General features: G+C 42.1%; 2 protein-coding genes across 4 annotated transcripts; both read left to right on the forward strand.

The window, feature by feature from the left end:
- Positions 1-19,056: 19,056 nt before the first annotated feature.
- Positions 19,057-20,640, forward strand: LOC142373740 (muscarinic acetylcholine receptor M3-like). Its single transcript, XM_075457114.1, has 5 exons — positions 19,057-19,146; positions 19,634-19,929; positions 20,023-20,386; positions 20,444-20,520; positions 20,589-20,640. The coding sequence occupies exons 1-5, from the start codon at positions 19,057-19,059 to the stop codon at positions 20,638-20,640; spliced, it is 879 nt and encodes a 292-aa protein (XP_075313229.1).
- A 5,488-nt stretch (positions 20,641-26,128) lies between these two features.
- fmn2b (formin 2b) lies at positions 26,129-99,982 on the forward strand. Of its 3 annotated transcripts, XM_075458149.1 has the most exons (19): positions 26,129-27,921; positions 33,804-34,036; positions 37,138-37,319; positions 41,060-41,210; positions 45,756-45,808; positions 46,286-47,370; positions 47,649-47,793; positions 66,352-66,439; positions 68,414-68,475; positions 71,033-71,112; positions 71,853-71,982; positions 81,610-81,756; positions 91,762-91,821; positions 93,014-93,134; positions 93,262-93,354; positions 96,153-96,204; positions 96,450-96,599; positions 97,785-97,866; positions 99,420-99,982. In XM_075458149.1, the coding sequence occupies exons 1-19, from the start codon at positions 26,318-26,320 to the stop codon at positions 99,444-99,446; spliced, it is 4,545 nt and encodes a 1,514-aa protein (XP_075314264.1). In that variant the 5' UTR covers positions 26,129-26,317; the 3' UTR covers positions 99,447-99,982. The 3 variants fall into 3 exon arrangements, with proteins under 3 accessions (XP_075314264.1, XP_075314265.1, XP_075314266.1); XM_075458150.1 differs by lacking the exons at positions 91,762-91,821; positions 93,014-93,134; positions 93,262-93,354; ... (2 more) ...; positions 97,785-97,866; positions 99,420-99,982 and adding an exon at positions 78,020-78,089 and having other exon boundaries at positions 26,236-27,921; positions 81,610-81,725; XM_075458151.1 differs by lacking the exons at positions 81,610-81,756; positions 91,762-91,821; positions 93,014-93,134; ... (3 more) ...; positions 97,785-97,866; positions 99,420-99,982 and adding exons at positions 78,020-78,089; positions 79,476-79,553 and having other exon boundaries at positions 26,236-27,921.
- Positions 99,983-114,557: the final 14,575 nt, after the last annotated feature.

A 114,557-nucleotide genomic window follows, 5' to 3' on the forward strand; every position in this document is an offset into this window, starting at 1 on the left:
CTTTGTGAAGAAGATCCAAACTGTGAAACTGTTTCCAAGTGAAAGGAAAAAGTCCAGTTGCCCTTATTCAAGCTCTTAGGATTTCCATTACCTGGATGACTGAGAATCTACACTGATATGTTATCTTTGTTTTTATTCCATAGATGCAATAAAATAAAACAGAACAAAGTATATGTCTGTTATGTACAGAGACAAGACCCATTCATCCCTTGTGCCTGGATAATTTATGCTCAATCAATATATCAAGAAGATGTCCTTTATGAAGAAAAAATATACACAGATACCAAACATTTCAATTCTAACCAGATTTCATGTTTTGTCTCTTTTTTTTTTTTAGCCCTGGCAGTGAGTAGGTGTAAATTTCCAATAAAGGATTATTTATTTTAGACAAATTACACACAATCAACCATCCTTCAGAGCTCTCATAAATGTACATGTCTTTTTCATTTTTTTTTTCTCATATTTGATTTTCTAATGCTTAAATGCCCCACAGTCCCTTATTGAATCTTATGTCTGGTGACTGCAGAGTTCAGAGATGTTCCTCTGCAAACAGGCAGCGCTTTAGTCAGAGGCGGAGCTTCAGGTTTGAGCAAGTCTGAGCCACAACTGAAATCTACACCAGTGAAGTCAAATTTTCCAACAGGCTATTGCACTGGAGACTTGAGGACTGGTAAGTTTAATTTTCAGTAATTTATCGGTTAAAATGTTTCTTTTTTTTGTAATAAGTCTTAGATACAGTGAATTAAGATTGCCGTGGGCACAGACAGTAAGGAGCATTAAATGGACTAAGGAACTAATTACAAAAACAAGCAAAATTCTTTATCTCCAAAACTGGATTTTCAAATTAATATGTTAATTAGCTTTCAAGAATGAAATGAAATACATTTTGGTTTCCACAGTTTACATAATATATATATATAAATACATTGACAGAAATTGTCAGAAATCTACTGTGACTGGGATTAAGTATCAAGACATGCCGAGAGATCTAAAGTCCAAACAAGGTCATACTTTTGAGTAAAATAGTTTGCAATACATGTAGGATACTCAAGCTATGATGTATTTTGTACAGTCTGATATGGGTGCACTATACGCAGACTTTTGACAGTCTTCGGAAATTATTACGCTTTTTTTTTTTGCTTTTTTTAAAAGCACTCAACTAAAAAGCCTCGTGGGGGCCAAGTAAATATTCCTTTGCTTTATCATACACAAACACACAGAATTGACTTATTCTACTTATTTTTTCAAAGAGAATCAAATACTTTATATTTTATTTGATTGCTTATGAACACTTTAAGAGTATATGAAAGTTGATTTTTTTTCCCCCATATCAAGTATCCTGGATACATCCTTACTTTGAAAGCATATTTTCCAATCTTTGCAATTGAGTCATTTTTGTATTATTTTAGGTCTATGTGTTTGATTTGTGTATAAATGTATAAATCGTTAAAAGTATCAAACCTATAAACCTTCAAAAGTGTTTTTCTTCAACATTGTACATCCATCTAAAGGCAAAGACTGAAGAATGTTTGGGGAAGATATGATGGTTGTGGCTTTAATTAGAACAGCCTGTGTTCGTAATGTCATCTGTTCTTTACAGGCTGTGCTAATCTCTGCCAGAGTCAGCAATGCAATGGAAGCAGATGATCCACAACTCGTGCTTTTTCACTTTGTAACCTTCAAATAATAAGAGTGCAATGCTATTTTGGGAATGAAATTATGAATGTACTTAAGTGTCTGGAGTAAAAAAAAATATTTTGGGGATCAAAATAATTGCGAAAGGTATTTATATTTGGGGCCATAAATATCATCAATCAAAACTATACAATGATCAAAATGCTGTGTTGATAACTATGACAAAGCAATAGTGCTCCAGTGTTTTTAACAAAATAAAAAGACTGATATTTCAAATTGATTTAGATCTGTAGCTCTTTATAATTCTATTAATGCAGGGCAATGAAATGGTGGGCCCTACATGGTTAAAGGTGTTTTTGAGGGTCAAAACTTGGTTTTATGGTTAGGCTTACAATTAGGGTATGGTTAGGTTTAGGTTGATGGTTAGGGTTGGGCATTTGGCTGCGATGGCAAGTCATAGTAAAGGCTAGGGAATACACTATGCCGACGGGGAATTACCTTTATTTATAAATGATTAATTTGTAAATTAATGTTAATTCAAAAATGAAATAACTCAATTATAAAATGCTATTCAATATTTCACAGTTTTTACATAGACTTAAAAAGATCTGAAATGGTTTTTGAGATTGGTTGTGTGTTTCCATCCTTCTTATCTGACCATATCAGCAGCTTGGTGGTTCATTTCACTGGACTCAAAATATAAAAATGCTCACAAGCTGTGTGTTGTAACAAGAGATGCATTTGTTTGACACAGGATTAGAGTTTTCAATTTTGAGATACAAAGTGTCAGCAGAGACTTTGTTGTATGAAGAACTTTTGACATATCATTGTAATGTATTCAAAAAGAAATAATAATAATTTGAGCTACTTGACTAATTTTGAATTTCCCCCACTGGGGGATGAATAAAGTATTTTTCTATTCTATTACCTTACAGTCATCAGAGTGCTACAGCATTTAATTCATTGCAAAACCTGTGCATGTGAAAACAGTGTGCGAACCTGCACGGGGCAATCACTGAGCACACCAACGTGGTACGAGTGTGTAAAATAGTACCCAATAGTGAAAACTATCACTACATGAGAGTGTTTCTACTCTGCAAGTGTACAGAAAAGTGGACACGAGCAGAGAAGTATACCCGCGAGGACGAACACCTTCACTGTGTGCACTAATGTGTTTCAAAGCACCCTGCTTTGATGAGCACTGAGCTAAGGCAGGGACAGTGTCTGATTCAATTCAATTCAATTCAATTCATTTTTATTTATATAGCGCCAAATACAACAAATGTCATCTCAAGGCACTTAGATAATAAAGTCCAATTCAAGCCAATTGGAATTCAATTAATTGTAATCATAATTATTCATGAAATAATCAAGTTCGTTCATATGTCTGATGTCTCCTCTATTTTGATTGGCCCTTGCAGTGCAGTCATTGGGAAAAGGGGCATACCCAGGAGTTCCAAACAGCCAATTGAAGCGTTAAACTCTGCTATTCTCATTGTTTCTGGTGGAATTGACAGAAATTTGCTTGGGATTCTATAATTAGACAGATTCTTTTGTGCAACTTGAATTTTTCAAAGTAAAAACAGAAACTGTTACTTTATATTTTCACTTTTGTACTACATCTTACTTGATATTAAAGATCAAAATATAGCACACATTTCGAGACTCGTAAGCAACAGAAGCTGAGGAATTGTGAATTTAGAGGCATTTACAAAAGAAGGTTCTTCCATTAGAAAGCAGAGTGCTCTTATTTTGTATTATTGTGTCAGATCTTTATAAATAAGCTTTAATAATAATAACAAGTTTTAATAAAAATACTTGATGTCTACAGCAGTATCTTTCTTTACTGTGGTGAAATATCTGCAGGGGAAAATGCTCCAGTGAGTGGCTACAGGTTTGACAGACTCGCTGTGTTTATGGTGACACCTACTGACAGTTAAGAAAAAACTGTGGCTTACGAGTAAACAAGTGCTCTTTTGACTACCTGGTTGCAAGTACTGTACTTAATATGTGCCTGATTAAGTGCCTGAATCCTAAAGAGAAACATTAAAAGAAAAAAAACTGGACCACTGCCCTTGGGAAAAAATTGACGTGTAATGTGTCACAAATAGACACAACAAATGCCCATTTTCTTTGGAGTACATGAATATATTTCAACTCACCTGGAATATTGACTCCTGTTTAGATTCTGAAATGTGATCTGGTGTCTCTGGTATAAGGCAAGGGTGTAGGGGCATTTTTTTCCCAGTCATATATATTTTTAGTATTGTTATAGAGAAGAAAATGAAAGTGTTATGTGTATCCAAGAAAAAAGTTTAATTATGAATTATATCTTATCCTATCAAACACCTGGGGCCTCATGTACATAGCGTGCGTACGCACAAAATAGTGGCGTACGCACCTTTTCACGTCAACGATCAGATGTATCAAGAACGAAAAGACCGTGGAAATGTGTGGTGCCACACGGCAGCTTCAGGGCTGGCGTACGCACGTTTCTGCAGCTGCTGATTCTTTGGCGACACCTAAGGTGATGAACAATTAATACTGATAAACAATTAATACACCCATGTGTCTCCATTTACACGAGTGGATATAAAAGCAGCGCAAAGTGGTGCAATGCATACCATTAAAAACAATGGCTGCTTTAAAAGTATTAGAAGACTTTGCAAATGGTGCAATTTGAAGAGAGCGTGTGTTCACTACAACAGAGAGGATTAGCTGGCACATGATGGCGACTGATTACTCATTAGCCGTTTTGAGGGAAATCTTCCTGGAACTGTGCGCAGAGCAGCGGCCGGCGTTGGTGCGCAACACAGCGAGGAGCCATGCGCTGCCTGTGCTCACAGGTGATGTGCACACTGGGGTTCCAACCGGGGCATTCCAGGGGCAGGTGGCCAACCGATTGGGACTGTGCCAGTCTACCCTGAGCCGAGCCATGCCAGCGTGTGGGACAGAATTATCCGCATCTCAGCTACGTATATCAAACAGGCCAACTTAAAGCTCAATTTGAAGCGAGAGCCGGTTTTGTAATCGGAGCTATCGACTGCGCACACATTGCTATAAAAGCGCCATCACATGATGAATTTGTATGTTGACAGGGAACATTTTCATTCATCATATGTATTTTCATACATATTTTCATCAGATCATATGTGATGCGTAAATGCAATTAACCAACATAGTGGCGAGGTGCCCTGGTTCAACGCACCATTCATACATTCTGAGTAACAGCATGTTGGGAACAGACTACAGGCTGATACTGTGTGTGATGGTTGGCTTCTTGGTGAGTAACATTATTCTTGTAATGGTCCTAATATTATTCCCCGTGACGTGCATTGAGTATGTGCGCCCCCAGTTTCTATCCCGTCTTCACAGCATCATTATTATATTATATATATTAGTCGGTGGTCAAAGTTAGTTTCTTGCTGTTTTTTGCTGGTTAAACTTCAGTTTAAGATCTTTCCAACAAGCCCCTGATCGTCTCTGTGGGCAAATGTTAATGACCCTGTGCCTAAAGTGTGAAATGTTTTAATCAGCTTCACCTTTTCCCCGGCGCACTTCTGCACGTTACTGTATGAACACGTTGTTGTGAGTTACACAGAAATCATCGGTATTTACCTTGGGGGTAATCAGAGTCACCCACATGTGCTCCCACCACCCCAGAGAGAGCAGTGTCACCCATAGTTGCCCCGACTCTCTGTTCAAACAGTCGGTCACCCCCCCCACCCGACTGTTTTGGCCACACTGCAGCGGTGGGCAGCCAGTCTCCGCTTCACCTCCACCTTAATGTGGGACCACTTCTTCTTCACCTCCATCTTAATGTGGGACCACTTCTTCTTCACCTCTGCTTGTGAGGCTTCTCAGACCCCACAGCATTGACAGCCTCAGGCTCTCCCACCCACTCTTCTTGTGTTTGCCGGAGGACAGCGTGCCAAAGAACACATTTTTGCGGGCCTCCACTTCAGAAAGTAGCACTGACATCTCGCTTTCCGTGAAGTTCTTCTTTTTTCCGTCTTATTCATTCTTTTTTCTTTATTTTCTGGCCGTACACAGAGGGGAATCGCAGGTGCAGGGCTCATTTAAATATGATTTGCATATTTAAGTAGGGGCGTGGACAGGGAGGAGTCGGGTGCTCCGACGTGCGCTCAGTTCCACGTTGATTGGGATGTACAAACGAAATGTGCTTGGATTGATGCGTGCGCACAGATTCGTACATCCGACGTTGGAGGGCATTTGGGTTTGAGCATACGCCATGTTTCAGTAGGAAATCCACGCAAGTCTTTGAACATGAGGCCCCTGGTCACATAAATGAATGAATAAACACTTGTTTGGCCTCACTTTGGTCCACAGGAACCTAACTAATTGCCAGTTATCTTAAAATTGTTCTTGGCCAAAGAAATACTGAAAGCCCCGTCACACATTTATAACAATTGAAGTCCTCACAAAACCCGACTGCAGTAATGATGACAACACTAGTAAACTACTTTGATGAAAAATGTGTGTCCCTGTGACCCTTCGCGATCACCAGGACAAAACAGCTCATGATCCAAGCTGGAGCACCAAAGTTAGAGAGAACACTGACAGCGAAATTTCAAATCCCTCGATCGTCACATGACCTATGGAGCTTTCAGAGTCCAAGTCTTGTTGGACAATTTCAATACATATCAACCGAAGGAAAGAACTTCAACTTTATGTGGCCGGATCATTAAGGATAGGACTGGACACAAAGAAATATAATTTTGTAGGATCTTTATTCCCCCGACTGACCTCGAATAAGGACAGCATTCATCTTTTAATTTTGAGGCAAATGTTTATCACGGTCAAATAAAAAGAAATAAAACATACTATATCCTCTCTTTCCTGACTTAACTGTCAGTACAAAAAAAAGAACAAAACAGACAAAAGACAACAGCAGTAGCCGTATTTCAATGGAAACAAAAAAAACATACAGAAATACATTTCTAAGCCACGCTTCTCAGAACTGATTCATTTTACATTACACTTTAATCAGAAAATGAAGTCATGTGCTCACTTGTTCTTAGCTCGTAGCTTAAGAGCCTCGTCCCTCAACTGGACGTAGCACACACGGCTCTGTCTGCCCTCTACATGGGTAATAACACAGTATCAGTACAAACAATACTTAACACTGAAAATGTTTTTAACTAGGATTTTGGTAACCAACGTGCGGCGACTTATGCTGACCCGTTGTCAGCTACATTGGCTCCGACACAATGGAAACCAGAAGCAAACCCTCTACCGACGAGGAACAAACACCAGGGGTCTCATGTACAAAGACCTGCGTAGATTTCCTGCTGAAACATGGCGTACGCTCAAATCCAAATGCCCTCCTACGCACAAAAATATCCGGATGTATGAATCTGTGCGTACGCATCAATCCAAGCACATTTCGTTTGTACATCCCAATCAACGTGGAACTGAGCGCACGTCGGAGCACCCGACTCCTCCCTGTCCACGCCCCTACTTAAATATGCAAATCATATTTAAATGAGCCCTGCACCTGCGATTCCCCTCTGTGCACGATCAGAAAATAAAGAAAAAGAATGAAAGACGGGAAAAAAGAAAAACTTTGGCACGCTGTCCTCCGGCATAAGCAGCAAACGCAAGATGCGTGGGTGGGAGAGCCTGAGGCTGTCAATGCTGTGGGGTCTGAGAAGCCTCACAAGCAGAGGTGAAGAAGAAGTGGTCCCACATTAAGATGGAGGTGAAGAAGAAGTGGTCCGACATTAAGGTGGATGTGAAGAAGAAGTGGTCCCACATTAAGGTGGATGTGAACCGGAGACTGGCTGCCCACCGCCGCAGTGTGGCCAAAACAGACGGGTGGGGGTGCTGAAGTTTAACCAGCAAAAAACAGCAAGAAACTAACTTTAACCACAGACTAGTAATGATGCTGTGAAGACGGGATAGAAATTGGGGGCGCACATACTCAATGCAAGTCACTTGGAATAATATTAGGACGATTACACGAATAAAGTTACTCACCAAGAAGCCAACCATCACGCACAGTGCCAGCCTGTAGTCTGTTCCCAACATGCTGTTACTCAGAATGTATGAATCGTGCGTTGAACCAGGCCACCTCGCCACATTGTTGGTTAATTGCATTTACGCATCACATATGATCTGTACATCGATCTAACGAAAATGTTTCCTGTTAACATACAAATTCATCATGTGATGGCGCTTTGATAGCAATGTGTGTGCAGTCGATAGCGCCGATTACAAAACCGGCTCTCGCTTCAAATTGAGCTTTAATGTTGGCCTGTTCAACTGCATCCATCCATCCATCCATCCATCCATTATCTTCCGCTGGTCCGGGGATCGGGTCGCGGGGGCAGCAGCTTGAGCAAAGAGACCCAGACGTCCCTGTCCCCGGCCACTTCCTCCAGCTCTTCTGGGGGGACCCCGAGGCGTTCCCAGGCCAGCTGAGAGACATAGTCTCTCCAACGTGTCCTGGGTCTTCCCCGGGGCCTCCTCCCAGTGGGACGGGCCCGGAACACCTCACCGGGGAGGCGTCCAGGAGGCATTCTCACCAGATGCCCGAGCCACCTCATCTGACTCCTCTCGATGCGGAGGAGCAGCGGTTCTACTCCGAGCCCCTCCCGGATGACCGAGCTTCTCACCCTATCTCTAAGGGAGAGCCCAGACACCCTGCGGAGGAAACTCATTTCGGCCGCTTGTATTCGCGATCTCGTTCTTTCGGTCACTACCCACAGCTCGTGACCATAGGTGAGGGTAGGAACATAGATTGACCGGTAAATCGAGAGCTTCGCCTTCTGGCTCAGCTCCTTCTTCACCACGATGGGCCGGTGCAGAGCCCGCATCACTGCAGACGCCGCACCAATCCGTCTGTCAATCTCCTGTTCCATTCGTCCCTCACTCGTGAACAAGACCCCGAGATACTTGAACTCCTCCACTTGGGGAAGGATCTCATTCCCGCCCCGAAGAGAGCATTCCACCCTTTTCCGGCCGAAGACCATGGTCTCAGATTTGGAGGTGCTGATGGTCATCCCAGCCGCTTCACACTCGGCTGCGAACCGCTCCAGTGAGAGCTGAAGGTCACGGCCTGACGACGCCAACAGAACCAAATCGTCCGCAAAAAGCAGAGACCCGATTCTGAGGTCGCCAAACCGGACCCCCTCAACGCCCTGGCTCCGCCTAGAAATTCTGTCCATAAAAATTATGAACAGAATCGGTGACAAAGGGCAGCCCTGACGGAGTCCAACCCTCACAGGAAACATGTCCGACTTACTGCCGGCAATGCGGACCAAACTCTGACACCGGTCATATAGAGACCAAACAGCCCATATCAAGGGGTCCGGCACTCCATACTCCCGGAGCACCCCCCACAAGAGTCCCCGAGGGACACGGTCGAACGCCTTCTCCAAGTCCACAAAACACATGTAGACCGGTTGGGCGAACTCCCATGCACCCTCCAGGATCCTGCGGAGGGTATAGAGCTGGTCCACTGTTCCACGGCCAGGACGAAAACCACACTGCACCTCCTGAATCCGAGATTCGACTATCCGGCGGATCCTCCTCTCCAGTACCCCCGAAAAGACCTTACCAGGGAGGCTGAGGAGTGTGATCCCCCTATAGTTGGAACACACCCTCCGGTCCCCTTTTTAAAGAGGGGAACCACCACCCCGATCTGCCAGTCCAGAGGCACTGCCCCCCGATGTCCACGCGATGCTGCAGAGGCGTGTCAACCAAGACAGCCCCACAACATCCAGAGCCTTGAGGAACTCAGGACGGACCTCATCCACCCCCGGGGCCTTGCCACCGAGGAGTTTTTTGACCACCTCGGCAACCTCAGCCCCAGAAATGGGAGGTCCCACGTCCGAGCTCCCCAACTCTGCTTCCTCATCGGAAGTGTCGGTAGGATTGAGGAGGCCCTCGAAGTATTCCCCCCACCGACTCACGACGTCCCTAGTTGAAGTCAGCAGAGCCCCGCCCTCACCATACACGGTGTTGACGGTGCACTGCTTCCCCCCCCCTGAGCCGCCGGATGGTGGACCAGAATCTCCTCGAGGCCGTCCGGAAATCGTTCTCCATGGCCTCCCCGAACTCCTCCCAAGCCCGAGTTTTTGCCTCAGCAACCGCCGAGGCTGCGTTCCGCTTGGCCTGTCGGTACCCATCAGCTGCTTCCAACTGCATTGTATGGCAATTTGATATACGTGGCTGAGATGCGGGTAATTCCATCCCACACGGCTGGCATGGCTCGGGTTGGCTCGACTCGACTCGGCTCAGGGTACACTGGTGCCCCGGCTTCTGCCATCAGACCTCTGGATCTTGTTCAGAAAGCTGCTGCTCGTCTGGTGTTCAACCTCCCCAAGTTCTCCCACACGACTCCCCTTCTCCGCTCTCTACACTGGCTCCCTGTAGCTGCAGCATCCAGTTTAAGACTCTGGTGCTGGCCTACAGGGCAGTGGAAGGAACAGCTCCTTCATACCTCCAGGCTATGGTCAAGCCCTACACCCCCGCCCGACCACTTCGCTCTGCGGCCTCCAGGCGCCTGGCTGCTCCCTCACTCAGGGGTCCCTGCGCACGATCGACACGGTCACGGCTTTTCTCTGTTCTGGCACCCCGATGGTGGAACGATCTCCCGACTGATGTCAGTGTCACGAACATGGGGTTTTTCGCCATGTTTTTAGTCCTTAGTTTTACCATGTTTTAGTTAGTCATGTCTTAGTTTTCAAGTTCATGTTTAGTTCTTAGTCTTGCTACGTTTTAGTTTTCTCCCATGCCTTAGTTTCTTAGTTCAGTCCAGTATTTAGTTTTGCCATGTTTTCCCCACAGTTTATGTTGCTCATCCATCACCTTCATTCACTTCACCTGTAGTTTCCCATCAGCTGCACTCACTCACCTATCACCCAGTCAGTATTTAGTTTCCAGGTTTCCCCATCCACTTCGTGAGATCCTTTCACCCTACACCTTTCACCACGTCACAGCGAAGCTAAGTACCTTTCATGTAATACCAAGTCATGTTCTTTGTTTTGTTTTGCCTTAGTCATGTTTTTTTTTTTCCAGTCTAGTTCTTGTCATCTGGCTCAGCTGCGTTTTGTTTTAACCTGGTTTTGAATAATAAATCAAGTCTTGTTTTTTGAAAGTCCGCATCCGTGTCCTTCCACGCGTCGCATCCACGAATTGCAACAGTCAGGACAGCTGAGATGGACAGCTGCCCATCTTTCGCCGCAGGCTGAAAACCCATCTCTTCAGGAAACACTACCCAGATCCGCCCTCTTAGGACATCACCTGTTTCGTCTCAGCTTCCTATGCACTTATTTGTTTCCTAATTATTCCATTTGTCTCGGTACCTAACTTCCTGCACTATCTCTAGCACTAGTTATGCTCGTAGCTGTTTGGTTTTGGAAGGAAATGCACTCATGATTTCTTGTGACCTGAAGTTCTTTTGCCTACCAATGTTGAACACACTTATTGTAAGTCGCTTTGGATCAAAGCATCTGCAAAATGACCGTGATGTAATGTAGACTAGCACAGTCCCAATCAGCTGGCCAGCTCTCTCTAGAATGACCCGGTTGCTAGGAACCCCAGTGTGCACATCACCTGTGGGCACAAGCAGCGCATGGCTCCTCGCTGTGTTGTGCTCGAAAGGCAGCCGCAGCTCTGCGCACAGTTCCAGGAGGTTTGCCCTCTGGAACCTAAAGCGGCTGATGAGCCAGTCGCCTTCATGTTCACATATGCTCTCTTCGAATTGCATTATTTGTTCATGTGTCTCAAATGTGCACATCACAGTCTGCGGACTAATTGTGTTCACATTTATTCATTATAACAGTTTCCCCAACATCAGCTCTAAGTGTTGCCAAAAAATCAACAGCTGTAGAAAAGTGCGTACGCCAGCCCGCCAGGCACCGCACATTTCCACGGTCATTTCGCTCTTGATACATCTGATTGTTGACATGACGCCACTTTTTTGTTGGTGCGCACCCTTTGTACATGAGGGCCCAGGTCTTTCTTGGATATTGATGTGAGATATAAGATTACTAGCACACAAACTGGACGAGCTTGTCATGCTCAGGAGGACATTGAAAGAATATTGAGAATGCAGTTTTATGTGTTTTGCTAAGACATGGCTGCAGGAACATATTCTGGACTCAAATACGTCTCTCCCCGGCTATGAGACAATAAGAGTTGACAGAAATATCAGGAGCAGCAGACAACAGATACTGTAATCCTGGATATGTCACTGTGAAGGAGAGGATCTATAACCAGAACATTGAACTGCTAGATGTGAGTTTACATCCATAGTATTTACCGGTAAATACAATGTGTGGCGGGAGTGCGTGACAAGAGCCCTGGTTTGCACCAAAAATGTTATGTATCTTCCTCTCTGAGCTGCTTTGCTTATACACCCACTCGTTCTCTCAGATCAGTTGCTCCTGAATGTTTCAAAAACTAAGCGTAAGGTAAGAGGTGACCAAGCTTTCGCTGTGGTTGCTTCAAATTGTGGAACGACCTGCACATTAGACAGGCTTCTTCTGTCCTTGCTTTTGAGTCTCTTCTTTAAAACCCATTTCTTCTCTTTTCCCCTTTGACACCATTTGAGTTATTGAATTTCTCATTCTTATTTTATCTTATATCATTGCTTATTTATTATGTCTTTTAGCACTTATTAGGTCTTTTATTACTTATCATTATGTCTTCTTGTACTTATTAGTTATTTTATTGCTTATTTATCTTGTCTTTTATTTACTATGTCTTAACTACTCTTCTGTACAGTACTTTGGTCCACTGTGCTTATTTTGAAGTGCTTTATAAATAAAGTTGGATTGGATTCTCGTTTATCCCTGTGGAAGCCTGTAACAAAATGAAAAAGGGTTTTGTGCGTTTAAAAATACTACCACACTTGCCCCCATGTGGGCAACAGTTCCTCATATAGAGACCTGGGAGCTTGAAAGTTTTACGCAGTTTCTTACAGTTTCCTGTGATTCTGCTCCTCTAGACAGAAAATTTTGGTGTTGTTTCTGGGATTTGTTGGAGCAATTCCCTCAGCTTATCACGGCTAGGTGTCTAGCTGAGTCACAAACAGGACCCAAGAGCAGATGCGGACAGAGTATAAAAGTCAACACTGGTTTATTAACAGAGAGAACATCGTTGAAAGTCAGGGGAGGATCTGACCCAGTAAGAGCAGCACAAAGTTCTAATCTGGGCATTGAGTGGGACCGCCTGGGAGCAACTCTGGAGCGAACCATCAAGACAGACAGGTGCTCTCCACCATGTTTGTCAATGGACCTGAAGTATGCCACTGATCCATGGGCTTCTTCAGAAGTGTCACAGAACATGTGCACCTCTCTCAGAAGACCAGAGGTTCACCTCCTTAGGTAAATAGGGTCAGGTCAGTGTGACTTTCCACTGCGGCAGGAGCTCCTGGGGAAGGAGAGGGTCGTCCCAGCTACGGTGCTTGTGTCACGGCTTTAACTTCCACAGACACAAAATCAGGTTCTGAGATCCCCCAAATCACACAGGCAGTAGGCGAAGCAGGTATAGAAAAATAGAACAACTTTATTGTAATTTCAATGCATAAGTAAAATCATTGCACAAAACCCACATGCAGTTACCCCCACCCCCCAGCTCTCAACCAGTAACAGAAAAACAGGTAATATCCTGGCCACACTATATGTTATTGCCCCATAACTCCCCCCTTTCTTCCCAGCTAGGGGTGCTAGAAGAGTAGCAAAAGAACAGGTATTACAAGCAGTCATCCCACACCGTTCCACTACACACACTCATTGAAGAGAGGACATTTCACAGCAAACACTTCCAAATGAATCACTGCACACGTTTGTCACTTCATAAACCACAGCACACCATACCCAGTGAAAGCACCCTTGGGGCATTCCCTAGCCACTGTAGGGGGGTATAGACAACGGTAGGAATTTAAACCAGGGTGGCACTAATTACCTGCCATACAATGTCCAGTGAGACGCAGGGGTAGTGGTTGCTGCCTGCACAGCGGGATGAGGAAGTTAAATGTCCGCTCTCGGTCAGGGGCCGCGACCGAGAGAAACAAATTAATCAACCACTGTCTTTAAACCGCCCTGGAACGCCACCGGCGGGGTCCGAGCGACAGGGCGGCGGCACGGCTGTCCGTGGCGGCGCTGCGTCTCCAGGAGCGGGCGTCCAGAGATGCTCCTCCACGGCGTCCGGCGGCCGACGACTGCCAGGGAAAAACAAGGGAGAATCAGCAGTGGTCTCTCTATTAGTGGAGCTTCACTCACATACACACGAGGGACGCGGGCCTTTACACTTTCCTTCACCCAGGAAATTGTGAGCGTTGTATCGGGTCTCTCGGGCTTCCCCACGATCGCCCCTGCCTGGTCCGAGTCCGCCTCCGTCCTGTCGCTCCGAACGGGCGAGCTGGATCCCTCATCATTGCTGGCCTTCCTCAGGCTCCCGACTCCTCGTCCGCTCCGCTGGCTTGTCCCCAAAAAACCGATCTCCCGTGTTCTGCCTCTCTTTTCTCCTCAGGTAGACGCCGGCACACCTCCCTCTACACCAATCAGCGCGCTCCCCTGGAGGGCCCGCCCTGTGGCCGACCAATCAGCCACCAGTCTCAATCGTCGGACTCATTATTATCAGCTGTGGACGAAAAGCACACACCCCCCCACAGACTCAACAGTCCCCACATTTCCTCAATGTATGAATTAAGTCCAAGTTGCATCAGTGCATGTACAAAGTTATTTTTGACAATGCCAGTCCACCACACATCAGTCCATAAACAGTCACTTCCCCACAAAGCCTCAGTCTACTGGTGACAGTTGTTCCAAAGGTCCCAGACCAATCTCTTAATCTGCGTTGTGTGAAGTAAAATGTATCCTAGCAGGTCATACTGACTTGCTAGGACTTTGTAGATGTCACAATGTTGCGCATTGTGGGAACACCATACTCATTACACTGGACTATGCTTATAGCAGAGGACATCAGTGTGGAAAAAACAGCTTAGCCCTAGAGTGGATTCAGGGGTATCGGTTTTGTGCTGTGTTAGCCATAGCTTCACAGTAGCCAAGCAGCTCTCTTCCGGCAGATGACTTATGACCTCGGGTTCATTGCTGGCCCATTGATGTAGCTCAAACCCTGCAGATGCTAAGAGGGTTCGCAACTTGTCAACCAGGTGCCTTGTCTCAGTGATGGTAGGGACACTCTTGAGGCAATTGTCCACGTAAAAGCACCTCTTCACTGACCTCCCCACATCTTCATCTGGCTGGCTGTTGTCGTTGACATGGAGCTGTAAGGCAAATGTGGCACAGCAGGGTTTACATGTTGTTCCGAACGTTAGTACCTGCCACTCATAGACAGTCGGAGGTTCACCTGTAGTAACATCCCGCCAGAGGAATCTGAGAGGAGGAGACAAACCTGGTGAAATATGCCCTTGAAGTCTCCGCTGATGGCTATTGCATGCTCTCTGAAATGTAGCAATACTCCCAGAAGCGATGCACCCAACATTGGCCCAGGGAGTAAGTAGGCATTAAGGCTTTGTCCTCAGTACTGTTAGGAGCATTTGAAGACCAGTCGGTTCTTGCCATTGTGGCTCACCATATGGTGTTGGATGTACCATGCCTCACAACCTCCTGAACAGGTACTTCAGGGCCACACTACTGAGAAGGGCACAGGAGTCTCAAAAGGTCACTTTCATGAAGGGCCTGCCTTGATCAATTTCTCCACTTTGTAGACTACAGCCCGCACAGGATCTCTTTTGAGTCACCGCTCTAAACCTCCTAGGTTGGGCATGACAGCTTCTTTGGTGGCCTGCAGAAGCGGCATGTCCCTCTAGCGGAGCAGCGGGGTGGCATAACGGAGTATGCCGTTGACCTCTATTCTAGTGGTCTTAGTCTCGGGGATGTTGATGGCCTCCTGATCTTGCTTTGAGCGAGTGACTAGTTTCTCACATGGGACAGTATCGACCTGCCATAGTCTTCATCAGCTCCCTCACCTAGGGTGCTACTGTTGTGAATAGACACTGCTCCGGTTGAGCAAGGTGACGGACTACACTAGCTGGGCCCTGCAGTGTCCAGCCCAGCCTCGTGCAGAGGGCAGCAGATCCTCCTGGAGGTCCCAACCTGACGGTTTCAATGGGAGTGATAAGGTGGGGATGATCACTCCCAATGAGAAGCAAAGGCTTTACACTGAGGAGGGTTTGGATAGGAAGAACAACAAGGTGCTGTTATTCTTCCTGAGCTGTTTCATGGGGTATGTATGGCTAGCCAGTTCGTCCAATGAGTGCTGTAGAATGCATCTGCAATCCCGAATATGGGCTTTGGCTTTGCAAGGGAGGAAATGGAGAATGACACTGATGCCCCACAAAGAATATGTACCTCCTGTTGAATCGTGCGTGATAATTCCTCAGAGGTCCCCTGCAACCCTAACTTCTCTTTTAACCATGCCTCTTCTAGCTGCATGTGACTGCATCCACTAGCTGTCTGCTCGTAGTGCTCCGAGTTCAACTAAGTCTGACATGATGGCTCTGCTGAAGGAGTTGTCTCTTATGATATGTCCTCTAGCGCTGTCCTGATATCCTCATGTGGGTATTGAGGCTGTAGTACTGGATGTAGGGGAGTAGAACTGTTCCCTAAAACTCTCTGGTGACAGCAGAGGGGCTAGCTGGTTCTCCTGGATGTGCTGTAGTGCCCTCGGCACATAGCACCAGTCCACGTCTTTAGGAATAGCATTCTGCCTCTGCAAGGTAGGGAAGAGTCATAAGGAGTGGTGAGGGGGGTCATCCTGTCCCTGCCCTCCTGGTGAAGAGTATTAACGTACTCTCTGTATCTCTGACTGATGTGGCCCAGCTTATCCACATGATAATCTGCATAGCGCGATGGGGGCCGAATATGTCGGCTGGGGTGTGCACCATGAGACTCATACTCTGAATATTGATCCATCTTTGTAGCAGAAAGACTGTAAGGTGCTGGCTTTGATCACCAAGTTCACACAGGCGGTGCCGGCCAGAGCACTTCTAAAGGCCAATCAGAATATAGGTCAAGAAAAGACTGGAGTCTGATAAGATATTTCATCTTGTCTTTATTGTGTGTGTGTATATGTGTGGTCTCCTATAAGAAATAATAACAAACACAATTTAGGTTAGGATAAATAAACATATCCATAAATTAACTTAACCTGTTACTGTCACCAGACTGATATAAACAGCAGAAATCAAATAAAGTTGGTAATTAAAGATCTCTCAAACTTGTTAAGTCGCCATTGGTATTAACATAACACTTCCTGTAGCGGAACTGGCATGGTGCTCTTATTGTCAAAGTACATGCATGTGACTTCCGGTGACTAATCAGCGTTAGCTGTGAACATCGGCCGATAAAACATTACTTTAAACTAAGTATGCCGCATTTTAGCGCAGTGATAACACTGTGTGAACTGTACTGAAACTGGACAGTGAACATACTGTCACGTCCATGGGGTTTTCCCCATGTTTTTAGTTTTATCATGAAGGCTAGCCACAAATTCAACATGGCAGACTCACCAGCTGTCTCCAATCACTCATCAACCGTCCAGGTCCAGATATAAGGCGCTCCTTCCTGGGTTCTACCTGTTCGCCAGCAGCTGCATCCCACCACCTCCCCATCTCCACCCGGTGTCTCCAGGTCCTCGGCATCTCTTTCCTTCGTACGACTCCACCACCAGGTTCGGGTCCCAGGGGGGGGATGATATCCAGCATCTATCTCCCTATGCCAGACTTTCAAGCTCACAGCGGTTCAGCTTGCATGTCCGCAGCCGGGGCCCGAGCGCCAAAGAAATCTTGTTAATAAAACTTTACAATTGTCTCCCTATCTCTCCGTGTGAGTCTCTCCAGGTTGAAATGTTTTAGGTTGTGTCATGTCTTGGTTTTTGAGTTCATGTTTTGTTTTAGTTTTGCCATTGTTTTTCCACTCACTCCCCATGTTCTGATCATTAGTTCACTCACGTCACCTGTATTCATTGTCCCCAGCTGCACTCATTCACCAATCACTCTCAGTTCACTATTTAATTTCTAGGCTCCCCTTTCAGTTTGTGATTTATTTCCCCGATCTCACCATTCCCTTCTTGCCACACCACGCCACGTCTTCAGATAAGTGTTTTTTCATGCCATGCCATGTCATGCCAAGTCTTTTGTTTTTCTTGTCACAGTTATAATCATGTTTTTGATCCCACAGTTTAGTGTTGTCTTCCGGCTCAGCCGCGCTTTTTGTTTTTGTGAATAAAGCAAGTTTTGCTTTTACCTCTGGAGTCCACATCCGTGTCCTGCAAACCCACCCCTGACATATACAAGCATAATTCAACATGAACTTGAAGCTCCATTCAAGTTGCAGGTACCGGTGAGCTAGGTTGTTATTTAGCAGGCACGGTTACGGAGCCGCTGGTAATTAAAATAATTAAGCTCCGAACTTTCGTCTGCAGCAACTAACAAAGGATAGCCACATGAACACAGAAATATAACACGTCAGACAGTACTCAATTGTCATTCATGCATACGTTACTTAAACTGGAATTCGGGTCCCACACAGCTGTAGCCCACCGTTAGACAAACACACAAACTTTTTACTGTGGAACATCACCGACAATACAACCAATCCATGAGCTGGCTCACCCTGCAAGATTAACACTTGAATTAACATTAATTCACAATTAATTAAATGCACTTAAACAATAACTGAGTACTATAACTCGTGACTTTGGGGCCTTTTCTACAACTTTAGTGGTAAGTTGGGCAAATTCCGTGCTTCATGGTTCGAATCTTCTTTCGTGTATTTACCTTGTTCTCCTGTCTTCTCTGTGCCGATTCCTTCATTGCTCACCTTGCTTTGGATTTCCAAGCCAAGGGTCTTGCAGTTTCCTGTGGATTTCGAGACACCTACCTGTTCTGGAACCTACCTGCTCGCCCCCCTGCTAACTTGTTACTGCTGCACCACAGCCAGCATCCTCCCCTCCACTCCGGAAACCAACCTGGACTCAGTATGGAGAAACCCACAACATGACCTGGATAAATCTCTCTCTCGGACCATCTCTAATTAAAGTTTCTCTGTTCTCCTGGATCCACTCTGTAGTTCATCTCCTGCCTTCAAAGAAACCTTGTCTTTTTACCCAAAACCTCCAGTGTCAGCGTTCGCTCTTGGGTCATTTTGTGAGTTAGCCAGGGATTAGCCATGACACAACTTTTTTTTTTTCCATGTGACTTTCCATACCTTAAACAGAGTTTCCTGTATCCTTCTTCAAGGCAGTAAAAACAATCTATGGTTTTGTTTATTACCTGAATAGAGAAGTGTTTATAAAAGTATTTATATGATGGTCATTAAATTACTACTAATAAAACTATCCACATTTTGAGGTGACTCTAACCATGAGTTTTCTGGATTATCAGTTAGTGAAAGCAACATAATGTGAGTTATTTTTCAGGAGATGGAGAACTTCACTGACTCAACTCTTAACAGGACATTAAAGCTGGCTACAGAGGATTTTGATCCCTTAGGAGGGCATACGGTCTGGCAGGTAACAACGTTTGCAACATTTTCTCAGCACATAATTTTCAGACTCTTCTATAAGAATTACATGGCTTTAGCAGCGAGTTAGTCTATCTACAACACAAACAATCGGCTCCATTCTTTACATAGTTGCTACTAAGCTCCAAGAAATTCATAGCTTTTTTTAAAAACTGGTAACAATTGTTGTTCAAGCTTTCTAAATCCATGGGTTTTTCGGACATAACCGACTTTTTTTTTTGATTTACCAAAGTAAATCTGGAAATACAATCATCTATCAATATTTTTTACAGTTTATCCAGTTGATATGTTATATTTGGAGGCACTTACTGACATTTTCCAAAAACAATGGCATTTGCTGCTTCACTGCCTTTTCAGTAACACATGGCTCTGTTTCCAACTATATTTTGGGATTATGAATCAATACAACGAAATCATAACAAAATACACATATTTACTCTGTTTAGGTCTTTTTCCTCTTGTGTCTTAATCCTCAGGTCATCATAATTGCCTTCCTCACTGGAACACTTTCTTTTGTCACTGTTGTTGGGAACATCCTAGTGTTGGTTTCATTCAAGATAAATAAGGCACTGAAGACGGTGAACAACTACTACCTGCTCAGCCTGGCATTTGCTGACCTGACCATTGGCACCTTGTCAATGAACCTGTACACCACCTACATCATAATGAATCAGTGGGCACTGGGGCCAATGGTGTGCGACTTATGGCTTGCAATAGACTATGTGGCCAGTAATGCCTCAGTAATGAACCTGCTTGTCATCAGCTTTGACAGGTAGCAGAAATCGTTATTGTTGACAAAAATGCAAAGCACAGTTACTTATTGTCTATGTTAACGCTGTTTATTTTTTTTCCCATATCCGCTTAGATATTTCTCTGTGACCAGACCTTTGACATACCGGGCCAAACGTACAACAAAGCGGGCAATGATTATGATTGGATTAGCCTGGTCCATCTCTTTTATTCTTTGGGCCCCGGCCATATTATTTTGGCAGTATGTAGTGGGTGAGCGGACCGTTCAGCCAGATGAGTGCTACATCCAGTTCTTGTCTGAGCCCATCATTACATTTTGCACTGCTATTGCTGCTTTCTACTTGCCAGTGACTATTATGGCAATTCTGTTTTGGAAGATTTACCAGGAAACAGAGAAACGAGCTAAAGATTTACAAGGCCTCAAAGCATCTGCGTCAGGCAACAACCAAAAGCAGACTCAGAATCAAGGAAATGGCAGTGTACGTGGAGAAAGCAAAGCTAATACTCAGAAGAATTTAACAGCTATTCTACAAAAGATGAGCTCCAAAAGCTACAGCAGCTATGAACTTTATCTGCCATCTTCAGAGAGAACCAACAAAGAGAATGCCATCTTGCCAGGAGGAGCAGGAAGCAGAGGGAGATGCAGCACATTCTGCCTCCAGTTTCCATCTCCTCTGGCAGGTTGTCATGCATCCAAGAGGTCCATCAACAACACAACTACTACAGTGGATAAGGCAGAGCACAGCAGTTGTGAATGCTTTGATAATAATGAGGTCGGTTCTTCAGGGGGCCAAAGAGGTTCAGAGGTGGAAGCGAATGTTACAGACCCACCACAGACTTCAACAGGTTGGAGACAGCCCTATTAAGGGTTATTTGTTGGCATGACATGTAAAAATGTCATTATTATATGAAATGTTATTTAATATAAAATTATTTTTAATTCCATCTATCTATCTATCTATCTATCTATCTATCTATCTATCTATCTATCTATCTAGGCCATCAGACATCTGGAAAGGTGAATGAACAACGACAAGCAACCTCCAAAAGTCAAACAAGGTCAAATCCTGTTACCTCCTCTTCACTTGACCAATCACATGGAGTCATGATCATCAAAGATACTGCACAGGCCAAATGCTTAGCTTCTAAAGCAAAAATAGAGATAAACATGTGCAGGAGTGACAAAAAGACAAATGAGAAGAAAGCAGCTCAAACACTAAGTGCCATCCTGTTTGCATTCATTACAACATGGTTACCATACAATATCATGGTGTTGGTCAACACTTTCTGTCAGGACTGTATCCCTGAAAATCTCTGGGCTCTTGGCTACTGGTTGTGTTATGTTAACAGCACAGTCAACCCCATGTGCTATGCACTGTGTAACAAGACCTTCCAGACAACGTTCAGAGATATTTTAATGTGCAAGTTGAATCACAGAAAGAACAAGACTCATCTTCATCAGAGGCAGGCTGTTGCATTTCGGAGGAAAGATCCATTGTAGATGCATTACATGGATTCATTTTTACAACTTATTTTCCTCTTACATATTCAGCATATAGAGTTGGAGAGTTGGAATGGATCTAACAAACATATGTCTTATGGAAAGGACACTGATATAATTTGTTTCTACCCAAACCCATTCTAGCCTAGTTTATTTTACCAAGAAGTGGCCAATGCCATTTTGTTTGTCTACACATAGAATGTGTATGTCAATGAAAATAGTAATCAGAGTCAGATGTCAAGCCAGTGCAACGCCACAGACGGCTGCAAACTCACCATGAAATATTTTATATTTCACTAACAAAATACTGTAGCATGAGCTACATGACTTTTTTATAAAGAGACTCTCATTACACATAGACTGTTATTAACATTGATTAAATCTTTCAGTATACTTGATATATTCATATGAAATTTACTCAGAATGTTAATTTTTCCAGAAAATCTAATGTTTGTACATCTATTAACAGACATTCTAATATTACAAATATTCAATTCAGGAAAAACGTCTAATTCAAAATTTCTACATAAACCCCATTAAGAAGTTGATAAAGTTTTTTTTTTGTTTTACTGTGATATCTAAGTCTATAAGTCTATAGCCTTTGCCTGCCAAAGGAGCAACTGCACATTTGCCCCTCCCGATCCTGGTCATGAAGGAGAAAAGCAAAAAAAAAAGCATAAAGCTATCAATGTTGTTTGTCAAAGTAGGGCTTTTAGACTTAGTCTGCTTCCATCTAAATAGAGACAGAAATATTTTTTATTGTCCTATTGTGCGCCAAGAGTGAAAACAAGCATGTAACAATGACCTTCTTTTAGTTCTTTGAAACCATATGAAACCAACTAAACAAGTGTGCATATTCCTTTTCAAGCTGAAAACTTTGAATAAAAGGTCTAACAGCCAGTTTACTAGACGTTGAGACCTTTGCTTGACATAAATTATATTGATGGTAATACTCAAAGTTGCCAGTCCTGAGACAAATCCTACCTTCAGAAAAGTTCCAATAATCACTTTTTGTTGAAATAGTTTTACAACATTTTGTTCAATGTGCTTCAGTTTGTTCAGATTTATATTGTTTTATAATGGGAGGTGTACACTATCATGAGCGATATAAAGAAAGTGAATTAGTTGGTTTTTCCTTAGTACCTGACAGCTGGGTGTACAGTATGTAGCCTATTATAAAAGCACTCTTATTTCCATCCCAGCAAAGTGTAAAATGAGTGCTAGTGTGTGTAACTTGATTCAGATTCAGTTTAATGAACATGGTTTCAGAGACTTAAACAGAATAAACAACATCAATAGCTTATTAGAAAGTTTTGTATGAATTCAAATCAGCAGTGATAGCAGATGGTTGCTTGATTGTAGTATTTACTATTGACTGAATATAATTTACTGTTCTATGTCCTTTATAAAGCAGCTCTTATATTGTGTGAGCCTTATAGTGTGAACATCTATAAAATATAACAGAGTAGAATGAAACTCTGAATATGGATTAGCAGTACTCATTTGGAGTTCTGACTCTATCAAATGCGAGCCCGGTTGTTCAAATTTCTGTTTCATAATCCTTTTTTAAAAGAAAGTTAAAAGGAAATCAAATTTGCTGCCTTGTGAAGGGACAAACATACCATTCCACGAGTGGTTCACAACGGTTGTTTTTATGGCTATCTATTAGATTTAACTTATCTATGATTAAAGTTTTACTTATTCATAACTATCTGCTGTTTTGAATTGGGGTCATAGAAAAAAAAGATATGGAAGCCATAAGTGAAAATGAGTTCTTTCAGATCTTTCACTGATTTAGTTCCCTCTCCTGATGATTTAACAAACCATTTAAATTCAGTCTTTCAGTATTTGCTTATCCACTCCTCAACTGAACAACTGAGGGGCCAATCGGGGACGACTCAAATGTCCAATATTCAGTCATCACATATTACAAAAACAGTTTTACTTCTCTGTTGTTGTCACAGTGCCAGTAGTGCATTTTTTTTGCTGTGTACAATTGTGAGATCATGTGTTAACTGTTGTGAAAAAATGAATATCTTACACTTGAATGTTCAGTGTTGTGTGCAAACCTATGTAATAGAAAACTGCTTTTTTAACCTGTTTTAATTAGCTCAAGAGCAATACAATAAATGTGAAATATAAAAATCAGGACTTCAGAAAATCTTTTCAAAGATAAAATTTTTTTATGTAATTTGAATGTTGAATAATTATGGATATGTAAACATGGCGGAATAATAGTGCCATCAAGTGCTTTCAAGGGCAATTGCTAAGTAGTAAATACTGCATCTCACATAATTTTATTTAAAAGACAAAAAATATAGGTGCTGATACGTTATTGTAGCACTGTCATTGAGGAAGAGCTTCAAAGTTGATTTGTGAGAGCATTCAGCGCATTCATAGAACAATCTTTAGCCTCGTTTCCACTGTCAGTACGGTTCGGGTCAATTCGTATCGGTACGGGTCGGGTCGGGTCGCTTTGGGGTCAGCTTTGCGTTCCCACTGTACAAAGGGGACCCTCAGGGGTGGGCGGAGTGCGTGCCGAGGCATCACTACGTCGATTGCTCCGAAGCTTCTTCAGCTTAATGCCACACTGGCTCGCGGTCCGGTTGAAACCACTCTCTGCCATTTTTGCAGCAATCAGCTGGAAAACTTTTTGGTTTGGCACAGCGCCATCGAGCTCCCGCTGCACAGCCTCCTCACCAACACCGGAGAGCAGAGCCTGGAACCGGTCCTGTGTGCTCGGTACCCCAAGCAGAAGGGTTACAGACATGGTAACGGGTTCCATGGTAATGGGTTCCATGGGACCGGTACGCTTTGGTGGTTGTGGAAACACTGAAATAAGCTAAGCGAACCGTTCTGAACCGACCCGTACCGGACTGCATAGTGGAAACGGGACTATAGATGGGGGCTAAAGCCTATCCCAACTACTATGGGGCAAGAAACATAGTGCGAGTTGACAAGTCCCCATTCCATTACAGGGGCAGAATATGCTAAATGTTTTAGCTCAATTCCTGTGAATGGGAATCAGCGGTATAGAAAATGGATGGATGGATGGATGGATGGGAATCATTTCATCCCTCCTTACTCTCAGTCTAATGGCCTTGTGTACGGACAGCCTGGCAGCAAGTGCAGTTTTCTGCGGAGAATTTACTTATCTACTGTTGTTGGTTAATCCACTCATTTTAACTGTTTACACAAAGTAATAAATATTTAACAGTGATTCTAAACGATTCTAAAACACTGTTTACAGCACATTTACAGCACATAATTATTGTGTAGTGTTTAAATCAAACAAACCTGTAGCTGAAGATGATAAGTTATGAGCAATCGTGTTGTTCCTGATGACTTTTCCTGATGAAACTACATACAGTCAAACCTCAGCTTTCGTATGCCCTAGTTTTCGTACGATTCGGTTTTCAACGACTTTTTTAGTCAAAATTTTGACCGTACCAAACTCGTCCGTCTGCCCGCGTGACTCGGCCACTCAAACCTCACCTTCCAAACAATAACCTCTCCTCCTCCCTCTCCCCTCCTCGCCGTCTTCCATACGCCAACAAGAGTCTTGAAAATAGGTAAAAGTGATGTTAAATGTTCATTTAACCATTTCATTAGTCATTTATATTTATTTTTCATTGTTTTCTGGATGTAAAACCATAAAATGTGTAGCATTTTGTTAATATTTTTGGGTTTCTGGAACGGATTAATCACGAAAACTGAGGTTCCACTGTAATTCACTTTCACTGAGCTGTACTTCCTTTTTACCTTCTATACATTGCATTGCATTACATCCACCGAGCAGATGGTTTCATATAAACAGTAACAACACAATGAGTTGATTCAGCTGCCACAGGATCAAGAACATATCAGCAAATTCTAATAAATGCATACTTTATCTTAGAGTTTTCCACATTTTTAGGGGCATATCAAGAAATAAGGCAAACGACTGGCATACTTTGGTTTAATGTTAGTGCTAAAAATGATCTGAGAGCATCCTTAAAAGCAACAAGACACAAACATCAACTGGGGCCATTGTGTGACAGAACCTTAAAGTATATTCCTGAAGCATTTACTGGTGGGACAAGACACAAGGATGAGGCACATTTCCATTATATCGGTAAAGTTTATCTCCTGAGGAAAATGATGTTGTGATCAAAAGAACAAATACCATTCTTACTTTGTTGTGAGATCTATGAACATTGAAATTAAACACATATTTTACCTTTCTATATAATTCAAAGTATTTCCATAAGTATATATATTTTTTTGGACAGATAATCCAATATCCAGGCCCTAAGAGCTGCATGGGTGTACGAGCACCATGGGTGATGTCTACAGGAGTCTGAGGATCATGGGAAATGTAGTTCCAGTCCAACCAAGGGGAGAGTGCACGCCCTGTCCTCTCAACAGCCTTCTCATCAGCATCTTTACTCTTCTCCGGCCGGGGCTTTGTCCCCCTCCCAGTTGCTGTCCCTTTCTCCCAGTCTTCCTCCCTGTTAGAGTTCCAATGAGCACATAGTGCTTGCGTCACCTCTTTCAGCAAATGGAGAGAAGGAAGAACGGGAGGGGGAGGGTAAGGCAGTGAGAGAGAGAGAGAGAGAGAGAGAGAGAGAGAGAGAGAAGGAGGAGGGTGCTGTATGTCTCTCCAGCATCAGTAACAACATCACTGCCTTCGTCACCGGAAAACAAGGAAGATCATCGCACCAGAGCCTAAAGACAGAAAGAAAAAAGACAGAAACACAATCGTCAGCAGCAGCAGCAGCAGATCCTCCGACACCAGCGGGCACACATCCACAGATTAGGCCACAGCGGCTCCAACTCTAACAGGCAAAGACCTTCCTCAGACAGGAGGAGCTTTCCCGGGCATGACCTAAAAGGAGAAGAAGGCAGCCATTGCACCATCTGCTTGATCATGGGAAATCAGGAGGCAAAGCAAAAGAGGGCTGCAGCATCATCAGGTAATGGAAGTTACCCTTCATTGGATGAAGGATGGAAAGAAGGTGGAAGTGATGTGACAAAAAAGGAGGGAAAGAAACTCTATGTTAAGTATGGAGGTAAAGGAGCAGGTAGCGGTGGAGGAGGAGGGGGGGCGCATGGCACAGGACCGGGCAAAAAGAAAAACAAATCAGAGTCCAAGTCCTCTGTTTTCTCCATCCGGAAGAGAAAGAGCAATCTGAAAGGGAAAGGAGACCCATGCTCATCAGTAACGGGCTCAAAGGAGGATGTTTTAGCACCTCAGAATGATGAGTTGGACAGTACCAAAAGACGTGACGTATCTGTGGCTGAGTTAGGACAATCGGAGGTTGCATTTCCCGACGACAAAAAGAAACCACAACAAGGGAACAGGGGAGGAGAGCGAGACCACGCAGTTCACAGGAAAGCCTCAACAGCAAAAGCCTCTCCCACAGAGGAAGGAGGGCAGAAGGGAGGCAGCTCAGGGTCGGACACAGATATCTACAGCTTCCACTCAGCAGCTGACCATGAGGATTTGCTTGCAGACATCCAGCTTGCTATTAGGCTCCAGCATCAGCAGCACAACGGTGGGGTTAACGCAGTGGTCGAGGCACGTGCAGAAGGAGGGGGGGATCTGAGCTGTGGAGCAGAGGGGAGAGAGAAGCATAGGAATGGGTTAGTGAAATTAACTCCCCCGGAGGTGCTGGACCTGACCCCAGAACTAGAGCTGGGCTCTGATGCCCTCTCATTCCTAGAAACAGGAACTCCCTCCGGCTCTGTCAAGCACACAAACATGCCTTCACAACCACACCTATCCTTCCACACAGAGACGCAGCAGAAGGGGGGGCACATGGAGGAGGTGGGGTACCCAGAGCTAAATGGAACGGGGCAGAAGGAGAGAGAAACCCATCTTTGTTTTGCCACAGGCACAAAAGACCAGAATGCTTTGCTGCAGCAGCACCCTCTCACAGACATCTCCATGACTACAGCAGGGGGGGCAGCAGTCAGCCCCGTCACCATGACAACCAGTATTAACAGCTCCCCTGAAGTCCCATTTGACAGCACAGGGAATGGTCCAAGTGTATCTGAGGAAGCAGGAGGTCAAAGCCTGCTGGAGAAAGACGTAAGATCTGAGGTGAGCGTCGTTCCCAAACCTCCAGACCGTAACAAAACAAGTCCTGAACCTACAAAGGGGCTGTGCTCAGGGACTGGGACTGGGGAGGATGAGGGCCAGTTAGACTGGAGCACCAGTGCAGAGTCCCTGAACGACTGCCTGAGTGCGGGCTCTGAGCCTAACTACTCCCCCTCCCACCAGCCGAGCAGGAGAAGCAGCATCAGCCTCTCTACAGTCAGCCACAAGGAGAGCCCCAAGCTGGCCAAAGAACTCCTCAGGTCCGCCCACTCCTCCAACTCCACGTGCCATGTGGTGAAACCCTATCCTCCTATCTTCCCATCCTACATTAAGACCACTACCAGACAGCTTAGCTCCCCGGGGCACTCCCCAGCCCTGTCTCCCTCCCACAGCCCTCTGTCACCACGCAGAACCCAACATCTCCTCCACAGGTACTTGACTTCACTCGGTCTTTTTTGGTCATTCACCTTTGGCATGTTTGACAGCACTCAAGGTACGGTAGATAGACTGCATGTAAATTCATAATGGATAAGGTGTCATTTCCTTTTATACATCTTTAGTCCTCTGTCTTTGTTATTTCCTGTAGATATTAAGGACATTGCACTCCCCAAGTTGATTGCTGAGATTATCACACGAAGCAAAGTTTCTAAAAACGTAAAATTATGTCTAAAAAAAAACAATCACATGGTTAGATAAACAAGTTTTCAAATTAACCAGATTAACTTGGAAAATAGAAATAAAATATAATATAAAATGTGTTTTGTGATGATCACATCACATCAACACACACACTCTCACAAAATGGGAATAATATTATTTGCCCAAAGAAAGAAAGAAAAATGTGAAGCTATTTAACCTAGTACCACATAAGTTAATGTTCATAAAACACCTTTTCACCTCAATTCAAATCAATTTAATTTGATAAAACTTAATTCAAATTTAATTAAATATTTTCAGTATGGATTATTATTATAGTTAATGTTAATATATTTAATATTAATGATAATATAGTCTTTTTTTCAAAGTAAAATACATTTTGAGTTATTTAGCCGATGCTACACGACATCTGCAGTCAACTGTAGTCAACATTGGCAACAGTTTAATGTCCTGGGTGCACTCCTTTCCAGGCTTCTGGAAAAGCCCTGTAACCTCTTCTTTGGTTTACTAAGTGAGGAATCCTGTTGTGCTGGGGTGGCAAAAAAAAAATCCAAGTTTCCTGTCCAGCAGATGCAATGTTTGTTTTGTTATATCACTATTTGATGTTGTGTGTGAAACTAGATTGGTCATTGTTACAGTTTCACAATTATCGATCACTGTAAAGTTACTTTAAAGCTGCGGTCGACAACTTTTTTTTAGTCATATTAGCTTGAACTGTCATGGGATTCTGGAAGTAGAATATTAAATGGGCTGTTTAGGAAAAATAACGAAATCTGTAGCTCCCTCTGAAGCCTGTAATCGTGCTTTCAAAAATCGAGCGCTCCCGGCTGTTTTTAACCAATCACGTTAGGTTTATTATTGATCTATTATCTGAGCAGAACAGTCACCAACCACGTCTTCCATGCTGAGCGTGAGTCTGCCCCCAGCTTGTGTGCGCACACTGGTGTGAACTCACATGCACAACCTCGTCCACAGAGGGGGGGGGACCTGAAAGTTGTATCAGTTCGAATTTTCCGACTTTAGACTCGGAATTTTGAAAACCTGCCGACGGCAGCTTTAAGTTTAGGCCCTACAATAATCTGGTTAGGTTAGATAGATCACTCATTGTATGTATATGCAATATACACCAAAAGTGCCATATGATCGAAATTTGGAGTACTCACTATTAATACTATTGACTTTTTGATACCATTATAAATAAAGAAATGCAAATAAAATAACAATAAATTAATATGAAAATGCATTTAGTCATTAAAGTATTGCACCAATGTTATTGCACATTAAATATAAATTGTTCTCCCAGCAGCGGTACAGTCATTTAATTGAAGTCAGTCTAAGGCCAGGGGAGTTAGGCCGATTTCAGACCAGAGTGTGGCGTGGCGGCAGCGAAACGACGGCAGTCTTACGCCGGTTATCAGGCGGTGTGTTCTACTTGGCTTTTCACACCGGACAGTCCGCGGTCGCGGTAGTTCTGCTCCAGCCCTGTCTGCATTCCCCATTCATTTCAACGGGACACCGCCGGCAGCCGCCGGCCGTTGCCGTCCAAATTCCGCTCGAGTTCTATTTTCCAAAAGCAGCGCGGGACGGAGGCGTCTCCGCGCCGCTACCGCCCGACTACCGCCGCGTCGGTGTGCAAGGACAGATCTGTTTCCATGTATTTTCACCTCCGCCGGTGAAAATCGCTTCCGTTCCGCCACGCTTTGCCGCCCTGGTCTGAAATGGCCCTTAAACAGTCTTACTGCATCGGTCAGATGTGGAGGGGAGTTTGGCGACTATGTGCTGCATAGCATTTCATCATGATAGTCCTTTAGGCAGGTTATTGTGGATTCTTTGGACACTGGAATTGTGGTGGTAGTTTTAAAGCATGATGGAACAATTGCCTGGTCAGCGAGTTGTTAAAAATGCCCACCATGGCCAGCTGGTCCGCATATTCCCTGAGCACCCATCCTGGTATATTGTCAGGCCCTGCTGCCTTCCAGGTGTTCGTGTTCCTCAGGGTCCTGCAGATATCAGCTGCTCCCAGAGTGCCTGCTCATCAGGGTGAGGCACTGATTTCTGCAGGTGTTCAAAGCCTTAACCCTGCCAAAGTGGTTGTTGAGGTCATTTAGGAAGTCTGTGTCGTCCTTGCAGGGTGTCTGGGATTCCTTGTACTTTGTTATGGCTTGAATACCCTGTCACATGGTCCTGGTGTTGGAGAGATTGGGAAAGAACTGTTGGATTTCCTGATCATGGGTACGCTTTTCCTTTCTTAAGGCTCTCTTCAGGTTGGCTGGAGCAGTTCATGATCTCACCAGATTTAAAAGCAGCATTCCATGCTTTCAGCATGGCGTGTACCTTGTCAGTCACACAGGATTTGTGGTTGGCCCGTGTGATGATGTTCTTGGTGACACAGACACACTACAGACCACATTCTTAGTCTTAGTCCATATAGGCTACACAGGGCTTTTTTGTACACATTCACACATGAACGGATAGACAACATGGGTGTCGGTGTCTTGGCCAAAGACTCTTCAACATGTTGCCTGGAGAAGTCGGGAATCGAACCCCCGACCAATTTCCCCACAACCGCCTCAAATGACACTAAAGGGCAAGCATATGCATGACATAAAATGCCTAGAGATCCTGACAGAAGGTTTCCATTATTTGGAAGTTAGACTGGAGTCAACGTATAGGATAAAGAGCGGTGGTGTTTTTTTTTTAGTTGTTCCCTGACCAATTTTTCAAGAACTTTGGAAAGTACACACACTGTCCAAAATTTCTTAAAACTGGGATTTAGCCTTTTTAACGAGGGAAGAAAAGCGATTTCTCAGCTGTTGCAGCCAGCCAATACCAGCCAGTCACTCTGGGATTTAGAGTGCCTGGCCTTAGTCCAGAATCATCTTGATCTCTTAAAAGACTAGACAGCTCAGCAGTGAACTAGGGGATTCCCTTTACTTGAAATTTGCCGAGAGGGGCATGTTTGTTAATAAAAGAATTAAAAGCATCATAAAAGTATTTCCAAGCCAATTCTACATCATCAAAAAGTGACATCCTTGACCAGTCAAAGTACTATAGATCATGATGGAAAGCCTGCTCACAGAAATGTTTTACATGTTGTTTCAGAATTAAACGAGGCCTTGGTTTTAGGAGTTTAGCTCGTCTGACAATGGCTATAACACAATGGTCACTTACACCAATACGGAAAATTAGTTAAGAATAAGTCAAGAAGAGAGGATTTCTCTGTAAATGTAAGATTTGGGCGTGTTGCCTCATTGACCATTTGTGTTCAATTAAAAGTGTCACAGACGGATTTAAAACAAGCAGAGACAGGTGATAGCCAGTCCCAATTCAAATCTCCAGTAAAAAGGATCTCATTAAAATCTAGATTTAAAAACTGATTATTCAAGGCTGACAGGCTCTCACTATTAGCTGACGGCGGCCTATAGCAACCCACAACAATGATAAAGTGACCCAAAAAAATCTCTAACTTCATGCAAGAAATTGAAGTTGTCTACTTAAGGAAAGAAATGACTGGACAGTAACATGACATTTCTGTTTGACATATCGCAATGCCACCACCTTTGTTAGGACAGTCACATAGAAATACATTGTAACCTTTGATGGCAATCTCTCTGTCTGTGGGGGATCTCTTTAGCCAAGTTTCTAGACTAAAAAGTAAGACCAAAATGTCAGTGTTGGATGAATTAGCCCAAATTTTCACTTGATCTAGTTTGGGCAGTAAACTCCCGACATTAAGGTGTATAACTCCAAGCCCTGGTCTAGATTTAAAGTCACTTGGAGTAGTACTGAGACAATCAATATTTGGGCCAGGGTTAAGTTCAATATTACCAGACAGTAACAGCAAAAGAGCAATAAAACATTTCTTTCTTATTGAGTGTGTAGATACAGACTGGTTAAAACTGTGCCTAGACCATAGTCTACTATGGCTTAATGGATAAGAATCAAATGAAAGCAACCAGTCATAAACACTAAATAATGAAACAAGATGGGAGGGAATGACAATAACATGCACAGACTGTATGGGACAGGACTTAACTGAGAAGATGATTCAGCTTGTGCGTTTTATGGGATACAAGTAATGTTCAGGAACTGTAGAGACTCTAGGGTTGCCAACCGTCCCTTGAAGGGTGGGTGCAGTGGGCTCCAGAATAGGGTAGATGTTTTGGGCCTCAGGCTGTGGATCAGGGTACATGGGAGCTATACCTCCGTTGGCATTACTGGGCGCTTCGAACAAGTGCACCACCTTTTGTCGGTCACCCTGTGTCTCACAGCTGCAGCTGTGGCTCCAACTTCAGCTGGGACCACCTCTCTGTCCCTCCTCTCTCTCTCTGCCCGTTCTAACTCCATCTAGTGAAGTTCGTCATCTGTATATTTTGGTTCATAAAGATATCCCTTTAGCTCTGTGGTAAAAGGGATGTCTTCATCATCGGAGTCGTGATCAGACATGATTACGATAACTTTCCGAGCAGTAAACACCGAGAAACAGGCGCAGCTGTCGGCAGGCAGCAGCGCGCAATGATACTGCAACCTAGCGCCAAGCGATTGTGAAGTGTAACTTTTTCGGAAGATACGATTTTGTGATGCAAATGTATTACTCTTTTGAATGCATATTCTTTTCAGAAGCAAAACGCTTTATTTGTGAAGCCCCAGCCAACTAGCCGGACTACTTACTTCACCCCCAAAACGAGGCTGTAACTCAGCTCACGGGACGCAGCGGGGGGTAGGAAAATGTTCATAAATAATATTACTAGTATGGGATGTCATACAGCTTCATGTCAAAAGAGGCGAACTATCCCTTTAAGTTCATGTATACACCTTAATCTGACTAGAAATTGGATCGGATTGGATTCAGACCCCGAGATAACTGGGTTGAAAGTCACTCTAAACCTGCTTGTAGACGCTGAAGCACGTGGTGAATCAGACTTTGCGTTCTGCGCATGCTCCAGATGTTTTCCCGGGGTCGTGACCCGGAAGTCAAAGGAGACGATATTCCTGTTGTTGTCGCCGTCAGAAAGAAACAAACAACGCGATGGAGAACGCTCCGTTGGGCATCGAGTTTGTGCAACAAGCAGCTCATCACAGACCAAATGTAGAGGAACGTAGCTTCATCTGGCTCTGCGTTCTCCATCTTTCTCCAATGCCTGAGTTTGTTGTTGTTGTTGGTGGTGAAGAGGTCAACAGGAAGTGGCTCTATTAGCAACAGCTGGAATGGGTACAGCGCCACCTATCATACCGGGGTATGACACGCTTTGTGCCTCTGATCCCATTCATTCACCGCCATATATCCAAGGATAATTACCCTTGCTCAAATAAGGAGCATAACCCAATTATAGCTATAATTGAATTAATCTCATCATGTAGACCCACTGACTGACTTAAAACACGACTTAAAACATTAAAATTCACAAACTTCACAAACAAGGAGTTCAGCTAGCTGCCATCTTGGATTTGTCTTTGGATTCTATATCAAGCATGCTGACCTTACTGAAATGTTTTAAACTTTTCAAAGTTAATTTTCATTTATTGTTCACATATGGAAAAAGGGAGTTCAATGAAAGCCAAGAAATATATATAAAATGCATTTGCAAATTGCCATACTTACTTTAATGGTCTGGATATTTATCAGGAAGTAAAATGCAAATGTAAATGCCAACAGGACAATGGCAGAATGTCACCAAGCCCGCAGAAGGCGTTCTAAGAGCCTTGCTAGCCCTCTGAGTCGCTCAGCTGACTGGACAGAGGAGCTTGAGAGGAGGCTTAAGAGCAGAGAAGACGGTGCAGGAGAAAATCTGTTAGGCTACATAGGAGGAGGCAGTCAGCCCATCTGTGCAACCAGAAGATCCTCCTGTGGACAAGTCTCTCTTTGCGGCTTTCAGGATGTTTTCTCAGGTAAGCAAAGAGCAGGAGTCAGTAAAGCGGTCTCCAGCTTTACTGACTCCAGCCTCTATTGTCAATTAGAGGAAAAGAGTGTAATACAGCAATTATTTGAATCTTTGATGGTTCTGTGGAATTAAAGCTGTTAATGTTGTAATCATCTCACCAAGCCATAGAGGTCTCTAAATGCCTGAGATGCCTGACATCCATAACTGTCGGTGCACATTAAAAACAGTTTGCCATCAGTTATAGTAGGCCTGTTCTGAATGGGGACAGAGGCTTTCATTTTGTTATCTATCTTGTTATGTTGTTTCTTTGCTGTCCTTCAACTTCACATTAATGTGATTTGTCTTTTGTCTTGTAAACTGCATCAACATCCAACCCTGTTTGATGAAAATGACATTTTTATCCAGGTAAGTCCCAGCAAACAATGTTATGAACTGACTTGTGTTTCAGTTGCAGTAACTGTTCCCCAACATTACCTACTTAGGACTTCTTTACACCAATTATTATTAATAATTATTACTATTAACATGCCTCAATGGTGATCACATGGACAGAACTGAGGATACATTTTGATTTCTCTGACAACTTTCAGAGGTGATATAAAACACAACTGGTTATATTATTTTAACAAAGTAAAGACCAGATGTGCACGGACCTGCAATAAAGAATCATCTCCTTTTCTGACTTGTTTCAGTTAAGATTTTTTTCTAGTTGATCTAGTGTCCAAACAAAAAGGAAGAGCTCAAACACACAAGTTGTATCATTCATAGAAAGTGTTTTGTCTGTTTGCACCGGGGCAGTGAGGGAAACAGCTGGGAGTGGAACCCGAAACCTGAGTCCATTCTCTAAATTCCATCAACCAGAATGTATAGAGCCAAACTGCAAATATTTATTTTTTAAAGTTACTTAGCATCATTTAAAAACATAATTTAAATACAGATAAGAGAAGTTCTAAGATCTCTGAAGGCTTTCTTCTTGTTATTCAAGCTTTGATGTTGCTGGAAGGCAGTCCAGTTATTTTTCATTGTAAGCACAGTGGCTTTCAGTTTTTCAAGCTTTTCTACACATTTCTGTACAGAGACTGGTGCAGAATGAAAACTGCAAATGGTTTAAAAGCTCATGTTTGCATTTCTTCAGTCAGCAATGATTTGCTGACAGTGTACTCTGCCACATAACAAATCTGTCATGCTGAAATAAATGTCCTTTTACTTCTCAGATCATGCATTAAATAACAATGGAATGGTTGCTAAAATACGGCTATTAGTGTAACTCAGGCCAATCTTAAACGTGGTTATGTATATTTCCAGGTTAAATAATGTATTTGTGGTACATCAGAAGCCTAACCATACTCATTAGTACACTTTTGAAGCTATATTTGTTGCCCACAGCTGTGTGCGATGTGGGCTATGGGTTTTTTGCATATTGTCTAGAGGGAGGAAGAGACATCCAGTCCAAAATGGTTACCCAAAATGCACAAAATACCCCTAAAAATGTATATTTTAATATCAAATACACAACACTAAAGCATTTACAGCTGTCCACTAGTAGATCAGGGGACCCAGGACTCGCATGTAGCATTTTAAGCATCAACCCATCCTATGCAACTCAGAAGTTCAATTCATAACTCCCTGGAACAGATGCCAAAGTGTCCTCAGGCAAAACACTCAACTCCATGTTGCCTCTGATGCCTCCATCAGTGTGTGAATGTGTGTGAGAGAGAAAAGGTATTGCATAGCCATCAATACTGTATGTATGAGTGTGTTTGTGAATAGATGAATAGGTGAAAAGGTGAATGTGTCTTTTAGTGTAAAACTCTTAGTGGTCAACTGGATTAGAAAAGTGCTATATATACAGTTCATTTACCATTTAATGGTCAACCTTGGAATTAGGAAAATGACTTAGTTGTATATTAAAACATACTGTATAAGTGTTGGAAAGATTCTGGCCAAAAGTAGTTTGATGAATAGAAGATAACCAGATCTTGAAAAGACCAAGCTAAATGATGAAACATTCTTCAATATTTAAAATGGTGGATCAGGTCTAAGAGATGTGAAAATACGTTTATGAGATTACAAAAAAAATTGAATTTACAAAGCACCGCCTGACAGCAAAAGGCCTTGAGACAGGTTTAGCAGACTTTGGAATTGTCGTGCACTCAAATCGAAAGGCAAATATCACATATAAAGTTATGACTCATGATAACACATATGACATAACATTTAAACATGATTACTTGAAAGCCCTCTTCTTACATGACATTAGCAGTCACATTCAATCCTATCTCCTTCTCACTCACAAAAGAGTTATGGGCCGTTTAACCATGTTTTATTTGTCTTCCAAAGGTGACAAGTCTTCTGAAATAAGCTGTTAGAAAGGAAAAGCTGAGGCATTAGCATACCTGAAGCTGGATATTTTCTCAGAAGGTGCCAGATATCATCTTTCCAGTCAGCTTCTTTGTACTTCCAAATTTTTCCTTTGATCAGCATCTTCTCTAGCTTACTCTTATCGTTTCTCCATATCTATGCTATCTTTCCAGTCCTAGCACTCTAATTACAACGTCTTCCTGCATGTTTTCATTCGGGCTGAAAGTTCACGTCGGAGATTTCCTTCTTGGGTCTATCAATCTGCTATAAGAGCTCACACGAGGTCTTCCTTTTCCACCACTCTTTCAGCCAAGAGCTTCAGGAGCTTTGGTTTAAGAGTATTACGTGTGATTTTTTTCCTGTTGTGAAGTATATTTTCTTGATCCTGACTGATGTCAGTCTCTAAAACATGTCTAACAGCACTGTCAGTTTATGTCATTCCCAAAAGCATTAGCTCCTACAGAACTGAATGTATATGAACTTGTCTTACATAAAATGAGCTTTCAGACATCACTATTGTACTCGAATAAAACTCTGTCAGAGACACTGTCTGAAAGACAGGAATAAGCCCCATTTCAACAGGAAAAATACGTGCACAACCTTGACTTGCTACTGACATCAGTGGGGGGATTAAATAAAGGTTTTCTTTTTTTTAAATGTAAGTATTTATGAAGCACTTTGGTTTCCATGTCTGTTAATGCACAAGTCCTAAAAGTGTCTTTCTCTGCTTGATCAACGGATGTCCAGGTCGGACTCTTCTGGAGAAGCTGTTTCTGCAGCAGAAGCAGCAGGAGGAGCCGGAGGAGGCTGAGAGGCTCTGCTCCAGGATCCTGGCCATGGGCCTCCTCCATCCTTTCACCGACTGCTTCAGAGAGCAGTTAGAAGGCAGCACTGCTCACATCACTCCCATTGCATCAACTAAATTTGATGTATGTAGCTGCACTTTACACACTTTATTTCTCTTGTACTTGTGACTTCTTTATATATTGTCTATTTGTTTATGATTAGAAAGCATGCTTTATTCTCATTTCATCTCATATATACATTGTAACATAATTGAGTGTCAATATTGTTAGTTTCTGTGAATCTTCACTTAGTAGTTTTATGTTGTTGTGGTCATTATATGTCATTATAGTAATATGTCCAATTCAGCATCTAACTAAACACTTGATTGCACGGCAGTAGATTTTGTCCATCATGACACAAACCTAAGAATAATCCGTTTAAACAATTATTAGTCATTCACAAATGAAAAAAAACCTGATGCCATTTGCAAAATCTTCTTACCTATAACATTTAACATTGAAATCACTCATATATCATTAGGTAATTAATACAAACAGTTCGCTACGATGCAAGGTTAGCATACTCCTTTAAGTATTAGGGTACTTTTTTAAATTTCCTCCTGAAATGATTATTGAAATCAGTCATTACAAAGAAGACATGGACATCACAAACAAACAGGAGATTGCTTATATTGGTAAAGTAGAAACAATGGGATCTCTTTGGATACACTTTTGCATGTAATTCTTTATGCATTTAAAGGTCAGTGTAAGGGCACAGGGCAACATGTTATCCTGTCATTTTACAATGCAAAAAATAAAACAAAACATCGACAAAACGATGCATAGTTACAACAAGTGACATGTTATAAGGACACTATTTCATGACGCAAACCTTGTCACACCCATGGAATGGAGGACGTAGGAGCAGGAGATATTAAATCCAAAGCTTTTATTTTAGGAGCAGATGTTCTCACGTCTCTCCAGAGAGAGAAACAAAACAGGCTATAGAAATATAATATATATATAGGTATACACTTCTCCCAAAATGAGAGAAGTATATCTATAAAAACTTATCAGGGAAATCAAAATCACTCCACTATGCGGAGGAACAAACAAAAGGGTGTATTAAACTTTATCTTTAACTAAAAGTCACTCCTGCTACGGAGGAAAAACAAATCACTCTCCTAAAAAACGGAGGAACTACACTATGAAAATTTACAAAACAGAAACCACTCCAACTGGGAGGAAAAACAAGAATGGTATGAAAATAAACTTACACTGTTACTTTAACAGGACTACTTTATCAAACTTTATCAAAAACAAAAAATCTCGCGGAAATACAGAAAGGCAAACTTGAAACGTGGCTGTGGTCAGCCTTGGAAAAAGGCAAGAGTGATGCACATGAAACGGACAGATACGCCACACTGGCACAAGACGGGGGAGACTCTGATGCACACAGGGGTAACAGGGAACAGGTGGAATCATTCATATGACAATCAGACTGGAGCACGAGAGGAAGGGCAAGTGACCTGAAACAAGAGGAGAGTTAACCTTTCAAAATAAAACAGGAAATGACAAGACACGGAGACGAGACAAAAAACCCACTTGACAAACCTGCAGTCTCATCCCTTCAGTAAAAAAACCCACTAACACTGAACACTGTTATCAAGACACACACATCCCCCAGTGTGTTATTAATATGTTATATCTAATTGATGTGAGTTTTGGAATGCTGCTACACTAGTGGCACCCTATTGCAATACCTCTAGTTATATTGTCTTTCTTTTTTATCTACAAATAAGTTCTGCTGCTCCTTTTTAATATCTTTTATGAAGAATTATTATGCCAAGAACAAAACTGATAACAAAACAAGTCCCTTAAATAATAAATTACAATGTTCTGTAAAATATCACCTCTGTAATCAAGAGGATGGAAATAAATTTAAGCATTTCCACAGCAGAGTAGACAACATTGTCTAATATTTTCTTTAAGAGCCATAAATAAAATGATTTGGATTTCATTTGAATTTAATGGATTTTTTGGAGTTGATTTGACTAGATTATGGTTTTATTGCAATTAATTGGATTATATTTGGCTGGAATTGGACTGTATCTTTGAAAAGCCTTAATATGACATGTGTTGGGATTTGGTGCTATACAAGTAAAATTGAATTGAATTAAATTGCTGTTCTCATGATGCAGCTCAAATTGCCATGGGCTTTAATGAACGAGAAACATCAAATTGGGCCCAACAACTGGAAAGTGCATGCATTAGCGTGTGAGCTCAACAAGCCACATGGTGGTGCTGTTATTAAGGCTTAAAAATACAGCTTTTGAAAGGCCACACTGCACATCATAAGACTATAATTATACTCGTGCATTAGTCATTGTGTGAGTGAACTGTGATGTCATCGGCATAACTGTTTATAGCAAGGCTTTAGGAGCGCTGAGCTCACTGCAGTTTTTCTTTCAAACAATATGCTCAAGTGCTGAGAAAAGAGAGCCGATAGCACAGGAATAGTTTCAGATGAAACTTTACAGGAAGTACAAAATTCATAAACAAGCATAACTACACATTTTTAACTTCCCTGGTTCACTTGGAAGCCGTCTTTGATGTTTTTGTAACTTTTAGAAGGACTTTACCTCCCTTGGTTTTGATAGGCCGTACACCTGCTTGTAGAGATGGATATGTTTTGAGGTGTAGGACTAATATGACATGACTTTGTGATGTCAGTTTTGTCCAATTGATTTCAAATTCGACACCCTGGTCCAGCTAAATGCTGGAAAGAACATATTGAAGACCACAAAGCCTACAAAGTTACTTAGATCAACTTGAAATTTGATACACCATTTTAGCTTAATGTGCTGTACAGGAGAGCCTCTTGAACAATCCTTGCAAATATGAAGATTTTTAAGCTTCTTTGCATAAACCATAAACAGTAAAATGACTTTTGTTTTTTACTTTATCAACACTAAATTTAGCAAATAGTATTGTGGAACTGAAATACATAATTCTACAACAAATGACCTTGATTGTTCAATGGCTGCCATAGAAAAATAAAAAAATAGAAAGGTCTGCCATAAGAGGAGCTTCAGAGGAAATTGGCCATAGCTCATTGAATCCTCTGTTCAGTCGTCACACTTTTCTACAGATATGTTGGGATTGTGAAACTGGGGGACCTAATTTTTTGAAATATGTTAAAATCCTCATTCATGAAGGAATTTTGGTAAATTTGTGGCATCTAATGTTTTGACTTGTGACACTTTGTCATCTGTGGTTCACTGTACCATTGCATGGACATAAAATGGCAATAACATGGGTAAGTGGATTTTATTAATGATTTAACAGAACCCAGAAGCAGCCAGATTCCTTCCAAAGTCTTAAGAGATATATATTGTCTGCCAAATGTAGCAACGGCAATTTGATGGTACTTCACAATACAGATGGACAATAACCCAAAGGAATCTGCCAAAGCAAGCCAGACATTTTTTAAAGTAAAGTAAAGAAAATCAATATTCTGCTCACAGCTCACAAAGAACAATGGATGACAGCTGCAGTAAAGTTTTGCAAAGCACAAAAAAGGAGGAAATCCTTTCTTTGATGATGTCCATTTGTTCCAGGCTTCAAGCACTAATTGTTACAGGAGGATTCAAAATGTACTATCTAAAAGATAAGCATATTTTCCTATTGTTTTTTTTACTTGTATGGTAGACCTCAAAGATTTGAAATTTGATTGTACCTGGTTAGAAAGAGTTGCACAACTCTCCATAATTAAGAACATTTATACTTTGCATTGTAAGCTGTGGGGACTTATGGGGTTGGTATGAGAATCGACACTACATATTTGAAAAAGAAATGTATTTGAAAGAGTTTTGCCTCTGCAGCATGACCAGTTGTATACATGGACAGCTGTCAACCAGCCGCTACATTCCCTGGATCCTCCAGAGGGGAAACTACCAAGTCACATCAAGGGACAATGGCCTCCAGCCCGGCCAGGTGGAGAAATCAGAACTGAACTTAAATCCACAGCGGCAGGTAAGAACAACACTTAACTTTAACTAAAAGGTTGAAAAAATCTTTGTGTAAAAACATTTATGAATTTAACTGGAACATACAGAATCTGTGTGTATGTGTAACTTCATCAGATCAAAGCAAAAAGCGTCACATATTTTACTAAGGCAATAAAGCAAAAAAAGTAATATTATTCATTAAGATATCTAGCATAATTTAAAAATCATCTCTGGAACAGATGTATTATACATATAAATTAATGGTGTTAATAGTGATAGAACCAGGACAGGACTGACTGTCCACTGACTGACAGTATTGTAGTTCTGCTTTATGGACATGTATTTAAAGGCTCTTATAAGCAGTATTCTAAAACAGCAGCAAACAACTGTTTGTTTTTGAAGATTTAATTGTAAGGTGACGTTCTTATGAATGAACTCACCCTCCCATTTGGAGTCTTGTAATCTGCTGTCATGTGTGTAGTGTTGTGGTCCATTTTTGTATTTTTGTTTTGAACTTGCAGACCACCAACTACTACCACTCTCTGAAAGGCCAGGTCAGAGAGCCTATAATTATCATGTTAAGTATTGAAAGAATCAATGCTGAATACCTGGTGGGTGGGGCTTTACTAATTTTCCCCACTGTGAGAAACGTCCAAAATAAGGCAAGATACATGGTTTCTATGTTCACATGCGCAAACCAACCTTGACTCTGTAGATAAGCCCATTGTCCTATGCAAATACCTTTTTGGTCGGCCATGCTTAAACCTCCCATGGGGCTATAATTTGTCTACAGCACATTGTGGGGTTGTGGAGGATATCGATTCTGCTGCAAAGTCAAAGAAAATAAGGTTATATTGTTGTTATTTTGCCTCTTTGGGACATTGAGTGAACTACACTCAATACAAAAAAATGAAACAGATTCTGGCAAGTCCATGAATGTTGATGCCATTGATTAGATGGGTGTTTGTTGAGTAAGCATTGCTTGATGGAGGGTGTGTTTGTGTACAGGTGCAAAATAAAAGAAGACTCATATTAAGAAATACATAAACTGATAACTGTGATATACTATTGAAAACATTACTTTAAAAACATGGATAAACAAATAGTGCAAGCAGAGAACCTTGGCACTCCCCATAACAACCAACCCAGACCAACATGCCATACTTGCCCTATTCTATGTCTGTCGAGTGTTTTTTCCCTTTTTTCTTTGCCTATCTACCAACCACTTTGGAGACTTGGAGAACTGTGGAAGGGCAGGGACAGGACACTAGGGTGCTCCCCCCATAGACACCTAACCTGACTCACGTCATCTGGCTGCGTTCACCAACTACACGCGGGGGCGTTCCCTTTCCTCACACAACCATCTGAGGAGCCTGGGAGTCATATGTGTTTCGTCCGATTAGAAAATAATGAGAGCCAATCATTAATCGCTGGGTGGGACTTTGGATGAATGGGCCGCGTTATGGCTGCCCATTCATCCTCCAGAGGGCGGGAGTCAGGTAAGCTCTGAGCTACGTCACGGGTTGAGTCATTTGGAGTGGCTGAAGTGGTGCGTCAGTTAAGATGACGGACAGATACTTCATCCAATCACATGCACGAGTTTTAGAAAAAATAGCCCCATTTGAAATCATGTCGGCTGTGGGCTCGTCCCAGATGGTATGCGAATACCAGAGGGCGGGAGTCAGGTAAATAGACACCTATTCTAGGGCCAACTGCAAAATGATAATAATAATGATAATAATAATAATAATAATAATAATAATAATAATAATACATCCATTATCTTCTTCCAATCATCCGAGGTCTGGTCATTGAGGGAACAGGTCCTGGAGGGAATTTCCAGCTCATCCTGGGGGATCCTGAGGCATTCCCAGGCCAGATGGGACACATAATCCCTCCAGCATGTTCTCCAGCATGTTAAAGACCTCCTCCTAGTTGGATATGCATGGAATATCTCCAAAGGGAGACCTCCAAATCAGATTCTTGAACCACCTCAGCTGACTGCTTTCGATGCGGAGGAGCAGGCTTTACCTTACGCTCTTTCTGGATGTTTGAGCTAAAATATCAGCGTTCTCTTCTGGAGAAGCCCTCTCTTGTTCGAATGTGTGACTGATTTACCCCAGTATTAGTATGAGACAGCAGGCGTAGTTACAGTCTATTTGTTCTCCGCCGTCTGGTAGAATGGTAGAACATGGCGCCGGGGTACGTACCTGGCTGCCTGCTGCTCCTACAGTGGCTTGTGTTATTGGTGTTCATAACCCTTGGCATTACACAGATCTGGGGCCTCATGTACAAAGCGTGCGTACGCACAAAATAGTGACGTACGCACCTTTTCACGTCAACGATCAGATGTATCAAGAGCGAAAAGACCGTGGAAATGTGCGGTGCCTCACGCCAACTTCAGGGCTAGCGTACGCACTTTTCTACAGCTGTTGATTCTTTGGCGACATCTAAGGTGATGTTGGGAAACTGTTATAATAAATAAATGTGAAAACAATTAGTCCTCAGACTGTGATGTGCACATTTGAGATACATGAACAATTAATACTGATAAACAATTAACACACCCATGTGTCTGCAATTACACGAGTGGATATAAAAGCATGCACATGACTCTGCTCCTTGCTCGGCTGTGTTTGACTTGTTTGAGCCTGTGTCTCTGAAGGCCTAGAGGATGTGGTTGGCCGGATTAAGCCATCAGGTTCTCCCTGTGACACTGTCCCGCCTCACTTTTTTAAAGAGGTCTTCCCTAGTATCGGGCAGTCGGTTCTGGCCATTATTAACAGCAGTCTGTCTTCTGGTGTTGTCCCCCAAAGTATTAAACATGCTGTAGTGCAACCCTTGCTAAATAAAAACGGTCTTGATCATGGTGTGGTAGCCAATTTTAGACCCATTTCCAAGCTGCCTTTTATTTTAGAGCCCCTGCTTTTCTCACTGTACCCTGGGTTCCATCCTGAGAAAGCACGGTATTTCCATTGTTATGCTGATGACAGCCAAATCTATGTGCCACTAAGGAAGAAGGATGCTTTCTCTCTTAAACCACTTCTGTTATGTCTTGAAGACATTAAAGCCTGGATGTCTTTGAACGTTTTAAAATTCAATGAGAAGAAGACAGAAGTGATGGTGTTTGGTCCCAGTGGCTCTTGTGAATCCCCTCCTGTTGACTTGGGCCCCTTGGTGCAGTACAGGAAGCCAACAGTCACAAACTTGGGTTTTAAGATGGACAGTGATTTTAAATTGGACCGGCAAATTTGTGCAGTTGGTGAAGCCCTTCCTCGCACGCACGCACTTTGAAACAGTAATCCACTCCTTCATCACATCTCGACTGGATTACTGTAATGCACTTTATCTTGGAGTCAGCCAGTCCTCCCTCACACGTCTCCAGTTGGTCCAAAATGCTGCCGCTCGCCTCCTATCTGGAACATGGAAGAGGGAGCACATTACTCCCATTTTAGCCTGCCTCCACTGGCTGCCTGTGCATTAAAGAGTCCATTTTAAGATTCTTTTATTTGTTTTTAAATCTTTAAATGGCCTCACCCCGCCTTACCTCTCTGAGCTGCTCCATCCTTATGCTCCTGCCTGGTGCCTCAGGTCAGCTGATCAGCTGCTCCTGGAGGTACCGAGGGCCAAACGGAAGCTCAGAGGAGACGGAGCCTTTTCCGCTGCCGGTCCTAAACTTTGGAACGACCTCCCATTGCACATCAGACGAGCCCCTTCACTGTCCATTTTTAAAATTCGTTTTAAAACCCATTTTTATTCCCTGGCTTTTAACCCAGCACAAGACTCTTTTTCTGTTTTTTCTTTATTGTTTTAATATTGTTATTGTTTATTATTATTTTTATATTGTTCTTGTGTCATAATTGTGAGTGATGCAAAAGCTAAGACTCCCTTCAGAATAGACCCTCACTGTATTAATACATACAGTAGAGGATGTTTTGGTTGATAAACACAAAAGCGCTACAACAGGCACACTACAGCTTTAACAGGCATTCCAAAAATGTTCTATGTAGTAAAGGTTATATATAGTCGATTGTTTTTTCATAATTTTTGTATCGTTCATTGTAGATTTATTTCTATTTGGTTACTATTTCTCCCAGCAATCCTCAAATTAACTAACTTAAAATTGTTTTCACAAATTTTGCAAATTGCTTTTGACATCAAATACACACATGAGGGAGAGATGGCCAAATCTAAATATAAGTAGGACACCTGTTCCACATCTGTGTTAACTATGGGTTACTATGTAGAAGAGTATAATCAAATATTGTTTTTCATTGACAAGATGGTGTCAACTGAGGGACAATTATTAATGTTCTAGATTTATAGACCCTAGATCAGTGGTCTCAAACTGACCCTTGAAAGGGCCGGTGTGGCTGCAGGTTTTTGTTCCGACCCTGCAGCAGCACAGCTGACTTGTTTCATCCAATCAACTGAACTGTCTGCACTGAAGGTCTTAACCAGTTCTGTTGATTGAATGAAACAAGTTTCAGAATAAAATCCAGTTTCTTTCACAGATTAATGACTTCAGGTGGTGGTGTCCCCAACAGTTGCTGTCATTTATTTTTTCCAGAACACCCTGCAGTCATCTTGGATTTGAGGGAACGAGAGGAGGAGAGGTCGGAGGTCAGTTGCTTTAATTTTTACGTCTTTACATAACTCCTGTCCTGTTCATGTCAAAAAACATGCTATAATCTGAGAGTCACAGCTGCTCTGTTTGAGGAGATGGGCTGAAAAGCTGACATGCACGAATGGCCGATAGTTACTGGAAATATTTAGATGCAGTTATTGCTGCACTAAAGGTTCCAATAAAAACTTTCATTCATTAATGTGAAATTTACTGTGCTGGAATTACAGCCCAATTACTTTTTTCTGCTGGTTCTCCTTGTTTTTTTTTATCCATGATTATTTAAAAAAAGAAAATTATTGTAATTTTTCTTTGATGCACTCCTTTTTTCATTTCTTTAAGACCCACCATATTTTTCCACAGAGGCTTTGTTCAATGCCTTATCAACATTTACTTCTTTGAAATGTACAGAATGACTTAGTGTTGGTGGTTTCTCTTTATATGATTTTGGTTCTACCTTATGGTCTTTTCTGCAGGATGAATCTGTTCTCCCCTCAGGAAAACTCAAGGAAAAACACGTTAATGTCATTCAACAGCTGGAACAAACCATAGAAGACCTTAGGACTAAGATTGCTGAGCTGGAGCGACACCCCCCTCTTCTGCTGGACAAGGATAGTATGAAACCAACAACCTCCACCACAGACCAAGAGTGTGGAGGAGAGGAGGGCCTTCCTGGGGCTTTGTGTGATGCTCATCTGCAAACAGAAGCAGCTTCCACTCTGGGCTGCGTGGAGGCCAAGTCAGTACAGACATCACCCATGGACAATAGCTTTAAGTTTCCGGTGCCTTGTAGTGAGCTGGGTGGACCCCTACCCAGTCAGAATGGCTTCCAGTGTTCTTGTAAGTTTCAGCATCCTCCTCCACATCTGCTTCGAGGAGGTGCTGTATCGTTTCATTCAGGACAAACTGAGGCATCGCCTCCTCCTCCACCTCCTCCTCCACCTCCTCCTCCACCCTTACCTGGTTGCTCAATGCCACTACCTCCTTCACCACATGGTTCCGCAGTTCCTCCTCCTCCACCTCCACTACCAGATGGCCTGATTCCACCCCCACCTCCACCTCTACCTCCCCTTGATGGAGGCCTTGCCCCGCCCCCACCCCCCCCTCTCCCAGGTGGCCACGCTCCACCCCCTCCTCCTCCATTACCAGATTTTAAAGGCCCTCCTCCACCACCACCACCACCCCCACCTCCCCTTCCTGGTGGTTTTACTCTACCCCCACCTCCACCTCTACCTCCCCTTGATGGAGGCCTTGCCCCACCCCCACCCCCCCCGCTTCCAGGTGGCCATGCTCCACCCCCTCCTCCTCCATTACCAGGACTTAAAGGCCCTCCTCCACCACCACCTTCCAGCTGTGGGCCTCCTCCTCCGCCTCCTCCACCAGGACCTATCTGTGTTCCTCCAGGTATTCCAGGAGCACTGGGTTCTCTGCCTCCTCCTTTGCCATTGGGTCTGTATTCTTTGGGTCTATTTCAGGAGAAACCACCTAGGAAATCGGCGGTGGAGCCACCCAGACCTATGAAGCCTCTCTACTGGACCAGGATCCAGCTCAACACCAAAAAGTAATGATAGTAACATGTCATTTCCTCAGGGTAATGCCACGATACCCACAAGTTAGAATAAACCTGAATGATTATATGTGTGTTCCATGTGTTGATAACCCATAAAAAGACAATATGTAAGTCCATCTCTCATAATGTCTGATCTCTCCTCTTTGGCTCAGACCCATTAGATAGCATAAATATTTGTAAATATACATAAATAATACATACAGTCATTACTAAATAAGGTGTATTTTGGGCCCTGGTCTTGGCAATATGAGTATTGATGTGTTTCTCAGGGAGTCTTCTTCTTCACTGGTGTGGGAGACAATTGAGGAACCTGATATGGACTTTGATGAGTTTGTGGAATTATTCTCCAAAATGGCTGTGAAGGAGAAGAAGAAGCCACTCTCTGATACGATAACAAAGTCCAAGGCAAAGCAGGTATGTTTGTTTTTTTAATTGTCTTTCCTTCAAGTTCCATAAAGTAAAATACTAAAAAGGTGTTGTCTTATCTAGAAATGAGCTGGAATGCATTTATTTAAACAATGGCAATAAATCAGTTATTAAAAATGCAATGACAGCCCACAGCTGTCATTTCCAACAGCGTCAATGCTGTTGTCTAGGACCCTAAGGGCCTCTGTGTTGGTAAACACCATCTCAACCAGAGGTCCAAGGATGGAGTGAAGAGAGGGACAATCAGACTGTCCAATCAGAGAAATCTTATCCATATCCCTTGCAAGAACACAGCATCCAGTTCAACTATAACTAATCTCAAACACGCAGAACTCAATGTCAGATCTTTAAGTAACAAATCATTCTTAATTAATAGTTTTATTTCCTCTCACAATCTTGATTTTATGTGTTTAACTGAGACGTGGCTCGACAAAAACACAGCAAATGCAGTCCTGATTGAGTCTAGTCCACCTCACTTCAATTTTGTGTCTGAAACACGAGAAAACCAGAGGGGTGGGGGTGTTTGTGCCATGTTCAGGGACAATATACCCACCCACAAGTTGTCATTTGGTTTTTTTTTCATCATTTGAGTATGTGTCATTCAAAATGGAGATAAAACAATCTTCCATACTTTATATCACCATTTATAAACCACCACAGAATTGTTTTATTGATGATTTTACTGAACTACTTTCAATTGTGTGCACTGCTTTTGACTGTTTAGTCATAACAGGGGACTTGAATGTGCATGTGGACGTAGCGCATAACAAGGAAGCTAAAGAGCTCACTGCTGTCCTTGAAATGTTTGGTCTAAAGCCTCTAGCATGGTTGCTGCGTCTGCTCGCGCGAGCGGTGTTGATGACGTCACGAGTTCGTGCCCGCCATAGGACCCTATATAGTGGCGCAAGTCGTTGCGCGCCAGTAGTTGCAATTTTCTCCGTCACAGAGGTGGCGCTGCTACGTGAAGGTTACCTCTACTCTACAACCACGAAAGTGGAGAAGAAAACAATGCCGCTGTCAAGAGCAAGAATACTGTAATTAATGATACTGCTGCAGTTTTCGGATCATTTTAATTTTTTAATTCAGTTAATAGAGGTGAAGGTTTGAAGCCCCCGGCATCAACAGAGTCTCTGCCCTCTTCTTTGCCTTCACGTATCTGTCCCGTAGCTTCCTCCACACATTCTTACAGAACTCTCCCTTTTTCCCCAAAGTTCTGCCAATCTCTGTGCACCAGTTTTGGGAGTTTACGTGCTCCCTGTGCTGTTTCACTGCAGTTTCGTACAGCTGCCTGTACAAACGCACCTCCTGACTGAGCCTGGTCTCACATCGGTCCATCCGGTTCGTTGTGCTCGGCGCCGCCAAGTTACAAAAATCGACTGGTGCACGACAACGCGCTGCGCCGTCTTTTCAAGGGAAGCGCCATGCCTGAAACGTCATTTTGACGTCACGGTGCGACACCGCCGTGACAGACGCGGCAACCATGCTACCGCCTTAACTCAGCATGTGACTGAGCCCACCCACAACAGAGGGCACACTCTAGATGTGCTCATTTCAAGGGGTGTTGTTATTTCAAACGTGAATGTCGTCGATGTTGCTTTATCTGATCATTTCTGTGTTTTCTTCGACCTATCTACTTTACCCAAATCAGCAGCTGGGTCTGCAGTTGTTGTGGAGAAATTAGAGTCGAATCCCGCGTTGGTCAGCCGTCCATTGGGGAGTTTATTGAACAAACCGTCACAGCAAATGTGCATACAGAATGTACAAAATGTCCGACGAGCTCATTTTGTGACACCCCTTTTATACCGTTTTATCATAACAAGTGTACGTGGCCCTCTCTGGAGGCGCCTAGCTTTCGCAGTTTATCATAAACACGCTCATTCTAACTATCAACAATATTCATATACACCAGTCAACAAGGCCCAGGATGTAACTAGGCCAGAAGTCATGAGCATGTCATGACATCCTTCTCCCACATAGTCCCCCTTGAAATCACTTATCAGTGATTTAATAAAGAAATAATCTAAAATGAAAGAAAATCATCCCACATAGTTAATTAAGAATTAATTAACATAATCAACACTAAATTATTCTAATAATTCTACAATATCAATCAACGGAACCATTTTGAATAAATGAAAAGGAATATATATATGTGTGTACTCGAATCACATTAAATGATTAGATTAAATTACACGATATTGATTTCAACAACACTACAAGTTTTACATTGCCATCACACTTGTCCACTGTTCGCAGTGCATAGGTGCGAAAAACCCACCGGCTGCTACTTTCGTAACTTTCGTAACTCATGTTCTTATCTTGGGAAAATTCACCTACGGCCCCCCCCACTGGCGACCGACCACTTTACCAAGGTCGCACTCCGAACAGTTGACCGACACAATTGGCAATGGACATATCAGTGATCAGTTTTGATTGATAATACACATAAACTGAATACACCTCCATCAAATCAGTTAATCACCGTTTTGTATCAAGTACAATACATAAATTATGGATTATCACACAACCAAAGTAATAAAAAGCAATGTAATGCCGCTCCTCCAGTCCCGTCCCATCTCCTGTACTCTGGTGTCGTCTGCTTCTGGCCGAACATCCGTCCGGCTGGGTCTGGAACTGCTAAGCTAACTCTGGGAGGAGAGGTCGCCAGTACGTCACTCCCAATCAAAGAGATCTTCAGCATCTCTTCTCCCTGTCAGACTAAACTTGGTTCCACCCTCGAGGAAAGAAACTTGTGAACCGTCCGTTGATAACCTTCATTCGTTGACCCGCTCCCCCATGCGTTGGTCCTCAGACCTGGTCTCGCATGGTCATCTGCCTCCTTATTCCTTCCACTGTTTGTTTGAACATCACTTGCAGCAAACACCTTCTCAGAATGGGTATAATGCAACACCCCAATAGGGAAACCATCCTCACTATCAACAATATTGCTATTCCCGCCTTAACTGTCATCGCTCCCCCTTCTCCCAAAATCCCAAACAGACCAGTCCACTACCATTCACCTCCACCAGCATCACACGTCAGCTCCTCTCTCCGTTCTCTGATCTTCTTCACAGCCGTTGTAAACGTACCATCAGCTGCAGTGTTCCCGGGTATAAATGTACAACATTTTCCCAACCATCTGGCACACACCATTTTCCCTTCTAATATCCATTCTAAAACTTGTCTGTTCTACCAAGCCATCATACTCGTCTCATGTAGTTGTTCTCCAAAGCCTGCAAGCCCTTCACTCGTGTAGCTAAGAATTCCCTGTTGGTTGTATTATATGTAATTAGTCCATTCCCCATTTTGTTAAATATGATTCCCTGCAAACCAGCCTCAAATCCAGCTGCAACCTCCCTGCGTGCTTTGAGCTCAAAGGAATACCTCTCGGCTGCCCTATTGCATCCAAGTAAACGTGCTTATCCCTGATGTAGTCATCACTAGATCTTTTAACTCTCCCTTTTTCCACATCCAAACCTCGCATCTCGTTTACCTTGTCATACACTAACACAACTGATGTGTTCCTCCTCACCAGTGCCCAAAAAAATCTCCCTGTTGGGTAGCACATTTAACAAAACATGATCTCCACACATCCAGTAACTCTCCGCTACTGGGTGTGTCTGATCCCCAAAAAGATATAGAGTTAAAATGATCATTTCTATATTTTCACAATTTGATCCAAATAAATAAATCCCAATAAATCTTGTTTTCATTTAACAGTAGTACTACCTACGCGAGTTCCAAAAGCATTCAAACTCACCATCGTAATCTACTCTATAATCAGTGGGAGGCCCATCCTGTGATGTACCCAGATTAAATTCAGCACAAGAAGACTCCAATTTGTGGCCCTCCCTTATTTTGAAAATAACTATGTAATTTATTTGGCCCAAACATCAATCTGCACTTAATACCACACATAGGAAACAATAACCATTTATCCTCTGCCGATGTGAACCTACCTTCTCTGCATTCCCGTTGCCAGACCCCGCACAGTCCCTGAAGGTGTGTGGCTCTGGAACAACAACAGGCAATGCTCCTGGAGCGTCTGCGCATATGAGACACTCCGTCGCTGTCAGTTCTCTTGTAGTGTACCATGCCCATCTATACCACATATCCTGTGCTGCCTTAACCCATTTTCCACAGTTACACTGTTTTCCTGACTCCACCTGTGCATGTACACTCCGTCTGTTCTTGGATTAACATGATTATTCTGTCCTGTAGTGCTAATGGTATTCAATCCCCCTAGACTTCCCCAAAAAAATCTTTCTATTCTTACAACCATTGTGAACAACTCCTTCTGACCCGATCTGACATGATCTTACCAGATTGCCCCTTTGTCGTGGCGTCCAGAAGCGGTGATTTGGTCGTCTCCTCCACCGGACCCATGATCCACACTTCCTCAAATCGTTTATTCCATGAACTTAAATTCAAGCTTAGCAGATACCTCTTCACGACTAGCTCTAGTGTGTATTGCTGGCAAAGTTTGTGGCGTGGCATGGTCTGAGTGGGTGTGTATTGTTGCATCATACTCATCTGACCCAGGCTGGCTACTTCCCTGCGGGGTGGCTTCATCACGGGATGCTTCCAGCCTCTCCTGTCTGCGGGATCCCGTCCAACATCTCCAAGCTTCGTTCTCCTGAGCCCATGCTGTCGGCCAACACCCACACCTGGATGCTCACAGTGTCAGAAATCTTAACCTCTTCCTTTTGTTAATCCTTTCCCTCGGACTTGACTCCGACTGTGTCTTTAGTTCGAACCTTAGTGCAGTGATTCAAATGGTACCATGTGTTGCTACCTTCCACTTGAACTGCTGTTGACGTTGCTCGCACCATTGTGTACGGTCCTTTCCGTCTTGGCACAAGCCACTTCCTTCGAAACACTTCGATGTGCACCTGGTCGCCCGGCACCACTGGCCTCTCAACCAGCTGTTTGAGACTCAAGTCTCTGAACTCCTCCTGTAGATAGATTGTTCTGTGGATTGCAGTTAGTTGCCTCATGTAAGCTGTCCACTCTGTTTGCACCTGCTCAAGTGGGAACTGAGGTGCTGGCATGGGTCGACCCGTTAGCATTTTATGCGGTGTTAGTGCGTGACTCTATGAGTCTGCATACGAAAGCTCATTAGTGCAAGCGGCAAAGCATCTAGTTAGTTTAGTTGAAGCACAGATTCAATTCAATTTCACTCTCCAGGTTCCATTGATTCTCTCAACCATCCCTTGACTCTGTGGATGATAAACGGCCCCACAGCGCTGCTTGATTCGCAGCTGCTGCAGAATGCCTCTTGCACTTTTATAAACAAACACTTAACCATTATTTGAGCTAATCTCTGATGGAATGACAAACAGATGAATCAATTCTCTTACCAAAAAAATTTACGACTATTTATCCAATATGTATGACCAATATCCTTGTGATGGCGCGACCTCTGGCTCCAGTAACACCATTGGTGCCAAAACAGCAAGCTGGCACTTTGATGCTACTTTTGCTGCTTCATCAGCCGCGATATTACCTTTACCGACCATTTTGTTACCTTTACGATTATTTGACACTGTATCACTGCCAATTTTCAATTTTCATGACTGCAATCCGCTCCTTCATTTGGACCTCCTGTCGCGCTGGACTTCCGTCTGACCTCCTGAACCCTCTCTGCTTCCAAACTGCTTCCAACAAATAGCAAATATCATGAGTCTATGCAGAATCTGTGTATACATTCGTAACCTTACCTTTCACCAGTCAACATGCTTCCGTTAGTGCCTTCAGTTCAGCCAACTGTGCCGAACATGGCCGTTCACACTTCTCAGCTTTCACCTTCACAAAGTTCTCCACCTTCCTGTTTCACAACTGCAAAACTTCATGATCACCCAAATGATCTCACAACATGAATCATGCACAACATAAGTGACATCAGCCTGCACCAGTGGAGTTGCTCCTAAGTCAGGTCTCAGTTTAATGTATCTCACAGCTTCTGACACACGCTCATGTGGTTCTCCTTCAAACTCACGTGGAATGACATCCGCAGATCCCGATGTAGTACACTTCTGTATTCTCACATCTGGACGTGTCAAAAGATGCACAACCTGCAAACATCCTGTCCGAGTCACAACATACCTACTCTGATTTATTAGTTCTGAAATCTTATGGTTTTTATTGGAGACATATAAGAAAAATGGCTTCTCATAGACTAGTGTTGGCTGTTTTGGATAACTTTTGCTAATTTCGTTTCAAATTTTCAAAGGCTAACTTAGCCTCGGTTGTCCTCTCCAGTTGTGCTTTCAACCTTTGATCTTTGGATCTTTCATGATTCCTTCCAGAGGAAGCGCATTTTATTGCATAATCCTCCCAAAAGAAGATCATACTTGTTGTATTTTAATCTTACTTATTTATTCATTAGATATTTATTTATTTATTTTGGACATGGCGCTTTTCTTACTCCCTCCAAGTGGGATGGAGAGATATCAGTAATTCCCTATGGGCTAAATGGATACTCTAATTCAGACTATCAATGCTAAAATTTAAATTAGAAACTTTGTTCCGTTCAAATTTTAGAACTTCGTAATAGTGGCACATTTAAATTTTAAATTCAGAAACTTTGTTTTGTTCTGTCCTAGTAACAGTGACCTATTTAAATTCAAGTTTTAGAAACTTAGTAGTCGTGACACATTTAACTTAAAAACTTTGTTTTGTTTTGTAATGATGACACACCTGAGGGCGGTTTTTAAACCCTTTTGAGTACGTCTGGTGTAAGTGTACTTCTTACCTCTATATGTCAATGTAAACCAATACTGGGATTCCTCTGCCAGAGGAACGCTTTGGACCTGCCGGGCCACTTGCTCCGCCCCGCAGGGACTGGCCACGGTCCTGCCAAACACTCGGGTTTCTCGGTGCTCTCGGACAGCTGTAAACAAAGTGTCCCCTCTCGCCACAGGCCCAACATGCCCCCGAGGACCTTCGTCCTCCAGGTGCCTCTCTTCTTGACCTTTGACAGGGTCGACGATGGACTTGCCCCTGTAATGGCTGTTCAGCGGCCCCCGCTGTCATGGCCTCATTTCGTACTTCTTGCTTCGCTTGCAGTTCTTCTAACTGCAACCGTGCAAGTTCCCTTTGCATATCCTCCTCCTGCTCCTCCCGTTTCAGTTCTTTTCTGTATTTGTTTACTGCATGCACCACGTGGTCTCGGAATTGTCCATGTGACATTGAATTCAACCCCACCACATCCTCCAGCCGCCCCTGAACTGGGGCAGGCAGAGCCTCTTTGATGGAAACTCTGAACAATGTCACCCAAGCTGGGCTCTTCTCGATTTCTCCCTCAGACTCTTGTCTCCATTTCTTCAATTGTTGTGCAATGTACACAGCTGGACTCTCTGTTCCTGACAGTGGCTCCCCCTTTAATCCTTCGAGGTCCACTCCCACAGGAAACTCAGCTCGTAACGCTCTCCAGAGTGCAGCTCGATATGCATTAAAATCAGTTCCATCAGCTCGGTGGCTTAACATCCAGTCATTCTCACTGTGTCTCAAAATGCCCTCCGTGGTAGAAGTTCCAAAACACAGTGCCCACACTGCCTTAATGTGTCCCACAGTCAACAGTTTATGCACAGTCTCTTGTTCAAAAGCTCTTATCCATTTGCCTGCACCTGTGTGAATGTCCGGCAATCGAGCAACCAGCCCCCCTAGGTCGAGCGTCTGCCACGGCACATACTGTCCCTGCGTCATTTCTATCAAACTCGGTGCTGACGCTGTTGGACTCTTATGTTCTTCAGAAGATGCCTTTTGAACTGGTGGTGCCAGTTCGGGTGATTTTTGGTATTGTGGGAGCTGTCCCCTTGCCTGATCTGAATTACAGACGGCGTCTGGCTCAGGAGCTCCATGACTGCTTGATGTATCTATTTGTAGTTCTGGACGTTCATGAGATATTTTGTGATCTTTTATTTCAGAATCTCCTTGTATGTTTACTGCTCCTGGCAGTGTTGGATATAGCTCTGCATTTTCAAAGAAATGTAAAACTTTTAATTCAAGCTCTCTTTTTTCCTGTCTCTTTTTGCTTTTGTCCTTTGGTTTGTAAACTTTAATCCTTTGTTCCATAATCTTACAGGTAGTTACATTGAAAGTGCCACCTTTTGGCCAGGGTGAGACGTTATTTTTGTTCGTTTTTCCCATTTTAGAGATATCTTTTTAATATCTTTGGAATGTTCAGGATGTTTGGCGCTGATGATTATTGTTGGTGTTACATCCATTGTTTCCCCTAGTTAGTTCCCTTCTATTGACTTTTGACTTTTTCTTTACTTATCTATTTTCTAAATTTTCCTTATTTATTATTCGTATTCCCCCCCCTTTTTTTTTTTTTTTTTTTTTTTGAAAGTCAATTTAAATTAACTAATTATTTAACTCTAATCAATGCTAATTTAATGCTCGGCTAAATTTAGCTTAGATGCAGCTAATTATTGGATTGGATGTTGTCAATGCTAATGTTAAGGTTAGCCTACGTTAGCTTTGAAAGCTTATGCTCTAGGTTTTTTTTTTTTTTTTTTTTTAATTAAACCAATGTTAATTCAATGTTAGGCTCATTTAGCTTTTTGACTTCCGGTTTGGAGTTCGGTTACTATTATTGCTAATGTTAATGTTTGCTAACCAATGCCAATTGATGTTAGCTTCCTAGCTGTTGCTAATAAATGCTAACCTCTTGCTAATTAAGATTTAAACCAATATTTGCCTTATTGCTATTGCTAATCAATGCTAATTGTCTTTCTGATCAATGCTAATTATGGCTAACGAAATGCTAACAAATGCTAACAAATGCTACTAATGCTAACCAATGCTAACTATTGCTAATCAATGCTAATTGTATTTCTGATCAATGCTAATTATGGCTAACGAAATGCTAACAAATGCTACTAATGCTAACCAATGCTACTTATTGCTAATCAATACTAGCTTCCTTGTTGACCAATGCTAATTGAATGCTAATTATGCTATTCAACGCTAGTGATTGCTAATCAATGCTAGTTATTGCTAATCAATACTTGCTGTATTGCTAATGCTACCCAATGTTAATTTATTGCTAATCGAAAGCTCAGTTAATGCTTACTCTGTTTGAAGTGACTCAGGCTAAAGGCGTTGCCCCAACTTTTGCTCACATCCGTATGTTGCCGATCCAATCCACACACAATGTCCTCCACCAATCCAGATGATCCAATGTACGTCACAGCTACGTCAATTCTGACCAATGAAATAAATCTATTTATTTATTTTTTTTTTATTTTTTATTTTTTTGACCAATGAAATCTGAACACACCTCTAAATCTATCTCCAATGAAACACGTCTGAGACACGTAACTTCTAACCAATAAAATATGAACACACCTCTAAGCCTGCCTCCAATGAACCACGTGAATTTCTAACAAATCAAATATGAACACACCATTACATCTACTTCCTAGACCGTTATTAACTCCTCCCAAGCATAACAATTGAACCAGACATAACAATTGAACCACACCCCAACTCAAAATGGCATTTGTCACACTTTTTGTTACAAGTTGAGAAAAAGGAGGAAATACAAACTTTCAGCTGGACAGAGAAGAAATACAATTTAACACAGAAATAACAGTTGCACTATTCTTCACCTCGAAATGGCATTTGTTAAGAAAGAGAAAGAAATACAATTTAACACGCTGTGGACCGGGAAACTACAAATCAGAAGATACAGAAACAATGCATAAGCGAAAAACTTTCTTTATCAGGAATGTCACATTCAACTTGACTAGAGACAGAAACTCTCCTCTAGAATTGCGAAACCCTCATTACTCGACTGATAACAACTCCGCAATTAGCACATTACCTAAAGAAAACTAATAATTATTACAGTTCAACCATAAAGTGCCCCTGGAAGACACAAGGAAAGAAAATGTGATCACACACGAACATTTGCAGCAGCAGAAAACTCTCAAGGACAGAGCCCACGCCTTCCCACCAGCCTCGTGAGCGCGCAGCACCCTCTGTCCCCCTGAAAGCCAAAACACCTTCACTCGCCTGTTGAGAATAGAACTTTAGAAACTTAACACCAATCACAGCAGTATTCAATAATAACAAGATGCACGCAACGAAAATACAGAATCTTAAAGAAATAAACACTCAGCGTTTAAAAGTCATAGCACATTACTGCAACAACTTCTTATCTCCCCAAGTTATTAATGTGGCAACTATAACAATTAAGCAAATTATAACAATGAAGCAAATTATAACAATGAGGCAAATCTGAGTTTAACTTAAAATACTACAAATACTCAAAAGTCAAGGGATGATATGAGTCAGAACCTTTTTTTTCTTTTCTTCTCTTTCTTGATTCACACAAACCAGCAGGACTCCACACACATTGACACACACCTTGACACACAAACAGAGACCGGTCCCACGCACCCACACCAAGTCAGTCGATCACCAAGTCAGTCGATCAAAGTTTTGTCAGTCACCGTTCAAATCTTCACATTTTTAAATTATCAATTTCTTTCATTTAGACTTTTAATTTTTCAGGAGATGTGTGTGTCGGCAATATATGGAATACAAAATGTGTTTTCCCTACAAGCCTTGTGATATGGTTTCTTGACCAAAGCAACAGATGCTGACGTGTACTTTACCAGCTTCGCTGTGACCTCTCAATAATAATCTCCTGTGGCCAATTTCATAAACGAATTTGAATTTTCTTCTCAAAATGTCTTTATACTGAGGTCTCGGATAACTCCAAAGAGTTCTACGCAGATATATAAAATGATATAAACATATATACTTAAAATGTGCCCGTATAGAACTGGAATTGACTTTTTCGGAGTTTTCTTGAACTGCTCTTTTGATTCCACCTTCAAACTTTTATGTTCGCAAGTCAATCAATTACCAGCATTCGTCTACTCCTTGACTAGTGAAAATAATTTTCACATATATTAATGACTAATGCGAACCATAGTCCCACGGTAGCCCGAACCCCCCATGCATAAAAGGTCGGCCGTTGGCTCTATGACATCACTATGAACGAGTGATAACCACTCTGCCCGCTCTAAAAGCGTATCCACTATTCCAGTTTAAACTCATCGATTTATTCCCTGCCCGAGCATTAGCGACTAGCCCTTCTTAATTACCACAAAAAAAAATACAATACAACCACACAAGCCAGACCAACTTACCACAGCTGTCTGCTTTACAACTCACATCAGCTGCTGTTTACCCAATTTTATCCCAATTCAAACATATGGCACCTCTTGGCCCAAAATTTCCCAAACAATTTCAGCAGCCCCCCTGCGCAGAAGTAAACAATGGAAGAGCTTACCGTGTGCAGGATCCGTCTCTCTCCTGTGTTCTTTTAAATTTGGGGAAGCCGGAAGAAGCCGTCAGCTGTGCTCCACTAACAGAGATCAACTGCGTAATGGTAGGAACAAAATCCCACCTGCCGGCTTGTTACAGCTGATGTCGGTTGTCGGGGCACAGAGGACACGCTCCGCCGGGATCCAGATGCAAACTCTCACGAATTCGGGGTCACCATTATGTTGTGGAGAAATTAGAGTCGAATCCCGCGTTGGTCAGCCGTCCATTGGGGAGTTTATTGAACAAACCGTCACAGCAAATGTGCATACAGAATGTACAAAATGTCCGACGAGCTCATTTTGTGACACCCTTTTATACCGTTTTATCATAACAAGTGTACGTGGCCCTCTCTGGAGGCGCCTAGCTTTCGCAGTTTATCATAAACACGCTCATTCTAACTATCAACAATATTCATATGAACCAGTCAACAAGGCCCAGGATGTAACTAGGCCAGAAGTCATGAGCATGTCATGACATCCTTCTCCCACACAGTTGTTTGGGGAAGGCTCATAAATGACAGAACAGGGACACAGTTTGTAGAAATGATTAGGTTTGAGAACACCCTGTGTTCTGATGTTGATGATCTGTTGAACTCTTACACATCAAGTCTCTTAAATGTTTTGGATACCATTGCTCCTGTCAAGGCTAGAATGGTTAAAAGTAGGCAAAGGGCGCCATGGAGGAAAGAAGAGTCGGTCAGGGCACAGAAAAGGGAGTGTCGTAGAGCCGAACGGAAATGGCGCAAGTCAAAGCTCCAGGTTCATTATGAGACTTACAAAGAAAAGCTATGTGTGTTCAACCAGACTTTGCGTAGAACAAGGGAGAGTTATTTTTCTGAAATCATCAAAAACTGCAGTAACAACTCTCGTTGTCAGATTAACAAACCCTCCAGTTTCACTGCCTTTAGAACTCATTTCTACATCTTAAAGCTGCAGTCTGCAGGATTTGTTGTTGTCATACGTAAAGTCCTAATTTTTGGCATTTTAAGAGTTTACATGATCTATCAGAACGCTTTAAGTTGAAAACGGTGACCTCCGTAGTCGCAAAATGCAAGAAATGCTTATTTTTTAACCAAAAAATAAAATGTTATTCAACTTCCTGTCCCGCCCCATCAAAACACATGAGAACTCGTGCACGTCTAGGTGCACGCCAGATGCGCGTACACGACTCCTCATTCATCAACTCACCTGTCATTTGCGATCATGGAAGACACAGTAAGTAGACTAGCCCGTAATGAAGTTCAATAGTCCAGATAAATAAGCGTGGGGACGAGCCTACCTTGTATCGCGTGTGCACAATCGGTGATTGACAGGCAGCAGCAGAGCCCAGCTCGTAACCTGATTGGTTACCTTTTACCGGTCCGGTCTGCAATTTTGTAAACAAACCTGCTGGCTTTGGAGGGACCTAGCGGGACATATAGGGGACCTAGAGAACTCTTTTTCTTTTTGTATTGGGGTATTTAATGTACTACTTTCAGAATCCCCGGACAGTTCCAGGCATTATGCTTGCCCCGTAATTCGGAATAATTGCGGAGAATGTCTGAGTTCTTAGTCCTGTGCGTATGCGCCATGTCCGTGATTTGTGGGGTAATAATTCCGCCGCGAATTACCTACTGTATTTCGGCGAAACACAGATGTCCTGTGGTAATTTAAGTCCCGTCTGAATGCACACCTGTGTGTTCAACCTATGTGTACAACCAGGTACAACGGGGCAAAACAGTAAGTTACGACAATTACGGAATATCCGCTCATGATGTCTGTGATTTCAGTAAATTACAGACTTTTGCTTGTCCCGTCCAAATGCGCCACAAAAAATTACAGAGATGCGGGGGTAGTTGCAAATTACCAGTGATCCATAGGTAATACTTATCCCGTACGAATTGGGCTTAAGTGTAATGAGTTTGCAACATTCTTTAATGACAAAGTTCAAGGCATTAAAAATGCAATAATTTCCACAACACAAATAACTACTCTGCAGCCAGCTAGACACCTACAGCTGACACATTTCACACCTGTTACTGACAAAACAGTCGAAGAGATCATCTGCAGTCTGAGTTCATCAACGTGCTGCCTTGATGAGTTGCCCATTAGATTCCTAAAGTCTGTGCTCAGGGGCGCTTTAGCAACACCCGTGGCCCGTGGGCTACATTTTTTTGGGGCCCCCTCACAGGCTACCTGTCAACCCTTATCTTGCCGTTATGTCGGAAAAACGCCCTTAGAATATTTGCGGTGCAAGCGCACAATTGATACTACATTTGGTTCAGCGCAGCTACAAAAGGTCCGATCACAGAGGACTGCTGCTTGCAAAGGACTGCTGGTAACCTCCACAAGGCTCGTAGCCCGAGATAAAAACCACACACCGACACACACACCAATGTAGGCCACTGTACTGCCACAGCCACAGCCACTGACGCCAACACACACAATATAAAGACAGAAAGGTCTGTAGAGCATCTCTCTTTTTCTTCCGTTTTTGTGCACCGCTGACATGCAATCTCTTCATCATCCTGTAATCTAAATCTACTAGCCTCGTAGCTGCTTCTGTCCGAGTGAGTGCCGTGAGAGACGTTAAAAATTGTAACATTTTACACGCCATAAAGGGTGTCAAGAAGATGATACAATGTAACCGCAACATTCCGAGGCCTCACTTCTCAACTTGTTGGAGTTCGATTCGTTTCGGACCACCCACCATGCCGCTTCCAGCAGGCTACCTACTGCGCGTTCATTCACGGTATTTTTCTAAACTTTATCTAACAGTACATTAATGTAGGCCCACGATTGCGATAGTTTATTATTTTATTAATATTACAAGGCCCCTCACAAAAAAAGAAAAAAAATTTATTATTATTATTTTTTTTTACAAGGCCCCTCACGAGGCCCCTGGTTGGCTGTGGCCCTGGGACTTGAGCCCTCCCTAGCCCCCTCGTTAAGGCGCCGCTGTCTGTGCTGAGCAGTTTGTTACCACAACTCGCTCATCTAGTCAACATCTCACTCCAGACTGGAACATTTCCAAAGGCCTTAAAAACTGCTGTCATTAAACCCTTTCTAAAGAAGAGCAATCTTGATGCCACAGTACTGAACAACTACCGGCCCATATCAAACCTGCCATTCTTAGGCAAAGTCCTAGAAAAAGTTGTATACCAACAGCTTAGTGACTTTCTCCTGTCTAACAATGCTTTTGATACTTTCCAATCAGGCTTTAGGCCCCACCACAGCACTGAGACAGCTCTGATCAAGGTGACAAATGACATCCGCCTGAACACAGATGCAAGTAAAGTCACAGTCTTAGTTCTGCTGGACCTGAGTGCTGCCTTTGACACAGTTGACCATGCGACCTTATTACAGAGGTTAGAAGACTGGGTGGGAATCTCTGGTCGTGCTTTAGACTGGTTCAAGTCCTATCTGGAGGACAGGAAATATTTTATTGAAATCGGTAACTGCGTCTCAGACCAAATGGCTATGACCTGTGGGGTTCCTCAGGGGTCAATCCTGGGACCCCTATTGTTCAATCTGTACATGCTTCCACTAAGCCAGCTAATACGCAGCTATAATATGTCCTACCACAACTATGCAGATGACACTCAGACCTACGTGTCACTGACGGCAGGAGAACACGGGCCTGTAGATACATTGTGTCGCTGCATGGAACAGATCAGTGTGTGGATGCAAAACCATTTTCTCCAGCTAAACTCAGACAAAACTGAAATCATTGTCTGTGGCCCACAGAAACAAAGAGAAAGTGTTATCAGTCACCTTGAGACTCTCTCTCTAAAACCTAACTATCAAGTAAGAAATCTCGGGGTAATATTGGACTCAGACCTGAACTTTAACAGCCACATTAAATCTGTAACATCAGCAGCTTTTTACCATCTAAAAAACATTGGCAGAATCAAAGGAATAGTGTCTAAACCAGACTTAGAGAGACTGATCCATGCGTTTGTCTCCAGCAGGTTAGACTGCTGTAACGGCCTGCTCACTGGGCTCTAAACGGGCTGTAAGACAGCTGCAGTACATCCAGAACGCTGCTGCTCGAGTCCTGACTAGAACCAGGAAATACGACCATATTAGTCCAGTGCTCAGGTCTCTGCAAAACAGCTCTGCTTGTGTACAAGTCTCTTCACGGTCAAGCGCCAAAGTACATCTCTGACATGTTAGAGCCATATGAACCAACTCGGGCTCTGAGAACCTCAAGGAGGGGTCTCCTGCTGGGGCCCAGAGTCAGGACTAAACAAGGTGAGGCTGCGTTTCAGTTTTATGCTCCTAACATCTGGAACAGTCTTCCAGAAGATGTGAGACAGGCCTCAACTCTGACAATGTTTAAATCCAGGCTGAAAACAGTTCTATTTAGCTGTGCATATGACACCTGAAAGTATTTTATCTGCACTCTTTGCTTTTAAATTAATTAATGATTATTTTAATGTATTTTAAATTTATTTCTTTTTAATGGTTTTATTGCCTTCTCTTTGTAAGCCACATGGAGAGGACATTAATGCCATGACTGAGTGTGTGACTGACTATATAAACTTCTGTGTGGACAACACCATCCCCACCAGAACAGTGAGATGCTTCCCTAATAACAAACCCTGGATCACCAGTGAGCTAAAGGAACTATTGAACAAGAAAAAAAGAGCCTTTAGGGAGCGAGACAGGGAGTTACTGAGGAGTATACAGAAGCAGCTCAAAGTCAAAATCAGAGAGAGCAAGGAGGTGTATAGAAAGAAGCTTGAGAGTAAACTGCAGAGGAACAATATCAGAGATGTGTGGTCAGGAATGAAGAAGATCACAGGCCTCAAGCAGAGGGAGGATCGGATGGATGGAAGTCTGGACAGAGCAAATGAGCTGAACACATTCTTCAACAGGTTCAGTTCAGGAACAAGCTCACCATCCTCCCCTCCTGTTCCCAGCCAAAGAGACATCCCACCCTCCTCTGACTCACAGCTTTCCTGTAACATCTCCACCTCCACCTCAGTCATGGATTCTTCTGCTTCCACTAGTTTGTCTTCAACCCAATCAGGAGATGCTGCTGTCCCCTTTGCCTCCCCCTCCCACTTTTCTGTTTCTAAAAGTCAGGTGAAGAGGCAGTTGGAGAGACTGAACCGGAACAAGGCTGCAGGTCCAGATGGTGTCAGCCCCCGAGTCCTGAAGGCCTGTGCAGAGCAGCTCTGTGGGATTCTGCAACACCTTTTCAACCTTAGCTTGACCCAAGAGAAGGTACCACTGTTGTGGAAGACATCCTGTCTGGTTCCGGTACTAAAGAAAACTCACCCTTCAGACATCAATGACTACAGACCTGTTGCCCTGACATCCCACATCATGAAGGTCCTGGAGAGACTCCTGTTGACCCACCTGTGTAAGCAAACCAGCACATATCAGGACCCCCTGCAGTTTGCTTATCGCCATGGAGTTGGAGTTGAAGACGCTATCATACACCTGCTTCAACAAACCCACTGTCATCTGGACAAAGCAGGCAGCACTGTGAGGATCATGTTCTTTGATTTCTCCAGTGCATTTAACACAATCCAGCCTGATCTGCTTCGTCTGAAACTCCAGAAGACTCAGGTGGAGGCCTCAACAATCACCTGGATTAATGACTACCTGACAAACAGACCACAGTTTGTCAGACTGAAGAATTGTGTGTCTAACCAGGTGATCAGCAGCACAGGAGCACCACAGGGGACTGTACTCTCACCATTCCTTTTCACTCTGTACACTTCAGACTTCCAGTACAAGTCAGACTCCTGTCATCTACAGAAATATTCAGATGACTCTGCAGTTGTCGGGTGTATCAGAGATGGACAAGAAGCTGAGTACAGAGAGCTGGTGGACCGCTTTGTGGCATGGTGTGGGAACAATCATCTCATCTTGAATGTTAACAAAACAAAGGAGATGATTGTAGATTTCAGGAGAAACAGGGTCAGATCAAACCCTGTTTCCATCATGGGAGAAGAAGTGGAGGTGGTTGAGGAATATAAATACCTTGGTGTTCATCTAGACAACAGACTGGACTGGAGACACAACAGTGAAGGCATCTACAAGAAAGGACAGAGCAGACTGTACTTCTTGAGGAAGCTAAGGTCCTTCAAGGTTTGCAACAAGATGTTGCAGATCTTCTACAAGTCTGTTGTTGAGAGCGTCATTTCCTCTGGCGTCATCTGTTGGGGCAGCAGCATCAGAACCAGGGACCTAAAAAGACTCAACAACCTGATAAGGAAGGCTGGTTCTGTTCTGGGGACGACTGTGGAACCTCTGGAGACAATAATGCAAAGAAGGATTTTGCATAAAATCAAGAGAATAATGGACAACCCTGAACATCCTCTCCATGAGACTGTTATCAGAAAACAGAGTCTCTTCAGTCAAAGGCTTCTTCAGTTTGGATGCAAAACGGACCGCTACAGGAAATCATTCCTGCCCACAGCCATCAGCATCTATAATAACTCCTTGATTTAATTGAGCTACATCAACTTTTAATTTCCCTCTGGGATAAATAAAGGGGGGGCTGCACGGTGGTGTGGTGGTTAGCACCGTCGCCTCACAGCAAGAAGGTTCCAGGTTCAACACCCAGCTGGGGCCTTTCTGTGTGGAGTTTGCATGTTCTCCCTGTGTATGCGTGGGTTCTCTCCGGGTACTCCGGCTTCCTCCCACTGTCCAAAAAATCATGCATGTTAGGTTGATTGGCATCTCTAAATTGTCCTTAGGAGTGAGTGTGAGCGTGCATGGTTGTTTGTCTCGTTTGTCTCTATGTGGCCCTGCGATGGACTGGCGGCCTGTCCAGGGTGTACCCCGCCTCTCGCCCATTGACTGTTGGGATAGGCTCCAGCCCGCCCGCGACCCGATCGACGGATTCAGCGATAATGGATGGATGGATGGATAAATAAAGTATTTTTGAATTGAATTTGAATTGTGATTTTATGTAGCTGTGAAGTACTTTGAATTGCCCTGTGTATGAATTGTGCTCTAGAAATAAAATTGCCTTGCCTTTTTCTGCAACTGTAAAATAAATGAATCACTCACAGCTCCACTTGGGTTTGGCCATTTATCTTTGAATTCCTGAATTTGTGTACTTTAATCCAATGAACTTTGAAATGTTATTATTTTTCTAATGTCAGATCCCACCTTCCAGTAAAACAATAGTTACTCACTCTAAATATCAATGAAGGAAATGTTTTGCTGTTAATGATCTGATTTTCTTTTTCTTTTTTAGGTGACAAAGCTCCTAAACAATAAGCGATCCCAGGCAGTTGGAATCCTCATGTCCTCCCTGCACCTTGATATGAAAGACATCCAGCATGGTGAGTGTCCCTTTTTTTGTGTAGTCGTTTGTGAAATAACTGAATAATTATTTCCCAATTAACAAGATTGATGTGTAGAGAGATATATCATCTGGACACATAATTCTGCTAACTGCTGAAAAAGATTTCAAAGCTGTACGTTCTACAGGAAGTGGAGGGTTAGTTAGTAGGGTTGGTACCACATTTGATTTCACATTTGGTGCATATGGTGACAATGGTCAGGCAGGATGTTAATTAAACATCTAGAAAAGGTCCACTCAGACACATGGTTGATATTTTAACAATGATTATATCATAATGAATAAGGGCTTAAAGTGACGACTCTCAGCTTTAGTTTGATTTGTGTTCATGTCAATAACAGCTTCTTAATATAAAGAACTTCCCTTTTGAGGGGCACACATGTTATTTGACATTGGAAAATAACCATAAATAAAATGTATTTTGTTATCACGTATCAGTAACGGTCTCAAGTTTTGAACACATGGGCATCACTAAAGAATGGGTTCCTTTTTTGTGATGCGGTTCAGGCTTTACTGCAACTCACTTCAGTTTTTGTTCATGGGTCTTTCTACCATTTCTACTTTTGTGTTCAACAAGTGACATGCATACTCAATAGTGTTGTGATCAGGTTATACTCGGCTACAGTATATTCTACTGTATATTATTCTTGTTTCTTTCTTTCTTTTTTGGATATAATGGATCAAATTCCTCTCTCCTATATCTGTCAATCTACAAATCATTTGTGTGTCTTTAAAAGAATTATGCAAATCTCATTTTGCTTTAGACTTGAAAATTAAAATCAGGCGCTACGTCAAGCCTGAAAGGTAAAGCTAACAGTCTTCAATTTAAGCACATGAAAATACAACCTCAAGTCAGAAAAAGCTGTGGGGTATAGAATTATTTTCACATTTACTTCTTTTTCTTTGCAAACAATGTGAACTCATGATATTGAATGTTCTCTCATCAACCTAATGTTTAATTATTAATTTAAATCAATTCTCCCATGAGCAATGTATTCCAAAAAGTTGGGACAAAAGCAAATTAGGGCTAATAATGTTGTAAAAATAAAAACACGTTATTTCAAACAGTTGTTATACAGCGATTACAATAATGATTTGGTCCAAAAGTTGCATCAAGTCTTTAGTGTTCAAACTTTTTTTGGAATGTGTTAAATTAAAAATCACTGGATGTTTCTTTAAATGTCAAAACTCTTTCTGATTTGCCATTCAAAGATTACTGTAGATTGAATATGTTTTGTTAAACAACCACAAAAACTGAAAATGTATTTCTGGGATTATGCTTGCTACCCTAGTCATTGCTTGGGCGAACTGGGATAGCAATACAGCAGCATATACAGGTTTATTCGTGGTATACAGGGGTTACTGTGTTGTTGCAGAGAAAGTGATACTGATGCACCTCAGGAACAGCACTAGATGAAGTTATACAGGATGTATAATACACCTAGACACATAACTACACATTTAAACTGTTCTGTCATACTTTTTCCAACAGTTACAATAATTGTACATTCTTGTGTTTTGATGGATTGTAGCCTACTAATACCTGAAGAAACAGACCTGCTAACACACTCCACTCTTCCCAGTATTTTTATAAATTGGGAAGGTTTATAAAAAAAAAACAACCTGGCATTGCAGTTGCCAATTGTGATGTCAATCTTAGTGTAAGCGGTATTTGCAAGATTGAGAATGGCTCGGTGTCCTTATATCTCTGAGATGGTCTGCAGTACAGTCCACCCTGCTCTCTGAGGGTTTCTTGCCTAGCTTCTGCTATTGTGAATTTCAATGTTTAAGTAATTGTCTATTTGTCAAATAGATTGACGACAACTTGGAATTTCAAACTGACAAAAGAAAGCAGTAGAAATTCCCAATCTCATCCTCAGAATAGAATGATCAGGGAGCACAGTTTTGATCATTTACCTCTTTCTCTCTCTCTCTCTTTCTTTCTGTTTTTTAGCCATCCTAAACTTGGACAACACTGTAGTTGACCTAGAGACCCTACAGGCGCTGTATGAAAATGTGAGCTACAGACTCTCCGCAGTCAGTTTATAATGTTTGTCAGGTTGGGGTTTCGGGCCCTTAAAGCTTCAATAGTCCTGTGTCTATGTTGCCCTATTGGGGCAGCTTTGACAGTAAGTCATTTGCAATACATTACACAGTAAGCACATGTACTGTACATGACACAATAAAAAATAAAAAAAAATCAATGAACCTTAAAAACACATGGAAACATTTTATTCCAACAGGAAATGAGCTTGTCAAAACTGGACTAACAAACCCAGATAATGCTGTTGCATGTGTTCCACCATCCAAAAACATGCTGGAGTGAGTGTGCATGGTTGTTCGTCTCTGTGTTGGCCCTGTGATGCACTGATGATCAATGCCTTTTGCTCAACGGCAGGCAGGATAGGCTCCAATACAACCCCCAACCCCGATTTGTATTATTGTATTAAGTGGGTTGTGAAAATGCATGGATGGATGGATGGATTAGTAGAGTAACAGTCAAGCATGAGTATATATTGACAGAGCCGGATTACCAAAAAAACTGCTCTGTTCGACATCATTTTCTGTTTCTTTTGTCAGGTGGCAAAATGCGTCTGAAATTGTGAACAAAAAGCAGCCCATTAAGACTAGAGCCCCTGTACATCATCCTATGTACAGGGGCTCTATCTCCTTGATGCAGCTGGCCCCGGTTCGAGTCTTGGGTTGGGCCGCTTTGCTCCGTGTCTTCCCCCATTCTTCCAGTCCCCTTTCCTGTCTACTCACATTTGAAGAAAACCCTTGTGGTCACTTAAAACATTTTGAGTTTGTCACCTTGCACTATCCATCCATCCATTATCTTCCGCTTCTCCGGGGGTCGGGTCGCGGGGGCAGCAGCCTGAGCAGAGAAACCCAGACGTCCCTGTCCCCAGCCACTTCCTCCAGCTCTTCTGGGGGGACCCCGAGGCGTTCCCAGGCCAGCCGAGAAACATAGTCTCTCCAACGTGTCCTGGGTCTTCCCCGGGGCCTCCTCCCAGTGGGACGGGCCCGGAGCACCTCACCAGGGAGGCGTCCAGGAGGCATCCTAACCAGATGCCCGAGCCACCTCATCTGACTCCTCTCGATGCGGAGGAGCAGCGGTTCTACTCCGAGCCCCTCCCGGATGACCGAGCTTCTCACCCTATCTCTAAGGGAGAGCCCAGACACCCTGCGGAGGAAACTCATTTCGGCCGCTTGTATTCGCGATCTCGTTCTTTCGGTCACTACCCACAGCTCGTGACCATAGGTGAGGGTAGGAACATAGATTGACCGGTAAATCGAGAGCTTCGCCTTCTGGCTCAGCTCCTTCTTCACCACGACGGGCCGGTGCAGAGCCCGCATCACTGCAGACGCCGCACCGATCCGTCTGTCAATCTCCTGTTCCAATCGTCCCTCACTCGTGAACAAGACCCCGAGATACTTGAACTCCTCCACTTGGGGAAGGATCTCATTCCCGACCCGGAGAGGGCATTCCACCCTTTTCCGGCTGAGGACCATGGTCTCAGATTTGGAGGTGCTGATTTTCATCCCAGCACTAGTAAAATCCTAATTTCATAAACACAGAATCATCTAACAAAATCACCATTCAAGTAATATAGTGTCAACACGTGCAGTGAATTCAGCTGTACATACATATATGATGATCTTCTACAGAGAAAGTAAAAAACAGCAGACTTTCTTCAACATTTTCTCACACTACTGCAGTGTCTGACATACTTTGGTTCCCTTTCAGTGCACATGTATATTGGGACAAAGACGGCAGTTAAATTAAATGGCTTGTTTGAAGTCTAACTGGAGCTTGACTCAACTGCTGATGAGCAAGTTCAACAATTCAGAGGTGACAGTCACCTTGTAAATTTTCCGGAGCGTCAGCAAGTGGGACAATGTATGAACATGTGAGCAAGGATTGTGGAGCATTCGCAGCTACATGTGATCGTGTGTGTGCTGCTGAGGGTTGATCTCTCTGCTGCTTTCCATTTGCTCCTGGCTATTTTGGACATGTACAGATAAACGCAATACTCACATTAACACAATAAGGAGCTACATCTGCTATTCTCAATGGATTATTTAAAAAAGACATGGTGGTTTTCACAGTGTAATTTCTGCCTCCTGCATGCTGTAGAGAACCGTTCCCCACACTCCCTTCCTCACATTTGCAGCAGAATCTGTAGCAGAATATCTCCTGCTGTGAGGAAAAAGACCTGCCAAATTGATAGGACTTTCTAATGAAAATCTTGGGTGTACACATGTGAAATTAGCACAAGTGTGAGTGTACCAGCAAAAGCTTCTCAGCCTAAAACTCACCACCATTTGGTTAGAACTGTAGAGGCCATTTGAATTAGAAGTGAAAAGTCTTCAGTAACCAGGAAAGACCAACTTCCTTCTATTCGGATTACCAAGGCTTTGATGAATGAGGATCTATGAAGACTTAACTAAATCAATGTCTTTCTCAGTGACTACTGCAAAACTGCTACTAGAATGTATTTATTTTTGTTGTTATGAAGGTTTATATTATTCATGTAACATGTGGAATCAGTCTCTTCTGTCTATCCCACAGAGGGCGCAACAGGATGAGCTGGACAAGATTGAAAAACACATAAAGTCCTCTAAAGACAAGCCTCTGGACAAACCTGAACAGTAAGTCATCCCCCACCACTCCAACTCAATGAACAAGTTTAGTTGGATAGTTAATTGGTCCCTCCTCAACACAGACATGCCCAGTCCACAAAGGAGGAAAAGACCAACATCAAGTTAAACTATCCATAAGCTTTATATGATTACTTTGGCATTGAACAGGGAAAGAGCCCTATAAACAGCAGTCAATCAGATATCCTGGTGAGGGAGTTTGGACCATGATGAGGGAATGTAACAGTCTGTGTAGTGACAGCATACAAAGATGAATCAGGCAAGAAATATTTTTTTTCAAATATCACGAAGAACAAAACTAATGATCACATTAAAAACTAAGACCTTCTGTTTAAGGCTTTAAAAATTAAAGTTACCATAGTTTGTGACAAGTCAAGTTTCTATTTGTGCAGTTACCCTTCAAAAACGCACATTTTCTAAAATAGCTTCGCCCTTGAAACAGTAGACCTATGTGTCTTCATAGCTGATGGTATCATAGCTGATACCAAACTTTAGAACGGAGAAAACTCACATTTGAATTCTTTCAATAAAAGAAATCATCTATATTAGTATATCAGAGTCCACTCAGCTTTTCCTGTCGGTATAATGAAAAATAAAATAAAAAATAATACATTTTAGCATATCAATTAGTCTTAAATTAAAATATGACTATATTCACAAGTGTTTTCCAAAATCAAATCAGTACCAAGTTTGAAAGTTCCTAAATGCTATGTGTCTTGCCTGTGTTGCAGATTTCTCTACCAACTGTCCCTGATCCCAAATTTCTCTGGTAGAGTCTTTTGCATCATCTTTCAATCCAGCTTCTCTGAGTGCATGTCATCTATTACAAGAAAACTAGATATCCTGCAGAGGGTATGCAAGGTGAGTAAAACAACACACCACAACACAGAATCCGAAATTGTTACTGTTCTTTAACCCATTTAGGCCGGGAAAGCATTGCGCATTGCGCTGTTGCGTTATTCTACCATTAAGGCCGGGAAAGCGCACACATCTTTTTTCCTGTAAGGATTGTTTTGCACCAATTTTCTTCAGATACTTTTATTTTCTTACATTTCTCCATACTTGGCCTACCTGGGGTTGAAAGTCTCGATAAATGCATAGCGTTTTAGCGGGCATATATGGCGAGTGTGACTCATATTTTGAGCAACAAAAGAAAATATATATATATATATATATATATACATACATGTATATGTATATATAATTTATTTTAATATTTCAAGATCACAATAATCTTCCAATTTAGAACTACAATAAAAAAACACACAAAAAAAACCAACACTTCAATTGGATACTTTTTAAATTTATTTTCCCAAGCCACGCGGAGCTGCAGCATCAGGATGAAAGCCGCATGCGGCTCCGAAGCTGCGGCTTGCCGACCCCTGATGTAGCAGAAAGGTGTGATTCTTACAAACTCAGTGTACCGAGTATACAACGTAAACTCACTTTGAAGTAGTGCAGCAGGTCTCTGCAGGTGAGTTTTACTCCTCCAATTTCTTCTTCCACCAGATTTTCAGGTGACAGAAGTGCTGGGATGAGGTTAACCAGCACTTTCTTGAACTCCACATCGATATCTTAGACAACGCACATATCAGAAAATGTCACTGCTTAAACAAGGTTAATGCTTCAACAAATGCTGCTGGAAGCCTGTTTGAAATCAGCATTAGGCTGCTATGCCAGGTTTCTTAGTGACAGCATTCTGCAAAGATTATGTGGAATAACAGCCATGTTTTCTACATACAGGAAAAAAGACGTGTACGCTTTCCCGGCCTTAATGGTAGAATAACGCAACAGCGCCCCCGGCTTTAAAGGTAGAAATGCGGCAATGATTTCCCGGCCTAAATGGGTTAAGGCAGTACAGCTGAAGAAAAATTATTAAACTTGAAGTTGAAGTTATTACAAGGAATTCAAAACGTTTTTTGAAAATAGCTTCAACAGCTCCAGAGAAGCCCAACAACAAATTTGGTTATCTACAGTATATCCATCTGTCAAAGTCTACTTGTGTCATACTTAGCAAGTTTATGGGATAATGTTTGTGCCTTTTGAGTTAGCTTCGTATTTTTTCTTGACATAAACATGACAAAACAGACCAATTACAATCTGTCTGCTTGAAAGCCCAGTTTTACATTGAACATGTCAAAGCCAAACTTATTCTACGTGGACTAGAATGACAAATCCTATTAGTCTATTTTTTGTCTTTCATACGGTCAGGTGAAATAGAAAATACACCCTCTTTCAACTCTAATGTTAACAATGTGTTAACATATCAAACCATGTCGTCATTTATTTACACAAAAAACTAGGCCAAAATGCTGAAGCATTGTGTGAAAAATAAAGCACAGCTTTACAGCTTCCACACAAAGTTAAAGTAATACTATGTAACATTTCTACTTTAAAATAACAACTTGAAAAAAATTGTGCGGCTAGAATGAGTTTTAATATTACGATTGGCCTGTCTCCTATGCCCTTCGGGGGTCTGAGTTGGAATAACTGCGCTATGTAACTTTGCTGGACTGACCGGGAGCGGCCCGGGAGCTGAGCGGAAGTACTTCGACTTGCTTTCTGGCACACCTACCGCCAAAACAAATAGACCCCTCTCACGCTTTTTTGATTACTCTTACCTTCTCGGTCGACATAGCTTGCACCTTCTGACTCCTCGCCGGTTCGTCAACAAACGTGAAACGTGAAAGCGAAAGGGTGTTGTATTTACGACAGTGTAACCGTACATTACCTCCAAGCCTGTAGGGGGAGCTCCATAGTGGGCTTTTTGAGAAGTTACATTGTATTGCTTTAAGTCTTGTGTTTCAAATACATGTGGCCATCAAACAACTACTAGAAGAGCAGATCTTAGGCATGCTCATGGGTGCAAAAAACTTCACCAAGCTAGATGTGAACATGGGGTTTTGGCAGATGCCCTGTCTAAAGAGTTGGCTCTCTACTCCACCTTCATCACATCATTCAACTGGTACCATTTCAGTTACCTGCCCTTTGGCATCTCCTCTGCCCCTAAACATTTTCAGAGCAGAATGATAACTGAGGTTACTGCGGGCCTTGACAGAGTTGTGTGCCACATGGACAATAGCCTTATCTCGGGGGCTACAAAGGCGCAACATGACACCAGTGTGCACGCTGTCCTGGAGTGAGCAGAAGTCAGGTGTCACACTGAACATGTTGAAGTGTGAGTTTGGAATAAAACAGGTGAAGTTTATGGGTTACATCCTCTCAGTAGATGGCATGAGTTCAGATCCCAAAAAACAGAATCTGTGCAGAATATACCAGAGCCGACAAACAGTGAACTTAGGAGGTTCCTCAGTTTAGTGAATCAGTTATGAAAGCTCATACCAAATCTGCTAAAAAAAAAAGAGAGACTTGCCATCTAAAACAAACCATTGGTGTTGAGATGACAAGGATCGGTAGATATTTGCAACTTTAAATATAAACTTTCATCCCCACCAGTTCTTCACTGGTACGACCCTAACAAACCACTGAAAATATCAGCTGATGCCTCATCCCAGGGACTTGGGGCAGTGATGCTACAAAAGAGTGTAGGTATCTAGTCGAGAGAGGGATCTTTCACCTATGTTTCCAGATTATTGATGGACACAGAGCAAAACTATACTCAGCTGGAGAAAGAGGCACTCACACTGACCTGGACCATGAACTCTGTATATCAAATAATTAAAACATGAGGCCATTTTTTCACTTTACCAAACTGTGGCTGACCTGGACCTGTGAAATATTTAGTGATTTAATTCTTTGACTGCATTTCGAGTTGGAGATGGATCACAAGCCTCTTGTGAGTCTACGAGGGGGATAGCCTTTGGATTTGCTGCCATCATGGATCCAGAGATTCGGGTTGCACTACCTAGCAAAAATTTCACATCTGCTGAAATGATCTCTTTCTCTCCTATCACCAGTGGTGTACTGAATGCACACTGACCTGATGAAAAATATGAGCATATACATCGACTCTTTGTTGGTCAACCTTCCAACAAGTATTAGATACCTGATTGAGCTACGTGAACAGCTGAGGACTGATGGTGTTTGTACACAGGTTATAAGGTATCGTGAGGAAGGCTGGCCAAACGGAAACCAGCTGCAAAGAGCTGTTAACCGTTACTGGCAGGAGAGAGCATCTCTTTGTATGTAGGATGGACTTCTCCTTCGGGGTACGAGGTTACTCATACATGCAAGCATGTGGAATGATGTGCTTGGGAAGGTAGATGAAGGCCACCAGTGGGTGGTAAAGGGCAGATAATTTTCTATTCATACAGTGTTGTGGCCAGGGCTAAGTAGTCAGATAAGTGAGCAAGTCCTGAATTGTAGAGAATGCATAAAAGAGTGTGGTGGGGCGGCTGGATGTTACAAGGTGAAGGACCTCATTTGCAGAGAGGTGAGGGAGAAGGTGGTAGAGAGGGAGGAGTGGGAGAGCGACAGGTGTGGGTGGTGTGGACAGCTGGGAGGTGAGGGAAGGAAGATCGGATATCGTTAACCTTCTTGTCAAAGAAGTCGGCAAAATCGTCGGGGAGGAGGGGAGAGGGGGTGGGGGTTGGAGGAGGGATGAGAAAGTTTGGAAGAGTTTTTTGGGGTTGGAAGCAGAAGTTTGAATTTTGTTACAGAAGAAGGCAGTTTTTGCAGCAGAGAGAGAGGAGGAAAAAGTGGAAAGCAAAGACTGGAAGGCAAGAAGGTCTTCAGGAAGTTTACTTTTCCTCCATTTGCACTCAGCCGCCCTCACGCTCCACCTCTCAGTACGCACTGAGTCCGACAGCCAAGGGGCAGGTGGAGCTGAGCGTGCAGGCCTGGAGGAGAGGGGACAGAGTTTGTCCAGAGAGGAGGACAGGGTGGAGAGAAGAAGATCAGTAGAAGTGTCAGGGGAAAGAAGAGAAAAAGATTCAGGGGCAGGCAGAGCAGAGAGAACAGAAGAGGAGAAGTCAGTGGGGGAGAGAGAGCGGAGATTGGGACGAGAAGATACCATGTGGGTGGGGGGAGGTCGGGAGGGGGGAGAGGAGAGGGAGAGGGTGTAGGACATGAAGTAGTGGTCAGAGAGATGAAGAGGAGTGACAGAGAGGTTGGCGCTAGAACAGTGCCTGGTGAAGATAAGGTCCAGTATGTTGCCAGCCTTGTGGGTAGGAGGAGATGGGAAGAGAGGTCGAAGGAGGAGAGAAGAGAAACAAGAGGGTGAAGCTTCTCTGTCTGGATGTTGAAATCACCGAGAAGGATGAGGCCGGAGCCATCATCAGGGAAGTGAGAGACAAGAGTGTCCAGCTCCTTCAGGAAGTCCCCAATAGGGCCTGGTGAGCCCCTCTGGAACCACATTTGGAAAATGTGCTGAGAGGCTGTAACCTGCCCTTCCTGACCTGCAAACCCTTCAACAGTGACAGGAGGTGAAGATGCTACATGTTTCAACAGGAGCAAGTGGCCATCAAAAGCCTGGGAAACCACGTATGGATTACAGATACAAAGGCACAGGGCACAGTAGCAGCTGCACACCATAGCCCACAGTCCTACCTGGTCTAATAACCCTGATGGACCACAACGGACAAAGAGGAGGAATTGCCACTATTTTGTACCTTTGCGTGCACCAGAACTTCGGAATGGGAGTCAACCTGATCATCTGTCAGACTCCATTTCAAGCATCAAAACCTCAGGAGTCAAGAGGACATGGTCAGGCAGAAAGATAAAAAGAACTCAGAATCTTATCTTGTGAGAATGAAAATAAAGAGAAACTGTTTGCATAGTTTACTTGAGTTAAAAACTATTCAAAATGAAGTCTGAACAAAAAGGAAAACCTACAACTGCATAAGAAGTTATTTCATTTTGTTAACTAAAACGCACGCGATTGAGGGTTCAATGAAGTCCGATCATTAATCTTTATCAGTCTCACAGTGCTACTTCAAAAGTTCTCATTTGAATTGGCCGAAATTAAATAAAGAAGCCTTCACCAACATCTTGTTAAATATATATGAACTATCTCTTGAAAGATATAACCAAAAACATGAACCTTAAAGTACAGACAGGAGAAGTGTGTGGACTGTGTATGGTGGTCTAGTGAACACCTTATGGGGCAAGAGAATAGAGATATCCACCACAATGGCTAAAATTGGGTCTTAATTTCAGTCAGTTTCTATTTACGCTTTAAAGGCTAACAACTTTTAAGTAATTTATCATTTTTAACAAGGAGTTCTCTCTATACCACCGTACTGTCCAAAAAGGAGAAAAAGATGGTAGACCTTACTTTGGTTGGCACTTACCCCAGTTAGTCAGCTGTGAAAATATCAGGTCAATGGCCAACGGTATACAAGTTGGTCCATCTCGGGTCCGCTGTCTCTGGGCTTTTCTTGGTGGTCAGCTGTTTGTGGATGAATTTCTGTGGACTTCCAACGTGCCTGACAAGTTTTGGGTCTCTTTTGTCCACTGGAGCTTCTTGTTGCCAAGGAGACAAAGGTTTGATATAGAGACTTCACCATCAAAAATAACACAATTGTAGGTGCGTTCACCTGAGTGTTGGAATTGGTTTAATTTGTTTGGTCAAATAACCAACTCTGGTGAGGTGAACTTCAATTTACCAAAAATATTTAAAGTTAAAAAGTTGAATTCTCACTTGAATTGACCGAAATTACATCAAGAAACATTCAACCACTTCGTATCACTGCCTGCTGTGTAGACCGTGCAGACCGAAGTGCAGAGCGAGCAGTCCCCTGCTTCCGAGCAGCAAACACCGTAACATGCGCGGCTGTCGACAGGCGGCAGCACGCAGTGATACGAAGGGAGAGAAAATAGCACCAAGCGATTGTGAGGTCTGACTTTTTCCTGGAGAACGATTTTGTGATGCAAATGTATTACTCTTTTGAACGCATATTGTTTTGAGAAGCAAAACGCTTTATTTTTGTGGCCCCAGCCAACTAGCCGGACTACTTTCGTCAATGCCAAAACGAGGCCGGAACTCGGCTCACAGGACGCAGCGGGGGGTAAGTCAATGTTCATAAATGATATTGCTAATATTGGATGTCATACAGCTTCATGTCAAAAGAGGCAAACTATCCCTTTAGTAATATTATTATTAGTGTTGTTATTAATAACTACTCTGCTGAGACTCATGGCAGATGTGCTTGTTTCCTGCCGTTTCCATAGCGATAGCGGCGCGCCAGAGAAATCGACATTATCATTTTTTTCAGCGTAAGAAATACAATGTGTGGCGGGAGTGCGTAACAAAAGACCGAAAAGCATGACTGTCACGCTCAATGCGTGAGGCTTGAGAGCCCTGCATTACCCGGGACTTTTGAGATGGAAGACGCTGTGCCACAAGCTCCCCCGCGAGAGTTGCCGCCATCACTTCGCAGCGTGTCAAAGACTTTTCATTCGTGCAAATTAACCGCATACTGTTTGGTCAAATGTTTCAGCATGTTGGAGGTATGTCCCCCCTTTGATGTGATCAAAGCTCTGCACGTGTTGCAACTTGCCCTAGTGTTGTCCTTTTTGGTGAAATATAACCAAACTTTGGAGCGCTTCTGTCTTGACGCCATGTTGGAAACATTCTGAGCCAAAATACGAAGCGTGCACATGACGTCATCGCGCAAATGTGTCAGACATTAGCAGAACCTATAAACGGGATCGTTAGGCAGGCGGATTAACAATTCCACGGAATCGAACTACTGGGAGCCTCGAGTCCCATCCCTAGTTAAGCCTGATTTATGGTCGGAAACCAGGTCGTCTGCGTGCGTGTCGCAGTTAACGCAGACATGCCCCCGCCCCCTACGCAGACACTACGCAGACACTCTGGTGCACCTCCTCAAAATTGTAACTCACCGCAGACAGTGCCGCAGACATCGCCGCAGGGAGGAGAGAAAGGAGGCCTCTGATTGGTCAACTCTACATCCGCTCTACACTATGCGTATTTCCGGTTTGCTAACCGGCTGACGCTAACCGTGACGATTCTTTCGCCTCTCTGCCAGCTCCAGTAGTAGCAATATTTCTTCTATTTCTAGATCGATCAGCTGCATCTCAATCAAAGTGCGCATTCGTCCAGTCGCCATTGTTGTTGAATGACCTCCGTAACCGTAACACCCACAATCCTAGCTTGTTCGTGATTGTCCCTCTTGCGTTGTGGCGTGGGATTAACATAGCGCAGACAGCGCTTCAAGGCATAAATCAAAAATAACTGCGTCGTGTCTGCGACAAGCTCACTGCGACACACTGCTGCGAAGTATACACGAGCCTTACAGGCCTGTTTCTTGTCCTGTTGGGGGTAAAGGCGGATAGGTTTAGCCTTTGATTTACAAGTCTAGATAACGAGGAAGCAACATTTGGTCTGGTTGCTCCTCCCTGATCTGTATCCTTTGTGTTCTCCTGGCCAGCTTGCTAGTTGGCATAAAAGTGTTAATCGTCTCCAGCTGTATCGTGAAACCAAAAGGGGAAAGGTCGCGTGGGAGAGTTTCTGAAATCCTCTTCCCAGGACAAAGGTGAATGTAAATAAGATGATGTCTGTTTCTTAATGGAGGTGGAGATCTCCCATCTATATCTTTGAAACAACATACACAAGCAACAGGAATGTTAATGGATCTTCCCCCCACTCGAGCATCCCTGAGACTGCTACATTATCTTCCTATGTTTAACAATAGAGCACAAAAAGAGAACATTGGTTAACAGTTGAGTTAATTCATATAAATGTCTGATTACGTTATTACTTTAGGCTTAACTGCTTTGTGCTACAGACAGGTGGTAATGTGGCTCCATTAAAAAAGTTAGTAATTATCCTAAATAATGATAATGAATAACGATCTTGAAAAAAGTATCAAAATGTGGCTTGAGATGTCACAGAAAACCTCAAAGAACCTGTAGAAAGGTATAAAACACGTTTAACAAAGTTTTAATAATTCAACTGAGAACGAATCTGAAGAAAATAGTTGGTAGAGGTGTGAGAGGTCTGCTTCTTGTCTTGTTAGAAAAAAGGGAGAGACGTGTCAAGGCATTCTTTGATTTACATGTCCAGACGGGGAGAAATATTTGGTCTGTCTGAGGCTCGTCACTCTACCTTGGCATGAAAGGGTTCTTTTGTTTATTCACTGAAAGCTTGGTACCAGGGTGCTGATATCTCCAGATAAGTCATGGCACAGGTCTGGTGGGAGAGAGTCCCTCAAATCATCTCCAAAGTACAAAGGTTATTGTAAATAAAGGTAATGTCTGTCTCTTGCTGGTGTGAAAGTCCCAATTCTGTGTCTTTGAGTCAACATTCCCACACAGGAATGTTAATGGGCTTCCCAAAGATTAAGTTCCATGTTAATCCACACTTGAGTTCACTACACCATCAAGATACTCAAAATCAGGGATTCAAAAAAACATGAAGGTCTTTGTACATTGCCTTGTTTTATTTGTTTAAATCTACCAGAATGCATTTTGAGACCCAACAGTCATTTTTGTGAAACTAATATTGCAATATGCTATATACTGGAAGACTGAGGAGCAACATTAACATATTTTCAACTGTGCATGGAATATGTTTTTCTAAAGATTTGTTTTGCCTTATCTATAATTAAGGATTGAAATGTCAGGGAGCTCATAAGATGTTTGGTGTTTCTTATACACTAACCAGGTCCCTTCAGACATGAAACTAACTTTATGAATCAAACCTTAATTACTGCTACATTAAATACAACTTTACCCTTAGAAGTTATATTAAAAATACTATTATAACCACAGAAATTCATCTTCTGCCACATTAAATTAAGTACAAATCGCTCTAAATAACCAAACTGAGCAGCTCACATCGGTTTACACCTATCATACATCAAATCATATAATAATTCTTTAAAACCATACTCCCAGTTAGCTCCAATGCAAGCCACTCAAATTGGGCCCTGCCGATCATAGTGCATCCAAATGTTAAGCATACATTTCTTTTGCAGCCTGTCTTCCTCTTGCCAGCTGCAAATCAACCTTTTCCCACACTGATTGTAGCATATTGACCAGGAGATGCCCAGTAAGAAATACTTTAGTCTCACAATTAACATCAGTAACAAAAGAACTTTAGCAGCAGGTGAAAGAATGCAGTTGTGCTTCTGCTGCAAAAGCCATCACAAACTCTGGTGGTTTCTGTGGGGGCTTGCCCGAGCAGGGTTCAAAGAGTTCACAATCAAAGTCCAGACCTCAGGGTTCACTCAGGCACATGACAGCACAACACTGTTCACTCTGAACAAAATCCTTCAGATGACTTATGTCCATGGTTCTTCGAGCTACTGAATCGTGGGGCATTTGTAGGTTTTTAAAACTGCTTCTGCATTTCGGCTTTGTTTTTCTAGAATAAATAATGACAATGTGTAATATGAAGTTTATCACAGGCTTTATTACTTTATTTCTTTATTTCAAGACCTCGTAAGGACTTGACAGTGTTTTATACTGTCCTCATGCATAAAATCTTTGGTGTCTACTTTTTCACAACTGCATATAAGGCTAAGGAAAGGCTCTAAGTGCTTATTTGATCTTTTTTTGCAGGCATTGCAGGAAGCTGATACAGTGAGGAAGATTCTTGGTCTGGTTCTGGCATTTGGTAATTTCATGAATGGTGGTAATCGAACTAGAGGTCAAGCTGACGGCTTCACCCTTGACATCCTGCCGAAACTAAAAGATGTCAAGAGCAGCGTAAGTGAAGAAGTAGCTGAAACAAAGTTACATACGAAATGTTTTTATTCCACCTTCGGAATAAGGGAGCTTAGCCCTAATTACTATGTTTGTCCCTTTTCAGTTTAGTTCCGTAACGGTCTACACAAACGTGCCTTATTGTAAGTGTAATTTGTAGAGAAAGTTAAAAAGTAATTAGTCTCACCACAGCCTTTTTGCCAGACAGTTCTTACAATCCCTACTATCAACAGTGAGGTGGGTAGAGTAGCCAACAATTGTACTGAAGTAAAAGTACTGTTACTTTAGAATAATATGACTCAAGTAAAAGTAAAAAGTAGTCATCCAAATAATTACATGAGTAAGAGTAAAAAAGTGCTCGGTGGAAAAACTCCTCAAGTACTGAGTAACTGTTGAGTAACGTCTGATTTATTTGTTAACACAAGCATTCAATCAGACAGGCAAAAATACTAAATAATCATCTTTAGCCAAATTAGAGTTCATCCAATTGCTAAAATAAATTAAAATGAATGAATTAATTACAAAATAGCTTAAATTAAAAATAATCCAGGTAAATTGAAGAACTTCAATAAAAAATAAAAGAGACTTAGGAAATGTTTAAAACATATGTAACCCATATGGAACCTAAAAAACAAACATTCACCTATCCATGGGGGGAAAAACGAGTTTAGGAAACTTAGCGCTACATGTTTCCTCAAGTTAGATGTTGAGTTTCTGCTGAAATGTGCGTTTGTTTTGGTTGACACAGAAGACACATAATGTAGCTGCTGTTTCTCACTCTTTGTAAGGTAAACATGCTTTCAGTATGAGGCCTCGTCTGCGTCTTCATTTCCCACCGTTGGTTCTGACATTTTTCATCTGTTTCTTTGTTTGTTTGCTACGACTGCTAATGCTAAAGCTAACCCGTCCCACCGCTGAGATTGAGTATGGTCACGTGACCAGACTGCACGGCTGCGTCTGATTGGTGGAACACAGTCAGGTGGTAGAGCCTTTGGTGGAAGTCTCTCTCTCTGTCAGAATAAAACATTAAAATGAGGCGTACGCGGGGGGATAAAAATAATGAGGCGTAGAATACCAAAGAGGTAAGAAGAAAAGTAACCAGCTCATTGTAGCCTAATGTAGCGGAGTAGGAGGACAGTTTCTGCTGCACAAATCTGCTCAAGTAAAAGTAAAAAGTATAGAGATTTAAAACTACTCCTAGAAGTATTATGTTTTCAAAAACTTACTCAAGTAAAAGTGTCTTGTTACTACCCACCTCTGACAGTGACTATGCTACGTATAACCCTAACCCTCCCTAAATGACTGTTTGACATCTCACCTCTACAGCTGAATATCTGTACCTACCACCACATGCAAGGCTGGGAAGCCATCCTACTGAACCTGAAACCTATTCAGAATAATGACTTTATGTTGCAGTTGCAGAGTTATTGCTCTAGGCAGGAATGACCTCCTGGAACCAGCTTTTGCAACATTCCTCATTCTGCAAAATAAGCTCTATCTGTTCTTAACTGACATCACTACCAACTCCTTGAGTTGTGCCTTTCACAGACGATTATTTTAATAAATCTAGGAGAAATGCTCACTGGGGTGGCCTTTTGAATACTTTTGAATATTTGATGATATTCATTAACCATGTGCCTCTCAATCGATTTTATTTTCTGTAACTTACTGTCCCCAAACATGACTCCAATCTTCTGAACAGAATTCACAATACTATCCAAACACATTCCTCCTGCTCTTGTGTTTTCTCTGGGAAAAATTTACAAGTGTTTTGGATGCTGTTTAAAGAAATGAGTCTATTAATCCTGTCTGTCAAACGCAACACCAATGATCTTACAAACTGCTTTAACTGTGCACATCCATATTGAACATTATTGCCCCTTTTAAAACCAGATCTGATCCTGTGCTGAAAAAAGAAACCCTGGAGCAATTTATTCCCATCTCCGGTGATACTGTGGGCTGTGGCATTGTGTAGCATAGATTAAGACATTACTGGGTGGGATTGTCACGATTTGCTCTAGCATTGTTCTCGTCTTATCTTTCTGACGAGAGGTTCTGTTTCTTTGAATTATTATTGTTACGAAATCTCTCAAAAGTTGAATACTGTGTCCTCGGGGCTCAGTTCTTGGTCCAATTAGAAATGCTGTTCACTTGCTTCCTATTGGTCGTATTATTCAAAGACATGCCATTTTACTCAGTTTCCATGCTGATGATAAATAGCGATATATTCCTGTTAACTCATTGGATAGTGGCTCCCAGTAAAACAAATACTGCCATCTGCTGGTTCAGTGGTAGAACAAATGAAGTCTGTTGGAAGAAATCATGGTGTGCTTGGTTTACAGTTCTTCCCAAATGTTTAAACACATTTCCAGAAACTGTAGTTCAGTTTCTCAAAACTCTAAACACAATCTCAAAAGAGTGAACTACTTCGTCAAAACTTCACAAAAACTCCTGCAGAATAAAGACGGCACTCAAAACCAGGTTTGCTCTTCTCGAAACTGAGAAAAATACACACAGCTATTATTTCTTTTCTTTTTATTTCTGACACTACATCGACTAAACACCACTGTAATAAATTCAAAACACAACCATCAGAAGTGTTTATGCACGTTTTGGCCTCATGAGATCGTGTTACAAATTTAAATACAGGTCTGTGGAAATTCAATTCAATTCATTTTTATTTATGTAGCGCCAAATACAACAAATGTCATCTCAAGGCACTTAGATAATAAAGTCCAATTCAAGCCAATTGGAATTCAATTAATTGTAATCATAATTATTCATAAAATAATCCAATTCGTTCATATAGAGCCAATTCAAAAACAATTTCCTAGCTAAGGAAACCAACAGATTGCACTGAAACTTTGTTTTCGGTCCAATCTCCCGGCCTGAGCGTGCCTGTTGTGTTTTGAATTTATTACAGTGGTGTTTAGTTGATGCAGTGTCAGAAATAAAAAGAAAATGAGTTCCATTCTTGTTATTTTAATGAAGTGTAGGACTTTTTGTCTCATAATAGTATTTACATGCATAGGCAACACAAGGGGAATCTTTTTTTAAGGTATATGGTATAGGCTGTAGCAAAACTAGTAATGAGAAACACAAAAATCTGTGCACAGATACAAACTGATATAAAAAACTATTTGTTGCTGCAAGACAAAGATACAACTGAACTGACAAAAAAAAAAAGCTAAATGTAATCAAACATCACTCTGCATCTCACCTCTGGTCCTAGTCAGAGAGAAGATCTCATTCACATCAGCCGCCATGTTCTCCCTGGCCAAGCAGCAGGAGAGAAAGCAGCTGGCGGGGTGGATCCACCCCTGGCAACCGTCTGCAGAGGGGTGCTCGTCCTGCTCCATTTCCTGGAGCAGTGGCACACGCTCGTGGGCTCTGTGTTCACACACTTTCCATCACCATGCTTAATGGAATTCTGCTATTGGAATTAAAAATTGCGAATAAGTTAGAGCACTGCAAAATGTGGGTTTTTGCGTAACAAGTCGTGGACCAGAGCAGCATGGAGGAAACTTCCACCAAAGGTGGACTGCTCTGGTTCCTGTGGGGGGACCAGAACATTTTTAAGCTGGTCAAGGAATGTGAGTTATGTTGATGATAAGAACACAGGAGGTACTTTATCTCAGCGACGTAGCATATACATCAGTTACATGGCATCATTCTTCTCTCTTACCGTAAACTTTAGCTTGTTTGATAGCACAGAGCCTTCCTGGTGAAGGGAATCAGAGTCCCTCAGGTCCAGAAGTGTCCGTAAACCCAACAGCGAGTAGACTGGGGCTGTTGTTGGGACCAAGCTGTGCCTGGTGATGTATGACCCCACACTGACCAATAGCAGGACACATGGTGACATTTCTGCCAGTGATGTACCTCCCCTGCCACCTGCTCTTTTGCAGGTTGAACCTCGCTTCATCAATAACGATATATCTTTTTAACTCAATGTCTTTATGTTAATACCAGTATATATTTTAGTTTTTTATATTCTTATATTTATTATTGCATTGAACTTGTTACTCCGTTGTTATTGCTGCTACGATGACTAGATTTCCCTCCGGGGATTAATGATAATAAATATATTGACTCTGATGATTCTGCTGTATTCATATGGAACATCACTGGCCTCAAGTTCAATCACTCTCTGAAAAAGGGAAAATGAGAATATTAGACAAAAAGGCCCACATATAGGAACGTTTTCTACACAGAGCAGAGCCCTGCACAGGGACTGGGATCCTGTGGCAAATCTGGCAGTTTTAAAGTTGCATTTTCAGGAGCAAAGAACAAACAGCAGGAAGCTAAAGAAAAGAAAGAAAATCAGATGTATGAAAAACTTTGAAAAGGTTACAAACAAAGAAGGTGAAGAGCTGGATTTTGTGCGCTGTAACAAGTGTGGCAAAGTTCTGGAACTTCAGGGTTGAGACGACTCAACATGCTGTTGTATTCATGTACAGCAAGTCCCATTGTGTTTTTTAACGTGTCTCAGAGTTTCCAGCAGTTCATAAGCTTTTGTTCAAATTGAATGTGATATTGGCACATTTTTGTTTCATGGATATTTGCTGTTTTTATTATAACTGCAGATATTTAGATATCTTATAGTTTTTGGCCTCAGTTTACATGAGGATTGTGATTCAAAACAGAGATTTTTGTTGAATATATTTTCATTTATTCTTCTCTTCTAATAAAGGGTTAGTGCATTAGTGAATTTATTTTAGTTAGCCTATATATGAGTCGGTGAGAGCGGGTAGTAATGGCGGTAATAGTCCCATGCGGGGCTCTAATACAGAGTACGAGAGGATGCCATACTCACATGTTTGGTGATACATTGGAATCATTGTTCCTTCACTCATTATATATCTGTTTCATTTTCAGCTGCTGTCTATTCAAGACATGGTTGATTGTGTAGCAGCTGACCTGGTCAGTGTTTCTGAAATAGACCCTGTCTCTGATATCCCTCAGGGTGACGGCATTATTTTCCAAAACCATATTGATAACGATAACGCTGGACTCTTGCTCATCTGAGAATTTCAAGCCTCTGCCACCTCTCACTGGCCGTCTTTCTGTTCTGAGAAAAGTATGGCCACATTCTATAGGATACACATTTTACTGTGAAGCTACATACGTGGAAGACAAAAGATATTTCTCAGTTGTTGCTTACCTGTTCTCTTCTCTCAAGGCCCAGATAACTGAGGCTACTGTGAAGCCATTCAAATGTGACCGGACTTGAGGGATGGTTAGACCATGATTAAGCACAAAGTCCACCGAAGATGAACTCATTTCATTCGATATATTTGCTTCCTCATTCCGGATGAGCTCCACCACCTGCTCGACCTCCTCTTATACTCTTACACTCTTACTCTTCTTCTGCCTTCTTGCTGTTCCATCTTCTTGCCCATGGGTGTCACACCCGTGGGGGATGGGGGTCAAGATCATTTCACCCCCCCCGCATTTTCCGAAGGTAAACCCGTTTGCCCACCCTCGCAGTGCACCTCGGCCCCCTTACGCCCCACGAAAAGGCATTGGTCAAACTGAACGGACACTCACCCAATCACAGACTGTTGTCCGCGACCCGGCCCGGGAAATTTGATATTACGTCAGAGACGAACTATATTGGAGCTTCTGTCACTTAATGATGGCAGACATCCCAAGTTCCAAAAACTCATTTCAGGGAGATGACTCAGTCTCCTCTCCTACCCACCCCCCCGACAAGCAGTCGCCCTGGACGCTCGTTGAACAGAGCGTTGCTTTGGACAGACAGGTTTCAAAAGCAACCTCTCCCCACACCCCTCTCTCTCTCGTGCCTGCGCAGTCGAAACGCGCAAGTTGCACGAGTTATTTTATTGCCTGCACGCTCTCACTCGCATTGAAAAAAAAACAAAAAAAACTCCCTCGAATAGTCTAAAATCCGGGATATTTTATCCGACTCGCGGGCATCCGTGATTAACTATCAGTATCAGGGAGACTCCCGGAACTTCCGGGAGACTTGGGATGTCTGTGTTGGCTGACAGTGAATAAAATTGAGAAAAGAAATAGAGAGAAGAAGGAGGCTGCAGAAATGCCAAAAAGGAAGGGGCAGCAGAAAATTGACTTCTTTTTCAAGTCGAGTTGTCATGTGTGAAAGACTCGGTCTAACACCGACTGCACGCCCACGTCACCATAAGCCACCTCAGTGCTTTACTGGGTCTGCTTCTGCACATGTGCATTCATCCCCCACAGAACTATCGAGCAGAGTACTACAAAGTTCTTGATGTGGTGGATGTCCAAATCAGAGGGATGAAAATGATAAGGAAATTGGAGCAAGTCCTCTTAACTGGAGAGATAAATGATGCTGTGCAAAAGTATCCAGAGCTCAATGCAGAGAGCCTGAAGGTACAACCTGCGATGTTCAGAGTAAAGTACAACTTCCAGTCCAGCAGTGATGCTGTTGGTATCCTTCAGAGGATGTGCCCAGAGATCCGTGGCCTCTTTGATCAAGTTGAGACGCTCATCAGACTGCTTATTGTTGTGTCACCAGCTGAGGCAGAGAGAGGGTTCAGTGGACTCAGAGGCTGAAGACATGGCTCAGGAGCACCATGACGCAAACACGGCTGAACAGTGTGGCTGTGCGTCATATTCAGAAAGAAAAACTGGACACAATGGACAGGAAGGCAAAGGCCAGAGAATGTGTGTCCCGCAGAGAAAGCAAGAAGAACACTTTTGGGTTTTTTGGTTAGGAAATGTGGGCAGTCAACTAAATTCAATGTTAAAAGTTTGAGATTTTCACCCATAATTGTTTTTTTGACGGGTGATGTTATTTTATTTTCAGTTGAAAATAATTTAAAAATAATTAAATTAAACATTGGTGGATCACAGAGGTGGATGACAGATTAAATTTGTTTTAAAGGTGCCATGGCATGAAAATAAATGGAGGCTTTTACATATTTTTATAGGCTTTAGTGGTCCCCTAATACTGTATCTGAGTTTTTTTCCCCAAAATTCTGCCTTGGTGCAGAATTACAGCCAGTCCCAAAAATGAGCTTTCCTTAGGATCCTCAGAATGAGCACGTAGATGGCGCGGCAGCCCTATGCCGTAAAACTAGCGAAACCTGTTGAAATGAGCTTACTTTGACAATATGACAAACTAGTTAGTGAACAACTCTCTTAACACAGTCAAACATCAAGCAAGTGCTACACAAGACACAGCAAAAAAGGCGTGCGTGAAGGGGAAAGCAGGAGTGAGGATTTTGACATTCTCATCTGATTGCTCTGGTTTGCAAAGATGCACGTAGCGCTAGCACTGGAACCATGAATGGATCATTATCCTGATGAAATGCACTGAATTTGCGGATTCATTCTTCTTCAGGAAGCTTGAAGTAGGGGGTTTTGGTCTAAAATGAGCGAGCTAACCATCTCATGGGCATGCAAACACCTCCAACAGCCCAGTTGGCATAGATAAGAGCTTGCAGATTCTATTAGCTGCATAGCTAACCGTTAGCTAACGTTAGCTGCTAACGATACAAACCCATCGGAAAGGCAGTTTTGGCATAGCCTTATATGGGCTCTGGGGGGAAACAACTTCGACGTCATAAGAGGCAGCTTTCCCGATCAGGCCATCTGCATGGTCACATTACCAAAGGCAGAGAATAATTTCCAGTGCATGGTTTAGGTCTATCATCATTTTTAGCCACTGGGGGACCGCAGGCAGGCTAGGGGAACTCATATTAATGTTAAACAACCTTAAAAAGTGAAAATTTCCTGCCATGGCTCCTTTAATAAATATGCATGTTCATAATGAATGACTATGTTGGAAGAGCCTCTGAATACTGTCAGGGAGCATTCATTTGGGAGAGGGAACCAGCCCAAGGCAGGCAGGATGTGGTGCTCATGTGCCACCCCGGGAACACCCCCCACATTTCAAATCACTGCTCCACCCCTGTTCTTGCCTAAAGCCTGATTCTTACTCGGCGCAAACGCGCAACTGTTCTGGCTCGAGAACCATTAATGACGTCATCGAAAGCTCCAGCCCCTTCACAGTTCCTTCAGCTCATAAGCGCAGTTTGCGCCGAGTATGCGTCACATTTGCAGTTCTCTCCAGACCAGCGGGCGTCACTGTTGAGGAAACAAGCTGAAAAGCATACGAAGAAAGCATACACAATGCCACCTGTGGTGTCACGTCAGCAGAGGCTGGCACATCTGATGCGGAATGAATTTACTCTGGGTGTAGAACTGTATATGTATCTCAGAGCTAAGCGGCTGCGGCAAAAACAGAAGAGAAGGTGGAATGTTCGTCCTTTGCAACAAGACGAACTTTGTCAAACGTTGTCCCAGTGTAACTTCATAGACGTGTCGTACAGATGTTTGTAGAGGCGCATCCTCTCGGTCACCGCGGTCTCTGCAGTGTTCATTTTTTCTTTTTCTTGGTCAGCTGTTTCCGGTTGAGCGCGCGCGAAGTCAGAAAAAAAGTTGTGCGCGAGGATTTTCTAGCTTGTGACGGGGGGCGTGGCGGTATTTTGGGTCACGTGACCGTTTGCGCCATTTGCGACCAGCTAGTAAGAGCGAGGTTGCGCCGAGTAAGAATCAGCCTTAACGTGTAAAGTCACCTGAGGGTTTTTTTTTCTACTCTGACACGATTGAACTGATTTTCCATCTGAGTTTGCACAGGCGCAACATGAGTGAGACTAACTGATAATCAGGGTGTTGCAGTTTGAAGGCCCGTGTTCACAGATGAACAAAGTGATGGAGTTTTTGTTCAGGGCTTCATAAAACCATGGTTTAGAGAGAGAACAATGGTGTTGTGCTTGGAACTGAGCAGTTTGGAGTCATTTTGTTAAACGAGCTTTACTTTTTCATAATTGTGTGTATAGTTATGTGTTTACAATTGAACTCTAATAGAAGTATAAGCTTTGACCGCCAAGCCCATAAACTTATCTAGTCATGTTTTCACATGCTTAGAAATATTTGAACATATCTATATCATAATCTTTTAATCATACAAATCATACAGAAACAGCCCTTTTATCTGTCTCATTAATAGTTTATTTATCTATTAATAATTGAATTATTAATACTTTTTTATCTGTCTCATTAATATACTTAGTTTAAATCCATATTGTACAGAACACTGCTGCAAGACCCCTGACACAAACAAGGAAATATGACCATATTCCACCAGTTTTAGCAAGCCTGCACTTATTTCCTTACCTGACTCCCGCCCTCTGGTATTTGCATTGTGTGAGGAAAGGGAACGCCCCCGCGTGTAGTTGGTGAACGCAGCCAGATGACGTGAGTCAGGTTACTTGTTTCCAGCATGTTTTCAGATTCATTTCAGGAATTTACCGTCGACTTTTAGGGCTCTCACTGGGCTCTAAGCTAGCTCCATATTTGACCTTTTAGCCTTATGCAAGCCTTCCTCCTTACTGAGATCCTCTAGCAAAGAACTCTGATTTGTTCCTGAAACTTTGCTCAAAAATACATAGGTGTCAGCAATTTTGCTATAAGGTCATAAAAGTTGGAAAATGAGCTGCCTGAAGAGATTAGTTGAGAAGACGGTCTATTTTAAATCACTCCTTAAAACCAATTTCCATGGAAGACCCTTTTCTTATTTTACTCGACCTTTTTGTGTTTTCTTTGATTTTATCTGTCCCATTTTATCCATTATTTATTTTTCTTTGTTTATGACAGTTTAGGGGATTTCGTTGTTGAAGCACTTTGTATGAAATGTGTGGCCAGGTAGAGCGATAGTCTCTCCGTTTGGAGGACCACAGTTAGAATGGAAGAGTTTTTGACTGTGTCGCCACCATGTGGCAGCTGCTGTAGAGTGTGTACGTCTTACTGTAACCCAGCCTTTCAGTCATCACACTGACTGTGTGTAACACAAAATTAAATTCAGCTCAGAGGGATTGTATCCAACTGCAAAAACATTTTGCTGAGGACATTCTTGATTCAGTGAAACTGCTTCAGAAGTCCCTGTAAAAATGTTTTCTCCACTCCTGTAAACTTGCATGTGTTTGTTCTCTCCACCTGTAGGACAGTGTAAAAAGTCTTCTGTCTTACATCGTTGCCTACTACCTCAGACACTTTGATGAGGTAAGCGTCGTCCCATTTACTTGATTAATCAAATGTTTAGACTCACACTGTCATCCTTTCCTCCTGTAAATGTCATACATATCTTTATGTCATATGCAGAGCTTATATAAATCAAAGTAGCTATCTACAGCACAGAAAAGCAAAGTCAACATGTACAATGTAAAGGGATGGGAATTGATAAGATTTTTACGATTCAAATTCCATTTTCGATTCTGCTTAACGATTCAGTTCTTTGTCGGTTCCCTTATCGATTCTCATTTGGAGAAAAAGGACAACAAACCGGTCGATTGGCATCAACTTTGTTTAGTTTAGAAGTAACACGAGTCATGACCTTACAAACGCAACAACGGTGAGGTCCACATTGGTCTATCCTGGCCTGGGTAATTTAACTCTTCCCTGCTCTGGTGAAAGGAGAAGCTGGAGGTAGAGGTGAACTGGGGGTAGTACCACCAGCCTCTGGCTCTGAGCCAGTCAGGCTCTGTCTCTCATGATTTCATCTAAATGTAATGCCTGAGAAGGCATTCATTTAACCTTACCCGTTACTAACAGCAGCTTTTACAATGAGGCAAATGGTGCTAACATGATAGGCAGTGTTTGTTTGTTAGTTAGTGACCTGCAGTGTTAGCCGAGGACATGCTAACGTTGCTAACGTTGCTGGGGTCAGATTCACCAACGTTAGTCCGGAGCAGATCGAAAACGCGACATTCATTGATAGTTATTGCATGTTGGTAGTATTTCCTCACTTTGGTGAAATATTCACTTTGCAAGTTGCCCTGTTGTCGTCTTTTTTAGGGATGTGTAATCAAACTTTCGAGCGTTTGTACTGATTGGGCGCCATGTTTACTGTTGACTGCTGGCTGCACTGGACTCGCCACACAATGTTGCGTGGTGACATCATTCGCGCCCACTGGAATCGATAAGGGAATCGTTTGCATAATTGCTAAACGATTCCAAGGAATTGAAACACTGGGAACCGGTTCTCAACAAGAACCGGTTTTCGATTCCCATCCCTAACAATGTATGAACTCATTTCTACAAAATGTACTTACTTTATGTTATAAACACCTTGGGAGCCAAGCTTTCAATCAGTTCCATATTTTTGAAAATAGAAGTGCTACATCCCGTAAGTCAGACATTTTCATTGAATTGACTCCGTGCTTTAAATATGTTGTGTGTGTCTGAACATCACAAGGATGCTGGCAAGGAAACCTGTCTCTATCCTCTCCCTGAGCCCCATGACCTGTTCCAGGCTTCACAGATGAAGTTTGAAGATTTTCAGAAAGACCTGACTCGGCACCGGAAAGACCTAAGAGGTAAGACACAAATGCATACGAGCTGGAGATCTTCCCTCTTTGCGTCTCCCTAACCTTTACCTTAAGCCTAACTTTAATCGAACCCAAAGTGCAACCGTTGGAATTAACCCTTCATTTATCTGATCAGCATGTACATCAGAAGTGGAAAAGGTTTGCAAAGTGTCAGATGAGGATAATCTACAACCTTTCAAAGACAAGATGGAGGACTTCCTTGAAGAAGGTAACTGAGAAAGCCACAGAGCTGATTAGGGCACAGCAAGCTCAACTACGGAGCCCCTTGAGTCTTAAGGTGAAATATATTGGGGTGTCGAGAAAGCGTGCACCCGTTTTAAAAAGCGCGCTCTCATTTAACCAAACCGTGCTCTCCTTAAAATATAGCAAGCGCACGTTTACCTAAATCGTGCGCTCGAATTACTAATGTCGTGTACTCGCTGTAATACAGTCGTACTCACGTTATATCCCTCGTGAGCACAATTTACTGAAACGTGTCTTCACTTTGCAAAGTGCGCTCTCATTTAACCAAAACGTGCTCTCGTTGAAATACAACGCGCGCACGTTTACCTAAATCGTGCGCTTGATTTAGTAGTTTCTTGCTCTCGTTGTAGTAACAAAGTTATATACCTCGTGACCACAATTTACTAAAGCGTGGTCATGATTCACAAAACGTGTTAACGTTATTTAAGAAATGTATAGCCTAATTAAAATTGGCACAAGTAAGCAAAGCGTGGCCACGATTCCACACTCATAACATCATGAGCCCAATTTACCAGCAGGATATGATTCTTCACCATTTTGAAATGGACTTAATCAGGGTTTACCATGGGCTAGGTATGGAATACAAGAATATTCTTTCAACCTTGGCATCCAGTCATGGCATCATCATGAGCCTACCCTACTAACAATTTTTCGTTCCGAAAATGTTCCTGGAACGTTAGCCCTTGGTTGTTTTTAGGTTCTGAGTACGTTGATTTTTGGTTTTTTTTCGGTTCTAATTTGGTTAGCAGGCAACATTTATTTAGGTTCCCAGAACGTTATGTGTGTGGTTCCCATTACGTTCCCTTGCCGTTCCCATATGGTTCCCACAACGTTGTTGGTTAGATATTTGGTTCCCTAGACGTTCTCATGAGGTTCCCCCAACCTTGTTTATTATGTGTTGGTTCCCCTATACAACCAAAGGGAACGTTTTTAAGTGGTAGATTTTGGTTTGGTTATAACCAAACCTTTAGAGAACCAAAGTCAAACGTTTTATTTCAGTTCTCTGTAACAAGGTTACTATGCATTCTAGTAACCTTGTTGATTACATATTTGGGTTCTTTCCCACAATGTTGTCATATTTCTAGTTTGTAAAAATGCACGACAACTATTTACTTCAGAGCTAAGCAGTGATGGCAAATGTTGCAGGACGAGAATGTTTAATACCAAATCAATACTGTTAAATACAAGAATAAACATAAAAAATGGGTGCATGGTTTTATTTCAATAAAACAATAATAATAAAATATAAACAAAAAAACAGTATGAATAAAATGAATAAAATACAATTAACTACAATAATAAAAAAATGGGTGTGGGTGCTGGTGGTGGTATTTGGTTCAGTCTGTTCCGTCTTGAGGAGCTGGCCTAAAAAGAATACGAAACGGTTTAATCCAACTTAGTACCAATATTTAATTTCATTAATGTGACTATTCAGAGATTGATATGACAGACTAAAGTTTACATTTACCTTCTGTGCGGTGCAAATTTCAGTGCATGGCTAATGCACTCTTCTATGTCAGCAACCTTTGTTAGCGGGTAGTTCTGCATGCAGGCCTCTACAAATGAAAGTTAAATGAAAGTTTAAAAAAAGTTACACATTTAAACCTCAATCAAACTTGGCATAACACTGAATTGTAAAAAAATACCTGTTAAACTTACCGGCAATACATCCAGCTATTTGGAGAGCTGAAAGATGAAGGTCTTTTCACCGGTGACTTCTTAGACAAGGCATTAATCCAGCTGTGTTTCATGGGACCTGTCCAGGTAGGCCATCCAGACACAGCACATAGTAATTTAAAGTGAATATTTTTTAGCTACAGTTGACTCAAAGTACTTCACACACCCTCACCTGTTCTCAAGGCTGCCTTGTAAGGCGCCCAAGTCAGGGCTGTAGCCAAAGGAAAATCCTAAAATATTTATTTGCATTCGTTAATTTTTTCCCCAGGATGAATTGAACAGCATCCAAGACACATGGAATGCACATCGCATCCGTCCGTCCAGAAACCCAGGTGTTCCGGCTGGAATACCGGATATAATGCACCTGGCTCCGTATCTGTGGGGGGCTGAAGATCATCTCTTTCCTCTCGATGAAGCCAATCTGACCGTCTGCAAGAGGAAATGCACCTTCCTCGACTCCATACCATGCGACATCGATGTATTTGATTTTTGCACAGGCATAATGCAAGAACGAGGGTTACAGTTGACAAACAGTCCAGACCAAGCACTTGAATTATACATTACATTAAGGGACACTGTTCGTCCCATAATACTTGCTTAGGCATACATTCGCCATAGCACAATGCACTTACTGTTCCATTCCAAGCAACTTCCAAATAGATTAAAAAGGTGAGATGCTCACACTGTAATGGTAACAGATTTCGTGGCCACAATTAATACAACGTGCGAACGTTTCAAGCAATTTGGATTTATTGTTGCCATACAGAATGTCGTTGGCACGTCTTACAGATCGTGGGCACACTTTTGTTTATTGTGCTCACAAGGTATATAATGTGGGCACGACTGAGGGGCAGTGAGCGCACGGTTTTAGTAAGCCGAGCGCACGGTTTATGTATACGCGCGCACGCTTTATTTAGACGAGCGCACGGTTTAATAAAGCGAGGGCACACTTTGAAAAGTGAGAGAACGCTTTCTTGAAACCCCCTGAAAAAGATATTGTTTGATCTCCACCGGGCTCCGTACAAACGCTGTTTCAGCTTTTTTTTTACATGTTTCTAACCCTTTAAATGAATTCTCCTTTCTTAGCCAAAAGTGAAATGGAGACCTTGGATGTGCAACTAAGCAGCACTCACAAACTGTAAGACCAACCTTCTTTATCTGACTTGTTTCTGCTGTTTGACACTCCTGGACAGCACTTGAGTAGCAGAGAACACTCAGGACAGTGGAGTTCATTATAGATTACTGTGGTCATAGAAAAACTCATTTTATTTTTTGTGCAATCTTAATCTGTTGCTTGTAACTACAGCTGTACAGTTGTGCTTTTTCCTTTTGTGCAAATCTTTTGATGAACGAGTATGTGCATCTGTTGCTGTGTCCAATCAGCTTCCTGGAGCTCACAGTGTTCTTCTCAGTTAAGCCCAAGTCAGGAGAGAAGGAGGTTTCACCCAACACTTTCTTTTCCATCTGGCATGAGTTCTCCTCTGATTTTAAGGACCAGTGGAAAAAAGAAAACAAAGCGATTCTCAAAGAGAGGTACAGTAACACATACTGCTTCTGTGAGACCTTACTTTGCTTTTTCTTATTCTTTTCACCATTCATTTCTTTCACCTACATCTTTTCTTTCATTTTCTCCCTTGAATGTCTTTTGTTGTTCTATTCTCTCTTTCTTTCAACCAAAATATATCTTAATTTGATTTATTTTAGTCACAACAAAGTTCCCACTTTAAATGAACTCACAAGACACATTTTTTTAAAGGTGAAGACACACAAATGGTTGCCATCATAACAATAAACCTAGGTTGCCAACTGTAGCATACTCACGACTAAATGAAGGAAAGACAAAGAAATACCTTGATAAAAAGGGCACCATCTTTGACATTATAAATGCCGTGTTCTGCTTCGCTTTCCGGCAGCAAAGTGACGTCATGCCGCATGTATCTGTGTGGCGTTGAGACCAGAGACATAAAAATTTGGGGAGTTATGATTATTGTAGTTGGGGATAAACACCTTCCTCAGTCAAAATAAATGTAATGTGGAGGCATTGGAGACCCATCCAAGATGGCGGCCACGCATATACGTCAGCTCCAATAGGCAGCGTCAGTCTGTGAGGCGTCTCCGTATATTATGTCTATGGTTGAGACGTTCTGACTCTGTACCACCACATAACAGGAAATGCTAAGCTGTTATTTTTTCCCATTTGTTTTGAAATATTATAGTTCTGATAAATAAAAATAATGAGAATAAATATACATAATAGATAGGCTATATATCCGATCCCTGATCGGGATGAAACGTCCGAATCTGATCGAGTCTGAAACCACGTGATTGGATCATCCCTAACATTTAATATAATCCAGATGACTGGCCCCCTTTTTTTTTCTTTTGTTGTCCTCTTGGTGGTGGATAAGGGAGGGGGCCTTTTGTCAAGGATTCCATAATTTACGAAATTTAAGTTTTTCTGGGGGAGAAGAAACATCCTCTCCTTTTCAAATTCCAGCTTGGTCCTTCTATTCGTGATGATAACGTTTAATTTAAAGGTCTGTTGGTCTGACTAGAACCAGGGTGCAAACATGTGGGTGTGAGTACACAAATCCACACGTGAATCTCAGGGTGTCACTAAGTCTAGGGTTTAGTTTAATTCACACTGAATTTGTGACATATTTCACTGTGGGGTTTATTGTATTGTACGATTCAACATTAACATTTTGTCTTCTGCAGATTAAAAGCAGCGGAAGAGTCTTTCCGTCAGGCCAAGGAAAAGGCTTCCTACAGTGTTAAGCCCAAACATGCTTCTGGCATTGTAAGTTTACTTTGTTATCTGTTGCTTTAAGAAGCTGAGTGTTGGACGGGGCCAATTTGGAAAATAAAAGAAATCGGTTGTTTTTCCGCGATAAACAAGCTCAAAAGCGCTACATACTTCAGCTGTGTCATAACAAAGGCCTCGTCAAGCAAACCAAGGCACAGAGAAGTTCATCGGACCACACAGCCTTTCACTGGCTTGTGTTTTCACCGGTTGTCGTAGTCTGCTTTTGCCTAGAATAAAAAACATGGCACACGGCTATGCAATGTAAAACAAAACAAAAAAACTCACCTTTGTCTATTAGCGACACAAAATGTCTTTTAGATGACAAACAGGTGTTTTCATTTGGCATATCTGTGCCTAACAGTTCCCACTCCTGGCAACAGAAGCTCTCCTCCTCCGACGGCATCACCTCGCAGCACTCGCAGCTACCACCATGTACCTCCAGTACGCGACCGAGCAGAAGCGCCCACTGACGCTTGCTCCGCACATCTCTGTTGTTCCTCCCGTTCCCGCAACTCCTCGTCTGTATATTCGGGCTCAAACAAGTATGGTTGGCCTTCAAACGCAAATGACTCGTCTTCGAAAATATTATGGTCGTCTTCTGCCATATTTGCGTCTCAGCCTCCCTTTGATAACTTGAAGCAGTAGGCTTACATCCGGGTCAGACTAGGAGTTGGAACTACCGGTGATACCTCAAAAAACAGCCAGTGAAAGGCTGTGTGGTCCGATGAACTTCTCTGTGCCTCGGTTTGCTTGACGAGGCCTTTGTTATGACACAGCTGAAGTATGTAGCGCTTTTGAGCTTGTTTATCGCGGAAAAACAACCGATTTATTATATTTTCCAAATTGGCCCCGTCCAGTTGCTTTGGCTGCGTTTCTAACAAAACACTTTAAAATAGCCAACTTCGGAATGCCGCGGTCTTTCGGAGAAAGGCTCATCACCCATATAAATTATGTGGCATGACCATGTGATGCTCAAATTTTCATTTTACGCCGAACCATTCCTTTAACTGATCAATTGTAGGTAAATGCTGCAAAAATCCTGTGTACATGTTTCCAATCAGTAAGTACAGTCACAGAAAGGCCATCTACTAGGGATCTAAGACAGGATAAAAAAAGGTCACATTCTTAGGAGGATGTGAGACAGCAGCATTTCAAAGTTGATAATGCTGAGAAGTCCTATTTATTGATTCATTTCACAAGGAAGGATACTGCAGTGTATTGAACCAACACTGAAACATGGTGCTGAGAGGGAGAAAAAAATAAAGCTGTAAAATTAAAAAGAAAGGAATATTATAGCAAGTGGAAAGTAGTGGAAAATCAAGCTCAGTGTGTGCACATCAACTCACTCCCTAGCAATACCTGGTAAGACTCCATCTTTGTGATGAGGCCCTTGTCACTTAATTATGTTCAAAGTAATGGAAGAAATTGTGGTTAAATATGTATTTCTTGGGGATTCTCTACTGTTGTTCCTGCTGCTTGTCTTTTAGTAAAATGAATGATGTTTTGCTGAGGTTGTGTAATTTATTTAATCTGTGTCTTTTCAACAGAAAGCCAAGCTGGGCATGAAGATATAACCCAATGGACTTGGCTTGTTTGTTTTCCTATCGTTGATCACCAGCAATGAGTTCAACTATGAAGTATGAAGCTGGCGCAGGAGACAAATAGTAGACAGAACATCATGTGGATGGCATGTATATGAGGACACCACTCTGGACATTGTATGTCATTCCGTTATTGTTTGGTTTGAACATTATTGCCTGACTAATTAGGCTGTTTCCTTACATGATTTATGAATCTTACTTAGTCATGGAAGGATTTTTCTGTTCAGAGGATACAAAACATACAGTATACAGTACATCAGCTCTAATATCAGCATATTGTCTGTACAGCCTATACTGTTGCTCTATATTTACAGTGTAAAATAATGTTGTAAACCTCCATCTCACTACCAAGACTATTCAGCTGAATAGTCAAATCTAACAGTAAGTGTGCAGTGTGAGGAGCAATAAAGATGTGTGAACACTAGTTCAGTGAGATGTAATTTAAGAATTTTTCTGACTGCCAAAACCAGCATCAAGATGCCTTAGTAATAAAGCAGTCTGAGAAAGAATTGAATGCCTTTAATTAACAGTGTTGTTGCTGTAGATGTCATTTTTAAGCTGTTCAAATGAATATTTTTCCCTTGTCTGGCCCCAAACCTTACAATCCTCCACTCTATGAAATTACACTACTTTTATGTAAAGTGATTTAAAAAAAGATTTACAAGAGAGGAACAACATTCAAGCTTTGGTGTAGCAGAAAACCCTGGCCTATTCTTTAAGAATAGAATCTATTCAAATTGCAGTAAAAGTAGAACAGCTACAAATTGCAATGCAGTAGCAGGTTAGGAGGTTTAGGTTTTTAGAAATGTTAGGAGAGTAGGTATTCTCAGAGGAGGGGAGTCTTGAGGATTCTTGAAGGTAGTGAAGGATGAACATACTGTGATAGCATTTGGTAGCTTGCTCCACCATCATGGATCCACAAATCAGATCAGTCTGGATTGATACTGTCTCGTGTGTAGGGTAATGTAGCTGTCACGTTGGGCATGGAGAAGGAGGACCCGGATGCAGATATTCAAAATCAAACTTGATTTATGTTCAAGAAAACAAAAAGCTGAGCTGGAATACAAAAACTTAAACTATGAAGTAACTTGAATAAGGCAAAACTTGACCACGGCACGGCTTCAGTGATGGTGGAGATCTGGCAAAGTGCATGAGCAATCCTGGAGACTAAATACTGAGGGGGTGATCGGTGAGTGAGTGCAGCTGAGGGAAAAAACACATGTGGCGTGAGTGAAGCTGATGGCAGGGCAAGAGTGATTGAGGAAATCATAGCAAAAAAACAAAGACTGGAATCTAAAACATGATCAAAACTAACAGACCTGACAGAAACATAAAACGTGACCGTAGCCAGTGCCAGATTACTTTCCTGGGAAAGGTCAATCAGGAGTATCAGCCTGTATTACTTCAGAAAGAGAGCTTGAAAAGGTAAGTGTAGACCCTACAGTCACTGTATAGATAAGCAAAAAAGACTTGAATCTGATTCAGGCAGCCATGGGTTACCGGTGAAGTTCAATGAGTCGTGGAATGATATGTGTCCATTTTGTTTGAGCAAACACCAGAGGTGCCGCCATGTTCTGGGCCATCTCTAGGGATTCCACAGTGAAAACTGGGAGACTTGCTCGAATACCATTGCAGTGGTTAAAGGGTAAAGTTAATCATGGCCTGTATCTATCACAATGTGGTGTACGGATGAATAGGACCCAAACACAAAATAAATGAATATGAGAAAAACAATACCAACCAAACTAAACTAGGAGACAAACAAACCTCATTACCTCTAGACCAGGGATGGGCAACTGGCCCTCGTCCTCACTCAGTACGCCCGCAAATAGATCAATAATAATTTAATTATTAAAAAAAAAAAAAAACTTGTAATTTTACTGTTGACCGATAGAGGGCGCGCCATACGCAAACAATAGCGGGGCCCGGGCCGCTTTCCGCAACAGCGAATAGGAAAGTCGAGAGCCATGGCCACTAGCAGTGGCAAAAAGAGAAAACTTGACAGAGAAAATCGCATTTTTCAGCCAAAATGGGAAGAAGAGTACCTCTTCACCGAATTCAAAGGAAAACCAATGTGTCTAGTTTGCTTGGAGACATTATCAACCCTAAAAGATTACAACTTGAGTCGCCATTACAACACCTGGCATATGGTTAAATATGAGAAGTACACTGGAGCTGCCAGAGCCGCTGTAGTAGCAGACCTCAAATCAAAAGTATGTGAACATAAATATAAATTCATATAAAATGTGTTCTTATTGAGAATCATTTGTAGCATCTTTCATATCCAATTATTCGAAGTGCGTGGTCATGTGGCCCTCCAATGATAGTGCTGAAAAAATGTTGGCCCTCTTTATCATGGAAGTTGCCCATCCCTGCTCTAGACCATGATAGTACAAGTATTTGAGTGGCATACTGAGTCGAATACACCCTGGTCTTTCCTATGTTGTAAAGTGAAAACGACATGACTGACAATCAAATACAGCAAGTTCAAAGAGGGACATGTGGTCATCAGGCGTTTTTCCACCTTTGTTCAGGAGAAACATTATTGCCAAGAAGATAGTACTGAGGGTCCAGTACTGAGACTTTGGGCACCCCGATAGAGAGGCGATCAGATGTGGACATTTGTCCTTGCCACAACACATTAAAAGAATGCCCAATGAGGTATGCTTCAAACCAAGAGTGTAACATGCCTAAGGATGGTAAGATGCCTCAAAAGAGTGGACTCTCTTAAAGCGATACTGATTCCGATAAAGGAGGTTGTTATGCATGAGGAAGTCTGAGAGCTGTTTGAACAATAACCATAGGAAGGAGGTTGGTGGGTATCATGCCCAATGGACATTGGGATGAATGATGGAAATGATACACGGGGTAACTGGTGGCTCATGAGATCTGCTGGTTTGGCAGATTTATGCCTGGAGGGTATACTACAAAGCTAAGTTAAAGACAGCAAGGCTGTCTTTGTGATAGCTGGCCTGATGAAACCTATCAAATAGGCCTAATTGGCAACATAACAAAGATGGATGTGTTTCAGCCCCCCCCCCAGCGTGTCATATCCAATCATGGATGTAATTCTTTTCAACCCCAGACCAGGGTATCACATATGATTACCACCCAGCTGATTCACATAATGTCATCAGTGCGACAAATATAAATCATTAGGGGTATTCAATTGAATTCAGTTCAGTTCAGTTTATTTATATAGCGCCAAATCACAACAAATGTCATATCAAGGCACTTCAATAATACAATACAATACAATACAGTCTAATTCAAGCCAATTAGAGTCCAATTCATTGTAATCAAAACCAATTAGTTAAATTAAAAAATGATCCAATTCATTCATATAGAGCCAATTCAAAAACAATTTCCTAGCTAAGAAAACCAACAGATTGCACTGAAAACTTTTTGTTTTTCGGTCCAATCTCCCGTCCTGAGCGTGCCTGAGGCGACTGTGGAGAGAAACGACTCCCTTTTAACAGGAAGAAACCTCTGGCAGAACCAGACTCAGGAACGGTGGCCATCAGAACCAGAACCAGGAAGGGTGGCCATCCGCCTCCACCAGCTGGGGTTTGAGAGGACAGAAAAGAGGGGACAACAAACACTGTAACACCATTGAAAGGATATCTGTTGGAACAGGGAAACACGAGTTAATGACCACAATAATATCACATATACATAAAGAGAGTAAAGTGAGGAAAGGTGTGACAGATGAGCCCCCCCAGCAGTCTAGGCCTATAGCAGCTTAACTATGGGATGTTTCAGGATCACCTGAGCCATCCCTAACTATAAGCTTTATCAAAAAGGAAAGTTTTAAGCCTGGTCTTAAAAGTGGAAAGGGTGTCTGCTTCCCGGACATTTACTGGCAGCTTATTCCAAAGAGAGGAGCCTGATAACTGAAGGCTCTGCCTCCCATTCTACTTTTAGAAACTCTGGGAACCTCAAGTAAACCTGCAGTTTGGGAACGAAGTGCTCTGTTAGGAAAATATCTTATAATGAGATCTTTAAGATAAGATGGAGCTCGGCCATTAAGAGCTTTATATGTAAGGAGAAGAATCTTAAATTCTATTCTGAATTTAACAGGGAGCCAATGAAGAGAAGCTAAAACTGGAGAAATATGATCTCTGCTGTTAGTTCTCATCAAAACTCTAGCTGCAGCATTTTGGATCAACTGGAGGCTTTTCAGAGAATATGTGGGACAGCCCAATAATAAAGAATTACAGTAGTCCAATCTTGAAGTAACAAATGCATGAATTAGTTTTTCTGCATCACTCTGAGACAAGATGTTCCTGATTTTAACAATATTACGAAGATGAAAGAAGGCAGTCCTAGAAACCTGTTTTATATGCGAGTCAAATGATAAATTCTGGTCAAAAATAACTCCAAGGTTCCTCACTGTAGAACTAGAGCCAAGACAGTTCTGAGTCATCAGTTTCCTGTAATTCAGGAAACAATGTCAAAATTGCTTTACATGACTTTAAAAAAAAGCAAAATATTCAACATGACAAGTCAGCGCAACATTCGAAACACCAGAAGACAAAATCCACCACATGTTAAAACAGTAAAAAAAATAATAATAAATGTGCAGATGAAAAACTTTCACAAAAATGCCATGAACCAACAGCACCCCCACCCTAGTGCTGGGCGGTATACCGGTTCACACCGAATACCGGTTTATAATTTCATTATGATATGAATTTTTAATATACCGCCATACCGGTGTATTTGATTACACAACGGGGGGAACGCTGCGTCGCGCGACATTGTTTGAGACGGGACCCTTTTCAGTGTTGCGCTTCTAAACACGCATGTTTAGGCTGTGTTCGAAACCGCCTACTACATACTACATACTTGAAAATGGCTCATCGATCAGACAGTATGCAGAGCGTTTACACACAGTGCACTTCACTCCTGCCCGAGCCGAAATCAGCCGGCCTGAAAAGCTGATTTCGCTTAAGCTATAAACTCTGTAAATATATAACTTTAGCAACATTTGAAACATTTTCAGGCGAGAAAGTATTCATTTAGACCCCCAAGGTGTTGAAAATCTCACAAAATACCAGCTATTTACAATTTTGTTACCACGAATTCGGCGCTACTAAAGCTAGCCGCAGTGAGCAATGCACTTCCGGTTATGCCGTTTTGACTGCTCTCGTCCCGTTAACGGAATTTGACCGTTCAAATGGTGATGGGCGACGTCACGTTACGTTGCGCAGGGCTCTCAAGTTTTCAAGTTTGCTTGGAGTGAGATTCGGGCGGGGCAGGGGCCGGGCCGTGTGCGTGGGGGGGTTTCTTTCTGGGTTTTTTTTGGGGGGGGTCCCTTGCAGTATCCCATCGCCATAAACTAGCTACTTAAAGAACAAAGAAAATGTTTTATTTATACCAAAATCACAAATCTTCACTTTTACACTAAATTCTGCTATATTTTAAAATAAATTGTTTTAGGTATGCAAAGTCTTAACAAACAAAAAAACAGACAAATTAAATTAAGAAAAACAAAAATAACCCCAAATGGGCCCCTTGAGCAGTCCCTCTCTGTGTGTGTTTGTTTATGAGTGTTGTTGTAAGTGTTTGTGGCAGATTTTGATGCTTGATGACTGATATTGGGGGCTCCCATTTAAAGCACTGTGGCTCAATGTCAGCCATTTTCACAGTCATGATGGATGACAGAGTTCCATTCAGAAACAAAGTGTTCCTGGTCTTGGTTTTATTGAGCCCCACCATGGAAAAAACCCTCTCTGCATCAGCATTTCAGTGTGGCAGAACTAATACCAGTTTGGCAATTGTAGATAGTCTTATTGGGAATCTGCTCATACCAGTCACCTTTGAAAAAAATGAACCACGGAAGCCTAATTACACTCCTACATATTTTTCATTTTTCATTAAGTTGCTCATGTCAAAGGGTGTGTGCTGAATATTTAGGCCTACTACTCCAACGAACACTTTAATCGGCAGGTATTGGTCTTTTAGAAAGAGTAGGAAAACTATAGTAACTAATAAAAGATTGAAATAAATGAAGATATGACCTGCTGATGATCCTGACGGTTCTCTTCCACCTCCAGCTCGTCTACAACTTCTGCACGCATTCAGAGCATAATAGGTTATGTCCGCTGTGCATTCATGGGACGCGTGCTTGCAGCTGAAAGCTATTTCACACCCGGCAACAAGAAATTCTGTTTTCTGATTGGCTGAGAAATTCTATTTTGTGATTTGCCGATGGGTTGCTAAATCAAGACAGCTGTACAGAGCTATAGTTCTGAGCTGTACGAGCGCACCTGCCATTGACTCGTTTATAGTATCGGCCATTAGAATTTCTGTGTGACGAAGTTGATCATTTCTCAGCGTGAGAAATGGCATGTGTGGCGTGTGAGCGTGTGAACTTGTTGAAATGCGTGTGTCTCACGCTCATTGCGTGAGACTTGAGAGCCCTGCGTTGCATCTTGGGTAGTTTGAGTGTGACAAGTAACCTCATGATGAATACTCAACATTTTGGCGAATCTAGTATGCATCTAGTGTACATCCGGGAACTTAAAAAAGTATGACTAGTAGGAATAGTAGGAGAAGTAGGCGGTTTCGAACACAGCCTTACTGTCTATTTTTAACGCTATTTAAAAAATACTCGTATTCATTAAGCTGCATTTCCTTTCCTTGCTCTCCCTCCGTCTCTGTCAGTCACCCGTCTCTCTCACATAGCCCACACACACACACACACACACACACACACACACACACACACACACACACACACAGCCCCTCCCCTCCGTGCTTCCCTGGAAGCTTGCTAGCTTCAGCGTCGCGTTAGATTAGCTCAACCGAAAGAAGACGGCTGGCGAAATTCACAAAAGGTTGGTATCACGTGCAACTTTATAGTCACACATTAAAAAGTCCTATAAAAATATTTTTAATACAATGTTGTCCCGTCCTGACCCGACCCATAGCAAACAAGCGATTACGCCTTCTTTATAAAGTTAACTAGTCGCAAGTTTGCCGTTAAAAAAAAAAAAAAATGTAGTTGGGTTGTCGAGGTCAAAACACTAGCAGCTGTGAATCAAATAAAGTAGTTTTTTTAAACTCTTACACTGAATGTTTACTGCTTCAATCCAGATGAGTATTGAAAAATATTTTCCGCGATTGAAAAAGAGACGTGTTGAGGATGAGGAGCAGCCTGAACCGGAGGTATCAGTCTGAAACAGCTGAACAGTCCCACCAGTGTAATTAGCTATGTTATTCATTTGTTTACAATGAAGATGTGAATATTAATACAATAAAGTTCTCTGTGACCAATTATTAACAAAGGAATTATTTTGAAGAATTTTAATTTAATTTTTAATTCTGTTCTCAATCTGTAGAAAATGCTGTGAACACCTAATTATGCATGAAAAAAAAATACCGTGATATACCGTGAAACCGTGATACCATGAAAAAATACCGTGATACGTATTTTTGGTCATACCGCCCAGCACTACCCCACCCCAACAACATCAATGTCCTCGTTACCCCATGTCCAACCGAAATAAAATCTGTTAAAAGATGTCTGTGTTACAACAAAAAAGGGAACTGAAGGTTTGGATTTTTTAAAACAATAGTTGTAGAGAAAATAGAGAAAACAAGTCCTCTATTGCCAGAAAAAAAAAATGTTTCCAAACTTATTTTTAAAGCTGAGCAGATCTTCCACAAAAGAAATACAGTGATTATCTGAGCTTTCATTCAAGGGCATGGTAATGTAGAATAATAAATGTTGAGCCAGCACCAGAGGGCACTCTGGAGAATCATTATTACAGAGCCTGGATTTGTTGGTGTTCAAGCATGGCTGGGAGATATTGAGGACCAAAACTGCCATAATCAAAAATAATTAAATATATGAGGAAATTAATAATTAAATACATGTGTTTTTATATCAATTTATTTTTTACATACTTTATATGTTTTCCACATTTACTTTTATTTCCACGTTTATATTTTTATTCCACACTTGTCTTTTATTTCCATATTTATCCATTCATTCATTTCCACATGTATTAATTTATTTATTTTCACTTTTCCTAATCTACACATATTTATTTTCCCACTTTTCCACATTATTACTTTTCTTCACCCCTTTTTTCCACTCAAGTGTATGGTAAAAAGGTGGGCGTTACTAACCTTGGTCGAAAGCATGATTGGTCATCTACGAGAAACAGTGTCAACCAATCAGCTCTCAATAAATCCACAGGAAACCAATTGCCTCTGCCCTACTTTCTTGTGAGAAATAAACAAGGAAAATGTAAAAACACACATATATGATTATTTATTTCCTCATATATTTATTTATTTTTTATTATGGCTGTTTTGGACCTCAATGGGGAGATGTGTGACAAAACCGCTCAGTCTCAATCTTTGAAAAAATGGTTAACTTACAAGAGTGTGGTATTCTTGCATTCACCACAGGCAGAGGAATGGACAGAGGTCCTCAGGGATATCGCAGACAATGTTTTTTCCTGATTTAATAGGGTTCATGAATTGCTTGAATTTTTATATAAATTTCACTTTTCTATGTGGGACATGCTTTGTCCCAACTCTCAAGAATCAGTGATGTATGTTACTTGAGGGGGCAGTAAGAAGGGTAGCGATTTTCTTTCCCACCCCTTGGGGGCGCCACAGCACTATTCTGAGCATAATTTTGAAGTCACCCTTGGATTCCTTGACCAGAGGCCAAGGTAGCTGAAATTCTGTATTTTATGGCGCCCGTTTTGAAATTCCAAAATGGCCGCCATACAGGTGTCGGTTCAAGTGGCAACATTGGTTTTTGGAATCCCCAAGGTCTGCAGATTCCAGAAACGTATAGGTCAACAAATCCCACAAAAATTCCCACAAAATTACATTTTTGTACACAGTGAACCTGACGACTACTCAGATGCAGCTTTAGTTTTGCTTTATCAGCAAATCAACAAATTTTGTCTTCATACATTTTCTTGTGTTATGATGTTCACATTCCACATCTCACTGACATTAATTTGGCGACAATGCGTTTAAGAAAAGAGCAGACAGCAAAAATCGACAGACCTTCATTACAAAAGATTACTAATTCCACACTTTGTTTTCAATAACCATTGCACTTTTCTACTTCCCTACCTCTTTCTATTCCTTTTTAATGCAGTCTAATACCACAAATGATTATGGTAAGAATTCATGCAGATCGTTAGGTCTACTATTGGTGTACTATTCATAGTTATTGACACCTGTCTTTTTACATGAACATTGCCAGACCAAAAAAAAACTGCCAAGGGATGTGTTGCCATCTCACAATTTAGAACCATAGATTGCAGCATTGTGTGGACAAATGTCTGGAGAGTGAGTTGACAACATAGTAAAGTGTGCAAAAAGGAAGCAGTCTAATGGCCATATATTCTAAATGACTGTACATTTTTGATACTGACATTGAGCTGATATGTGATGGAAAAATTACAATGTGAGTTTTCTTTGGTGTTATTAACCAGCCAATGGCTGTTCCATTCTGCATTGCCCATTTTTTCATATAACCTGCAATGAGATTGGGCCTTTGAAAGGGATTGGGCCATGGTCAAACTTCAGATGAGCAAAATGGAAGTATTTGAGAATGAAATACCAGTCAAGTATTTTTCTTTCAGTTTGGTATGTGGTCAGGATATTTACTCTGTGCTCTCATATCGTAATAACATGCTCCAGAGGTTATTGAATATGATAGATCTCAAAAGAAGTAAACCATGAGGAAAAGGGGTGTGCATGTCACAGACATTTCATAAAGACCGCAGGAAATTGTGTCAGCCTGTCAGAAAAGGGCATATGATGTCTCCTTTAAATTAATTTCACAGCTGTTTGGACCCGTTTGAACGATTCGTCTCATTGGCTCAATACAAGTAAAAAGGAAACACAATTATTATGTCAAATCTTTACGTTTCTTTGGTGGCACCTCTGGATCATGACACCTTTTAAGTAAAATTTTTTTTTTTGTGAAGCACTCGAGGTGTTGAACCCATTTTCACAAGCTGCTTTGTCAGCAACACAACAGAGCCAACTGGTATGAAATGTACATTGCTGGAATTTCATTATGAACAATGGATCTGGCTTTTTCGGTTTTGCATCACTCCAAGAAAATGAATGCTACATTTTTTGAGAATGCTTTGTGTGGTTTTAGAATCATGGACTGGTTATCACCAGTGTATAAATTAAGTACAGTAAAACCTTTGCCATAAATACTACTAGCAACACAGTTCACCTATCAGATCTTCCACAACTGAACACTTGACCGCAATATAATCAACAGGATGAAGACAAGTCTTCAATGGGCACACTGTACAGCTTTATATTTAGTGCCCAAAACATGTATTTACAATACAGTTGTATTTGTATTGATGAATGTTTTGTTCAAAGGGTACATTAGTGGGGTGGTCTGTGGCGTAGTGGAGCAGGCGCCCCATGTACAACAGGCTACAGTCCTCGCTGCAGCTGGCCCCGTTTCGAGTCCCGCATCGGATGGTCCTTTGCTGCATGTCATTCCCCCTCTCTCTGCCCCCTGCTTCCTGTCTTTCTAAACGGTCCTATCCATAAAGGCATAAAAGCCCCCCAAAAATAAATACATTAGTGGGAGCTGTAAAAGATGATATTTCTTGCACACAGTTTCTCGTCCTCATTTTGGTTATATCCACCAAGGAAAACATCTTCATATAAAGTTTATTAGTTTTTTTTTTGTTTTTTTTTGGGTTGAATTGCACCAAGATGTGGTCATGCACTGCATACAGTAAGGGCACTTATGTTATGCATATAATACAGGTTGGACTCTCTGTATCAACTTAAGCATAGGTAAGCTTGTTCTAATTGCATATTACTCCACTACATCAGGCTACGTTTTGAAGGTTTAGATATTTTATACACAATAAATATCCATAATGATTGAGTAGAAGCTGGAACAAGAGTAGCATAAATAAGAGTCATCATGATTAACATTACAACAATACATGCCCAGTAATATTGTTGTAATGTTTTAAATACTTGAACGCAGTTTTTCTAGAGAAGATAATTGTTTTGTATATGGGAGTATCGTCCATTGACTCTTTTGGGCTTTCACATGCGCGCGCATACCAACAACCGGTGAGTGACATGCTGTTTATAAAGTTGTTTTGTAACGTCCCCATGCCAGTAATGTGAGAACCATGCATATGGTTTTGATGGTAAGGCTTGTGACTTTATTGTCGGATGGTTTATAAAGTGGTGTGAGGTTTCTGCAGTGTGCAAGTTGTTGTTTTACGTGGAAGGTTTATTATTTGCCCATTGGCCACCATGTATTAGCCTCGCATGACAGGCTGCGCAAACAGCGCAATCGCCGCACAGGGAGCGCCAATTTGCACCTGTCTGTGTCCTACTGTCAGTATTTGACAACCTTTAGCAATGGGATTGCGCTTCAAATGCCCCGGAGTTCCCCTTTAACACAGCTTGGATCAATCTTGGAAGACTCACCAGAACCTGTTACTGGAAATAACCGACCTCTTCTTTTCTCCAGCGACTCAGAGATACATCGTGTCTGGACCAGAGCTCGAACCCTCTGTCAACCTTAACCCTCTCACAGTTCCGAATAAATCATGTTTACCTATTGCTGCCTCCATTGGTGTCTGCTTCAGAGTCTGCCCTGAACTGGTTTTACAGACTGTAACAATATTTCATGTCCTCTGGGGTTAAAGGGATAGTTCGCCTCTTTTGAAGCTGTATGACATCCCATATTAGTAAAATCATTTATGAACATTTTCTTACCCCCCACTGTGTGCTGTGAGCCTGAGGCGACTGTGGAGAGAAACGACTCCCTTTGAACAGGAAGAAACCTCTGGCAGAACCAGAACCAGGAAGGGTGGCCATCCGCCTCGACCTTAAGGTTGAGAACAAAGGACTCTGTTGGAAAAATATCTAACAATGAGATCTTCAAGATATGATGGACCTTGGTCATTAACACCATGAAAGCAATACCAACTTCATGAACAAATATACTGAAAATCCATGCCAATATGAGGTTAATACTGAAAGGTTTGGTCCAAATATTTGAATTCCTGTTCCTTTCATTAGTTTTACTGTTATTTCTAAATATCCCTTCCTGTATTCCTTGTGCATACCCATATGCCAAGATCAAGTCAGGTAGAAATCTTTTTCTGCAGCCTGTAATGTACAACACCCTTCCCTGGGAGGTAGGCAGAAAATCTAAAGCCATTTACTATCCATTTCATATTGCCTCCCCAGAGTCACTGCCAGTTGCGTGAAAATCCACGAGTATAGAACTGGCCAATAAGACGACATTATGTTGAATCAACACTATGACACAGTGGTCTGCATATTGTAATTTTGTGTTCCAGAAGACCCTTTTGGGGACCAATTACAAATGCATTTAAATCTGATCATTATTGGGCAGTTATTGTTCAGCCAAATTTGTAATTATTAAGACTATGACTTTAATCAAAAGTGTCCTCTCCCCTGGTGAATCAGTGAGAGTAGGCAGAAATTCAAGCTAATCCACAACATCCTAAAAATGAGTGATATAAAAAACATTAGTTACAAAACAATGAAAATATGTTGCATTATAGATGTACCCACCCTGGTTAGTTGGGAATAATGTGCCTGAAAGAAAAAACAAAAAAATCAATGGCCAGACAACATTGTGTGTGGAAAAAAAAAATAATCTCAGCCCCCCATAATTCTGGTGGCAAGCCATAAAGACAAACCTAAAGAGAGAAAATTCATTCAAATTAATCAAAGAAATTAAGCTCAACTATAGTATGTTTTCATTGGCTAGATAAGTTGATTCCCCAAATATGGGTGTTTCATAAAAGCTTGAGCAGGACATTTAGAATGGATAATGATATCAGTCGAGTGAATGAGTTGGCTAATAATTTGTGATTGTCTTCATTGTTGTCAGACCTGAACTCTAAAGAGGACTCAGATGCAGAGTATCAAATAAGGCAGACTTTATTTATATATCCAATACTGAGTGATAAAATAATAAGCTATAAAAAAAAATTCTATATAATCTATAAAACTTAATAAAGAAATAATCTAATATACAAAAACCTCTCTGAATAAAGGAGAAATAACCCTAAAGGAAAAGAAGAAAAAAAAAACAGAAACTCGCTCTGTTAAGAGGAGGGCTTATAACTAAGAACTATAAATTCAAAATCACTCCCTGAGGAGGAAAAACAACTTGTCACGCCCATGGGATTTTCCCCATGTTTTTAGTTTTATGTTGTTTTATGTCTTGGTTTTTGGGTTCATGTCTTGTATTTAGGCCCCGTTTACACGATAGGAAGACACAGATATTTTCCTGCGGTTTGGCCTCTCATTTACACCAAAACCCCGTTTTTATCACAGAAAACGATTATTTCTAAAACCTCCGGCCAAAGTGGAGATTTCTGATAACGCCGGTTATGTGTTGCCGTGTCAACTGGGAGAAACGGCGTTTTAGGTTCTTAAACGTCACATTATGCGCCAGAAAATGCTTAACGTCATGCGAGCGCCTTATGTTTACAGTTTGTTTGGCTACTGATCAGGATTATCATGGATGATGTTAAAGTTCTACTAATTTTTACGTTTGTGCAAACGATTATGGCCTTATTGCATTTGCAACAACTGCTCTACATGGAGGAGCAGAGGCGAAGGATTGCACGGAGGTCAGCATTTTTACTGCATCTTACTGCATACGGCGTATTTATGCGGGTTGATGTAAATGACAAGTTTTTTGAAAACGATGTTGTGTGCACCATGTTATTATTGAAAACGGAGGGGGGGAAATATTCGTTTCTCTAAATACCCGGCTTTGTGTAAATGTGGCCTTAAGGCCAGCCCACACCTTTACGATGTCATCGTTGCATCGTTTGTCGGGTGATCGGCATAACAATTCGGACCGTATTTGACACGCTCGCACGTCCACCACACACACTTGCGAACCTACGAGTTTTTTGACCAAATGTTATCACATGACCGAAATAGGAAGCCACAAATCACGTGACTTTCAAACTGGAGGCAGCCATGTTTGTGTCGTAGTCATCCAACGTGACTAAGCGCGCTATTCCCATTGGCTGTTTAAATAATCCTGCGCGATGACATCGGAACAGAGACCGCACACACATACGATTGTATTCGGCACAAGGAAAATCCGTACGGAAATATCAAACATGTTTGATTTGATCCGATGAAACGACAAACGCCAAAATCGTTTGTCGGCTGCTACCGCACACCTTTACGATTCCCATGCAAAGTCATCGGGCCGACAAAATCGTACACGAATCGTAAAGGTGTGCGCCGGCCTTTAGTTTACCATTGTCCTCCCCACAGTTTCTGTTTGCTCATTAGTTTCACTCACGTCACCTGTTTGTCATTGTCCCCAGCTGCACTCAGTCACCTATCACTCCCAGTTCTCTATTCAGTTTCCAGGCTCCCCTGTCTTTTTGTGAGATGTTTTTCCTTGATTTTCACCCCTTCATGCCACAAACCCACGAACGTAAAGATGAGTGTTTTTCCATGCTTAGTCGTTTGTTTTGTTTTTGTCATAGTCCTGTTCATGTTTTGATTTCACAGTTTAAGTCTTGTTATCCGGCTCAGCCGCGCTTTTTGTTTTGTCTAAGTTAAAAATAAACCCAGTTTGCTTTTTACATCTCTGAGTCCGCATCCGTGTCCTACCAACCCACCAGCCTTGACACAACTACTGGAAACAAAACAAACTAAATGCACTCCTAAAAACTGGAGGCTCTACAAACTCTATGAAATGTTATACAAAAAATCTAAATGGCTATGAAACTTGAGACTAATTTCTGAAAATTACAAACAAAAACAAAAATCACTCGCAAGGAGGCAAAAGAATTGTGGCTTAAGCATCGGGAACAAGAAAGGCAAGGGCAACTATGACTGTGGTGGCCGGCTTGGCTGATGGACAGAAGGAAACACTCAGGCACAAGACAAAGGGAGACGCAGACTATAAGATACATGAGGGCAATGGGAAACAGGTGGACACAATCAGGAATCAGGGAAGACACTCCAACGGAGAGTTACAACATGAGGAGAGTTACTTTTCAAAATAAAACAGGAAATGACAAGACA

This window comes from Odontesthes bonariensis, chromosome 23, assembly GCF_027942865.1.
Source record: "Odontesthes bonariensis isolate fOdoBon6 chromosome 23, fOdoBon6.hap1, whole genome shotgun sequence".
Classification (NCBI taxonomy): domain Eukaryota; kingdom Metazoa; phylum Chordata; class Actinopteri; order Atheriniformes; family Atherinopsidae; genus Odontesthes; species Odontesthes bonariensis.

Bases quoted from the DNA above. Each gene is read 5' to 3' on its own strand.
- LOC142373740 (XM_075457114.1), top strand. From the start codon at position 19,057: ATGGAGAACTTCACTGACTCAACTCTTAACAGGACATTAAAGCTGGCT. The intron at 20,387-20,443 runs GTACGTGGAGAA...ATTCTACAAAAG, and splicing joins AGAATCAAGGAAATGGCAGT to ATGAGCTCCAAAAGCTACAG. The intron at 20,521-20,588 runs GCCAGGAGGAGC...CTCCTCTGGCAG, and splicing joins AACAAAGAGAATGCCATCTT to GTTGTCATGCATCCAAGAGG.
- fmn2b (XM_075458149.1), top strand. From the start codon at position 26,318: ATGGGAAATCAGGAGGCAAAGCAAAAGAGGGCTGCAGCATCATCAGGT. The intron at 34,037-37,137 runs GTAAGCAAAGAG...ACGGATGTCCAG, and splicing joins CTTTCAGGATGTTTTCTCAG to GTCGGACTCTTCTGGAGAAG. The intron at 68,476-71,032 runs GTGAGCTACAGA...TCTATCCCACAG, and splicing joins TACAGGCGCTGTATGAAAAT to AGGGCGCAACAGGATGAGCT.